The sequence below is a fragment of the Talpa europaea genome (assembly GCF_964194135.1).
Source record: "Talpa europaea genome assembly, chromosome: 11".
NCBI classification, from domain to species: domain Eukaryota; kingdom Metazoa; phylum Chordata; class Mammalia; order Eulipotyphla; family Talpidae; genus Talpa; species Talpa europaea.
Window position 1 is genome coordinate 1,320,296 of NC_140078.1, and position 141,310 is coordinate 1,461,605.

Consider the following 141,310-nt stretch of genomic DNA (forward strand, 5'->3'; position numbering starts at 1 on the left):
CCCCCTCGCCTCCCCGCCCCCCGAGGGGCTGGAGCTGCGCGCCGGGCCTTTGAACCCGGGGCGCGCGGGGGTCGCTTCCCAGGCGCGGGGTGGGGGCGCAGCCCAAACGCAGCGGCCGGGGCGCACCCAGCCCCGCGGGGGGAGCAGCCAGGGGGGTGCCGGGGTGCGGTGGGCGCGGTGGGCGCGGTGGGCGGGGGCAGGGACAGCGCTGAAGGCCGGGCGCGAGCACAATACACATATGCACACGCGCGCACACACGTGCGCTCTCGCAGGCACACCCCACCCCCGCCTTTTTGCTGCCCCAGGACTGCAGCCCCCAGGACTGCAGCCCCCAGCCCGCGCAGGAGAGGTGCGCACCGCGGCACAAAGGCTGTTCTCTTCCACGCGCGTGTGAGGGACAGAATCCTTCTCAGGGCCCGGGGTGACAGCTCAGCCTGGCACAGGACAGCCTGCCAAGGCCCGGGTGCACTTTACACTCGTGACTCATGGCACTGGGCCTCCCCCACCTGCCGCCGAGCTCACCCCCAGCGGGGCGGGCGCTGGTCTGGGAGCAAAGTCTACAAAGAACAGGAGTGAGGATCCGGGGCGCCCCCACTTCACAGGCCCCCACAGAGCGGGTGGCTGCATGAGGCGGTCCCTACCCCAGGCGAGACACCCCCCCTCTATTGCTTTTTAATCATCTTTCAAGTTCAAGACGTGGGAGGCGCTCGGGCCCGACACGGGTCTCCTCAGCGGTGAGCGGAGCAGAAGGCAGGGAGCCACTGACAGCGAAGTCACGCGCGGCCGCGGTGCCGCAGGTCACGGTCCTCGCTGCCCCAGGACACGGCGGCATGCTGTGAGGAAGCCCAAGGCCCAGGGGCGAGGCCTCGGAGCCAGCGCCCGCCACCCGCGGGTGAAGGGGCCTTCGGACCCCCACCTGCAAGCCTCCAGCTGACAGCTGGCCGCCCGCCGCGCCCGCCGCTGCCCACAGGGGTGCTTCCACACCGCTGCTTTCTGGGTACTGGATTCCCGAGCTGCAGTCGCGGGGACTGTGCTCAACCCCAGAGCTGAGGCGATGCTCCCCTCCGCCTGCCCAGCCCTTGGGTCTGAGTCCACAGAGTGGGGCAGGAGGAGGCTCCTCCTTGAGGGTCACCTGCCCCCCCGCAGGCACGGGCTCTGGAGGGAGTCTCCGCGTCCCCTTCAGTGCGCAGCAGGACACACCCAGGACGGGCGCCACCTTTTGTTCCTCCAAGGCTTGAATTCCTCCTCACTCCATTATCTCTTTTTTGGGAATGAACAAATCCATCACCTGCAAAGGGAAATTCATGCACTGGGGGGAACGGCTAGAGGGAAAAATAAATAGTAACCAGCTAGAAAGAGAAGGCTGCGCACACACGCACACAAGCACGCGCACGCACGTGCACACCCGGACCCGCTCTCCCGGGTCAGCGCCCACAGCCTGCACGACACCAGCACGGGCCAGCCTGGGACTCTGGGACGGGGTCGCCAGGGCCTTCTAGCCTGGGGCAGAGAAGGAACTTGGGCGCAGAGCACAGGGCAGGGTGAGGCCAGGAGAGTGAGGAGAGCGTGGTCGGAGGAGGCAGAGCTTGCTCCAGTCCCTACAGCACCCTGAGCCCCCAGCCTTGAGCACCCACTCGGGGGCACCTTCCCGCTCCGGCTCCTCTGGCTGTGCGGACACCTCGGTTGGGTGTGAACCCCACACTCTCCAGAGCTTTTCCTTTTGAGCTAAGGGCGAGCAGGCCTCGGGCTTGGAGCCTTGGGCCAGCCACACTGCTCACTGGGACTTCTCTCCCCTATTTATTGTGGTAAAATACGCATAACATCAAATTTATCGTCGTGGCCATTTTGAAGTGGACAGTCCAGTGGCGCTACTTGCGGTCACATCGTTGTGCAACCACCACCATCCATCTCCAGGACTCTTTCATCTTGTCAGACTGAAACTCTGCGCCCATTATGCAACAGCGCCCATCTCTCCCCACGCCCCCCTCGTCCCTGCACACCCCCCCACTCTGTCTCTGTGTGACGGCTCTAGGGACCCCCACACGTGGAACATCTGTCCTTCCGTGACAGGTCCTTCCGCGTGGCCCAGTGTCCCGAGTCCCCGTTACAGCGCGTGTCCGCGCAGCCCTCCTTGCGAGGCCGGATCCTGCTCCGCGGTGTGGATGGTGTGGAGGGACCACTCTGGCCTGTGCACGCACCCACCACGGGCACTGGGGGGCCCCGCTGGGTGCCCTGCACCCACGCTCCTGGGTGCACCATCCCCACGGGTCTGCGAGGGACGTCGCTGCATCACAGGCTGGTCCTGTTGGTGATATTTTTATAGCTTGTTTTTTTAATTAAGGTCACAGTGGATTCCGACATGGTATGTGATTCAGGAATACAGGTTCCCCCTGCAGACATGCTACCCCAGCCCATCCGGGTCCAAGGCACCCAAGTCCTCCCCCCATCATGGGGACCCGTCCCCCATCCTTCCTGCACCCCAGCCCTCTGGCAGCCCCGGTTTTGCTGTCATTCTCTAGGGTTCGTGTTTGGCCTGTGCCGTCTGACTCGCAGTGTTGCTCTCCACACCCCGCACTCAGGCCAGTGTCCCAAGTGTCTTTCTCCTCATGAGGCCCACGCAGCACCACCCCCTCCGTCACACAGGGCAGGCTGCCCCTTCTTTTCAGAGCTTCTTTCCGGCCAGGGCCGCACGGTCTTCCCCGAGCCGGGCCTCCCAACGGTCTGGCTGCTCCGCTTTCTCCCCATCCTCACCAACCCTGATTTTTCTGGTTGTGTGGCCAGTGGCCATCCCGCGGCGCGAGGCGGCACCTTGCGGGGTCGATCTGCATTTCCCGGATGACCCGTACATGAGCCCGAGCCATCGGCTGAGCGTCCTCGGAGAAAGCCCCCTGGTGCCCAGATGCCCACTTCGGGGCCGGTGGTCGACTCAGGACTTGGTGGCGTTGTTTGCTTTAACGGAATTGAATTCTGTATTTGTCTTGTACTTAAGGCAAGTGATGCTGGTTTTCCATGAGTTGGTGACATAAAATTCCTTTCTCAATTCATTTATTTGAATCAAAAAGAAGTAACAGGAATAGGAAACAGTTCGTTGCAAAGGCGGTTGGGCGAGGGGGCCACGTCACAGCGCTCCTCTGCCTGTAAGTGAAGTGTGCAAAGTTGAGCTTTAAAGGGTGGATGGCATTACATTAGGCAGGGGGCGGGGGGAGGCTGTTGCACCCCACAGCCCCGAGGCAGAAGCCAGCACTCGGGGCCCAGAACCCCTCCTGCGCTGGGAGGGGCAGCTCCTGGTGCGTGGAGGTAGCTCCAGAAGGGAGCTGTGCACGCGAATAAAACAACCCCCCTTTGACAACTCGAAGCTACAAAGCAGCTTTTGCAATTCCAATCAGGGATGCTTTCTGGTGACTTCACTGTGGCGGAGGAAGGGCCAGAGGAGACGAGGGTTGTCTTTCCTGGTCCTTGGTGCTGCCTTGGGAAACCCCAGGCCTCGGTCCTGGTCCTCCTGGGCTTGCGACCGCGTCTGGGCCTCAAGGAGGGACTTGGAGAAGCCGAAATGGGACGGTCCCTACTGGCCCCTCGTCTCGTCTTCACCGGCCCATGCTGAGGCCGCCGCAGGTCCCAGTCCTCAGCTCCACAGCCCCCGGGATCTAGAGTGCTAGGACTGCCAGGGGCTCTGAGAGGCACAGCCCACCCGCTCGACTCTCGTTGGTTCTACTTGGTTATTAGTCGCTGCGACAGTCTCTGCTGGGCCCGCCTCACTGAACTTTGTCACAGGCCTCGTGTCTAGGAAAACAGCATGGATGCGCTCGGCACCATCCTGGCTTCAGCCTCCGCTGAGGGTCATGGGACACATCCCCGGGACGAGGGCCGGCATTTATGCTTCAGGGATTGACTCGTTCACCGTAATCCTGACAGACTCTGTGGGAGATGTTGGCTGCTCTTATCCACCCAGGCCCACGCCCCACCCCTGGTCGCAGGGCTTGTGTTCTTCTGTGTGGACCCACCCAGCCTTTGTCTGTGTGGTCAGCTGGCCCTGGAGCTCCCAGGTGGACATGTGGATCCGGCCGATTGCTAGAGCCCATCCTTGGTCACACTGATCGGCTCAGGGCTGGCGGCCAGGTGGGATGACACAGAGTCCATGCTCGCTAGAACACCTGGGGAAGACGTGCTCCGTTCCCTGGGATTGTTGAGGAGAAAATGGGCCTGAGCCGCTTCCGCGTGACGGACGCCCCTGCAGTGAACCCGACACAGAGGAGATGGAGTGAGGACCAGAGCGAGGTTCGGGAGGAGTCGTGATGCGCCGTTTTGAGCCCCTGGATCGGGCCACGCCTGAGCCTAAGCCAGCCTCTGCTGTCCACTTGCAGTAGCTCATAATTTACTGTTTGTTTACACCTACCTGGGAGTCTGTTACTTTCAACTGAAAACTATCCTGCTGGCTGGAACACTCCCAGGGCTGGCCCCAGGCCAGGTGAGGGAAACACAGCTCACGTGACCAGCTGCCGGCTGGGGGCAGGTTTTAATCATTGTTTTGCCCGTGACAGCTCGTAAGGCCTGTGGTAGCCTTACTCCCGTTTTATGGATGAAAAATCTGAGGTTCAAAAGGCGAAGTGCCAGATCTACAGTCGCAGAGACGCTGTGGCAGAGCCAGGATTCGAATTCAGTTCTCCCACCCCAGGGCCGGAGTCCACAACCAGCAGGACTCTCCCGCGTCCCGTCACGCTCACCTTCATCTGCGTGTCCTGGAGTCGCCGCTGCGCTTCCTCTGCAGAGGGCACTGCCAGGCCCTGGCCTCCGCGCGCGCCAGCCCTCCCTGGCCCTCCGCCCCGGCCCCCGCTCCCTCCGTCCTCAGATGTGCCCCTAAGAGAAGTGACAGGTCAGGGCCCTCTGGGTCTCAGCCAAGGTCGTTCCGTTTATTTTACATCAACTTGCCCCACCGGCAGCTGCAGCTCTGCCTTGGAGGATGCAGCGCTCGTGTCAATTTTGATTCAAAATCAGCTGTTAAGAATATTGTGATTTATCTGGATAAACATCCCCTGAGCTGCCTCTTCATGTGTCTTATGACTCTTTTGAAGATTGTTTTTCGTTAAATTTAGGGGACTCAAGTGACAATAACATAATAATTATGTAGTTTTCCATTATCCTGGAGTTTCTTCCTCCACCCACCCAAATCAGCGGAAACCCTGGACTTGCTCAAACAGAGAACCGGGTGCTGTTCCATGTGGCCCACTGAGGAGGTCCTAGGCTCTGAATTCCTTGCTGTAAAACTGACATCAATTGTGCACAGTGTTCCTGATGAAATAGAATGATGGCAATAAACACACCTGCCAGCCCTGCCAGGCACAGGCGCTGTGGGACAGGAAGAAATTGGCCGACCCCCCGCAAAGAGCTGAGCGAGCTCAACAAAAGTTGTCGAAGACAACCCCACTGTCCACCCCTGGGGTCCGCCATGGACTTTGCTCTTTCTGCCCACTCGGTGCCCTGCCCCCCGGGTACCCTGCCCTGGCGCTGCTCCCCATCCTCTGGGGCTCAGTGGGGCACCCCACCGGGCTTTGTTCTCCGCACTTGCCCAGCCTTTGAGCCACCGGAACTCCAGAATTCTAAGATAATACACTCGTGCTGGTTAAGCTGCTGAGTTTGGGGGTTCATTGCAGCGGCCGGAGGACGTGAACATACCCTTCTGCGCACGTCTGGTCCAGGGAGAGGCCCGGGAACCCTGGCAGAGGGCCCGAGACTCAGTTCTGGACTTTGAACACGCGGCTCTTCTGTTTCTCCGTGGAGTTGTGGAGGGATCGGAGAGCTGGGGGTGCTGGCGGCACCCTTGTCACCGCGAGGGGAAAAGCCTGCCCAAGAATGGACCACGTCCGAGAGCAGAAGCAGAGCGTGGGGCGGGCGGCGAGCACCTGCTGGCAGGGGGTGTGCCAGGTAATGGTGTTTCAACAGCAGCTGGATGGTCGAGCTGGTTCACCTGGCCAGGGGATGACGGTGTGATCCCGTAGAATGGGGAGCGCCAGGTTGCCTGCCCCACCCGAGGGAGCAGGGAGCTGAGCAGCGAGGGGACGCCAGAGAGGACTTGGGAGAGACGGCCGGAGGGGGATGTCAGGAGTGTGTGGCCTGTGTGATGGAGCCAGGCTGGCGCCTCAGCTTGGGACCTGGACGGGGAACTCGGGACGGAGATGCCTGAAGGAGACAGCGACGCGGGTAAGCGGCCCGGGGGGAGGCTGGCCGTGGCCGCCTTTATCCTGACTTGTATTTTGGCTTTGCTCTTCTGCTTCCAGAAGAGTCTGCCCCTTTCCTGTGGGTCCCCACCAAGAGGTTCCTTAGCTCTGTGGCAAGATCTCAGGCCACGGTGGCCCTGCTTTGGGCCAACCCTGGCTGGCTGGGCCTTCCCCCCGAGGGCCCAGGCGACTTTGGGTGCTTCGTTTGGAGACTAGATTCTCCCTCTTCTCTCTGTTACACACTAATTCTATTAACGTTCTTTTCCTTTGAGGGCCTTACACACTGAGAGTACATCTGTCTTTATGCGCTGGGTGACAGAACCCACTTAGAGTGCAAGGTTTGGGGGCCCGGGGTGACCCTTAGCCTGCCACTAACATATTCAGGCACCAGGTCCCATTGTAACACCCCCTGCCGCCTGCCCACTCCCTCCCACACAGCCTGGCACCTGATCTCCAGCAGCAGCAGGTGTTTGAGCTGCTCCTCCTGCCATACCTCACCTGAAGGCGGGGCTCCAGACGCCCGTGGGCCTGCGGGAGACACTCGAGAGCAAGCTAAGTAAACAAGCCACGGGCACACCTGCAGGTCTCCCCGCCCTGAAGTGGCCTTGACTTTTACCCGAGGAATTTTTCGCAAACTGTGTCCTTCTAAGGCTCATGTAGCAGTGAATTCCTGTCGACCAAATGCAGCCAATCACTGAATTTGGGAAACTTGACTCCTGCAGCTGTTGAATGCCTTCATCTGTTTGCAGAAGGAAAATATTCACAAAATCACTTTTCCATTCCCTTCACCTCATAGCAGGACTCCTGCCGGAGCCCTAGACACTGTCCTTTCTAGAAAGTTCTACCAATTGGCTTATTTAAAAGGGATTCTTTGTGCTCCCCTTAGCACCACTAGAACACGCAGCCTTGGAGTACGGAAGCACCATGCAGCATCGCCAGGGGCTCTGGTTTGCACAGACCTGGATTAAAATCCTAACTCCCCCCGCCCAGTCCCCACTGTGTGACCTTGGAGGGGTCAAGTCACCTGAACCTCACTTCTTCATCTTTGAAACGGGGATAACGGTGTGACTGTCCAGTCAGTTGTTCTAGGGTTAAATGCGAGGGTGCAGGGTGCAGATAAACAAGCATTTAAGAGAAACTCCCAGCAACAGTCGGCATTTTGATGATCACAGCTGTGAGTGAACAGTCTCCCCTGGAAGACCGAAAGTCCTCGAAGGGTGGTGCATTCATGGTGTGTTGCCACAATAAAGTGCCTAAAAGAAGGCGATGAAAATGAATGGGGTGAAGGAGAAGAGGTTGGGGGTGGGGGGCGCAAGGGCAAAGAAAGGCAGGAGGGGGCTCCGAGGCACCACCTGATCCTGGCATTTTCCGGCGTAAGGATGAGGAAGGGACTCGGCAGAACTTCTCAAGTCATGGCACAGACGTGTTTTCTTCTGAAAGAAATTTCACAATCTTTTAATGAGCTCCACATTTTGTCGGGTAGAAACGATTTCCTTCTGAAAGACACGAGAAGCTGCCTCAGCAGGCCACCAGTTAAACAAAAGAGCAATGCAATGCAACTGAGTCTGGAAGTCATAACTCAAGCTCAGAAATCCAGAGAGGGCAGGGTTTGACCTGGTACCTTCTCTGAAACATGCAGCTGACACGTAGCAGAAGCTCCTGCTGGACCGCGGCGCTGGATGGATGGGGAGGAAGTAGGAAAAGTTTGGCCCTTTTTCTAACCTTAGGATTAAGCTCTTAACTTCCAGAGATGTCAGCTGGTAACGCGGTGAAAATATATTTAACAAAGGTTCTCGGTGTGTTGCTTCCCTCACCCAGCAATGATCTGTGACGTGCCTTTCCTGACCCCCCCCTCCCCCCGTGCTAGTCTCTGCTGTTAGACGCGAGCAAGATGGCGCCTCCGCCGCTGGCAAGAAGACAGTGACCAGCAAAGACACAGGAACAAATCCACGTGACTGGGGTTGGGCTACGTGCTATGAATGAAGCTACATGGATGGAAGGAGCAGGAAGGGACAAAGAGAGGCCCCGGTGTGCAGGGGTGGGGAGGGGAACTGCTGAGGCGGCTGAAGAGCTGGGGGAGAAAACCAGCTGCGCAGCGGGGAAGAGCGTTGCAGACCCCGGGCTGGGGTGGGAATGAAGGTGGCACCTTCTGGAAAGAACAACATGTCCCCTGGCAACTGAAAGGCCTGCCGTCCCCAGCCCCAGGCTCCCGGGCCTTAGAGACACCCAGGCAGGGCTGGGCCAAACCAGCCTCCTCCACGAGGTCAACGCAGCAATGTGTGCAAAAGGGCACGTGCGCAAAAAAGTGCCTAGTGCAAAAAAGAAGTCCTCTGCATGTGACCACTGGCCCCCCCAGACCCGTGAGGGCATGGAGGACCCCACAGCCCTTGCTTTGAGCCTGAGCTCACCTCTCTCCAGTCCTGACCGACGAGTAGGGCTCCCGCCTGCTGTGCTGCCCTCGGCTTTGCTGCACTGGCGTGAAGGGTTCCGAGCAGACAGAGGCCCAGCCAGGGCTGCTTCGCCCCAAGGTCGGGAACAATAAGATCGGGTTGTTAGTGGTTAGTAACTCCTCACTGCGCCCCCTGACTGTGTAGTCAGATCCCATCGAGGGCTGTTGGTTTGGGGAGACCCCTCCCCACCTCTCAGGTGCCCCTTCTTGATGCTCCTGGGTACGCCAGGGACTTCTCGATGGTGTACTTAGAGCTGCGACAAAGGCCTGTTTCTGCTGGGAGGGTCTGGTGAGGGCCGCGCCCCCCAGCACCTGCGTCAGGTGCCTCTGGCGGGGAGGGTGGGGGGCTCTCCATGGGCACACGCAGTGTCCTCCGTCCTTGCTCCCGCTTCACCTCACCCACGCCTGCCACGTGGGCACCCTGTGGCCCGTAATTCACCACAGATGAGAAAACATTTTAGTCCGGGTGTCCATCTGTCCCCTCTCTCCAAGGCCCGCCCTGAGATTAGGGCCGCACGCAGGGCTCACGGTCAGCAGGTGGATGCCGCCCAGGCCGCAGGTGCCGTCTGGGGTCATGGTTGCCTAGCTGGGCTCGGAGCAGCCCCAGGGCCTGGACGCGGTCCAGGAACCCCTCCTGCTCCACTTCAGTCTGGATAGCCCTGGGGCACCCTCTCCCTGCCCTCAGCTCGTCTGGAGCACCTACCGCCGCTCACCGCCTCCCGTGCGTAGAGGCCAGCCCGCAGACCGCCTCGGCACCCCGTCCTGTCGGTGCTTCGAGTGTTCGTTCTGGGTGAGCGTCCAGGTACTTCTTGATGGTAACGCGGCTGGTTTCCACTCATGCGCCTGAACTTGTCTCCTAGAGCAAACATTTTGAGGGAAAAATTTAGGGAGCAAGAGAAAGTGACAAGGGGAGCGCCCACTGGGGCAGGAGCCGCCCCGTAGAGGGTGTGGGCAGCTCTGCACAGGGCTGACCCCTGCCGAGGATGCGCGGACGCCGGACGCCAGCGAGGCCGAGCCCCATCGCGTCTGTCTTGCATTATGAGCTAACGATCCCTGCTTCCCTGTATCTCCCTGGTAAGTCACAGGCATGTGAACCGCGAGTCTGCCCCCCCTTCTTGCACGGCTGTGGCACCAACCAAAGTGCTCTGAGTAGCTGGAGCCTGATGGGTTCGCCTCTGAGGGACTCGCACCTGATGGCACCTGAGCAGCGTTTGGCACAAGTTCGTCATTTATCCGTGGTATTGAGGGGAAGGCTGACGGGCTCGGAACTTTCTCATCGCACCGTCTCTCGGCACTGCCCTCCTTCCCGGCAGCTTGGCCCCAGCGCCCCCGCGGGCGGAGGTGCAGCCGGTCGACCCGAAGAAGTTAGAGGCTAGAGACAGGGGGGCCCTGGGAACACACACACTTTTGTCTTAGCTTCTTCTGTGCAACAACCTCCTGGCAGCGCGGAGCCCTGCGCAGGCGTCAGAGGGGAGCGTGTGCGGCAGTGACCGCACGGACAGCGCCACAGCACATGAGGCCCGAGAGGCCCCGTCCGCCCAGGCCGGCCGTGGCACTCTGGGCTCTCCCGGCATCGCCTGCGGCCTCGCGCTCCATGAAGGGAAGACCCCCCCAGTGGGCTTGGCTTTGAAAGATTCGTGCTTCGATGGCATTTTGGAAAATATTTTCGAGGAAGGGGTTCTTTTGATGTTAAGGCAATTTAGAGGGTAAGTTGCACCGGGTTGTCAGTGACCGGAAGCAAGATTATCTGCTATTTGCACGGTTTTCTGTTTCCCATAAATATTTACCCTGTACCAGTCCCTTGGAAGGCCTTGAAAAGTCAGTTTCTAGGTTTGTGCTCACCTGGCTTCTCGCATCAATCGGTTGCAAACTGTAGAGTTGGGGGCGAGGCTGGCTGGGCTTGAGGTTCCAACACTGGCTGGACCACCCACCGCTGTCTGCTCTTCCTGCCTGACACGCGCTGGCCCACTGCACCCCGCCCCAGAGTCTGTGCGTTTGGGATTGGCAGGAGGTGGGGAAATCCCTGGAAACTTGTGGCAGGGAATTAAAGGACAATTCCGGACATTCTGGACACAGTAGGGTGATGAAATTAAAGGCTGGATTAAAGGCTGTCATTGCTCGAGCAAGGTTTGCAGATTTGGTGTCTGCCACGGGTGCATTTCCACACAGAGTAAGAACAATGGCGCTTTTTCTGACAGAGCGAGGCCTGTGGGGACGTCTGTGCAGGGAAGCCTTGCTCTGTACCTCTGACGAGGCCCCGAAGACTCAGCGCCCCGTCCTGGCCCGCCCTGGAGTTAGGAAAATGATTTCACAGTCAGACGTAGCCCTGGACTCCGGGGAAGCAAGGCCCGGGTCTCCTGGGAAAGTCCTTACATAAACCCAACAGGAGGCCAGAGGTTGTTAAAATAAGCTTTGAGAAGTAACAAGCAGAGGCCAGGGCTGCGGGCAGTGGATCTTCAAAGCCGCGCAGCTTCCGCAGGGGAGATGCCGTGTGCGGAAGGACGGAGGCCGCCCTCAAAAGCCAATTAAAACACAGGAAGGCGCTGAAGGGCTGCCGCCAGGTCCGGTGCCTTCAGGGCAAGCGCCTGGAAACTTCCGCCTGAGATTTTTCACACCTGCACGCCAAAGGCGAGGAAAGCGAGCTTTCTGGTGACAGAATCCAATTAATTACAGGGTCCACCGTCAGCATTCCCCGCATAACTTCCGCAGAAAGCAAGTCTGTCGTCTGGAGAGGAATTCCACTTCCACGTACGTGTGATGAGGATGATGGGCAAACCTCCACCTCCACTGCTAAGACAGGAAAAGAGACAAGATGCAGGTTAGAGCAAGGTGGGCAGGCGGCGACTGGGTCAGCTTTGGCAACCTCCAGCCCAGGACGCCCAAGAGTGAGGTCTCCACTTCACTTCCTCCTAGCTCGCTTTGTGTTTCGGGGTTCCCCTCCCACCCACTTGTTATCTCTCTATTGGGCATGTGAACGCTTTCTTCAGAGTGAGCTGAAGTCAAGGCTTGGTATGCCTTGACACTGTCCTCCGGGCCGCCACCCCTCGGGAGACTGGCCCTGCTGGAGCTGGCTCTGACGGTCCCCAGGAGGGGTGCTGCCTGCTGGTGCCACCCGCCAGGGCCAGGAGGCTGCTCAGCGCCCCATGAGCACAGAGGAGGCCGAGGCAGAGAGGCCGTCTAATGGGCGGAGCCTGGACTGGACTGGGCCTCTGAGAGCCTTCAGCCAGGCCACCCCCCCACCCCCCGATGGTGACCTCCACACCCACCAGGCCCTGGTGCAGATGTCAGGGCTCAGCGCCACAGTGTGGACAGAGGAGCAACCCGAGCTCAGGGGGGCTCATGCCATTTCCCCGTCCCTTCCTCACTGGCCTGGCCGCGCCGTCACCAGCGCCATCTTTAACACAGACGCTGCCCTGGCCGCCTCGGAGGGGCCAGAGACACAGAACAGGGCAACAGGCCAGGAGCTGCACTGGGGCGGAGCTGTGTGCTCGTAAAATGTCTGGGTCATGCTGCTGCGGGACAGACGTCTAGCAGCTGACACGTGACCTGAAGAGGAACACCCGGGACATGGCAAGGGTGACCTCGCGCCCTGTGTGCTCGCAAGACCCGGATTCTCCGCTGGCCCCTGGGCCCCTGACAGGCCTCTTAGGTTCACAGTGTCATGTGCCCCGACCCAGGGAAGCAGGGACGCTCGCTCCTCCCGCTTTACCCATGAGACGCTGCAGCTCAGGAAGTCAGGAATTTGCCCCAAATCACTGAACAGCTATCGGAGGTGACAGGTATGGCTCCTGTCCCACCTGCCTGGGGCACGGCCCACCCACCTGAGCCCCTCCAGGGGATCCAGAGCCCACAGTCTGTTCCCCCTCAGCTCCGTCACCCACAGCCGTCGGGCCCAAGACAGAGCACGGGAGTAGGGCTGGTGGGGTTGGTGGGGCTGGTGGGGCTGGTGGGGCTGGTGGGTTGGTGGGACTGATGGGCTGGTGGGGCTGGGGGGCTGGTGGGGCTGGTGGGGCTGGTGGGTTTGTGGGGCTGGTGGGCTGGTGGGGCTTGCGGGGCTGGTGGGCTGGTGGGGCTGGTAGGGTGTTGGGCTGGTGGGGCTAGAGCCATCTGGTCTGGATTAGAGGTCAGGATTATGCTGCTTTTTCTCATGCCACATCCCAGCAGATGATTATTTTCCTTTATTCATTTATTTTCTTTCTCTATCAGCCTCGACTACTAAATCCTCCCAGGATAATCTCTGGGTCTTCTCGGAATTGCACAGGACGAGCAGGCTTTCCAGCCTCCACGAGCCGCCTCCGCGGACAGAAGGGCGCTTCCAAGGGCTTTGCTTCGCAGCTATTTTGTCCATAAACTTTGGGGTCTGCAGGCAAATCACATTTCTTCAGCACCCCCATCCACACAACTGAATGAGCTTTCTCACAAACAGAACGGGGTGGGGCCCCTAGGACTGTGTTCCCGGGCTGTGACCTCCGTGTCCCTTGACCGGGGTGTGACAATGACACAGGTGGGGAGCAGCAAGACGATGGGCCAAGTTGGCTGAACTCCCCTTGCCTCTCGCCTCTCCCTGGATGTCCTTGAAAGACCTTCTTAGGGTGTCTGGACTGGCAAGCTAGATGGTGGGGTGGGGGAGGCACACAGGAGTGACGCCAAGCTCACCCCAATCGTCAGCGCCACGGAGGGTAGTTAGGCGGAGGTGGGCAGCTGGGGGAGTCATCAAGGGGCAGCCAGGACGGCTCTGTCCAGCAAGGATCGCCACGTCTCCTAACAAATCCCTCATCGAGAGGGGCTGCTGACAAGCTCAGCTGAAGTGTCAGGACCTAACACATAAAACCTTCTGGTCAACCATCCTCCCACCACCGGGGTGTCACCTTGACCTTCTAAAACATGAGCAAATGCACTGGGGACACATACAGTGTCATTCATACCAGCTGTGGCAACCTGAAGGGTGGGCAGGTAGGGCCACCCCAGCAGTTTGATATGTGAGCAAAAAACGATGGTGATGCGGATCCTGGCAACATCTGGGTGTGAACAACACAGGACTTCATGAAAAAGTTAAGAAACTGGACAAGATCACTTGTGTAAACTGAAAACACATGCACGAAACTTACCTCTGGTAATAGAATTTAGAATAGTGGTTCCCTTGGGGTTGGGAGTGCAGCTGACTGAGAGGGGCGTGACGACTTCTGGACCTGGGAGTCTTCGGCATCTTGATCTAGCTGGTGGGTCTGAGCAGGGCATGTGTGAAGCCCACTGGGGATGCACTTGAGATTTGCATGTATGTGTGTGTTGTGTATGTGCGTATGAGGCAATCATACACGTTTTGCAAAAATATAAACAACACGATTAATATGTTTGTATGGTGAGCCATGAGCCACAAGGAAAGGAAGTGGAGTAGGATGGTAAAGAGTGGGTGATTGGGTGGACGGATGGATGAAGAGAGGGAACAGCTGGCAGGCTGGCTGGCTGGCTGGAGGGGTGATGAATGGATGATGGGTATATAGGGATGGGTGGGTGGGGAGGTTTACTGAGAGTGAGATAAAGGAATGGATGATGGGTGGGCAGATAAATTGGTGGGTACATCTAGCTGATGAGGAGGTGTAATGTTACCATGCTTGACCCATCACAGTAGGCAGGTTCTCAGTGGCAGACATCAGCACCTGACACCAGAAAGCTTCATTGTTGAAGGAGTTGATCTGAAAGACATTTGTCATCTCAGAGAACAGCCGCAATGTCGATGGAGTGAGCTCGGGACGCTGTTCCTAAGGGGCCGGAGGAGCTGCTGAGGTCACACCCCAGAGACCATGACCTGGAAGCAGTGGCTGGCCCTCCCTGCCCCCACAGCAGAACTCTGCTGCTAGGTCTCCAACAGTCTCCTGATGGTCTTTACGTGACCCCTCAAGATTCAAAGTTGAGGTGAGAGCATGTGTTTGGCCAAGTGAGGATGCAGGTCTGAGTCCCAGGGGTGCAAAGAGCACCCACCGCCCTTGGCTCCTGGAGAGAGAGGCCCCCTGTGGGAATCTCCCCCAAAGAGCACGGGTGGTGTGATGCCGAGCACCCACCACTAGCACTCTGCTAACAGCTCACAGCCTGGGGGTGAGGAGAGGGGAGGGGAGCAGGCCTCTGGGTTCAGACCCCACAGCTCCATCACAAAGCTCCCAGACCAGGGCCAAGAACTCAGAGTGCGACGTAGGGGGAACCAGTCCACATGGGAGGCGCGCCAGCCTGGGCCCCGGGCTCTCGGTGCTAACCCCAGAGAAGTCCCAGGTGCTGGGGCACGACCCAGCAAATGGGTCCATCCCTTTGGGAGGGAAGAAGGGGCTCAGGGAAGATGAGAGTCTCTCCCCAAAGCTGTGCCGGCGTGGCCTGGTTCTCAGAGGCAAGTTCTGAAAGCGTCATGGAGGTCGGGACTGCAGCAGGGAAGTGTTAGTGGGAATGACATTTTCCCCTGGTGCTTCTGGCTGAACCTAGAGTGTTTGTCCACAGTCGGGGGGCAGGACAGCGCCCAGTGAAATGCCCGCTCTCCTGCCAGCCCCATGGGCGGGGCTCGTCCCCACAGCCCGCAGAGCCAGCCCGCGGGGGCTTGGGGGCTGCGCAGGGCGCGGCTTTATGCAGATGGCGGTGAGATGTTATTACCGCGCGGGTGTGTGCAGGTCCCTGCGGTATTGATGATTTTTATATGACAAAGATCTATGCTTTTCCTGCGCTGAATTAATAATTCACTATGCTAATAAAACCAAGAACCCGGTTGCCAGTGTCTCAAAAACAATCTAATTTCTCCCCGTGAATTCTAATGCGGCTGTTTTTTTCTTTTTCTTCTCGGTCTTGTTTTTCCTTTGAACTGGCAACTGGGAACAGGTGAATGGCAAGGTTGGGGGTGGGATTTTGAGAAAAAAAAAAAAAAAAGGTAAATAGCCCATGGGTAAAAATTAATAAAATTTAAGAAAAAAAATTAAAAGTCAATTCACACCACGCTGGACTCTATTAAGCGGCATCGGGCAGCCACATCCAGCCTTAATTAAAGACTTTGTAGCTAGAGGGTGCAGCCACCGCCGCGCCGCCGGCAAGTCATCTTGTTGCTGGTGGAGGGGCTTATTAAAAATGCAGCATCTGTGAAGCGCAATAAATCAAGGCACAATAAAACAGCGAGGAAGAACGTGAGAAATAGTCCTTCTTCTGTGGGGAACTCAGCGCACCCGCAGCTGCAGGTCATCTGCACCCACTACCCAGGTTTGGATCAAAGACCAGACAGGGGCTCCAGATGGGCCAGCTCCCGCCAGGCCCCCTGCGCTCTACGTTGCTGTCGGCAAATCCCCACCACAGACCAATCCAGGGAGAGAGATGAGCCAGCCCCAGGGGGATGTGGGGTCCCCACGCCGGTGCTCCCCCATCAGCTGGGCCCCGGGGCGAGGAAGGACGCAGGCTAGACGTGGCACGTCTGCAGCTCCTTGCTGTGCGTCCAGGCCAAGGCCCCCCCCCCGCCTCTCAGCACCCCATTTCCTCACCTGAAAAAGGGGGGATGAACGGCACTGACCCCAAGGGCTGTTGTGACGTCCAGGGACTGGCCACAGGGAGCTCGGGGTGAGCTGGGTCCCTCAGGCGCTTGGAGGGGCTTCACTCCACCCTCAGCCCACACGGAGAGGAAGGCGCACTGCGCAGGCTGGAGACGCCCCTTTCACCCAAGCCGGCCTTGAAAAACACCGTTTCCATAAAAACTATGTAAAGGGCTTATTGTTATTTTCATTTTGTTATTTATCTTTGAATGAATTAGTTTTAATATTTCTGGTGTTCCCTTATGATCCCAAGAGTGCGAGTCGCTGTTCGGGAGTGATGCAGGTTTCCTGACCAAGGCTCCTTAGCCGGGATCGCCAGCCCACGCCGCCCCTGAGCTTTGCTTGAACTTGGGAGGGAAGGCCCCAAAGCTTGACAAGAGGGGATCCCCCAACGTGGGGACCGAGACTCCCCTCCTGTGCCACCAGAGCCCAGCAGGGACAGTCAGTGTGCCTCCAGGCCAGGGCAGGTGCCGCGTCCCTCTGACTCCAGGTCCAGAGCGCAGAAGGTGTCCAGAGGCACCCACGTCCTGGGCCCATCTGGACTCTGGTTCAGAGACGGCTTCTGGGAAAACCAGGCTGCGACACTCACAAACCCAGCGATGGAAGGTCCTCTATCAGGAAATGGAGGTCCCCCCACACCTAGGCCAAGCCAAGCCCCAAAATTCAGGCTCCTGGGGGAAATAACGAGCCATCTTCCCAGCGCCCGTCTGAGAAGGGCGGTCACAGAATTGGCAAAAACCTGGAAGAAATGGCCTTTCTGAAGCCACCACTGGAATCAGCAACGAGACATCTAGAAGTTTCTTTCACATGATTGAAAGTAATTTTAAAAGAAGAAAAAGTCACAGAAAGTGTAGCCTGGCGGCTGGCAAATACTAAACACCCAATAAATGTTTGTTGAAACAATGAGAGCTGCTTTTTTTTCTCTTGTTCTGTTTCTCCCTGAAGAATTTAAAACCAGAAAAAGATAATAAGACTAACACATTCAGCCCCATGCAGTTATTTTCTCCAAATCACTTGTTTTTAGCACAAAGGGGATAACTACTTGTGATGTATTTTTCCATTATTTTCTTTGTGCAGGAGGTTTTTAAATTAATTTATTCTCTCTCTGCATCGGTTGCCGTCTAATTGAGGATGTGAAGTGTTTGTCTTCCAGAGCTTTTGGCGATGTCTTTTTTACTCTTAACATCTTTGTCTTCACCTGTGACCCCTGCCAAATTGCCCAGCAAACAGCAACTCGAGCGCATAAATTATGATGCCACAGGGCCCTGCTCACATTTCTTTGGGTCTAAATGTCTGGGGAGAGAAGTTTTCTTTTTGCGAAACAAACACAATCAAACCTTGATTAACTGGAACATTTGAGGAATGGGGTAGTCCAAATAATTAAATTTTCTGGGTAATTTCCAGCCAACCAGACATTCATTGATATTTTCAAAACCTGATGCAGAAAATCTTTACAAAATACACTGTTCTTCTGCACACTCTTAGCGAGGACAGACAGGACATAACGGGAACTTCAGAAACAGAGGTTGGACTTGAGTTGGAGCCACCGCGCCTGTCCCAGCTCGGCCGAGTCAGAGCAAAATCCTCTGGTCCTCAAGTGTCCTGAAGAAGAAAGCCCAGACCAACCACCTGGGCCCTGTGTCTGTGAATGTTTTCTGAATGTCCACTCAACGTTCGAGATGGACAAGCAGCCCTGTTCTCAGCCTGCCCTCCCATGCCCTGGTTCTGTCTCCTCAAGAGAGAATGAAGAGTAAAGAAAGGAAGGTTAGTTGAAGCACGAGCCATGGCTGGTCCACTGTGCAGAGACTCCAGAAGCATGCTAGAAGGAGACTCCAGAACAGAACTCGTGCGAGCCCCCAGAGGTGCAGCAGGAGCACGACCAGCCCGGAACACGGACCTGCACTCAGCTCCCCTCGCCTGGACAGCTCACTCCCCTGCCCCAGCCTTGAGTAAGAAGAGGGTTTCGGAGTAGGGCCTCGGGCGTGGGGTGTGCTGTGTGTTTTACGGAGGTTGTGTGTGTGTTGGGTGTTTTGTGGGAATTGTGGGTGGAAGGTTGTGTGCGTGTGTGTGCATGTGTGTGTGTGTGTGTGTGTGTGTAGGGGTTAGAGCAAGCATGTCTCGTTTGAACACCAGCATTTAGTAGGAAGCCTGGCCAGCTGGTCTTTCCCTTTGATGAGTCAAGAGGCCTTGCTCCCTCTGAATTGTGCTCCCTGCACAAGAGACGCCCAGATCCCCACTGTGGCCGGAGATGGGCTGGACCACTCTGACCCAGAAGCTGTGCACACAGAGCCCCCAATTCCCTGCAGGGGTCTGTTCACTCACGCATTTACGCAAAAAAGCAATTCCCTGACTTCTGGGCTGAACTCATGGTTAATCCCAGATGCTTGATCTAAAGGGTGTTAAATTTGCCTCCAGCAGAAACACTGAGGGAAACTGAAAACAAACATCTGTCACAGCTGGAGTCAAAAGTCCTGGACACCACAGAACGAGTCCCTCGTGCCCACAGCTTCAAGATCAGCAGGCGGTCGCCGCGCGGGATGTCTGTGCTCGTGGCTACAGTCTACTCAAGGCCCCTTGCTTTCGATTCAGTAGAAAGCAGACGGGGCTCCCAGCAGAACCGACGGCAGGGTTTGTGGCTGGTTGTGAGCCCCCAGCTGTGCTCCCTGCATGTCCTTCTGTGTCCACCACAAGACAGCAAAACAAAAAAATGACACATTCCTGCAGCAAGACCATCTATGTTTATTCCATTGAGACTAAAAGATGCAATAATCCCTTGACTGGGAAGATTAATAACTCAACTGTAAAGTCTGACTGAAGAAACCTACCTGACAAACCTGTAATTCCACCACTTCTATTAGCTTGGAGGGAAAATGGGACTAGAATAACTCGAGAAACTAACAAGTAAGATGCCTTTCAGACGAGCATGACGTGTCCCCCAGCGTCGTGGTATGAAGGTGATATTTGGTGCGTGAATGATTCTGGTAGATGATAAGCAATTTTCAAGTTTCATATTACTTTGATCCATGTCAGAAAATAGACATATCTGCCAAATTTTAGACTGAAATTTTACAGATATTTAGGGCAATCATTGGTTCTTTAAGATAGACGATTTAAACAAAAGTATTACATAAATAACATACCAACATGTGGATATATATGGCAAAAAAAGAGAATACATTAAGATGGTTTTCAAGTGACAGATTTGGAAATAGCGGATTCATTTATTACTATTAGAGTTTGACGAGTTAACAAAAATAGCTACTCAGATCCGTCAATTACTTTATCTATTCCTTCCCATTCCCAAGCCCATGTTCTCTCCCAATGCATGGTGTCTCCACTGACTTCAAGTGGCTGTAAGAGATCTAGACAGAAAGTAGTAATATGGTGGTGGTATATAAAAATAAGTCTATTCTTGCAAGGAGTACATGAATTGTTTCACAGGAAGGTATTGTTTTGAATTAAGGACCTATTCTCTGTTAATGAGTAATATTAAATATCCCAGAAACACTAATTTGAAGGGGAAAATTTGGGGTTATTGCACTGTGGATAGTGCCCTCATGTGGCTTCAACGTTTAGCTACATTTAAGAATTTAAAAGCACATCTAAGTTATGGACTATAAAATATGGCAGCCAATGACAAATGAAACACGTGGGAAAGGGAAATAGCACAAGAAAATGTCATCATTTGCTGTTACCTAATCCTTCCATTGAGTGGAATGGGAAACCAATATGGCGGACAGAATGTCTGGTCGATGCCTCGTCAATAATCATACATCAATTGATAGGGTGTTTGCTTGCAAGAGTTTTGGTGAAAATGTTAACAAATCACATAAGACATTGTCATTTTCAGTTTTATTTTTATGAAAACAAAATGTTTTCATCATATAAAGAGGGAAATAGTTACAACCAAGAAGCCTAGTGTTTCCCTGATTACAAACAGCACATAGAGTAGTAAGTTCTGAGCAGCTGGCCGCCTGAGACATCGAGTCACCCCCCCGAGTTCCAAGTGACAGAGGCTGACTGCTCTCCTGTTTCTAGTGGAGACGTGCCCCATTCTTCCTCAGCTCGAATGACATACACGCCCGCATGAAGCACAGAACACGGGAGAAAAGAAACGCGCAGAGTACCTACCCCCACCTACGATTCTCTGGGCCCTGACATCTATATTTAATGAGCTCTGAAAGACATGGACAAGAAGCTGGGCTTCAGTGTCAAGGAATGTAGTGTTTCAAAAGCCAGTGTCCCCGGCACAAGAACCTGGGAATCGCGGTTGAAGTGAGGAAAAACGCACAAGCCGTGTTTGCTGCGGTAGAAATATGATCGCCATGGAGCCGGGCGGGCTGCTGTCTCCTCCCCACAGTGAATTACGTCTAGGGGGCTGAGCAGCAGCATCTCCCGATAATGATGACAGTTTCCATAACTATAAAAATCTGCTGCACCAGGCAAATTTTGTGCAAAATGCAAATTTCTATGCTGGGGAAAAAATGAATAATGTGAACATTCTAAGTAATGAAGTAAACGCAAGGAAAGATTTTTTGGCACGAGGCTGCAAATCGTTCATCTTTTGTGCCAAGAGCTGTGGTCACGATGCGATTTTGCAAGGCTGCCCTCCCCAGCTGAGCCATTTCAGGAAGGACAGTGACTTCCGCCCATTACCCAGAGTGCCACTGGCAGGGTTTTGAGGAGAGCTCAGGGGCACCCCCTCCCCCATCATTTTTATCTCTTAGCAAATGAAATCTGGGTTCTGCGAGGGAAGCGGCCTCGTCCAGCATCTCAACGGCTGTCGCAGGAGGGTGAGTCGTTCTCACCATCCCTTACAACAAGGATTTAGTTTGTGCATCAAAAACCTTGTGACTGTAAGAATCACTTAACGGAGCAGGCTGCCCAGGGAGAAGGTGACACCTCTGTCCCCCACGCATCTTTAGCATGTGTGACCTGCCAGGTGCAGGCACACACCTGCAAGGAAGCTGAGGGTGAGTCTTGACCATCACAGGCACTTGCATACCTTCCCTGAGAATCTAGCCGAGACTCACAGGGGCCCTTAGCTCGCCCATGTCAACACCCCGGGGCCTTTCTCTGGGGAAGGCGCTGAGGCACCGGTTGGCTAAGACCCTTACCTGAAAAGGACAGTAGAGGAAACAGCACTGGGGAAAGACAGGGGATCCCTGATCATTAAAATCTGGGTTGCCTTATTCTAAAGTCATTGTGCGTCTCCTTCGCCGTCACATAGCACACACTTGTGCAGCAATTATCAATTGACAATTTTATTTTCAACATCCCAAACTGGGCTGGCTGTTGGTCACGAAATGCTATCCCTAAAATGTGGCCCTGTGGTTGCATTCTATCTAAGAAAACTCAGAGGAAAACTAGGATTTATGAAATCAGAGCGTGGCTGTTGCTTGTTCAAGGAGTCCTCACCATAAAAGAAAAACCTTGAGGATGATTCCAGTAGCCATTCCCCCTAGGTCATTCAGAATACATTTTAAAAACTGTTTAATTCACCGAAACGCAGCTTTCCGCAAGTGCACGTTCACAGAGAGGAAGGCGCACCTGTAAACGCCGCCACCGGGAGCCGAGAGCCAGGCTGTGAGAGACACGGTCAGCGGGTGTGGTCAGCGGCTGCCAGCCTTGGTCTGGGCCTGACTGTGGCAGCAGGGACGTTGGCTCCTGGGCCGGGGCTCCCACCTCTGCCCCAAGCTCAGCGCCGTCTGAGCCGCGACCCTTCATGGCTCCAGCGAGCGCTGGCCCGCTCAGCAGCCGCGCAGCAGAGAAGGCTCCGGAAGGAAGTTTTCTCCCCCGACCAGAGCCTGGCAGGACTGAGTCACCGCACGGACAGGTTCCTTCCACTCGCATGGCAGCTTTGGGCTTCACTTTAAATTTTGATGAGCCAACATTTACAAACTAGATGGTGGCACCTGCAAATCTGGAACTTGGGGGAGAAGCAGAGGGAGCTCCCCTGAGCGCCCCTTCTTCACGGCAACAGTTCACTGCTGGTGATTTTGCGTCAACCCCCCCAGCCCCCCTCTATGGGGCCCATCTTCCCCTCCAGCCCTGCATGGGGCAGGGGGTGGGGTGCAGCCATCTGCGCCGGAGGGCAGGCTGGAGGTGCCTCCCGTCCCACCCACCTCCTCCTCCTCTCCGCTGTCCTCAGGGAAACTGAGGCACAGAGAGACCCTGTGTCTGAAGCAGGATTTCCCAGCCAGGCAAGGGCAGAGTCAGGCCTCCCTCCCTCCCTCAGCCCCACACCCCGCTCCTAGACACCTCGTGAGAGCCTCCGCCAGGATCATTCCGAGGGGCAGGTAACCTCCCGTGGGCTTGACCAAGGGGGGACACGAGGAGCCCCCCACATCCTCTCCGCCTCCCTCCTGTTTTTGCTCAACCTGGCCTGAATCCCTCGGATACTTATGCAGTGACCGCAGGCACAGGCTGAGTCACAGGGGAAGCCGCTCTCGCATTGAAGTTGTCTATGAATAACCCTAAAACTGGAAAATTCACCAGCAGACGCTTGGAAGGGGACCATGGCCGAGCGGGCGAGGACGCGGGGAAGTGTATTCAGATGTGAGCGACGCTGGGCCTCGCCTTTGAAGACAAGTCATGTGAACATCATCACAGCAGAGGGAAGCCAAAGAGCTGGGCTGTAAATTCCAAGTTGTACAAAATCATACCAAAAGCAAGTATAAAATTTTATTGAAATGCAGCAGCATAAATCTCTAAGTTTTTCCCCTCCCGTGTGAGGAGTTCCGCGTGGCTCCGAGGAGTCCCTCCCGGGCTGGCTGCGGATCAGCCGCTCCCCGCGGGCACACGGGCTGGGGTGCGGGGAATTTTCTCTCGCTGTTCCGACTTGCACAATACAGAGGCTGATTTAATTTGACAGCAAAGTAACACCAAGCCCCCAAAATAAAATTACTGAGATGTGAAACAGCGTCAAAACTCCAATTAGTTTTGTGCCGTGCAGCTCCTGGAGGAAGCCTGAAAGGTTGCCGTCACGATGCGCAGGCATCCGTTGAAGCTGCAGAGATTACTAAAATGTAACCCTCTAATTGAAATTGCTCAGAGCACGAGATGACAGAAAGAATCAGAGGAAAATAAGTGAATTTTCCCCCTCAAAAAATGACTCATTACAGAGACGGTTCTGTTCGCTTGTGACAGGGCGTTCCTTCGAAGGAGCTGGGAAACCAGACGTGTGCGAGCCTGGACGGAGAAGGCACCGGGCACGAGAGACAACGTGCTGGCGTCGGGCCCCACGGAGGCTCCGGCCGGGCGCAGCAGGCAAAGGGGATCCGCATTTTACCCGGCAGGGGCAGTTCCAAGTGTATTTACAGCTTCCACTAAGGAGGCGAATCGCTCCGTCCAAACTCCAGGGCTTGAATGAATCTGCACTTGTCCCAGGTCACACCCATCCCTCAGCAAACCCCCCCTAAGCATCCCAAACTCGCTCACCGCCTGCGCAGCCGCCCTCGGTTTACTGGCAGAGGCGGGGGGCGTCTGACCGCGTGGCTCGGTTGTCCTCCTGGTGGACGCCGTTTGGCTGGAGGAGGCAGTGGGGAGCCGAGGCAGGCGCAGGGCGGGTGGTCGGGCCACGGTCCCGTGCCGAGATTCCTGGACGCGACCAGGAAAACACCCACAGGTGAGCCCCAAGAGCACGCGGGGACAGGTGAGGCTGAGTTGGGGTTGCCTGGAACCCGACGGTGGGCGCTGGCCCCCAGCAGGGTCTGGCTCTCCGCCAGCCTGGCCTTTGCTCCGGGGCACCCGCCCTCCCCAGGCTCAGATTTCTATGACCAGCCGGTCCTCGTCGTCACTGCTGGTGTCACTGAATTCCACGCGCGTCTGCTTCCTCATTCCTTCCAGATTCCTCTTCTTGATGGTTCTCGCGAGGGCTGCGGGGAACCCTGCGGGCTGCCCGGGGTCAGCAGGAGCCGCGCCATCCCTGGGTGCCGTCGGGTCTGGCCCCCGACGCCCCCCGTGGTCGTTTCCTGAGGGAGGGCAGGGGGCAGCCACCTGCCCACACCCCCGCTGCCCCCTGGAAGGAAAGAGCGTCTCGTGCCTCCCTTCCACTTGCTGAGAGCCGGCTGAGCCTGGGCCCGGAGCTGGCGTTTCGCGAGGAAGTTTTCCTGTGGGCCCCCATGGGACCGAGCTCGAAGCGCCCGGCCCTGGCGACAGCTTTCCAGGCAAAGGCGACGGCGCCCTGCCCTCTGCTGCGGCTTGCCCGCCTGTGGAGCCGCGTGCAAGCGTCCCCCCCGCCGCCCAGCCATGGCGCCGGGGCTCCGGGCCCTGAGCCCCCAGGGCTGTGAGGGGAGCCGCCGTGGAGCCTGCAGCACGGCCGCAGGGAGGGGACTTGGGGGGAGGCTCCTGAGCGCCGTGGCCCAGCGAGACTTGCCCCCGGGAGGGCGGCAGGTGGGACTCAAGCAATCCAATGCCAAGATCCCTGCCCAGGGGCAGGAGGCTGGCACGGGCCCCGGCCCAGCCAGGGGTGGAAGGCAGCGGTGACCCCGACGCCTCAGCTGTGTCCTGAGGACCACGATCTCCAGCAGGTGGGGACGTGTCCTGCAACGAAGCACAAAGGGAAATAAATGGGGGGACGGTGAATCAGAAGGAAAAACGTGGGGTGAGACATGCTCTTCGATGAAAACAAGGCCTGGAGGGGCTAGACTCCGGGGCTGGGCTTTGGGGCGCCCTCAGCAGCTCTTCCATAGTTTCCTGCTGACTCAAAAGAGGTCACGAGATTGCTGAGGCTTTTCTGACTTCGTGAGACACGAGCCACGTGGCTGTCCACCAGCCCTGAGGGTCAAGCTGAAGTGGCCGCTGCTCAAGAGTGGGTGCTACTGCACAGGACCCCGCACGTAAGCGCCGTCCAGATTCATGCTTTTCAAAGTGCCTGGATTCGCCATTCTCAGCTGGCACCCCCTGGCACCCTCCCGGTACCCCTGGCAGGGTGTCACGTCGAGAAGGCAGTGTCACTGTTCTACCCCGGTCTGAATCAAGGACATGCTCGGGGGGTCGCATCAACCACCGCATCTTCCCCGCCTGTTCACGCCAGAGCCGCCCCCTCTTTCAGACACCAAGTTTGGAGCTGTCGGCCTCGCAGGCTTTCTGGAAGTGTCAGCATGTGTCCCCACAAGTTCTGCACCCCGGACAACTGGACAGACACAGGAGAGCCACACAGAACGGGGACAGCAGAGAGGAGAGGAACTCACGCGCCTCAGCCCCGCCGCGGTGGCGTCCACTCCCGCGGCCCCGGCAGTGCTCCCGAGCCCGGCTCCGCTGCCGTCCTCCCGCGCTCCATGCCCACCACGAAGGGGCGGCTCTGAGGTGGCACAAGCCAACTCCCCCTGCAGCTGGGGACCTGCAAGAGGGGCGAGAAGACACATCGGAAATGACATCAGCCAAAGGGGCTCCCGTGTCTTCAAGGCCAGAGTGCCCCCCGCCCCAGTCTACTCGATTCACCTCCAGTGACGTCTCCACCTCTGCCAGGAAAGAAAAGACAAAGCCAGTCCCCAAACTAGAAACATCCCTGACGCCGGTAAATAAACGCCGCGTGGGGCCTCCCCCAGAGGCCTCTTCTGCAGGCCAAGCCGAGGCTGATGCTCCTCCTCCGGCCATGCCACCCTGGGTGGCAGGCGGAGGGGCTGGCTTTGCGAGGCTGCGGTTACGGGAGCAGGGGGGCACACAGCTGAGCCCCGGGGTGCCCTCACAGCATCTCCCTTCTGAGAGTGGCTGCCTCCCCTCGCCCCACTCTCTCTTCCACTCAGAGAGACCCGGATTCCAGCCAAAGGGGCCGCGGAGGACTCACACTTCACGACCCTCAGGCCAAGCTTTGCGTGTCTCTCCGGAAGCCCTGAGGCTCTTCATTGGAGAGGACAGGAGAGGAGAGGACAGGAGAGGAGAGGAGAGGAGAGGAGAGGAGAGGAGAGGAGAGGAGAGGAGAGGAGAGGAGAGGAGAGGAGAGGAGAGGAGAGGAGAGGAGAGGAGAGGAGAGGAGAGGAGAGGAGAGGAGAAGAGAGGGTTCCAGCCTTGATACCCCTCCCGCCTCTCCCACCTAAGCCACGTCCTTGCCTTTGAGTTAATAAGCCGGAGTTCAATCCCGGCCAAGGAGCTCCCCGCAGGGCGCAGCAGACCCCTCCCGTCTCCCCGCCGCTCCCCTCGGCAGTGGATCTCAGTGGATCTGCCTGTTCTGCTCCCCACTCTGTCTCTGGGGGATCCTCTCACCCACCCCCACCTCTGGCCTGCACCCCAGTTCTTGCAGGCATAAATAAATACTCTTTTTAAAAAATTGTAAAAAACCTTATTTCTTTGCTTGTCTTCCTGGTGCTTTCTCCTTTTGTCCCTAGAACGTTCAGGTCTGACTATTCGCCCTCCCCAGCAACCATCTATTTTTTCTGATATTCTCTCCTTTATTTTCTGCTCCGTCATTGTATACAATCTGGGGAAGCATGCGAGTGTCTGCTTCTGCCATCCAGTCTGTACTGCCGAGCACCCCTCACCCACCCCCTGGCCACATGGCCTCACCCCGTCCTCCTCCGTCGGGGCGGCCGGCATCTCTCGGTCCATGTCTCTTTCCTCTTCCCTCTCCCCCGACGTGAACAGTCGGTTGTTAGCACCAACGCCAGCCTCTCCCTGCCAAGTCTCTGTCCTCCGCTACTTTGTCTTGGTCTTTCTTTCTCTTTCCATCCTGCTCCCGAAGCCCGAATATGAGTCTCTGCTCGTGCTTGGGAGTGGGAGGCACGAGGCAGCTGGCCCTGGGCGCCCCGAAGTGTCCGCCCTGGCTGCCGTGGGCTCCCTGAGTGTCCTGCTCACGCGGCAACCCTCATGGCAGTTCTCCTTAGGGGTCCTGCACAGGCAGCTTCTCCAAGCAGAGACCCCAATCTCCTGCCTGGAAAGTAGGGGCCCGGCTGCCAGCAATCTGGGGTCAAACTCGGTAAGAGGGAGCAAGCGCCACACTTAGGGGCAACGATCGTGCCAAATGAGCCTGTTTTCAATGCAGCCCTCACTCCCTGCTCGAGAGGCCAGTGTCCAGCATTGTGTGCACCCCAGAAACAGCCCACATATTCCACCATGGAGAGGAGGGGAGCAAGTGCAGAGCAGAGGGGAGTGGCTGCGGCTCAGTGGCTCCGCCCATCTCCATTTCAACCCCACCTGGTGTCAGGGCTTCCCCACGGTGCACACAGGATGATGCCCCTCCTGCGCGGTCTGCCCTGCCCTAACTGCTCCCGCATTTTCAGAGGACAGTACAGGCGCGTTCCGCCTCCACCTGGAGCTGACCGCACAGGCCTGAGTCCCAAAGGCAGGGACCAGATGACCCAGTGCAGTCTCCCCAGCAAATCAACTCTGCAAAGCTACAGAGACGCCCTCAGTCCGGGCAGGAAGCCCAAGTTTTCATTACTCAGTCTTGCCCCAGCACCGAGGCGCGGGGACCGTTGCGGGGACTGACCACAGCAGCAGGCTTTGTCGCCGCGTCCCGGGCCCTCAGCAAACTAGACACCGTGCTCCCCCACGAGGATGCTCCCCACAAGGATGCTCCCCACAGGGTGCTCCCCCATGAGGAACGGGAGAGCAAACAGAGGTGCTCCAGCCCTGGGAGCCTCTGCCCCAAGGGGGCAAGGGAAGAAGAGACAAGCAGGCCGGCAGCTGACTCCAGGCTGTGAAGAAGTGAACACAGACTGGGGTGTTCCTGAGGAATGACAGAGAGGGGCACCACAGGGGTGGGGTACAGAGGCCACGGGGGCTCAGGGCGCTACAGGGAGCGGGGGCATCCCCGAGAGTAACCGGGGGGCTGACTCACCCCCCAGGAAGCTCTCTCTGGAACAGTGACACCTGAAATGAGACCTCGGGGGAGAGAGAGCCGGGCCGGTCCCGACGGGGAGCAGAACCCGACGCTGAGGGGGAGGGTCTGAAAGTTCGGGCATCGCTGGAGGAGGCGGTGGGCGAGGGGTCTGGGGGACCGAAGGCAGGAGCTGGGAAGGGGCAGCTGTTACTCTGCGTTCGCTGCGAGCCCAGCGTCTCGCCGGGAGCTACATCCTCAGAGACGCGAGGGGTCAAGGCTCTGAGAGTGACCTGGGGGGTGGACGCAGCCCTGGGTAAATCAGATGGACTCAGGATGTGTTTTCATTTCCACCTCGCCCACGCGCAATCGCCGAGAGCTGAGAAACGATGACGCACGTCTCCACTCCAGCCCCACTCCGAGGGCCCCGGCCTGCGCCCGCAGCGCCCGGCTATTCATTCCGTTCAATGAAGAAGTCAAACCAATTAGTATAGAGAAAATAATCAGATTGGCCAAATGTCTTCTCAACAGGTTGTTTGGGATTTGAAGCTTCAGGGAAAGGCCACGAACGCATTTGCCCAATAGCTTCTGACTCATCGGAGAAAGCAAGGGGAGAAAATCCATAGATCTCATTTGCTCTTGACCTACAGTCTACAGAGGAAAGTGAGTTAGCTTTCGTAATTGTGAAAAATGCCCAAATAATGTCACTGAAGTGTGTTAAACTAATTTAGATTATGGAAGAAGGATGCTAACTCGCTTTTAAATGAATGGCCTTTTCTAGCAGGCGGAGCGGCCCCGTCCGGCGTGAAGGCCCCGAGCGTGTCTGCCTGGGCTTGGGCCTCGCATCCGTGAGTCATTTCCTGTGTGTCCAGAAGCGGCGGGCCCGGCCGTCTCCAAGGCACCTTCGGAAATTCGACCGTCCTTCCCAGGGACGTGACTCTTGTCCGAGAAGTCATCTCTCATCCCAGCTCCGGGCACTGTTCCGTTCTCCCCTGATTTAAAGGCTGCGTTTTTAATAATTCTCCTCAGAAATAATTGCCAAGCCGTGTTTAGAGGAAGAGACTGCTTTAAAGTGTTGTCGGGAATTTAAATTTAGCCACCTTGAAAAGGCCATAGGAAACTGTAAAATAATTAGAAAGAAAATGGAATGAGGAAGCCTGGTAAGAAAAGTACAACGCAACGGAGAAGTCTTGAACGTTAGCCCTGGTCCGGGCTCTCTAATTCCTGAGCCTTATTACGACGCTAATAGATGTACTGCCCTAATATCATTACCTGAAAATGTAAGTAATTTGTTTCGTTTCTCTCAGTTGCCCCAATACACCGCAAACTCTGTGCGTGGGGAGTTGGAACACCTGGCATTGCAAGCACTAAAAATCAGTCTGCACATGGGCCTTCGAAGCCAGGTCCAGGCGAATGGGGAGGCAGGCAGGGTCAGCCCTGGATGCAGAACTGATCTGAGACTCAGCTGCTGGGAAGCACCCCCTGCCCAGGGCTGCGCGACATGCAGCAACCAAAGGGTGCAGTTATTGCACCGAAGGTTGCGGGCCGAGAGCTGAAGGGAATCACTCTGTGGGCAGCTACTAACTCACTTATTTTGAGCCCATTTTTCCAAAGCCCTATTTTTCCAGCCCCCCTTTGTTGAGTACCACGTGCCAGAAACTTCAGTGAGTGACAAGCAAGACAGACATCATCATGGAAGTGACAGCCCCATGGGGGAGAAACTCAGTCAGCCAATGCAGGACTTTAAAAAATCACTGAGAGGCCTCCCTGGTGGTGCAAGGGGTTAAGACACAGCACTATGAAGCTCTCTGCAGCCTCTGCAGCACGAGTTCGATCCCCGGCCAGGGAGCTACCCACATGGCGCAGCAGACCTCTCCTGTCTCCCTACTGCTCCCCATCAGCAGTGTATTTCAGTAGATCCCCCTGCTCGGCTCCCCACTCTGTCTCTGGTGACTCCTCTCACCCCCCCCATCTCTGGCCTACACCCCAGCCCTTGTACGCATAAATAAATAAATCTTTTTAAAATAAATACATAAATCACTGAGCAAATGCAGTAAAATACTATGAAGGACAAAGCAGGGGATGCTGGGAGGTGGTGAAATGGGACTCTCGTGCCCCTGTCAACAATGGAAAAACCTACAGGTTGGAGAGTGGAGCCCAGCAGGCTATCAACTCACCCCTGTGTACACCAACATCACCTCCATAAAGAGAAAAAGAAAAAAAGCATTCCCACTCCGGGCTGGTTTTCTCTCTAATAGTCTGATCACTCGTACGTGTAATTATTCAATCCGTATCTTCAAAGTCTCTATTGCACATCAGACGTTGTATTAAAATTTTTTTTTGCAAGCAAATTAATTTCCTTCCACAATCCTACCACAATTCTTGTTTATAAAGCTCTGCAGCAGCAAAAAAAAAAAAATAGTGGCTGAAAATGATGGACGGAAGCGGCTCCGTTCCCCTCGGCAGAAGCCGGGGAACATCGATTCCAATCAGAAAATGGGGGGGGCGCAGGTGGGTGGTGAGTGGCAAGCTGCAGCCCCCAGGTTAGTTCCACTGCAGAAGGCAGCTCGAGAGAGGACCAGAAAATGTATTTATCAAGAACAGCCCAGGGTGTTTCTGTGCTATCCTAATACAATCTTTTGAAAGTTTGCCTCTAAGTAATCACCAACGAATCTTTTATTTCAGAAACCACTTTTCTTAGTGGTTTTCATCTCTTTTCTATTTCTCTGATGAAAGACAATCAGGACGAGGACTCTTCCCACACAGACATTCTTCACCTAAACTATGTTTAGTGCAAAGTGGTGTTTAAAAGCTGCTTTTATCATGTCCAGACAACAGGCGTGACTTTACAATACAGAGCAAAAATAGGATTATGAAATCATGGGAGGGAAAAAGCAGGTGACAGAAGAACTGCCATTTGGAACATGAAATGTCAAGACTGGCTCCAGCAAATGGACTTGATGTGTCATTCCTTTAAAAGTTTCTCGTTGCTAAATGAAAATTGCCTACACGGGGCTCTTCCTTGGGACATAATTGATACACTCGCAACAGTGCCTCATCTTTCCTCAAGATTTACACCCTAGAAGGAAGGAGAAATTATTCTGTTTCAGCAATTTCAGAGCACTATGACTTAACGAATAGCTTTAGGGAAAGAATTAATACCTCTCTATTAATTCTAATGAGGAAAGATGTAGGGAAGTCGTTAGCTCCTGTCAGAGAAGGGGAGTGAAGGCCAGGCGACGCGTCCCCGACCTTCCTGCTTCTTCGGGACCCGGGACCCAGGACCCGGTTCTGAGGAGAATCCCTGTGGGGACAAGAGGGAGGGCTCCGGAGAGAGGCAGCCCTCGGAGGAGGCCGGACGCCCTAGCAAAAGCAGCCCCTGAGGAAGACCCGGTGAACAAAGGCGACCCCCCCTTTATTCCTGGGATTTATTCAAACCCCTTCACACCGTGTTCAGAAACCCTATCTGTTGCGTGTCTGTAACGAGGTGAAGCTGTTACTTCAGAACCACCTGTGATCACAGCCGGTTCTCCATCTCTGCTCCCAAGAGGCGGGGAGGCTGCTTTGACCACTGGCCTGCAGCGGCGGGAGGGGCACAGCGCAGGTCTCCTCGGGTCCGGCAGACCCGGGTAAAGGGGCGTCCTGGAGCCCTCGGGGGCTCTCACAGACTTCTATTGCGCTTTCACATGTGGTACGGCAACCAGGGACAGGGCAGGCAGTGGCGCGGGGGGGCCAGGCCCCCAGCAAGTCTTCACTCTGTGCTTCTCTGCCTTCTTCCTGCCCTTCTCTCTCCTGCCTCTCTCCTGCTCCTGCTTCTCCCGGCGAATATTTCTGCACTCCAGCCGCGGCCCACAGACGTAGACAACACAACCTCAACAACACAGCAAATGCAGGCGCCCCATCAGGCAGGGCCGTCCTAATGGCGGGGGCCCCAAAAGCCTGAACCCCATTTACCCTACATTGCCCCTCGGAAATTTTCCCCAATCTGGATGAACCGGGCTGTTGGAAACATTCGGTGACTTTAAGTCTTGGTGGTGGACACCATCCCACAACACTCCTCCGTGAAAGCGAAAATGGAAGCCTATGGGATGCAGAGCAGTCGTGGGAGCCCCTCCGGACCCCGGGAAAGTTGGCCTGAAAACACCTTTAAACCTCGGATCTGGTAATCAAAGGGGGGCGCTGGTGTCTGGAGACTTAAGGGGGGTTGTCCTGACTTGCGGGTGGGGTTAGCGGTGCTGCTAATTGCCCTGCAGTGAGGATGGGCCCACCACAGAGAAAGATCCAGAAGAAGGTCAGCAGGGCTGAGGCTGAGAGCCCTGGTTTAATGCCAGAATCACAAACCCAGAGCTTCAGGACATATGCCACGGGGGTGGGGGGGGGGCGCGGGCTGGCCCCGGCGCGGCCCCTCGGCTCCCCCCGGCTGAGCTCCCGAGTCACCGAGAGAGCAGTTAGCCAGGTCTGCCCATTTGCCAAGAAAACGCAGAGATGTGGATTCCCCGCCTCCAACACTGGCAATGAATTGATTTTCAAACAACCCCCTCATAACCTGCAGCCTGTGTCTGGGCGGGCGCTTGCTGCGGAGAGGAGAGGCGAGGTGGTGGGAGCTCAGGGGAGCCCTGGGGAGCCTTCTCTCAGGCTTTGCTCTTTCACTAAAATAAAACAAACTTTCTTTTAAAAAATAAACTGTTAAGAAACTATTGATGGGCGAGTGAGCCCTTTTTTGAAAAGTGATGGGGTGCTCTCCCATGGCCCAGCATCGATACTGACAGAACATGCCTGGACCCAGCACTAGCTGGGAAACTGAGCATGTGCGTTTCTTTCCCGAAGCGATAGTTGCAGCAGGAAAACCAATCGGCATCAACAAGAAAGCCCACCAGCGGGGGAAGGGTCAACAAGTAAGTGCTGGGCAGCCGTCCTGGGGGAGTTTATGTTGTTATTGAAACGATCCGTCTGTCTATACAATATAGACCTGGAGTTATTTACAAGAAGCACTAAAAAGAGGTGCAGGTTTCTATGTGCAGTATGATCTATTTGTGCAAAACAAAAACAAAATAAAGTGCCTGGCCCTGTTTGAATGGACATGGAGACAGACGCATCCGCCGGACCCTGGCAGCCTCAGGGGGCCAGGAGGCCGGCTCAGCAGCCATTCCTTGGGAGCACAGAAGCTGCGTTCTTTGTCACAACACCACGATGTTGCTGTAGAGGCTGACAGAAGAATAAGAGACAAATAAAAACGTTGGCTCAAAGATTCAGAGTGAGAATAATGAGCACGTGGGGTGCGCCCAGCCAAGCAAGGGCCAGTCAGTGCAGACAGAAGACGCTGCCGGCAGGAGATCAGCCCTCACGCCCTAGGAAGGAAGTCTCATTTCTCAGGCAGAGGAAAGTTGAGACTGACCAAAACAAGAGAAAAGAGACATTTCCACCTCTAGCCAAGTCTAGAGTCTGCCTCTACTGTCCTAAGTTTTTGGAAATTTTGCCTCTTCTGAGTAATTGTTTCTCAATCTCTTTTTTTCAGAAAACCACTTTTCTCCTCGTTCGAATTTCTCGCCTGTGTCTCTGATGAAAGGCAATCGGCTTAGAACACTTCACTTACCATGTTCTCCAAAAAAAACATACTGAGTGGGCAAGTGTGCTTAAAATCTTTTGGTAAATTGAAACTTTAATCATGCCCAGACAATAAGAAAATGCCCTAAAATAAAGAGAGGACAAATTGTGAGGAAGAAGGAAAGCTAAACGAAGGGGGGCTGGGGGACAAAACAACAACAAAAAAAACCCTGCTAATATTATTTGAATTATTTAATGCCAAACGGAATCAAAAGAACCTACTTTATGGATCATTACTTTAAACTTTCTTAACTCAAATGAAAATTGTAGGGAAAAAAAGTTCAGCCATTGGAATATAATTGATGTGTTTAAGCAATTGCCTCATCATTTCTTAAGATTTACACCCTGGAGAAGGAGAAGTTATCCTGTTTCAGCAATTCTGTAAGCAATATTACTTAACTAATGGCTTTAGGAAAAGAATATCTCCCCATTAATTCTGACAGGAAAAATAATGGTTCAGAGCCATTAGCTCTACGTGGAGACGAGGGAGGGAGTAGATGCGCCAACCCTGGAGTTCAGGCGCCATTTTGTTTCTCCTCAGAAAACATTTTGAGGTGATTTGTGAGGGAGAGAGAGACAGAACAGAGCAGGAGCAACTCATAACTGACTAACACAAGTTTAAAGGCTAAAAGGAAAACAAAAATCTAATCTCCTTAATTTCAGAGCATTACACCAGCAGCCTCGCTTAATGTTTGACTGTTTTACCTCTTCAACACGATTAGGTAAACCTTTTATCTCAGAGAGTACCTGTCAGAGAGGTTCTTTCTCTCTCTCTCTCTCTTTTTTTTTTTTCCTCAAGGAAAGCTAGCTGCTTTGGTGATGTTAGCCTCAGAGGAATTTTCCCTAAACTATGTTAGTGGGGAGAAAATCCAGCTAAAATAGTTCAGTCACTTAAAAGCTGAGTTACGTACAGAATCCTAAAGAAGAGTCCGGTGAGAGATGAGATGAGGAGGAAGAACAGGACGGCCTCCTCCGGCCTGGAACTGAAGCCCAGCTCCACCGGGTGGTGCCGTGTATGCTGAGGGGAGCTGACGAGACTGGGACACGGGACGGGAGATGCACAGAGGAGACGCTCTGAGTCCACCTGCAGGACACCGGCCTGTGACTGGGGTGAGGACCAGCCCAGTCACCTCAAAGAGCCGCCGGGAACCAAATGGCTCTTCAGACGGGACCCTCCAAGGCCCCCATTGGAAAGACAGAAAAGTACATTTTCAAAAAACCAGCATAGGGGCCTCCCTGGTGGTACAAGGGGTTAAGATGCAACCTATGAAGCTGTCCGCAGCCTCTGCAGCATGAGTTCTATCCCCGGGCAGGGAGCTACCCACATGGCGCAGCAGACCTCTCCTGTCTCACCCGCTGCTCCCCTCAGCAGTGGATTTCAGTCAGTCTGCCTGTTCTGCTCCCCGCTCTGTCTCTGGTGAATCCTCTCACCCCCCACACCTCTGGCCTGGCCTGTACCCCAGCTCTTGTATGCATAAATAAATCTTGAAAGGAAAAAAAAAATGAGCATATTCCTCTCTCCTCGTGCCAGTCTCTGCCTTTGTCATTGCCCAGAAATCATGTTTTATTTTAGAAACAGCTTTTCTTTGCGGCCCTCATTTCTTTTCTATTTCTTTAATGAGAGGCCACCGATAGAAAGTTTCCCTCTGAGATTAAGTTTTTTCTCTGAAAGCTATTTAGTGGGAAGTCATGTTTAACAGCAGCCCTTCAGTTAAAAGTCTGCACCCGGACCAGAAGCTGGACCTAAAATGTAGACAGTGGACACAGGGGGAGGGAAGGCAGCCGCTGTGCAAAGTGCCAGCTGGGCCTGAAATCCAGGAGGCCGAGATCGAAATCAAGACTGTCTACTCTTTGAATTATTATTTTCAATGTATCTCGTTACTAAATGAGTCTGTAAAAGACAGTCCATTTCTCGAAATATAATTGAAGTACTTGAGAGAGCTCATTTTTCCTCAAGATTTGCATCCTTAAAAAGAAGAAATTGATCCATTTCAATGATAATAGCTGGGAAGAAAGATCTTCCCTTTTCTCCTTCATTAATCCTGATAAGAGGGAAAAATGAACTAATTTCAAAGGAGAAACAAAGACGAGAAAGAAAATATTGGAGTTGGCTTCATCAATCCTGGCTTCCCAGCCACCTTAGGGGGAAGTCAGTCTCTGAGGAAAGACATGTTCAGGAAGAAACCGGTTCTCGCCTCAAACCAAGCCTGCAGATGGCAGGACCTGATTTCACAGGACCACAGGCACAGGGGTCGAGGGACACGGCTCTGCTCACACGACTTGTTTAGATTTTCTCTCTGGGGCAATTTTCATTCTTCATAACTCCTGCCTTTCCTTTTACTTTATCGTGTCGTATAGGAAAGGCAAATGCTTGGGAAACGGAAAACTCTCCCGCACAGGTATTTCTTGCCAACAACATGGACAGAAGAGTCTATTGAACCATTCAGTAGTGTAAAACCTTGTCCATGCACAGAGCTCAACATCATTCCTTAAATGCTATTTAGGAGAAAGCAACCCGAGAGAAAAGGAAAAGCATAAAAGCTGGCCCCAGACACTCTCTGAGAATTTTCGTACCAAAATTGAGTCAAGGATGTCTGTTTTCTGGCCTGTGTGTGTGAGTGTGTGGTGTGTGTGCGAGTGTGTGGTGTGTGGGTACGTGCATGAGTGAGTGTGAGTGTGGATGTGGTTTGCTTAAGAGTCATCAAAGCTCAGCTGTGCTGTTGTTGTTCCCTTGGCTTCATCTTCATCTTTTCTAGAGATTCCCACCTCAAAAGAAAGCCCACTTCTGGAGTTGCAATTCTGTAGTGATGTGACTCAAGTAGTGGGTTTTTTTGTTGTTGGTTTTTTTTTTTTTTTTTTGGCTTTTGGTTTTTTTTTTTTTTTTTAGCAAAAGCCTCTATGTGGTTTCTGTGGATCCTGACCAAAAAAATAAATTAATGAATAAAGGAAGTTGTGAGTTCTTTCAGACCAAAGTTGGGGGGGGGGATCACAAGAGGGCCTCCCTGGTGACACAAGCAGTTAGGACACAACCTATGAAGTTATCTGCAGCCACTGCAGCACGAGTTTGTCCCCCGCCAGGGAGCTACCCACATGGCGCAGCAGACCTCTTCTGACTGGCCCACTGCTCCCCTCAGCAGTGTACTTCGGTCAGTCTGCCTGTTCTGCTCCCCACTCTGTCTCTGGTGAATCCTCTTACCCCCCATATCTCTGGCCTGTACCGCAGCTCTCGTATGCATAAATAAATAAAATCTTTAAAAAAAACAATCGCAAGAGTTTGCTCTGCCATGCTAGGGCACCTCAGAGACTGGAACTTTACTCACATAACCAGGAAGCTGAGACACAGGTAAAGGGGACGATTGTAACAAAAGGAAGAAATGGCCAAATGCCTGCAGAATTCTATTCAGTTGACTCCTGTCCTCACACCAGCTTTAGGAAGTCTTTTAAGTCGTGAAACTTGTATCTCAAGTTTTGTTTTGTTTTGTTTTTCACTTAAGAAACTATCTCCTGGACTGTCCTCTTTCTTCCTCTCAATGTAATCAGCCTGGTTAAGATGTACTGGAAATTCAAAAGCTCAGTTTACACACACACCCAGAGTTCACCTGAAGTACAGCCAGGATGACCAACGTGACATTAAAGGGAGCTAGAGAATTGCAAGGAAAGAATTCTGCCCCAGAAAGCATCTGTAATCCAAATTAATCAAGATGTTTCGTTCCTAGATTTCCTTTCGGAGCAGTGGTGGATGGAAAAAGAACCATCTAGAAAAGCGAGGCATTGAGGCATTGAAAACATCCTTGCAACTTCCCTGGAGGCATCAACTCCACCACCCTCAACAGGAGCCCACTTTGCAATTCTAATGCAACATGGGAAAGGGGGTGTCCCTGTTGTCTGGAAAAGGCTGTAAACAATCTTCTACACCCAGAAAATTCCACCTGGAGCAACGGTGGAGATGAAGTTGGGGGGTGGGAGGCAGGTGCAGGCTGATGCCCGGACACAGGGGCAGGCAGACACTCAGGCAGATGGGGGAGGAGGGGACTTGAAACATGGAAACCTTCCCAGAGGGGAGAAGACCACCTTGAGAAGCATGTCAGCCTTGGCTCCTCCTGGTGGGGGCCTGGGGCTGGACAGGGTGGGGCTTGCCAGGCCTTCCCACACAGCTGTCCACAGCTGGGCCACAAGGTGACCTCTGAGATGTATTCCCCATAGGGGTCACAGGGTCTGCTTCAAGTGTGTGCAGAAGGGAATGACAACTGAAGCCAGTAGGCGCCACAGAGGCCCAACAGCAAGCGGTTGTGGGGTGGGGGGAGGGGAGATGGCCTTCAGCAGTGGGGATGGAAAATTTATTCAAGAAATCTTCTAAGGGGCCTCCCCGGTGGCGCAGCGGGTGAGCGCTGGGTTGCGAAGCTGCCCGCAACCTCTGCAGCAGCCGGTTCGATCCCCGGCTGTTCCCTGGCCACCGGAGGAGGGTCCCGCATGGCGCGCAGACCTCTCCTGCCGCCCGCTGCTCCCCTCAGCAGTGTCCTTCGGTCCTTCTGCCTGCTCTGCTCCCCGCTCTGGCTCTGGCTCTGGTGAATTCTCTCACCCTCCCGAGCTTCTGACTGTACCCAGTGCTTGTATAAATAAATAAATAAATCTAAGGAAAAAAAAAAAAAAGGAATCTTCTAGGCTTATCTCTTAAAATACATTATTACTAAATTCAAATCAGAAAAAGAATACACAGCTTAAATTATCATGGAGTAAACTAACATAATGGTTTTGAAATAAAGTAGTTTGTGCTATTTCTGTGAATGCTGACAGAAAAATAATGAGAAAATTGCAGGAACATCCATCAAAGAAGGAGGGCTGCTTGGCTTTCTCCTCAGACCCTCCTGAAAAATAAAAAACCAAAAACGCAAAAGCAAGGCAGCGTGGAGAAGGCAGAAGGAAAAATGTGAAGAGTTCGAACCCCAGAGGTCCCCGGGAGGCAGAACAGAGGGCCTGCCTGGGCGGGGGGAGTAATAACGATCATTATAACACCCCACATGCTTTCTATCACTTCAAGGAGTTTTCAACATCTCTATGCAAAAGCAACCTTCAACACTACTATTTTGAGAAATTATTAGTCTATTTTACCTCGAATATTTCTCTCCTGCAGAGGAAAACAAGGCTATCCGTTTTCCCTGCCCAATAGCCTCCAATCCCACGTTCACCAAGAGCCACTGCCAAGGATACTTCATTATTATGAAAGTTCTCTCAGGGAAAGAAATCCATACCCAGCCTCTAATAAATACAAGGGGGAGAGGACGAGAGGAGATGAAATCGCACGAGGTAGATAATAAAATTTAAAATAGGCTTTAGTGTAGCCGTGCACCCTGCGCATAAAACCGCAGCTTGCCGCCGCCGCGATGCTTCGATGCTTCGGAGTGTGGACTCTGAGCTGGAACGGGGTGCCTTGGATGCGGCTCCCTCACAAATATCAAAGAGGAGGGAAAATGAACCCCTTTCCTCCTGTGGCGCAGCTTTAAAGAGAAAGCACTGCAGGTGGGCTTCCCATCTGGGGGAAGGGGCTGGAGCCCACCCCAAGCACCTCCCCTGTGCAAGGCCTGAGAGGCCTCGGGTTCTGAGAAGGAACCCTTGATGGGAGTCAACGAGTCAGGAGAAAGACAGAGACAGGAAAAGAAGGGGGATGAGAAACAGGGGAGGGGGGGCAGGCGGAGAGACAAGGAAGGGATGAGTAAAGGAAGGTATCAAAGGAAAACCAGACCCTGATGTTTCCCCTCCATCACACGTTGCCGTTTCTGCAAGTTTTAGATATGCCGTCCCCAAAAACACATTCTAGTCTCTTAAATCCCAAGAAATAAGGTTAATTCAGAAAAAAGAGCCGCATCTCTGCACTGACATCAGATCCTCTGCCCACACCGGGCAGAAGCGCGTGCCCGCCAGGCACCCCCAGGACGGTGCGAAACATGCGGGTTTTGCCAGAACTCGTGGGAACGCGAAGATTCCAATTCAACACGTTCAGGCCAGGATGGGCCGGGCAGGCCAGCGGGAGGGTGCCCGAGGGCGGGAGGGCTGAGCGAGTGCTGGCTGGAGCCAACAAGAAGAGCCTTAGTGGTGAGGATCAACTACGCTAATATGCCGCGAGCCGAGCAGTGTGCGGAATCCAAAGATTTTTTGTAGGATGAGCGCGAGCAAGAGCGAGAGGGTGAGACGCCAAGTAGATGGGCCGGAGGATTCGGGGGCTTTGGCCCAGGTGACCCAAACCAGCCCCGCCGGTCTCAGCGGGCCTCAGCCAGAAGTCTGCCTACCAGGCAGCGCACAGGGGAGGGCGGGCCAGGCTGACCGGCAAGAGTAAGGAGGAACCCCCACATGATCATGATCCCAGCAAAATCTGGAAGTTGAGGGTAAGTTTTCAAGCTCACGGAGTCCCCCGGAGAGGTCCAGGCCAGAACCGGAGCTCCGAGCCTCAGCGAGGTGCAGGCCAAACGCGGAGCCTCTACACTTGGATTTCGAGGGACAGTGAACACTTTTAGCCTAAGTGTGTTGTGCGTGATGTTTGGGGCACACGGAAGCTAAAAATACATGCTCGCTGTTTATCTGAAACTCAGCACTGATTTGGAGGTCCCTAGTCCTTTTTGCTAAGTCTGGCCCCCCACCTTAGGCTGTCCAGACAGGAGAAGCTGGCGGGACCGTCTGTACCCAGAGAGCCTAGTGGGGCTCCAGGTGGGGGTCCGCTCTCCCCAAGCAGCCCTGGGCTGGGAATGCTGGTGATTTAGAAACAGCTGCTGGTGAGCAACTACTAGCCATAAAGCTGTCTTCAGACGGTGGAGAAATAACATACGGGGTGCCCCCAAAACGCCAGAACCAAGCCCCGGGAAAAGACAGGGCAGGTAGCAGTACAGGCAGCCGGAGCGTTCGTCTATGGTTTTGAAGAACTTTTCGACCCCGCTGTGAAAAAACTACAGAAAAAAGTCTCTCTTGAAAAATTATGTCTCTCTGGGCTCAAAATTATTTCCCCCCCTCCCCGTGTCGCGTGGACCCAGCCTTTCCAGTTTTCCTCCCCAAAAGGCTCCCTCGCCCAGACCCCCGGGAGCCCCTGTGAAGTGTGGCCCCCGATGCTGAAGGTCTGTTTCCGGGGCGAGACCTGAGGCTGAGGGCAGCGGGCAGATGGGGGCCACGGGTGAGCACGCGTGGGGGGGCGGAAATACAGCCGCCGCCAGGAATCGCGGGTTTGGCACATTTTCTCGATGAAAATCTCCCTCAAGAACTTTCGAGCCGGAGGGGAGGGGAACAGCCCCGGGGCGGGGGGGCACTTGGGAGCTTAGCTGCTGTTGTTAAAACGTGGCTGGCGAGGACACTGCAGGGGCTGGGGTGGACTTCCCGCGCCAGGAGCAGACACCCCGTGGCCCTCACCCGGCCGCCCGCAGCAGCCGGAGAGCCGGGCCCCGCCATGCTGACCTTGCGGCCCGCGGGGGAAATGAGTTGGCACAAGGACTTCCGAGGGACCCAGGAGGCCGCGCGGGTGGAAGGTGAGGGATTGATGGATGGCCAGGCTGAAAACTCAGTATCCTATTTCCTTCCTGTCAGTACAAGACATTTGTAACCTCACTATGCAAAAACAGCCTTCAAAAATTCTATTTTAAAAAATTATTAGTCTATTTAGCTCAGAAATATTTCTCCCCGTCCAGGAGGACCCAAGGCTATCCATTTTTCTCGGTGAGCAACAGCCGCCCGCCACCTCCTCTGGCCGGGGAGACAGACTGCTCCATTATCAGGAAGGTTCTCCGAGGGAGCCCAGCTGAGCCCACCCGCTCGTAAATCCAGGCGGAGGCGGTGGGAGCCCATGAAATAGGACGGGGTGAATAATAAAATCTAAAATAGGTTTCGGAGTGGAAATGAACCCTGTGGCTCTTTATTTCTCGGCAGGTAACACCTCTCCTCAGATTGCAGGGCCGGGGTGCGTTTTCTCCGCGAGGACGCTCGTGCAGTTCCCAGCACTTATTTTCAAGGAAACTAAAAGTAGCTGACCTTCCCATAACATTGGGGTTCAGTGGAAGGCTGTGGTGAGCCCTGGGCCTCACGTAGCCTCGCAGCGGCCTGGGCCGTCTCCCCTCCGGAAGCAGGGCCCCCGGGCCTCCCGGAGCGGGCACCGGTGAGTGGTGGCCGGGGCAGAGTAGGCCCCGGAGGGAGCGGTGGCCGGGCAGGGCGGGGGGCGGCAGCGGACGCTGTCTGGGAGGAGAATCGAATTCTGCGGGTGGGAGTCTTCACGTCGGGAGCAAGGGTGGGGCCTGGCAGGGGAGCCTCGAGGACCTGCTGGGCCAGGGTAGACCCAACAGAGGTGTCACTTAGGAGCGCACTGACCATTTGACAGGATGTGGTCAGGCCCTCGGCTCGGGGTCTTGCCCAGCCCGGCTCCCTCCTCCAGCCACAAGAACACACCTGCTCCTGGAGAAGGCTCTTACCACATGCCCACCAGGGCACCCCCAACTGTCCCAAGAACCAGGTAGGTCCTTGCACCACGGCCTCTCTGTCTTTGTCTCTCTGTCTCCTCTGTCTCTGTCTCTCTCTGTCTCTGTCTCTCTGTCTCTCTGTCTGTGTCTGCCTCTCCTGTCTCTCTGTCTCTCTCTGTGTCTCTTGTGTCTCTGCCTCCCCCCCCCCCCCCAAGAGGGCTTGAGAGAACTCTCCAAGGCCGCGCCCCAATCCCTGCCACGCATTTGGGACAAGGCACAGATGCTTCTGTCCGGCAGACGAGACTCCGTCCAGCAGCCACTCCCAAAGGGCACCCTGGGCAGGAGGCACCACGGGGGGCTGCTCGTGACCCTGAAAGCCTGGCTTTGAAGAACTTAAATTGCTGGCTCTTTCCTCTCTGATTTGGGTTTTGTCATGGTTTGGTGTCTGTTTTCTTCGCTCTCCCCCTGCCCAGCACCCCTTCGCCCTGCTGCCCAGGCCTGCCCCACCCGGGGGGGGGGGGCAAAGTCGGGAGGAGACTGGCCACCAGGCTGCCAGCTGGACAGCTCACCGCGCCGTCCCAGTTTGGCAGGCGGGAAGGCACAGTCCTGAGAGACCGTGTGCTCTCGCCCCACGGAGAGGGGGCCTCCTGGGCCCCATGTCCCCATCTACACAACGGGGGCAATCCTAGAGGTCTGCAAGGCCAGCGGGGAGAAGCAGGTGACCCGGGGCCGTGGGGTTCTGGAAGAGCGAGGTTCTCCCAGTCCCAGGGGTGACGCTTGTCATCCCTCGCTTGCTCACCCTGGCTTGTGGGCCACAGGCAGGACCCTCCTTGCATGACGCACGCGATCCGCCTGGACCGTCAGCTTTTCCTGCACCCACATCACCATGAGCAGCTCACACCACTAGCTCACACTATTGGCTCACACTACTGGCTCACACAACTAGCTCACAATGCTACCTCACACTACTAATACTACTAGCTCACACCACTAGCTCACACCACTAGCTCACACCACTAGTTCACACCACTAGCTCTCACTACTGGCTCACACTACTGGCTCACACTACTGGCTCACACTACTGGCTCACACAACCAGCTCACACAACTAGCTCACAATGCTACCTCACACTACTAGCTAATACTACTAGCTCACACAACTGGCTCACACAACTAGCTCAGTAAACATCTCTCCATGAACAATGAAAATCAGTCTGATTCCCAAGCTCACACTTCATTCCTCGGAATAGCGAGCAGACCCCCCGCAGAGCCCACCCTCCCTTTAACGGGGGCAGATCCGGGGGGGCCTCGTTCAGGGCTCACTTAGTGTCCAGCCTCTCCGGGGGGCCCAGGGCAGAGCTGGACGGGTTTCACATTTGGAGAGCTTTGCAGAAAATCTCCTTTTCTGATTAATTCACAGCGGGTCTTCCTCCCACCCCACCAGTGAGGCCAGTAGCGGACTCTGCTCCCTCTTCTCGCTGATTGTAATCATATTTAAAACCCTGATCTTTTTCTTTTTTTTTTTAGCTCCATTTAATGTCAATTTGCATTCATCAGGAATTGGGGTTGTTTTTTTTTTTCTTTAACGGTCTCTGTACAGGCTGAGTATGCATCTCGAAGGTCACAGGCCTGCGTCTGAGGGCAGCTTGGAGCAGAAGATGAGGGGTGTCCCTCGTGTCAGGGGGCCTGGCCGTGGGGGGGGGCCATGCATTCCAGGTGAAAAGCCGGCTCACTCGTGTGTGCCCCGGGGTCCTGCTCCCTTGTGGTACCCACAATATTAATCTTCTTTGGGGGTGTCCCAGTATATGGGCAGCCGCTCCGAGTGATCGTGGGGCGCCCAGAAGAAAGCACAGTCTGGCTTCCCCGCAGCCGCCTTCTCCTGCTGCCGTGGGGTGCTCCACGTGGACCTGGGGTTTCCTGCACCGCGTGGACAGCACGGGCAGCCCCGAGAGGAGGCAGGAAAGGCCTGGCTCATAGATGCGGACTCAGGCGAAGGCCCCGGGCCTGAGGGGCGTCGCCTGCTCTCTGAGGTCCCGCGGCAACTCCATCTGGGGACGGGGTGAGCCCGCTGCGGGGTGTAAGCAGAGTCCCAGCTGCTGCGCTCCAAGACCCGGCCCGGGCGGCGGGGTGGCGTGGCGATGGCTCCTCTGAGAGCATTCACTGGGGTTTTCTTCATAAGGAAAAAATGGATTTTCACCTTCTTACTAGCACCGGCCCATGCAGCAGGGCATGCGTGTTCCTTGCCACCTGGTCTTTTTTCTTAGTAATAAGAACCTGCCTTCTAGTTGGGGTGCATTTCTGCTCCGCCGAAAACCGTATTTTCCAGTCTTGTTTGCAGCCAAGTGTGAAGAGTTAACTGAGTTCTGGCCAAAGAAATTTGATCTATGCCAATTCCAAGGCACGTGTATGGTGAGATGGTGTCAGACGGTGGGTGGGAGCAGGATGGAGGATGGAGGATGGATGGTGAGGATGGAGGATGGACGTGTGGATGGAGGATGGATGGATGGAGGATGGATGGAGGATGGATGGAGGATGGACGTGTGGATGGATGGATGGAGGATGGATGGATGATGGATGGATGGAGAGGCCGTCCCAGCAGAACCGGCCCCACGATCACTGTAAGATGAACGCGCCCTTCATCTTCCCCTCTGTGTATTTCCTGGTGGCTGGGAAACGCCTCTTGATCTTTGCGTTGAGAAACAGAGGGAAACCTTCTCTCCAGCCATAAAGGACAAATAGCTCCCCTTCCTGATGGAGAGGTGACCGGCCCTGAAGTCATTTATGGAGGTGGTGCTCTTGGGAGAAACTTGGGGGTGTGAGAGAAGTGGAAAGAAGTTAAGAATGTGATATCTGGGGAATTCCACAGGGGCTCTGGAGTGTGAATTGCATGATAAAATTTGTCCCACTCAGAGACTGAAGGGTTTGGCAGTCATTGCCCCCCAACAATCTGTCTATAACTACGGGGACCCCCTCGACTTCTGTGTGTGGAGAGGGTGAAGTGGTTCCCATCAGCCAAGCCCAGTCCTTGGGGGAAGAGCAGAAAGGACAGATGTCAGCTGTTGGCACCCCGAAGAGCTAGGATGAGGGGGTGGGTGGGTGCCCAGCCTGACAGGGTGCCGGCGCACCTACTCCCAGCCTAGAGCCGCCGACGGCAACCCACGGCACGGGGAGTGTGACTGACCGTCGGACACTGCTTGATGCCTCGCCGCGCACCCAAGAGTAGGGAGAAGGGCGTCTGCTGCTCTGGAATCCAGCAGCCTCCTTCCTTGATACTCCCCCGGGGCACAGCCCTTCTCCATATAAACTGGCTGACTTAGAACCACCAGCTCCCACCCCGGCATGGACAGAGGCTACTAGTCTAGCCACACAGAAGGTTCAGGACGAGGCACACGACCCAAACTGCACCCCACCATGCTCAGCATCGAGACTTGGAGTAGAAGGCTCTCCGAAGCACCCTTGTAAGGGGGCAGCATTGACCCGGGGCCCCCGAGGGCCACCATGTGCCTGGGGGTGAGGACGACACAAAAGAAAGCCAATTCGGAGCGGAAGGGCCCGACACAGGTCCCTGGAGTGCGGCCAGAGCCCCAGGATGCACCCCAGAGCGTCTATCAACACAGACATAAACCCCATAAACCACATAAACCCCAAGTCGGGCGTCCGTCCTGGCCACCGAGACATTTCTCAAGTCCTTGTGCCGCCGAGGATGAAGTGGTGGGCGCCATGGAAACCTGATGACTCTCCCTCGTCCTTCTAACTGTTAAGATTTACCCCCAGGAGCCCCCTGACGACAGCCACAATTCAGACCCTGATGGCCACTTCCAGCCCCGGGAAAACCAACTAATGTGTTTGCGGACGAGACACAGTCATGACTTCGGTGAAGGAAGCTTGTCTTTTCCACACAGAGGCATTTCTGACAGACATTGATGAATCTAGTTCCCCTTTCTTCCAAGCAGAATAATAGAGAAATCATCATTTTCTTCCTTATCTAACTACACAGATGACGGCTTCGTGACGCCTCAGATTTATTGAGTGGCAAACTGGAAGCAAAGAAGAAGGAGGCCCTGTGTCCTCGGGAGCACGGGGAGCCTCGGCCGCCAGGGCCCGAGCCGGTCCTGCCCACACGGCGGTGTAGACCCGAGGAGGAGGCGTGGGGCACGGGGCCGGCACCAGAGACTCCTCTTCGCAGAGGCGTCCAGAGCGCCCCAGACTAAGTGGGTTTTCTTATCTTCAATGTGGAATTATTTAAAAACCACTAAAATGTTCTCCGTTCCTTAATTAAGAAAAACAATCTTTAGGCATTGAATCTGTAATGAAATGTTACTTAAATGAATCCAAATGACTGGAACGCCGGAACACTACGCAGGACTTAAAAGGCAGGGCCGGGCGGTGTCACGGAGCTGGAGCCCCGGCGTCCCCGCAGCAGCGCCGCGTTCCCCACTGGAGAGCGAAAGGGGAACCAGGCCCCGCCGGGGAGGAGGTGTTCACAGCAAACTAATTGCTTTCGTATTAAAACATCCAAAACCAATTTCTTTTGAACCACTAATGGGAGGACTTTTTAAAATCAATACCATGTTATATTAAGTCCATCTGAACGGCGGAGGACGAGATGCACCTGCAGGGATCCGGACCCGTGGGAGCTGGGGCGAGCCACGCACGTGCCGACCCGGGGGGAACAGGACAGAAGCACCGTCCCCTTCACGAGGGGGCCCAGGGGCCACCCCCGTCCAGCGTGGTTTCGGAGGGGCCCCTGGGGTGCCTGTCCTCCGAGGTGTCCCCCTCCCGTGCTTCCTCCCCTTCCTGGCCGCCTGTTGGAGACGGGAGTGTGCGTGTGCGTGTCCTAGTGTGAACACAGTGGCACCGCACGACACCGGGAGATGGGGTGAGCGTCACGGCAAGAGTGGCCACCCGACCCCCCCGCCCCCCGCACTGATACCATCTTATGTCACACACGCCAGACAGCGGCCACGCCACGGCGCTGTTGTCATCACCTCCGTGTTACAGATGAGGACACTGAGGCACGGAGGAGCTACGACTGGCCCTGAGTACAAAGGCCCAGCGGCCGAAGCGGAACGTGAACCCGGGGCGTGCCCGTGCCGGCCTCTCCCCTCCAGCGTGGACACCGCGGGCGGCAGGGACCGCCAGGCGTTTCGGTGCTAAGGATTTTTTATATTAAATATTTTTATTTTTATATTAAAATACCAAAGAAAACCAGTGCCTCTCCAAGCTGGAGAGGGTAGCAACACCTCCCGTACTAGGCACAGAAAGATCTGGAAGCCCTGGGCTGCCCGCAGGCCCGGGCTGCAGTTTGCGGCAGAGGCGGGTCCTGTCCCCCTGCCTGCCCGGCTGGTCCCTGCTGCTTCGGCCCCACCTTGTCTTCGCTTCTCTCTCCCTCCCCTTCCCGCTGGTCCTCAGCCCGGGTTTCTGCAGCCCCCGTCTCACCAGCCATGACCACTGTCCTCCTCACACAGATGGTCGCATTTCCGCATTTCCGTGAGAGCAAGGACGCCACCTGGGGCAGGTGGCCAAGGGCTGAGCGGTGGCCGTGGTCGCTTCCCGGCCTGGCCCCAGCCCCCTCCCCGCGCCCAAAGCCCCTCCCTCCCTTTGCCAGTGCGGGCAGCCCCCTGGATTCCCGCAGTTACAACAATTCATGCCGAGGGGCCCCAATTCATGCCGAGGGGGCCCCTGGGGCTGAGGGGGGGTCTCAGAAGAGCCCCCCAGTGCACAGGTGCCTCTCTTCCCCGGGAGCCCCTGGGGAGCCTGGGCGGTGGCAGGAAGGATCCCTGGCCGCCCGCTGCTCCCTGCTGGCGCTAGGGGGCCCCCTTGAAGCTTGCAAGACGGTTTCACATCAAATAAAAAGTCGTGCTTCACTTTTTCCGGGTAATAAATTCACAGAGCTTGTTTTTTAACCCCCACCAGAGGTTAAAATAGTTTCATAAAAAGTTTTGGTAAATTCATGGGTAACTTTTGAGGTTATATAAGGTTGTTGTCAGAAGAAAATAAAGAAAACCACAGAGCTTTCTCCTCTGCTCACGCAAGACCCAGAATCACGGGGTGCTGGGGCTGGGTGGGAGGGGGCGCTGGGGCTCTGATGTTCTCTCCGGCAGGGTCCACAGAGAGACGTGGTTCTGGAGACCCCCTGACACCCGTCAGTGGGCTGTGGGGGGGCGGGAGAGCAGCCGCCAGCTCTGCACCAGCGTGGCCAGGCAGCCCCGGCGCCCAGGGGGACCCAGCAGCCACCCCTGTGTCTTCCCCCAATCCCGCAGCACCGGGTGCAGGCTGGCTGGTGGGGCTCAGCTCCCCTCTTGCTGGCAGAGTCCAGAATCAAGCGAAAGTTGAAGTCCCCGAGAAAGGGTTAAAAGAAGAACTTTCTGGGATTGATAAGGAGGGAAACCAGAGGAGGCAGGAGGAAGCAGAGCGGGGAAAGGCTGGGGGCGTCCGCATTAACTATGATTCAGAGACTCAAATGCACTGAGTTCATTTTTCAATCTGCCTTTAGCGAGGGGGAAAAATAAGGAAATTATAGAAAATTGAGAAACAAACATCTCCGAGAGTGCTCTGCACCCGGGGGTGCTTAATGAACACTTAATAATTTCAAATGCTAGTACTTAGAAAAATGGCTTTTGTCCATTCCCGGCATGCCAGGTGCCTCGCAGCAAAAAAGGGAGAGCAGAAAATGACTGAAAATGATCACTGATGTCTATGTGGAGGGGGGACAAAAATTACTTTTTCGTGTCTCTGGAAGTTAAGGAAATAAGCCAGCCCAAATTCTCAGAGTTTCAGCAAAGGAAAAGCCTTGGAATGGGACTTGCTTTTCTCTTCCTCAGTGCATGAACTTGGGCACGACTCCTAATTAGCATGGAGAACAGCCACAACAGCCCCCGGCTGACCCCACGGGGCCATATTGAAAATTAGATGAAGAAAAACATTTGGCGGAAACTCTCCAAACGCGGGGCAGGAAGCAGTGCCGGGTGTCGAGCCTTCTCCACGCTGCCTGCCAGCGCCACGCTGGGGCGGAGGCCGGTGGAGGCAGCGCCCAGCAGAGGCTGCGGCCGGCCCGAGGCGGGGTGGGTAGGGCCGAGCACACGGCTGGCCTCTGGGCCTTCCTCGCGGCCTCTCCGGCCAGGCTCACCTCCAGGCGAGCGCCCGTCCACCGTGTGGTGTGACTCCAGCAACCCCTGAACACCCTCCCAAGACCAACTCGCTTCTGGCAGAAATTCACCGTTTATTGACTCGCCCTTCGGCTGGCAGGTGTCTCCTGCAGACCCCGGGCGGGGGCTCAGCCCGGCCCTGCGCCCGCCCACCACCCCTGCCCAGCCCTTGAAACTCTGTCCAGTCTCGCACCCACCGTCCCCTGCGGCTCACCCTCCCCACTGTCTCTTGGGCAGACTCCCACTTGGGCCTGTGGGGCTTTCAAGGGCCAGGTTAACTGACCAGGGCCTGTAGACACCCCTGGCGTCTGTGGACCCAGAAACTGTCTTACAGGTGAGGGTCTGAGGCCAATAGAAGGAACAGCCCTTGAGCAGAGAAGCGGTGAGAGAACATTTAGGATTCCAGTGAGTTCTTCAAAATCCGAAACTGAAAAGCCTCCCTGCACCACTCTCAGGTGCAGTGGGGGGCTGGGGGGGCACTTGGCTTTCCTAGGACTATGGTAGGAGGACGCACATGGCTCGGAGGGGTCTGGCAGGAGACGGTAGCTATGGAAATAAACAGGCCCAGAACAGAAGTACGTGCTCAAATTCTAGGTGGCCGTGGAGACCTAAGCTCTGTCAGAAGGGAGATTAGTGCAGGTTAGCTGGGCAGGTGTTCGGGCATATTAGCATCAAAGCAAGACTTGCTCTGTGACGCAATTGAGGGGCTTAAAAGGAACTTGAGAAGAATCAGGTCCTGGTCCCTATGTCACTTCTGCCCCAGCCTCGCCCCGGCACCTTGGCTAGAATTCACGGCGAAGGCTCACCTGTCTCCAAAGCAAAAACACTGTGTCCCTCCTGAGCCCAGACAGCAGCTGGGGGTGGGAGGGGGGACACTACCAAGGGAGCCCTAAACCCTGCTCAGTCGGGTCCTGCCCCCAGGTCCAGAGCACAATGCCTGAGGTCATCCTCCTGCTCATCCTCGGATCCCACTGGGCTGCCAGCTCTAGCGGGTCACCTGGGAAGGTTCTAGAACTAGCCTTGGTCTCTGCTGAGAAAGGGCTCTCTCAGCTCTGAAGTGAGAAGGGTTTTCAGAAAGCCCTCAGGAACAGAGCAGGCTCCATCGCAGACTCGGGGGGTGGGGGTGGGGGGGAGGCAGCTGCCCCCCTTTTAAACGTTTAACGTAAAATCATATTTGTCTTTTCAAATACCCACATTTCAACCTTTCTTTCAGCGATCCTCTCTTCCTGCCGCCACGGTCCCCACCACTGAGCCAACTGTGGGTGCCCTGACCACCTGTGCCCTCCCCCTAGGTCGCTGCCAAGATCAGAATTCTGAGCGTAGCACCCCCTCTTTGCCGGGATCTGTGTCTGTTCGTGATCACCGAGGAAGACACTCGGCATTTTAGACACACGAGCCAGCTGCAGTGCTGAGCCCTGGGCCTCCATTTCCAGCAGTTCGGGATTTATGGCAAAAACTCTGTGATCCGAACAGGGAAGGGGGTGAGAGGCGACACCGCTCGCGCGTCAGCCTGCTCCCCTGCAGGATGAGGGGCCTCTGGGGCCGCGCAGCAGCCCCCCTGGTTCTGTTCCTGTTTATGCGCGCCCAGCCGCTCCAGCCGGCCTTGTCAGGATCCCTCATCTGGAAGCTTAATCATATCAGCAAGCTCACCGCACTGCATTTGTAATGACTTGTTTACCAGTCTGTGCCGGCTCCTCTGCCAGGCTGGGCCCTCCCCAAGGACTGGGGCCGTGTCGTGTTCTTATTTGCCTCTCTTCCTGCTCCCACACACTGCCTGGCACGGCGCGGGCCCCGGTAATTGCCTGCGCTCCTCAGGCTGTGTGACTCTCATCTATTTCGCAAAGGGTCTCGGTCTACCAAGCCGTTCCCCAGCTCTCAGAGAGGAGGACTCATCCCACCTCCCGCTCCCCCCTCTTCAGGGCACACGGGGCTGGAGTCGTGAGTCAGACACGCTTTGGCCATCTGTGCCGTGTACCTGCCTGGCCCCGCTCTTTCCGATTTCAGAAACCATCTCTTCCTCCTCTTGGCAACTGCCGCAGAGCCCCCAAACCACCCCTCCGTACACACCCCAGCCCTGACCACTCACATCCCCAATGTGGCCCCAACCAGGACCGTGAGGCTCAGTTTGGGGGGGGGGGTCAGGGTGGGGAGCACAGCCTCCAGTAGCACCGCCATCTGCGCAGGCACCAGAGAAGCTGGTGGTGATGACCCAGGAGAAAGAGGAGCCAGAGATGGAGAAGCTGAGTGCTGGGGGCGCCATCGCCACCCCTGGATCCAGCCAAGCCTGAAGCCGCCCTTTCTGTTACATGAGATATTTAAAATAATGCTTTGAGCTAGGCCAGTTTGAATTGTGTCTTTTTCTTCGCAGCCCAGAGTCCTCCCTGACGCAGTAGCCACCGCCAGTAGCAACGTTTTGGAATAAGGTGGCCACGGTGTGGGTGGGGATAACAAAAGTCTGCAAAGAAAAACAGAGCTGTCACAGGCGCGGGCCCGGAGCCTTTTTATTTCATCCCGGGAGTCGGGACCACGGCCCCCAATCCCACACTAAACCAGAAAGGCTGAGACCTTCAGCTCCGGATTCTGTTCTTAACATGGAAGGAAGAGGCGTCCAGCCTTTGAGCAAAAGCTCACACATCGCCGTTTGCTCCGTGGAGCCCCCGGGCGGCCTGAGCTTCTGGGAGTGGCTGAGGAACACTCCGGGCTCAGCAGGCTGCAAATCAATTCATCTCTTCTGCAAGTCGCTAGCCCAGCCTAATGAATTGGCGAGGCCTGGAGGAACCCGCTCGCCTCCATGCCCTCAGCAGTGACGGACGCTCTCGGAGCGACTGCGGCACGTGCCCCGGCCGAGGGACAGTCTATTAATATTGGGAAGGAACATCAAATTCTGCGCACTGGCCTTTAAGTTTGGTCATGAGAAGCTAAGTCCCCTGTGACTTAAAAAACCCTCTGTAGTGTCCCTCGTTTCCCCTCCACTGGATAATGCCAGCCTGCCGGTGGTCTGTCTGGACATCAGACACCCCCAGCGGGATGCGAAGTGGGGCCCCCACTGGCCACGGGCATTAGAGGTTGCACAGTTTGCCCATGGTGCAGATTAAAAGGAAAGTCTGACAAGATGGAGGAAGGCACAGGCGGTCCAGGTGCTACTGGGGGCAGAGAACTGGAAACAAGTCGGAATACCCCGTAGAGGCGAGCAGCGAGAATACCCAACACCAGCTCTTGGTCCTCCGCTCGACGGGGCCACAGAGTCCCGGACAGTGGCCCATCAAGCATCACCTGGTGGACACACCCCAGACGGCCACATGGCCCCTTATCAAGAGTCTGTCCCCCAGAGCCCCTGACCTGTGTGAGGCTAACATGGGCCTACGGGCACTGCCCCAGCTCGAGCGACGGCCGTGCAGAGAGGAAGGCGCACAGAGGTGCAGGTGGTGCCAGCACGTCACACTCACACTCATGCACACGCACGCACGCGCACCGATGGCAGCTGCAGCACTAGCTCAGGAGGCTTCAGGACCAGCCTGGCTGCCGTCTTGGAGTGTGGTGAGCAAAGTATCGTTCATGATTACACACGTCACTGCAATTACATAATTAATGTCATTACATGTAATTAAAAACTATTAATTAACTTTTTTTTGTTCCTCTAGGTGGAGCAACACTTTTCCTGAGTTCTTTCTAAGCTGGAGTGTGCCCGCCCTGTTCCGACCTCCTTCTCCTCAGCCTCAGCGGCCTCCCTCTACTCTACGCCCCAGGCTCTCTCTAAACCTCCTTCAGAGGGTCCCCCCTCCCCTGCACCCACATTCCTCATGGTTCCTCACTCTCAGGAGAAAGGTCAGCCCCCCAGGTCTGCTCTGCCCTCAGATGGGCAGCCTCCCTGGAATCCCAGCCTCCTGCTGCGCCCCAGACACACGCCAGCACAGATCCCCACCCGCCCCCCGCAGACGCCACCCCCCTGCGGGCTCCGGGCCATGTCACAGCCAACCCCACTGAACGCAGGGGAGGAGTCTGCTGGCCAAGGCCTTCGCACACCAAGGAAACAGGAGGTTAGACAGCATGGGGGGGGGGCTATAAAAAGAGGGGTGAAGGCAACCCAGTAGGGTGCCAAGGAGGGGCTCAGGCCCCAGCGTGGAGGAGCGAGAGTCACAAGCCTCAAGTGAAAGCGAGCTAGCCCGGAGGAAGCTCCCCTCCTTGCTGGCGGGTAAGGAAGGAAGGAGGCGCCTCTGGGCTCGGCCGCTCCCTTCCCGCCTGACCCTTCAGGTCTCTGGCCGCGGGGGCAGCGTCCCCAGAGCCCAGGCTCCCCCGCAGCAGATGCTGCCTGGAGCTCCGGCACCAGAAGGTATTGTCACAGCCTGTCCTTTCGGCCGTGATGAGAGCTTCCGGCTGCGTGGCGGGGAACCACTTCTCGCTAAAATAAATATATTTATGCTTTTAAAAATGTAGTTCACTTTCAGCGAGCCGAAAGGAAGACAGAGGCAGACAGTCAGAGAGCCGGCATTCTGGAACCTTCCCAAGGGTGACGTGGGGGCTGCTGGAAGTGGAGGCACAGCACCCCCCCCCCAATGCGTCCTGGGGTCACACAGACAAGTCCATGAAAGCCGGGTCTCTCCAACTGCAAAGTCAAATAAAGGCACTCACCCCACGTTTGTGGGGGGTTATGCGTGGGGACCGAGCTTCCTTGCCAAAGGCCTTGTGAGTTGCGTTTCTGGCTGGCGGGACCCTCGCCCTGCACCCCCGGGCCTGGCAGGTCTCGCTGGGCACCCACCCCAGCGGCGGGAGGGCACAGACTCCAGGAGGCTCAAGACAACGCCCGCTCCACCGACAGGCCCTCGGCTGCGTCGCCCGCACAGGGCCGCGTGCTGCCCCCCACCCCGCGGTCCGAGTTTAGTCTGTGCCCCGGGCAGAGGCGCCCGACGCCAGCGTGCCCAGCAAAAGCCCGAATAATTAACCTCCAGCACGTCAGCGTTCTGCACGCAGCCCCGCCAGCGCGTTTCTAAGGAGATGCACGCGCGCCTGCACCCGGGAACGTGTCATGTGCCCCACGCCGGAGTAAACAGCGCCGGCCTCGGCTAATGGAGTAGGTCCCGGCACACAAAGGAGTTCAGGAATAAAAAAATAAAAGCCGCTATTGTCGTCGGCTGGAGAGAAAGACGTGTACATCCAAACACAGAAACAGGGCGAACCTAATTATGAGATTCTTTTTTGCAGCCCAGGGTCAATGGCAGAGCCGCTAGGGGCGGCGCGACAGGGTGGCGGCTGATGGGTTTCAAGCTCCCGGGGATTAGAAAGTCCCACTTGAAATGCAAACAGAATTCAGCGACGTGCATTCACCCCACTGCGCCCCGCATTCTGAAGAGAGAGTCTTCATTTCAGAGCAGTGACCCCATCAGCAAGCGCAGCGGGCTGCGCCGCAGAGGAGAGCGAGCAGCTCGCGCTTTGGGGGCGTCGCCTGCTTCGTCTGGACGTGTGGGCTTTGCAGTTACTTTTTCTAGTGGAAAAGTAGAAAACACCCAGACTCGAGCGCGCGCACCTGCAAAGCTGACCGGGGCCCGGCCCGCACGTCAACAGCGGAGAGGCCATCTGCAGGACGTGGGGGCGTGAGACCCTCAAGCGAGAGAAGAGGGTCCCTTGAGGACCTACACCAGCTGGCGCAAGGTGGCACAAAGGGACTGCAGAGAACTGCCCCCACCCCTGAGCCGGCTCCGGGGAGACAGGTGCGCAGGGCAGATGAGAGCCCCACAGCAGGGCTGTCTCTGTGCTGGTAACCCGAGCCCTGGCTCTGGGCCTCTGCTCGCCACACCTCCCAGGAAACCCCACGCCAGTGTCCTGGGTGATCGCCGCCAGCAGCAACCCACCCACGGGGATGTCACGGGTTTTAGAGGCTGGACGCTAGGCCCAAAGGGAGAACATGGAGCAGCAAAACAGGGACTCAGGACAGCGCCTCCCCCCCTCCTCTGGGGAGGGCCCCCATCACCTTCAGGGCCCCCGCTCCCTTCCCTTTGCTCACCCCAGAGGCCCTCACGTATATTGTGGGTGCAAATTCCTACTCAGAGCTGGAGACGCCAACCCCACTCTCGGGACTGACTTGCAGTTTTCAAAGCTGATCTGACGCCCTGGCCGGTGCTGGCAGCAGACCCTTGCCGCGCAGGTACCTGCCCTGACGTCCATTCTGGCCAAGAAACCCGGGCCCTTCCCTTCCAGACCAGGGGGCGGGGCTCGGAGCGCACCTGCCCTCAGGGGGCGCTGGAGGGACACAGGTGGGGGAGGAGCTGCAGAGCCCTGTCCCCAGGGACAGCCCTTATCCCCAGGGACAGCCCTTGTCCCCAGGGTCAGCCCTTGTCCCCAGGGTCGTCCCTTGCACCAAACAGACAACAATCAGCCCCAAGGGAGGGAGATGCGGGCACCCCCAGCCAGATGGGCCGCCGCCTCCTCGCAGATGGTCTCCACCTTCCCGGCCAAGCCCCGCACACACGGCCCGTTACTGGCCAGGGGAGGCGGGGGAGTGGACGGTCAGAGAAGGCCAGCGGCTGCCCGTTTGCCCAGTGACTGCTGCCCCAAAGAGCCCTCCTTCCAGACACCCCCACAGGTCACGCGGTGCTTATTCCAGCGGGGCCAGGAGCGCCCCTTTCTGCTCCCACCGTGAGCGCGGTGCCTGCGCCCCCGCCTGCGCTCTGCCCGCGCACCCACGTGACCGAGAGGACCTCGGGGCGTGGACCTCCCGTAGGGGTGGTCGGGGAGGCATTGCCGCCGTGACACCAAGACCGGGAGTAAGTTTCTAGGCCCAGGGGATCTGCTGCTCAGGACTGGCCAGGCCAGCACCCAAGGGCGCCTCTGCCATCTCGATGCCTCTCACCATGTCTCCCACAACCTCCCGGCTTTAGGGTCAGCTGCTGCCCCCCGCTTTCATCCCTCCCGCTGCATTCCCCCAGTTGACGGTGGCCCCTGAGGGTGCGGCCGGTTGGCAGCCCTCATCCTGCACCCCCGAGCCGGGCGCCTGCCCTCCAAGGGGAGCATTACCTGCTGTTCCAGACGGAGCCTGCCCAAGGGTCCTGCGCGGGCGCAGCCCCTGGAGCGGGCCAGGGTAGCCGTCTCTTCGCAGCACCCAGAGGGGCGGGCGCAGCCTGCTGGCTCTCAGCTGAGGACGGCTCTGAAAGAAATTCCCTCTGTACCTGCGGGACAGAGAAGCAGGTGCACGGTCAGCGCCCAGCCGGGAGAGCGTGTCTCAGAACAGGAGGTGCTCAGAAAAGAAAACCCCAGGTCCTGCGGGTGCCTGGCAAAACGGGACAGGGCCTTGGCCACCAAGGAGCTGATGGACAGAACAGGGGGCCTCGTTCAGGAGGCTGTCATGGGGTGAGTGAGGCGGCCAGCCCCTGCGGAAAACAGTGTGGGGGGGGTCTCAAAATATTAAAATTAGATGCTCCACATCACCCAGCAATTCTGCTCCTAAAGGCTAATTCGAAGGGCTCTCTGCACTCTCGTGTTCACTGCAGCATGAGTTACAATAGCAAGGGATGGAAACAGCCTACGAGCCCAAGGACAGAGGAGTGGGTGAGGAAGAGGTGGTCTTCCTCCACGGTGGAATACTATGCAGCAGTTAACAAGAAAGCTGACACCTTGCCAGTGGGGACAACATGGATGGAACTGCAGGGGTGATGCTGAGTGAAGTAAGTCAGAAGGGGAAAGATCAACGCCAGATAATGTCACTTCTCCATAGAATATAAAGAGATGAAATAAAGGAACAGACAAAACTAAACGCAGCAAGTCTGGGAACCTGGCGGCACGTGGAGGCCCCCAGGGGAGGGAGGGCGCGAAGGGGCCGTGCACTGTGGTGGGTCATTGCGGCTGCTTGGCCGGTGACATACATCTGAAGGGGTGTGAACCTGGATCCCTAAATCGTGTTGTAAACCAATGTTACCTCAGTTTAAAAAACACAAAAAACCCACAATTTTAATAAATATGTAAAATGCTTCCCAGGCCGCTTAGCACCAGGCAAATACTTGGTGCGGGTTAGTCGTGGCGACCAGATCCTGAGCGATAGGGGCTTCCCAGCTTCACAAACAGCCGTCGGAGAGAGTCTCTGCAGCGAAGCAAACATTCCACAATCCACCCGATGGACGTGGCGGCCACTGACCTGTGGCTGCGGCCATTGAAGTGTAGATGTGGCCTGAGGTGCTGAGAGGTCTTTATATTTCACTGTAATGAACGTAGGTGCCACGCGTGGCCAGCGGCTGCCATACCTGCCAGCACATCCGCAGTCTCCTCCACAGCAGCGAACGAGGAGCCCGTCACGGTCATCAGGTCCACCCTCCAAAACAGAGGGCCCGCCGCCCGTGGGAAGGCCAAGCACACAAGGACGGGGCTCGGGCCTCTGTCTGCGTGTCTTTCCGTCTGGGCCTGTGTGTGCATCTGTCAGTCGGCAACGCCATGAACATGGAGTAGGCTCTGGCCTCACATCCTAGGCACCCCGCCGTCGGTGCGTCTGGACGTCCCCGTGCAGAGCCGCAGAACCACAGAGGGTTGGTTCTGTGGTTGTGATTGAACAACGATGCAGGTGGGAGGCTGAGGCCGGAGGGCAGCGCGTGGCGGGGCAGCGGGAGCTCACCAGCCTGGTTACAGCCGCCAAGTACGCAGCAACCTGGAGGCCGGGCCGGGTCCACTTTGGACCTGGAGTTCAGGGCGGGGCTCACAGGAGGCAGGTGAGTGTGGGCGGTGGACCCTGAGGCTGGCTGAAGCCTCCTGACCACCCAGCCCACCTGACCCTGCCCTGCCCACTGCCTGTTTCATCGAGTGCCTCTGAGGAAAAGCAGGCGGATCCCGAGAGCCTCTCTCAGACCCGCCCTGCGGTCCTCACCTCATCCTTCTCCCCCCTTCCTCTCTCATGGCTGGAGGAACCACAAAGCGGAGAGGAGCTGGTGGGGTGCAGCGGCCCCTCCTCTCCCTGCGCAGGACCTGCCGTTCAGGCCCCAGGGCCAGGGAGGACTTGATGAAGGGCCCCGGCCTCCCCTCCACGCCTCCAGGCCACGTCTCATCTCACTGCCGGGATGCTCTCGTCCCTGAGAGCGCAACTTCTGTGGACGTGAACCATGTGCTGGCTGAGGGGAGCAGACATGCCCCCGACAGCCAACGCCACGTCAGGCGGGAAATGCCATCAAGGAGCAGACACATTCCCGGTGCCCGGGTCCTTCTCCTCTGCTCTCCCCTCGATGACAAATGTGTATTTTAAGGCTTACAGAGCACGCTGCCCCCCACAACTTCCAATCTCCTCCTCGCTCATTCCAATTCACTCCGGGCTGCACCATCCATGGTTCCATTTGTCAGAAGTTTCCGAGAACAAGCCTCCGAGTGCTTCATGCTTCATCCGGCACTGTACACAGTTACAAATTAATCAATAAAATCCAATTCCATGGTCCAGTGGCTGCTTCGGGCCTGGCGGAGACGTGTGCTGTGAGCGCGCTCAGTCTCCATGCCTCTACTTAATGTCAGGGCAATTAGGCACCCAAGTATGAATTTTCTATATTTTTCCATTTCCACTTTGAAAATGGATCCTGCATTTTCTAATCCCTCTCCTTTAACTCGTGTAGTTTCATTAATGAAAACAGCCATTTTATTACAGTGTGGTATTTGGAATCGGCGACAAACAGACAAATGAAACAGAACGGAAGGCCGTGAGACGGACTCCACATATGCGTGGAAGGCAAAACACAGCAAATCGGGGAGGAGAAAGTGAATCGATCCAGGGCTCTGCAGGCGTTTTGTATAAAGGTCCAGATAAGAAAAGTTTACGCTTTCCAGACCACATCTCCACCACGTGTTCTCCTTAGATCCCTCCCATCTCACAAACGTGAAACAAAACCACGACCGCCTCCTCCGGACGTACGAGATCAGGCCTACAGCGAACCTGACACAAAGGCCATGGTTTTCCACATGGACAAAAATAAAATCACTGTTAGGTATTTGACTACAGCAAAATATACAACTTGACAAAAGATCATAAACAAGATTAAAAAATACACACTGGAGTGTGCCGGAACCCTCAGCCTTCCACTCTCCCCCTCCTGAAATCACTAATAATGTGTTTTAAAAGATTAAAATGTATAAAACGTATCTTCAAATGCATTGGTGCCTGATTAGAAAGTAAAAAATTTAAAGTCAAAAACCGGGTGCAACGGGCAAAGACAAGCACTTTTGCTCTGAGGGCATCTGCCAAGCCTGGTGAACTCGATCTTCCAACAGAGCAGAGATGAGGTAAGACCTGAAGCTGTAAAACTCTTCGAAGAGAACAGGAGAAATGTTGATATCGGCCTCCACAACGTTTCTTTGGAGGCCACATGTGCATGTGGCCCCCAAAACAAAAATAAAGAGGTGGGACAGCATCACGCTGAAGAGCTAGACCATGGATGAATTGGGAAGAGATAGATGCTACGTGAAAGTCAGCTAGAGAACAAATTCCACATGATCCACCGCTCAGGAATGCAGTAAGTCTGATTCATAAAGCCAGAGGAGGGGTGGTTATCAGGGGTTGGAGGGAGAGAGAACCCAGGAGGTATAGATCCAGGTTATAAAGTGTGACTTCCACAGCTTGACTAGGCCCAGGCGGCTGTCCTCGGCCCTGGAGCAGGCGTCAACAATGCTGTGTGTGTGTGTTCCAGGGTCCTTCGAGTAAGAAAAGAGAAAGGAACACGACTCCCGGTGCTGATAGACAAGTTGAAGACCGTGTATGTGGTGACAGTTTCGTGGCTATATGTTTATCTCCAGAGTCATCCAGAATGCTCAGACTGTGACCTCTTTTGTTTGCCAAACATACCTCAGTCAAGAGGAGCAAAGAACAAAAGATGATAAAAATTACCAAGCAGATTTGAAAAATAATTAAATGAAACATTTTGGAAATAAAACACACTCTACCTTGGGCCTCCCCTGGTGGCACAGCGGTTGAGTGCTGGGTGCGAGGCTGCCCACAGCCTCTGCAGTGCCGGTTCGATCCCCGGCCACTAGTGAGGGTCCCCCCCAAAAAAACATTAATTAAAAAAAAAATAAAACATACTCCACCTTGTTCATAAAATTGAAAACTCTGCAAATTAATAAAAGCAGGGGAACCAACTCTGGAATACTGGACCTAGTCCAGGGGAGTCTTCTGCCCAAGGAGGTCTAAGAGCAATAAGTTCACCCTCCAAACAAAACTTGTGGACAAATGTGCGAGACACTGGTTTTCAAGACCTGAGCCTTGAGTGAGGAAGAACTGGGATCCCTGAGAGAAGAGGAACACACAAGGGGAGCCTATGAGGCTTCAGCTTGCTGGTGGGGAGATTCCCCGGGTCCACGTGTAGGAAAGACTATCCTTTCTGCACAGAATTTCCTGTGAAACTTAAAGCAAAACTCAATTGAGCACATACGTGCTTGGTTTATTTATATACTCTTTAGTCCATTAACTTATCTGTCTACTTTGATGCTTTATAGTAAGTTATCAAAGCAAGTAGTAAAATTAAAATGCTGCGGTGTTTCCATCAAAGTAGAAAACAGACAATGAGATAAACAAAATAGACAGTGAGGTGAATGATTGTATATACACGTGTACGTAACATGAGAACTTTGATGTACACATTACACCATATATAAAAGTCAAGCAAAAATGCATCACAGGCCTGAATGTTAAACCACTTTGGAAGAAAATTTAGGATAAAAATCTTTGAGGCAGCAAATCAGTGAAAGGTTGTTGTAGTGATTACATTGAAAGAACAATCAACAGAAAAGAATGATCGTAGGACTTCATCATTTAATGTCTACACACAGACATTAAACTGTCTGTTTTTTAAAAGACAGTGTTAAGAGAATTAAAACACAGCACAGATTGGAAGAAAATATTTTCAAATCATATATCTTATAAAGAACTTATAAACTGAGTGTATAAATTACTTTCGAAACTCAGTAACAAGAAAACAAACAACCCATTTTTATAATAGGCAAAAGATATGAACAGTATTTCACCAAAGAAAACACGTGAATAGCTAATAAGCATGTGAAAGATATTTACTGTCAGCCACCATTAAGAAAAGGCAAATGCGGGTCTCCCCGGTGGCGCGGCGGTGGAGCGCTGGGTTGCGAAGCTGCCCGCAGCCTCTGCAGCACCGGTTCGATCCCCGGCTGCTCCCCGGCCACCGGAGGAGGGTCCCACATGGCGCGCAGGCCTCTCCTGCCGCCCGCTGCTCCCCTCAGCAGTGTCCTTCGGTCCTTCTGCCTGCTCTGCTCCCCGCTCTGGCTCTGGTGAATTCTCTCACCCTCCCGCGCTTCTGACTGTACACCCAATGCTTGTATCAATCAATCAATCTTGTATAAATAAATAAATAAATCTTTAAAAAAAAAAAAAAAGAAAAGGCAAATGCACACTATAATGTCACCACTATACACCTATTTGAGTGACTAAGGAGAACAGCCACACTAAGTGAGGGCAAGACTGCGGGAAACTGGGTCTTCACACACTGCTGGTGAAATGATACAAGCACTTTGGAAAATAGTTTGTCAGTTTCTGTAAAAAGTTAATCATGCATCTACTTTACCATGCAGACATTTCACTTTTAGAGGTTTAGCCAAGAGACTTTAAAGGATATATATATTCATGCAAAGTCTTGCACATCAATACTTACAGTAGTTTTTCTTTCTAACAGGCTAAAATGGAAACAAACCAAATGTGTGCCCAGGAGTGGGGTCTAAACAGACCGTGACACAGCCACTCCATGCCGCCTACTGCACAATGAAAAGGAATGAATAGTTAATACAACAACACGGGGAAACCTGGAAATTATCATGCTGAGTGAAAAGGAAAAATGGAAAAAAGTTAAGAGCATGTGCCACATGATTCCCCCTTTTCTATCGAAGTCTAGAACATGTGAGCCAATCTACAGTGACAGAAAGCCCACGGTGGCTACCTGGGCATGGGAAGGCAGCCAGGAGAACAGGAAGGAGGAACTACAGCGGGACACGAGGACACAGGCAAGCTTTGGGGGGACAGTGGCACCTTCATTATCTTGCCTGTGTTGCCCCACAGTGTGTTTATAAGTCAAAATTAAACTGTACACTTTAAAAATGCAAAATTCATCCAAATTCAATATACCTCATAGAGCTTGGCAAAAAATAAATAAATAAATAAACAACTCTGGACTAAGAAAACTAGTAACATCTTAGAGATAGTTCTGAGCAAAGTATCCAGATTTTAGCACAGAAAGACAAAGTTTTGGAAAATGAGGTTTAAGAGAGATGAAAGATAGAGAAGCTTTAATATACTTTGTTCCAAAGTTTCAAAAAGAGGAGAGGGAATGAAATACAGGCAATGTTTGAAGAATGATGGTTACAAATTTTCTAGGTAGACATCAATCCACAGATCATAATAACCAATGGATTCCTAATGGAATAAACAATAACACACGCCTTTAGCCATCAAAGAAAGACGACGGAATACCAAAGATTAAAAGAAGATCTTAAAGTAGCCAGAGATAAAAGACCTTCAAAAGACAGAGGGGAGTCTAATAGCAGACTTTGCTGCCATGAAATGGGTGTCAGAGGATCATGCAGTATGAGCTTTGATGTGCTGAGAGAAAATAACGTCAATCTGAGATTGTATACCCTGCAAAAATGTTTTCAACAACAAGGATGAGATAAATGTGTTTTCAGCCTACCAATGCCAGAATTTTCTTCTCTAAAGGAAATTCTAAAGAATATGCTTCAGACAGAAGAAAACAATCCCAGAAGGAAGATTTGATAAGCAAAAAGGAATGAAGAAGAAAGATACACCCAATTCTGTGGCTAAATACAATGGACTTAAAAAACAAGCAATGGCCTTGAACACTCCCTGCAGCATATGTGACAGAACAAATCTAGACGACATACAGAGCCTACAAGTCATGTTCACTGGGCAAGAAAACGAAGCCAGAAAGAAAAAGAAAAATACCGGATGGTCTCACTCATGGCAGGAATCTAGAAAACTTAAATAAGGGAGCAGGAAAATGAATAACTATAAGAAAGTGAAAATCATAATCAACAAACAACTATGAACCAGAGACACTCTATAAGGGGTGGGGGGTTGGGGGGGAGGGATTGGGGTCAAAATAAGGGGGTTGCAATTGTATGGGGAATATAAAAATAAAATTAAAAAAAATTCTCTTAATTAATTTCTTCCATAAGATTCAACTTAAAAGGATGACCAAGAAGCCTCGTTTGGTCAAGGAGCTAGAAGAAAATAGAAATACAGAAGATGTAAATTGGTGAATCTGAAAGCACACCAATAGAAATTATCCAAATGAAATGCAAAGAGAAAAAAAAAAATCTGTTAACAACAAACCTAGGTTAGGGTGTGGGAGGAGGAGTAACACTCACCCCCCAGAGCTGGAGGATGCGAAACAACACAGCCACCCCGTACAGGGACTTGGTAAAACTTACAAGGTTGAAAATGTGCTTCTCTTAGAACCCAGCAATTTCACTCATGGGTCCATTTCTTAGAAAACCTCTTACATCACGCCTAAGAGATACGTATAAGCAAGTTCACTGCAAAGCTAGAAAAAAAAAGTTTTTGAAAACAATTTATATGTTCACAGATAAGGGATTGGAAAACAAAGTGCATTCTGCTCATAAGATGAAAAATCTGCAGAACGGGGATGACTGACTATCGCCTGGGGGCACCAGTGTCCTGCACCCACGAAGACAGACAACGTCTTTGAAAGTCTCACTGAAGAGTGGCCGATGCCGGGATAGCAATAAACACTTTTAAAGCCACAAAACAATATTGTATTTATTCGTAGACATATTATTTTGCAAAGTATGCAAGCGTGGATGGAGACAACTAGTCCCAAGGACATACAGCCACGTAATTTCCTTTGTTGCACTGTTCACCTTACAGGACCTGCACCGCACACGAAGTAATATTTTGTCTTATTTTTAAGGCTCACGAGCAAATATGGCAAAATGTCAGCACTTGTTCAGTCTGGATCACTTTGTAGTATATTTTCTGACAGTCCTGCACTTACTGCTTTTGTGAGACGAGGACGGCCCTGTGGGTACGCGAATTTTCCCTTTCCCTGGGGCCCGAGGCCTGCGGGGGTGGGGGAGGCCGCTGAAGAATCTCATTCTCTGAGGCCTGTTAGGGTAACCCGAGTGAAGGGGCGAAAGGGAATGAAGACATAGACTTCTTTCTTGGGGTGAGACCCCACGTGCCGGGGGGAGACGACAGACAAGCAGACACCACACACCGCAGACGTGGGCGTGCAAATTGGCACGAGTGTGTGTGCTCAGCCCCTCACGTGGGAGCGGAGGGCGGGCAGAATATGACCCCCACCTCCCCGGAAGACGTCCGTGCCCAGCATCGGCGCGAGGAGATGGAAGAAAGTCAGCGCTGGCCTGCGGGAGGGGCCCGCCTGGCTGGGGCTGGGGGCACAACCGATGCTGTCGCCTGCCTGAGGCAGCAGGACACCGGTGCTCACGGCGCCCCAGAGGAACGCAGGGGCACTTTGGCTTTCATCTGCTGAGACCCCCACGAGAGACCCATCCCGGGAAGCCCAGGCGACATGGACCTGCTGCCGGCTGGGCCCGGGCGGCTGCTGCCTGGCACACGGCTCTGGAGTGAGGCTGGTTCGAAGCAGGGTCCCCGGGCAGCTGGTCGTAGCCCTTGTCTCCGTCACTGTGCAGGGCCCGGCCCTCAGCAAGCCCTCAGTGGGGTGGGGGGCCCTGGGCCCAGGCAGGTAGCGCAGCACCAGCCACTGCGGGGCTCAGCGCCCGGGAAGGACTGGGAAGCCACAGGGCCAGAGACCAGCGAGGACGGGGGCCGGCAGGGAGCGAGTCAGGGGGTGAGTGGCCCGAGGCATGGAGGGATCAGGCAGCTCCGGAGCAGGGCCCAGTGCGGAGCAGACCCCAGGAGGGGCCAGGATGGCAGGAAGTCACCGTGGGGTGGGGGGGCGGGAGGAGACGGTGGGAAACGAGACCAAGAGGGAGTTGCTTTCTAGCGTGTGTGCGGGGGCGGCCAGGAGGGTTTGGAGCAGAGGAGCGAGGCAGTGGAGGAAGGACATGATGGATGGGGGCGGCGCCCACAGCCCCCTCTGTCGCGGGCAGGTGCATGTGCGCCGGCCCAGGGGGCACCCAGGGGCACCCACATTAGCAGCCTGCACGGGGGACGGGAAGCTTTATCGTCTTCTCCTTCCTCATCTATATTTTCTGGTTTCTCTGCAAAGGACATGCAATGCTTGCATAATTAAAAAGCAATAAAAGCTGTAAATAATTTACACACTCTCTCTTCAGGACTTAAACTGGATGGATGTGTTTTCAACTCGGTTATTTCAAATACTTGCTGGGTTCCTGGCCCAGAAAGGCCGCCCTGACACCCACAGCGCCCGGGGCCGACGGCGAGAGCAGAGCCCGACCCCGACCCCAAACAGCAGCTCATTCGTGGGCACAGGGCCCCACAGTAAATTTTTCTTGGGGGTCCAGCCAGAAGGCAGCTGACTTCCGGGTGGATGCACGTGGACACCACAGAGAGGCGGCCCTACCTTTTGGAGCTGGTGCCAAGTTTGCTCAGCTTGCTGCGCGCGCGAGACCTCTTCGCCCTCCTACGAGGCGGTCCTGTCTTCCACTCTGGCTCAGGCACCTGGTGCCGGGACATCACCCCTGGGGCTACTGGGCGGGCGAGCTGAAAATACCAGGCATGTTGACATCACATTGCTCACAGCCCTCGTGGTGGGAACGACACAGAAGGGTTCTCTCTGGGGAAATCAAGGCACGGAAAGGCTGCATTTCTGTCTGAGCGTTCCTGCGCGGAACTTTCTGGAACCCTGCCTGGGAGGGATCCACAGAGCAAAACCCAGGCCTTTGGTGTAAACAGAAGCCTGTGGGTACCACGGTCAGCTCCTATCATCTCCCCCAGGCCTCCCTCCCCAGGAGTCCCCACATCCCATGCCTAACCCAAGGGAGGGGTCTAAACCTTGGCGTCACCTGCCCTTGGACCCAATGCGTTCACGAGTCTACCCCTCTTGGCACAGAGAAAGTGCTGCCACAGCTACCTGCCCCCCTAGGAGAGGACAGCTGCCCGGCTCTGGGGCACAGGCCTTGTCCCACCCTGTGGGGTTTAGTGAGACAGAGGCTCAGCATCAGCCTTGACCCAACCATCCCAAGGCAGGGAATCGTCTTTGAGGTAAAGCCAGGTGCGTGGCAGCCCTCCCAGGATGGCGTGCGCTCAGCCACTGGGTGATCGTGGAATCAGCGGGTGAGGACTCTAAAGCACCCACCAACTTCCCTTTTCCCCACGGCTCCCAGGAAGCTCAGACATAGGCTGGATGTCACCCCAGGATTTCTCCAGAGCGCCCAGTACAAAGGCTCTCTCCTTTAAAGAGATGGATTCTTGTCAAAGTCCGTCTCTCAATAAGAGTTTCTGGCTCATCAGCTTAGATTGCCAGCCAGCTGTCCTGGGCAGCGTCTCGTTCAACTTTTGCCTCTGTTACCTGGAAACTCAGAGTGGAACTGTATGTCTGATCATGAAAATATCTCACCCAGCGCTTTGAGCACAGCAATTCTTTCCTCGGAAATTTTTTTTCATAAATGTCTTTACTCGTGGCCCACTTCTCTCCCACCCAGGGGCAGGGGACGGGCCCGCCGGCTTTGGACGCGGCCACGATAACCATGCCCTCCCCCCGGCCGGCCCCCAGCGGGCTGTTACCTTGGGCGGCCGTGCCGGGCCTCCTCCGTCCTGGCTGGCGCTGGTCTGTCCTCCCCGCGCTGGCGCTGCCTTGCTCACGGGCCGGGTGTCCCGACCCTCGTCCGGGAGGCTGTGGCCAGGGGCGTGCAGGGCCAGGTACACGGAGGCGGCCCTCCCTTTCTGTTCCGCGGGCAGAGGGAGGCTGCGGCTCAGGCAGCACCACGTGAGCCGGGGCTCGGTCCGCAGGGTGGGGAAAGGACTCTGGGCCCCGCCGCCCCAGGGCGTCCCTGAGTGGGCAGACGAGGCTGGCTCGGGCCAGCTGGGCTGGCCACACTGGCGGGGCCCTGCCAGGGGCCCTGAAGTTGGGTCTTCCAGGGCGTTCCCAGGAGGCGCCCCCAGCTCCTGGTTAGGCACCCAGGAGTGGAGGGCATCCCCGGAGGGCCTGGCCCTTGACAAAGTGCTGCCCATACAGAGGTGTCGGATGTCAGAGGGGGTGGTCAGGAAGGAAACTGTCCCCCTGGGGGCCCCAGCAGCTGAACTGAAAGGCTCCCCAGCTGCTGGGGTGCTCATGTCTGCTGTGTCCCCCCTCTCTTCTCCCTGCACCCCCATTCTCTTGTTCAAGCAGTCTGCTCCTCCTGGGGCCAGGCCTGAGGCTGGACCAGGAGACAGGAGGGTCCCCACTGCTGGTCCAGCAGAGGATGGACACTCCCCGGGCCATCTGCGCCTGCAGAGGGGTTCCTGGCTTTGTCCTGGGCTCCTGGGGACAGGCAGGGGTGAGTGGGTCTCTCCCTGAGGTAGCCGGAGGAGGTATTTAGGGGTGAAGGCAGTGTCTTCCTGGGTGGTGAGGCCACTGGGAGCCTGAGATTGGGGGGTCAGTGGGGAATGGGGCTCAGGCGTGGCTGCTGCAGCATACAGTGGGGGCTCCTTGTCCCTTGGCTCCACCCTCTTCAGGGCCACAGAAGAAGCAGCCTCCGAGGGCACATCTGGCTGCACAGCCCTGTCCCTCGTCGGGCTGCGGCCACTCCCGCGCGGCCCCCCGGGCTTCTCCCTGAGATGGCTGTCCTGGCTCTCGGCTGGCAGGGAGATGGCCTGTGTGGGCCCACCGGGGGCTTCTCCTGCTCCCAGAGGCTCCAGTTGCTCCTGGCTCCCCTGCTCCTCCACCTTCAGCTTCTTCCTCTCAGAGGGGAGCTTGTCCCCTGCAGGCCGGGGCTCCCCAGCGCCCCAGCCCTGCTCTCTCCTGGTGCTCGGGGCCTGCCGGCCCGGCTCCTCCCTCCCAGCACCTGTCTCGGCACCCGGCAGAACTGGCCCGGGACTCGCTGGGTCGAGGGGACCTGGTGCTGGCCGCAGTTGACTCCCCAGCTCCAGCCGCCCATGGGGAGAAAGATGAGGGTCCTCGTTCCTCAAACCAGGGTCTTCTTTGCAGCAGAGGGTGGGGGGTGACGCAGCCCTGTCCACCCTGGTCTGGCCACCACCTCCCGCTCTGGCCGCAGTCTCCCTCTGCTTGGGCAGCCCGGTCCCCACGAGGCCCTCTGAGGCCGGTGGGCTTCCCCGAGGCCTCAGCGTGGCTCCCGCCGGAGTGTCCCCACAGACAGGGGTCCTGACATCCCGGGGCGGGGTGTCTGGGCGGCCTGTGGCCTCTTCCTGGAGGGGAAGAGTCGGCTCTGCCCTGCCACCTGCTCTGGCCTCCTTGGCCTTCCTGCCTCCGGGGCGGCAGGTCTTCATTTTCTGGTAGATTCTCTGGAACGTCTCGTTCCCGTACACCTGCCACTTGTCCTGGGAGAACGCCTGCAGCTTCCTCGCACCACACTTCCTGGCGGCCGCCCTGCCCTTACCAGCTGCCCGCGCGCCCTCGGAGTCCTCCGCTGGGGCTGCCGTGTCCCCGGGGGGCGTGCCCGGCCGGTCCTCCACGGCAGACTGTCTGATCAGGGCCCGGGGGTGACCGCTGGGCACACCCACCCAGGTCAGCCCCGAGCTGCCCCCCAGTGGGGTGGGGGTGGGCCTGGGGCTCAGCGGCTTCTGCCTCGGGGGACAGGCGCCCTGGGGGTCCTGTAGCTCTTGCCACGTCCTGGTGCCCTCGACAAACGGTAGCGAGTTGCTCCTGGTGACGGGGACGCACTCCACGGTGGTGGACAGCTGGGTGGGGACGGAGTGGAAGAAGAGCGGCCGGGCCTTGTCCAGCAGGGTGAGGGTGGAGCGCGCGGGGCAGAGGGGCGTGGGCCGCCGGCGGCCGGGCTCCCGCGCGCGGATGTCGAAGTGGAAGGAGCCGCGGTAGGTGTGGGGCGTGGGCAGGTCGATGCTGCCCTGCTTGGACAGGCCGGTCTTGCGGGGCCGCACGTGGTCCAGCTGCGGGTCGTCCACCACGGCCTGGTTGTGCGAGATGAGCCTGGCGATGCGCTCCTCCAGCTGCCGCTTCTCCAGCTCCAGGCCGGCGCCCCGCTCCCCGGGCCCCGGGGTGCCCTCACCCTCGGCTGGCGCGCCCTGCTCCCACAGGCCGTGCAGGGGGCTGCAGGGTGCCAGGGGCTGCTCGGCACTGTCCGAGCGGGACAGGTACCCCGAGTCGGTGCTCTCGCACTTCCGCAGCCGCCCCTCCGGGGCCTTGGCCTCCCAGGACTTCTCCGCGCAAGTGGCCTGAGACGGCGGCTGCTGCAGGGGGCACGGCTTGAAGGCCGTGGGGGACTTCTGTTCCGGCAGCTTCCACCTGGGCTGTGCACTTACAGGGGGCGCCCCGGGGCTCGGGGCCTCTCTGTCCGCACTGGGGGGCCCCGAGCAGGGGTCAGTGTCCGGCTGCGTCTCCAGGCTCCTGGCCACGGGGGACGGGTGCGTGGTGGCTTGGACGCCTGGGGAAAGGGCCGTCCCCGGGGCCACCCCAGCACCCGCCCTCTGGCTCCAGGTGTCCCCATGTCTGTCTGCTGCGGAGGGCCCCCCGGCCTTGCCTGCCCCCTCCGGGAGGCCGCCCCCCACACCGTTGGACTCTGCGGACAGGCGGGAGTTGTTGAGGTGCGTCTGGGTGCGCCGGTGCTTGTACAGGTTGCTCTGGGTCTTGAAGGCGACGCCGCAGGTGGCGCAGGGGAAGGGTCTCTCCCCCGTGTGGGAGCGGACGTGCTTCTCCAGGACGCTGGGCTTCAGGCAGTCCCGGCCGCAGTGCGGGCACAGGTACCGGCCAGCGCCGCGCACCCGCCCCGGGCTGCCCAGCGCGGGCCCCAGGCCCGGGGACAGCACCGGCAGGGCGCCCACGATGCTCACAGCCAGCGTCGGCTTCCCCGCCGCCGGGGCGGGGCCGGACCCCTCAGGCTGCAGCAGGGGGCTGAGGATGAAGGGCACGCTGGCCCCGTCCAGGCCGCCGGTCACCAGGGGGGCACGTGGCTGGAGGCCCCCGGGGGGCACTGTGTGGTGCAGCGGGACGGGCAGGGCCTTCAGGAACACGGTGGGGGCCAGGCCTTGCTCCGGCGGTGGCGGCAGGATCACGGGGCCCAGGGTCAGGTGAGGTGAGGCCTGCCCACCTGGGGCCCCGGGGGGGCCAGGAGCAGGAGCCGGCTGGTCCCTGGCAGGTGAGGCAGGACAGGTGAGCTCTGGGACCTCCATCCCACATCATCGGGTGTCGGGATCACAGGCAATCTGTGGACACAAGCAGACCCGACCTTAGCTCCTCATCCAGGCATGCCCCTCCCTGCACCGGGGGCATCTCCCCGCCTGCTGAATCCTGGGTGCCCCAGGAAGACACTGCTGCCCCAGGCTGGGCCAGACCAAACGGGTCAGAGAGGGAAGCCCTGACTCCCCACGAGAGCCTCACAGGGTTTGGCCCCAGGCCCTGGCTCTATCTCCGGTTTGATACAACTGGGGCAGCTCTGATTCTGGGCCTCCTCACAGGCCCCGCAGCCTCGTTCCCCGGCCCCCCACACTGGGCCCAGGCCAGGGAGGCCCTCAGGGACAGGCTGACCGGTGAGTCCCCACAGGCAGGCGAGCCTCCACCATCTCCTGGGGACTTGGTCTGTAAGGTGGGCAGGGAGCCGGTGCCTCCAACGGGCCTTCCCGCCTGGGCGCTGTGCCCGCGGCTGGAGGGGTCCCTGGGGGGCAGGCTGGCCTGCGGGGCACGGCGGCCTCAGGGCCCATCCACATTTCAATTTCAGATAAATGACACGGGACTTAGTCTAAGCAGCCCCAAGCCTCGTGGGCATCATGCGCGCTCTAAAACAGTGTGCATCGTGTATTTGAAATCCGGATGTAGCTGGGCATCCTGTATTACATCTGCCCCACGGCCCCCCAGTGGAAAGGGAGCACTTCTCGGCCTGTGTGGGTCTCTGCTCAAAGGTGGGGCCTCCAAGCCTTCCAGGTGCTGCTGAGAGACAACCAGCTCCTGCTCAGCCAGGGCCAGTGGGCTCGAGCAAGGCAGGGGCAGGGATCTGGCCATGCCCCGGGGGGCAGGGGAGCAGAGGCCGGGGAAGTCAGACAGGCCTGGGACTAGCGGACGGGGCCAGACATGCCGCTTCCTAAAGACCCACCCCTAGGAGCTGCACAGCCCTTCAGCCACCTTCCAGCTTAGCCCCTCAAGAAAAAATAAGTTCCGCTTCAGCAGCAAGGTTGTCAGACGGCGGCGGCCGCTCGGATCTCCGCGCCCACCTGACCGCAGGACAGGCTGGCTCCCAGGCCGCCCTTCCACCGGCTGCGGAACTTGGGTGGTGCGTCCGGGGGAGCAGACGCCCGGGGCCCGTCCCTGCCCACCGCCGTGCTGGCGCGGGCCCTGGACACACTGCTGGCCGGACCGGGGCCCGGCAGAGCCGCCGCAGGCCGGGGGAGCTCGCGCAGGCGCCGCGCAGGAGCCAGCCTCGGCTTGCCAGAGTTTTCAACTTCACGCCATAATATTTTGAACTATTAACGAGCAATTCCTCCCCCACCCTATTTTCCCTCCTACCCCTTGTCTCCTCCCCCACCAGTCAGTGCCGCAGGCTCCATTCAGCGCCTCTGGAAAGGGATGCCGCTCGGGATGGGCGCCCCAGGAAAGGCGTCGCCTCCAGCATGTCCCGGGGAGCAACTCGGGAAGGCCGTGGGGGCGGGTGACGGGGCTGCCCGCCGAGGCTGTGTCATCGAGCCTGACTGCGCTGCGGGCAGCGGCGGGTCAGCCCACCACGGGGGGCCCGGCATGGGGGGCACGTTTTGTGCTGGTGGCACGGAGCCGGGCACGAGGCCCCCACTACAGTCCCTGCCCCATCTGTGGAGTGACGCCTCACACAGCTGCCAGCCCTGCCCCCTCCAAGAAACTCCCCAAGGTGCCCACTCATGTGGATATCTGGGCCTGCGGGACCCGAAGTGAAATTACAACTTCAATTACACACATGGTGAATTTTCCCCCAAAGCGAGAGCGTCTCTGACTGCTGTCAGAGTCCAGGGGCTCTGGAAGCCTCTCTGAGGGTGGCTGCCTGGCTCGAGGACCCTGCCCTGCAAGCAGGCCTCCCTCCCTACGGCGCCTTCAGGACCAGACACTTGCTCCCACGGGACTTCGCTGAAATTAATCCCACTTAGTGATAACATGTATTTTGTTTAAACAAATTGAGGGAAGCTCCCCCAGAGCAGCTGTGCCCATGGGCTGGGCATGCCCGAGGCCGGTCCCGAGGCCTGGCAGCGAGGCCCGAGGAATGGAGCAGGACCAAGCCCTGTGCAGGCTGTCACCAGGTAAGGCCCGTCAGAGTCCGTGTGGGTGCTGGTTACTGTTTTATTTCATTACATTAATTAGCCAGGATAATAGCAACAGACACAGCCCTGAATTCAGGGAGGAGCAGGACAGTGGGCCAGGGCTGAGGGTTCAGAGGACGACAGGGCGCCACGTGGTAAATGGCCAGCTGGGCCCCCTGTGGACACACTATGTGCGCACAGCCATGCTCAGCACACACCACAGGCCTGCCCATCGGGGCCTGCAAAGACGATCTCGGGCCACAGACAGTTGGCAAGAGCTCACGCTCCGCAGACGTCTGAGCTGTCCACACGCCTCCTGCACGGAGCCGTTTCTTGACAAGGCACAGCTGCACGCAGCACAGTTCGCACACTGCTGCTCACCGCACCCCTGGGTGTGTAGTTCTAGGAATCTCGATAAGCAGCCACGGTTGCACGGCCGCCACGGCGGGAGAAGACAGGAGGAGACCCGGGGGACCAGCGCCGCGCCGCTGACCGGTGGCCGGACGAGAAGGCGCCGGCCTCGGGAAAGACGCGGTGGTGCTGTTTACCCCAAAGTGCAGGGAGCTCGAGGGATTCCGGGGAGTGAAGCAAATCAGAGTGACAAGGACAAAGGTTGGACATTTGTGTGACATTCAACAAAGAAAGACACGGAGAAAGAGCAGTGGGCACTAGAAGTGAGGTCTCTGAGGGGGCGAGGGAGGGGCGGGGTCGGAGGGGAGGAAGGGATGGTGGGGAAGGACCTTTCCGGGCTTCTTTATTGTAAAATGCAGAGAGACAGAGAGAAGAAACGAAGTGAAATAAATAAAGAACACAACCCACGTCACCCCGACGGATTTGAACAGTCCCCAACTCCAGCCCCTCACCCCACAGAGCTCTCTCTGTCCCTACAGTTTTGCCCTTTCCAGACTGTCGCGTAAACAGAACCGTAAGTGACATGAACTTTCCCAGTCTTGCTTTTTTCTTAACTTCATCCGTCAATAGAGATGTAGGTTGTTCCACATCTGACGACTGTGAGCAGCTGCAGAGAACCTGGGTGCTAACACCCCCGAGAGCCTGACAGCAGGGTGTAGAGTAGTTTCAATTCACCCTGTAGATGCTGGAGAGCCCCAACCCCCAGCACTCCTTGCCCCTCCAGCCCCTCCTTCCTCCCCAGCCTGTGAGTAGGACGCTGCCTCCCTGCCCCCCAACCTCGCCAGCACTGCTGCGGGGCTCCAGGGGAGCTGCTGGGCTCAGCCTGTGTCTTTGGGGTTCACCAAGCTGTCACCGTGTTAGTCCCTCATTCCTTAGAAGGCTGACAGCGTTTGAGTGTGAGGGTGCACCCTAGCTTGTCCCCCACCTCCCCTCCCCGCTGGGTGGTGTCCCAGGAGGCCTGGTGGAGGGTCGGGTTTTCACAGAGTAGCGACATCACTTCCGACAGCAGTGAAGTCCCCCCACCCACGGCGCCAGTGGAGGCCACGTGGGGAACACCAAGCACCCCACCTCTGCCGGGGGTCCCTCCTCCCAGAGAGATGTCAGTGAGGCCCAGGGGCCAGCACTACCACCCTCACCGAGCAGTAAGGACGAGCTCTCCTTGGTGTCAGCAGAGCCGGGCAGGCACCCAGGGCCCCGCTGGGCGGCACCAGGGGTGACCAATGAGAACAGACAGTTCGATAAATCTAGATTCTCCTAACACAGTTCCTAAAATGTCCAAGTTTCCATCAAAAATCACTTGCCACACCAAAACCAGCAAGAGCTCACACTGGATGCAGTGGACGCCCCCGTAGCGCCAACACAAGATGCAGGAGCGGGGCCGCCTCTGGCAGCGATCTGGAAGCCGCCGTGGCAAATACGTCAATAAAAATGTGCACGTCGGCTTGGAGCACACGCAAGGAGGGCTCAGCAGAGGAAGACGGGAAAAGGGAAACGAAATAGAACTTTCAGCACTGAAAACCAGTGTCAGCATTCTGAGAACCCAGTGAGGGGCTCACGAGCAGGGGGCAGGGTCAGGAAAAGGAGCCCGTGAACTCCAAGAGGAAAAAATAAACTCGCCCAATCTGAGCACCAGAGAAAAGTGGCCGAAAAACTGAACTGCGCCTCGGGATAAAGAACAGCAGCGTTGGGCCTCGCTGGTGGCGCAGGTGGTTGAACGCAGCGCTGTGAAGCTGTCCACAGCATCTGCAACGCCGGTTCCATCCCCACCGGTTCGATCCCCACTGGCCACATGGCGAGAAGACCTCTCCTGTCTCCCGGCTGCTCCCCTCGGCAGTGTATTTCGTCAGTCTGTCTGTTCTGTCCGGCGCATCTGGCCTGTTCCCCGGTTCTTGTATAAATAAAATAAATCTTTAAAAAAAAAAAAGAACAGCAGCGTAAACCCAGACAAGCAGGTGGAAGCAGAGAACAGGGAGAAGGGACGGTGGGCTTGTGTGAACTGAGTAGCCAAAGCCGAAATATTGGAACAGAAAAATATAAAGTCAATGGAAGAAAAGCAAGCTATCCTTTAGTAAAAATCAATATTAGAATCTACAGATATTGAGAAAGGAAACGAGAATGTATAAATGAGCGCCTTCGGGAGGGAAGCGGGTTAGAATGACGACCGGCAGCTGTCAGAAGCTAACAACGGCGAGTGGACAACTAGTCATCTGAAGTCGGCCAGTTTCTCCAAAAGTACAAACTATCAGAATTCATCCAGTCTGACACAGGCCATTTGAACAGCACTAGAACAATCAACACACTGAAACTGTAATTATAAAAATACAAGAATAGGAACTTCCAGGCCCTGGGAGCCTTGCTGAATAATTTTGCCTAATATTTAAAAAATAATAATAATGCCAATCCAGCACACACTCCCACGGAAAATTAAAAGGGGGGGCATAGCCCAGTTCATTTTGTGAAGTGAGGTATTTGACTGACACCAAAACTAAAGACAATACAAAAAAAGAGAACTAAAGAGCTCTGTCTCTCATGAGCGCAGGAGCAAACCCTTCTCCAGAAGCTCGCCAACAGCTGCTGTACCGTAAAAGGAGCCAGAAGTCACGGCGTGCGGCCCAGGGATGCTCCGGTACCCGCCCTGCAGACAGGTGACGGCAACTGATGCTGAAAAACCTCTGGCTGAACTTGACAAATGACAGGCTGAGCTTGAGAATACAGCCCGTGACGGACAGTGACTAGACCTTCTTATTTTGCAGAAGAGCAGAAGTCCCTCACGCGAAAGGCTAGCTGGATCTTGTCAGGTAGAAATACAAATGCACAAAAAATCAAAATGCTGAGATGTTCATCTAAGAAAACATGTACAGGCTTTACGTGCTAAAAACTACAAAAGACTGGCGAAGGAATCTGAACAAAATCTAAATACTAGAGACAAGCTGTGTTTGTGGCTTGTAAGACTGACCCTGGGATCTCCTCAGTGTTGCCAAACTGGTAGACAGGTGAGCACCGCTCCTGCGAACCCTGGTACGGGTGTTCGTGGGCATAGACAAGATTACTCAGAGTGTCTATAGAAGGCAAAGGAATGAGAATAACTCAATTTTTTAAAGATTTCTTTTATTTATATATGCATATAAGAGCTGGGGTGCAGGCCAGAGATGCAGGGGGTGAGAGGACTCACCAGAGACAGAGTGGGGAGCAGAACAGGAGGAATGACTGAAATCCACTGCTGAGGGTTGCAGTGGGGAGACAGGAGGGGTCTGCTGCGCCATGAGGGTAGCTCCCTGGCCAGGAATTGAACTCATGCTGCAGTGGCTGCAGACAGCTTCATAGTGCTGAGACTTAACCGCATGTGCCAGTAGGGAGGCCCCTGAAATAACTCAATCTGAAAACAGGTTAATCAACGGAAAGCCCCTTACGTGAAAACTGATTATCCAGCTGCAGTAGCAACACCGCGCTGGTCTGACAGGAGTGGGCAGATAAACCAACGCGACAGGATGGCGCCCGCCAGACATTCACAGCAACTTGTAAGGAAAGTTCCAGAGCCACAGTGTGTGAGGTGGCCCTTCATGCACGTGGCTGCAGGACTGGCCTCCACAGGCCCGAGCGGGAACCTCAGCGGAGCTCAGGCCTGCCTTCAATAAGAGTCCACTCAGGTGGCAAAACAGGCCCAAATGCCAACATGGTGGGTGAACTTTTGGAGAAAAAACAGGAGAAAGTCTTCAGGGCCTGGGGCACAAGAGCTCCCAGGGCGGCAGGAGAGCGGGAGCCGTCAGGTGGGACACACTGGGCCTTGTCAAGTTTCAGCGTGTGCGCTGTGGACGCTCCACTGACAGAGAACCACCCACACAGGTCCCGGCGGAAGGTCATGGCGTCTGGAAGGAAGCACGTCTGGTGGCCAAAGTGAAGGTCCGCGAGGCCACTCAGCGCCGGGAGGACACCGAGGGCCCGCCGCGGGTGAGCACGGTGGCCCGGCCCTCCTGGAACAGAGCGGGCCGCCTCCTGGAAAACGAAACTCGCCATCACCTGCCCGCCCAGGCACTGCACTCGGAGTGTTCACCCCACAGAAACGAAAACTTAGGTCCTCACAGCCCAGCCCACACACGCCCGCGGCAGTTTCATCGGTCACAGCCCAGGAGCGCCCATCCCGGAAGGCCCAACACCGGGCAGCACCGGGGCCCACGCTGGCAGGAGAGGCCCTCGCCCTCTCTTGAGGTCACAACTCAGCAACGAGGAGAGCAAGGTGTGCGCAGGAGGCCGGGAGTGCGGGCCGGGTCCGCGTCCTGGTTGTGATTGCAGAGCGGCGGGGCCGGGAGCTGGTGCCTGTGTCTCTGCCCTCACCTGCAGTGACCTCGGGGCCGGGAGGGCTCCGCCGCACAGCTAACGCAGAGAGAACTGAAACAGGAACCCCGCCCACGCGTGAGTTCAGGTCACTGGCGGGGCCCCCGCCCACGCAGCCTGCCTGGGGACAGCCACCGGCCGGGCACGTCACCCCCTGCACACTGTCCCTTTCCCCTACCTCGCGCCTCTCTTGCAAGGACGCTCGCACCCCGGGCAGGGGCGGCCATTGCTGCCAGCACCGGGCTGGCGCGGAGAGACAGCCAAAGCCGGGAGCTGCAGAGGCCCCGCGCTCGGCTGCCCGGACGCCTGAACTCCCAGACCTCCAGGCGAGCTCCGTCTTTGAACCTCGCTCTGCTCCCCAGGAAGCGCAGCTCCAGGTCCCCCAACCTCTCCACCCGCGCCTGCTCGGGGCTGGGGTGGGAGCAGCAGCACAGGGTGCAGCCTGTGCAATCAGCCCTGGCCCCCCAGCCTCCTGGTCTCTGGGTGCACCTTGCGGTTTCTGCCGGGAGGAAGCCCGGGGCTCGCCCACCTCTGCCCCGTGCGGCGAGCTCACTTCCCCCGGCCCAGCTGCCCTCCTGCCATCCTGGAGGCCTCTTGGGGGGACCCTGCTATGGAGGCTCCTCCCCCACAGCACGCCCCCTCCCTGACTGCCCAGTCCAGGCACAACGAGGAAGCAAATCTCCTTTCCGTGCCTCTTGGGGTGCCCCAAGCCCCGGGACGGCTGCCTGGACAGGCCTCCAGGGACTCCTGGGGGCCCTGGGGTGGGTCACGGGCGCCTATTTTAACCGGGCCCTGACGTTTATTCTGTTTTTGCCCTGATGCTATCGTTTCTCTGCGCTGCATCCTGTCCCTGGTCGCTCTGGGGCGATAACATCTCTGGTTTCGTTCGCACAGAAAGATTTGCTGCGGGAAAGCAGAAGCCGCCCCCGCGCGCGGGCTCCGGGCTTATCGGAGCTTAGCCCTTCGCTATTTCGGACACTGGGAAAGCAAACGTGGATATAAATACGTGGTCCGGGCCCAGGGTCCCTTGTAAATCTCCTTGAAAAACGCGCCCCTGTAGACCTGCTATAAATAGCGTCTCCGTCAAATACTTTGGCGTTCAGATTCCGCGGGCCGCCTTGTTTTCAAACTCTTGGGCTCACACAGCCGGGGCGGGGGCCGAGTCACACCTCCGCTGGAATCGGGCCTTCCTTGGAGGGAAACTGCTTACAAAGCAACACATCTCCTTATCACTAGTTCTTCTGTCTAGTGAAACAGGGACCGTGGGCCTGGCCTCTGGCCGCCATTAGGAATCGCAGGAAATATTTTGACGAGAGCAGGGGTGGTGGGAAGCGCACGGGAGACTCGCGGGGCCCGCGGACCCCATCTGCCTAGAGTTTCCATCCCGCTGCGCTTGAGGACAAATAATAGACCATCAAGAACACGGGGCAAAAGGGCTGGCCTTCTTAGGGGTGGTATCTCCTCGACGCTCTCGGGGACTCAGGGCACATACCTTCGTGAAGAGGGGTGCAGGCTCTGCCAGGGATGCTCCAGCTCAGGCCCAAGCACCCAGCTGGGCCTGAGCGGACGTCTGTGGTTCCAGAAGGGATGGGGGTGGCCAGCCCCAGCAAGAGGGCCTCGCCTGCCCGTCTGTGCCCTCCATGCTGAGCAGGTGGACACCTCCGGGGGGTGGGGGGCGTCCCCACGGGGCAGGCAGCACCTCACGGGACAAAGAGCTTCTCTCTGCCTCTTAGAAATGAACTAGGAGGGAACACCCCACCCCGCACCTGGCCTCGGAGACGACGCCCCCGTTTAACGGAGAAAAGCAACACGGGAGCCTCAGGCAGATGAACCCTGGGCCGGCCCAGAAATAGGAAGTCGATTGTTTTCCGTGCCTCACCGTGTCACAGCAGCACCCTCAGAAAACAGGAAGAGCCGGGCCCAGGGAGGGAGGCTGGCCCCAAGCTGAGCTGCGTGGGGACTGTCACCTGGGGGAGGGCGTGGCCAGCCCCAGCCGAGGGCCCTCCTATGGAGCATGGACGCGAGGCCCCCGGGGCGTGGGGCCGCCTGGGGCTCCGTGGGCCTGGCCCAGCGTCATGTGGAAGCTGCCCGGGAGCTCAGGCTGCGCCTCTGTCCAGACATCACGTCCTGCTCCACGCGGCTGGGCTCGCGTCCATCTTCCCTTCTGAGAAGATGGCAGCTGAGCGAGGGCCGCCTGGGTGCTCGTGCTCCCCGCTCCAGTCCATGCTGGCCCACACCTGCCTCTCCGAGGAACAGGCCCGGGCACCAGGAGGGCAAGAGACACAAGTCTCTGAGAGGTGGCGGCCGAGGGGCGGGGCAGCCTTCTGACCACCGGAGCAGGAGTGAGCAACGGAATCGCTGGGAAGGGTGGCAGGCAGAGCGGGGGTGTGCAGGCGCAGCGGCCGTGCCACGTGGAGGGGCCGCCGTGGCGTGTGCCTCAGGGAGGGGCTCCCACTCCGCCAGCGGTGGTGCCCAGCCTGCCGCGGCTCTCACCCGCAGGGGCCCATGTCCTCTGGCCGGTGAGCGGGACTTCGTAAGACCCCAGTTCCACAGATTCGAACGGCAGCGAGCGGGTAGCTGAGGGGCCCGGGAGCAGCCGCAGAGTCGGGTGACACACCTCGTTCACAGGCGCGGCCCCTCCCGTGCCCCGGCCAGCACCCTGGACATCCCCCGCCCAGCAGCCAAGGAGTAAGGCCTGGCCACAAGACACGGGCGTGCAGAGCAGCTGGGTGCAGCCTGCGATGCCTTCTGGGGGGCTGTGCTCCCGATTCCTCAGCCTGAACGTAATCCGCCATCTCCTGAGCAGACGGCCAAGGGCCAGACTGTGGCCACGGCCCCCGAGGAGCAAGAGGATCATTCCCGATGGTAAGCCAGCTCGCTCGGGTCCTTCCCCCCAAGGAAACGAACAGAAAGGATCCGTCACTCCCTTGCCAAGAGCCAGGCTCACGCGGCGAAGTGCCCAGCAGACCAGTGGAAGGCCGCCCTGCTGTCGGGGAGGGTACAGGTGAGAAGAGAAGCACCTGCAGCCCCACCTGGCCCCAGGGACAAACAGGGGGGAGGGGTGGCAGAACAATCCCCATCCTCAGGTTCCATGCCGGGGTTTTCCCCAACTCCTCGATGTGCAGCCACAGGGCAAAAAGGCTGGGGCGGGGACTGGATGCAGGTCACCCCTTCTTAGAAGCGGGGCCCAACGTGCACATGGCCGAAGCAGGCTCCCGAGACCCCCAGTCTCACAGCAAGTGGGGCCCTTCCAGGCGCCTCGGGGTGCCTGATGAGTCAGATCAATAGTGGAAGGGGCGGGTCTCCCATCTGCTCCCAGGGGCCAGGCCTCTCCACAGCACTGAACGTGGCCTACAGTAGCGCCCAGCAGGCCACCCAGGCCCCTGAAGCACGTGGGCCCGTGGGGACGGAGGACGGTGAGCGCTTCGACATGCTTGCTCCTGCCTCGGGAGGCCAGTCCAGACCCGGCCACCCATCTCCCCAGGGAGACGCCCATGGACCCAGGTGTGGTCACGCCTGCTGCCCCCGTCACTGGGCTGAGAGAGCTGTGGTCCCAGACCCCAGCCTGGCAGGGCCAGCCCTGGGATGGAGCCCGGGGATGACCTTCCCGTGCAACCCGGCTGCCCGAGACTCAGGCTCACAGGCCAGGAGCCCCTGGCCCCCACCCTCAATGGTCTCTGACCCCCCCCAAGAGCTCAGGCAGGGTGGGCTCGGGGGGACGCGGTGGGCACCCCCATCTGGGGCTCCGCCATGCCAATCTCAGAAACAAGCACGTGGATCTTTTAGGGGGGTTTCAGAGAGCGCTCTTCATTTTCTACTTTCTACTTTAACAGTGGGGTTTTTTCAGTTGCGGGAACACTGCGCGAGGGCGTCCTTGGCGGGTCGGGGCTCTCCGGTTTTTATTGAAGCCCGTCCCCCCACCCCATGGGCTCCGCTCCCCTTCACGCCCCCCGCGCGGCCGGGAGAGGTGTGCAATCACGATCGGCGCGTGACGGAGACCGGGGGCGCCTGCCGAGTCCTCCGGGAAGCGCGCCGCGGGCGTGTGACATCCTGATGACGGCCACACTCCACTTCTGCGGGAGAAGTGCCTCCTCTGGAGCACGCCGGCCCCAGGCCCCCATGCAATTATCTGCCTGCACGTCCTGGGGCCACTTAAACCGTGTTTTTATTTAAAGCGTGTTGCATCCAGCCAGTTTTTGATTATCCATGGTAATGGGGGGGTCAGGGTTCAGCTGAATAATTGAAAAGGAATAAAGGAATCGTTACTCCCACCAAGAGTTTGCCCCTCCCTCCCGCCCTCCACCAGGGAGGGGGTGCCGCGGCTTGTGGAGGGGCCCTGGCCCACCACCCCACCCCGGCCTGCCCAGGACGCGGTCCCAGCTCGCGGAGGACATGGATCCGGGCCTGCCCTACTGCAGCCTGAGGGCAGAGCGTGGCCGCAGCGAGTCTTGGCCTACCTTGCAGGGCACGAGTCGCCATTACGGCTCGTTTCTTCCCACCGGCTTGTCTCGCCACTTCACCCGTCCCGCGCTGTGACCGTGGCTGACATGGTCCTCAGCCATCATTGTGGCCATTGACTTGCTCCTCAGTATTATGGTTTTTAAAGGGCATCTCAAAGGGCCCCACACGGCCCTGGTCTGGCCCCATGAGCTCTGGTGGGAGACCCGAGGGCCATGGGAGTCTGGAGCCTGTTCTGGAGCCGGTGCCACTGCCCGAGGCCCAGGTGCTTGCTGACGCGGGGTGCGCAGGGACCACGGGGCTCCCTGCGCAGCCTTCGGGCTTTTCTGTTAACCCCAAATGATTCCAAAATGAAACCTTTTTCAGAAAGTCCACCTGACCTTAAAGAAGTTAAAACACGGAAGTGCCCGGGGCCTTGGGGCCAGCTGGCCTCCTGGGGCGCTGGTTCTGACCCTAGAACCCACGGGACGGGACTGGGGCGGGGCCTCTGGCCCCTCTGGGAAGAGCTGCGGCGCCCGGCCACCGGCCCGTGGGCAGAGGACAGAACTTGGCCTAGCCGTGTCCTGCTGACTCACAAGGTAGTTTCTCCCAAACTGTCTGCAGGGGCAGGAAGGCACAGAGCAGGTTTTCTGACCCGAGCAGACAGGGTAAAGGAGAGAGTCCTGGAGTCCTCACTTTGGCTTTTCAGGCTTTTATTGGGATTGACCAGGCACACGGCAGGCAGGGGTGCCGGGGGGCCGGGAGGCGGGCAGGCTTCACTCTTTCTGGGCTCTCGGCCATTCTCTCTTTTGCTCTGCTGGCGTCCCCGTGACGCCGCCCTTGTAAGCCCAGTCTCTCAGCCCAGGTGCACCCACTTACGCATCCCACGCCCCACTCCAGGTGCCGCCATCAGGCGAGCATGCAGGACGGCAGATCCGTCATCAGTCCTAATGGCGGGAGGGCAGAAAAGCCTGATCCTTTTTTACCTTACCCTACACTGTCCTGCCCTCTCCCGGGGCCCTGAAGGTGTTAGGGACCCGAGGCTGGTGTCGGGGACAGCTCCCAGGGCGGCGACAGCGAGAGCAGGGTCTCCATCAGACAGCGGGGAGGAGGGAGGCCCCGGGCCTCCGCAGGACGTCCTCCCGCTCAGCACCCCGGCCGCTCCACCCAGGGCCACACAGGACCAGCGGGAGGCTGGGGCGGGCCGTGTGCTCCCCGCAATCACATCCTGGTTTAGGATGATGGGGCGCGGCTGTGCACCCTGGCTTCCGACGCACGGTCAAGCGTGACCATGAGATCATTTTCAGCAGCTGAGGCGATTTGGTCGGCGTCTGCCTCTGGCTTGTAGATTCATTTTTCAGACTAGAGAGAAAACACCTTCCAGCCTCGCTATCGCCAGGAAGACCAGCCCCTTCCTCCCGCTGCCAGAGTTCCTTGTGTGAGGCCCTTGTTTGCTGGAGTCTTTGGAGGGGAAGAGGTCAGCGAGCCCCACTCCCCGCCTGAGCACCCGGGCGCCGCTGACATGACTCCACGGCTCACCAACTCTTCCTTGAGTTCCAGCCGAGGACACCTGAGCTCTGTTCTCGGCCAAAGGATCAAGGCGGAGTAAGACAGATGAGGACCTGCCCTCGGGGGCCGACACTGTGGTGAGGGGCGACCATACAAAGGGAAACACATAAGTGAGTGAGATGATTTCAGAGACAGGCGAGTTCGGAGAAGAAAGGTGTGGCCGGAAGAGTGGAGAGGAGAAGAAAGGCGGCGCCTCCCTGAGCAGTGCCCTGAGAGGGCAGGAAGATGCAGCCACGGGGCCGCCTGAGGGAGTGGTTGGTGCAAAGGCCCTGGGGTGAGCACAGGAAGACCAGCCCAGGGGGCTGCAGGTGGAAAGTGATATGGAGCTTTTTAGGTCAAGGAGGAACTTCACTCTATGCAATGTCAGACCCAGCACAAGGATGAGGAAGGCAGCTCAGAGCAGCGTCAGGGGCTTGATGGAGGAAGGAATGTTCAGAGTCTGAAGAAGTGCGGTGCTGGCGCTGCGGTGGGATGAGAGAAGGGGATGGAAAATAAGAAAAATTGGGGCAGGACTTCTGTGGCTTGTGCTTCTGCTCCCAGGGCTGAAGAAATCCCGGGCGAGACAAGAGTTCTCTGCTGTTTGACACCCGGCCTGGGGCTCCAGAGCTGCTCCGAGACTGGCCCACAGGGGCCACCCAGCCAGGAGTGCCCTGGAGCTCGCAACGTGCAGACACACACGAGGACCCCTGGAGCAGCCCGGCCAGGTGATGTCTCCTTGCGGTGGAAGAAGCTGATTCAAACTGTTAAATGAGATTGTCTGAGAAAATTTTTTATTTAAAGATTTATTTGTATTTATTTTTGCATCCAAGAGCTGGGGTACAGGCCAGAGGTGTGAGGGAGGGTGAGAGGATTCACCAGAGACAGAGCGGGGAGCAGAACAGGCAGACTGACTGAAATCCACTGCTGAGGGGAAGAGCGGGGAGACAGGAGAGGTCTGCTGCGCCATGTGGGTAGCTCCCTGGCCGGGGATCGAACTCGAGCTGCAGAGGCTGCAGATCGCTTGATAGGACTGAGACTTTAACCCCTGCACCACCAGGGAGGCCCCAAGAAAATTTCTATATAAGAAATTGGACCAGAATTTCCCTAGTCAATTAATTTAAAAAATAAATAAGAGAATGACAAAAAGCCCCACCCAGCAGGAGACACACCCGCCTGGCCGGCAGCGGGGCCTCCCCGGGCCCAGGGCCCCTGCTCACAGAACAGTGGCTGTGCCGATGGCTTATGTGTTGTCCCTCGCACTGGACCACGTGCTCCGGGGAGGTGTGGGCCAACACGTCGCTTTCGCCCCAGGCTCCCGGGAAGAACTTGGTAGGCCACGAGGGACGGAATCCTCCCCTTGGCGTTGGGGCAGCAGACACTTGCTGTGGTTTTCTCAAAGAAAGTTCAGCGCAGCACGAAGCAGCCAGGCAGCTCCTGTGCAAGGCCAAGGTGACCAAAGCCTGCTCCTGCGTGTCCTTGTCCTCCCGAGCTCACGTGGTGGAAAGACCCACCCTTGGCTTGCCTTGCACGGGACGGGGTGGGGGGTGGGGGGGGAACGCCCCGCACACGCACCCGCCTCCCAGTCAGGCCTCAGCGACTGCGAGACCCAGACTGCTGGGCACCATCCAGTTCGCTCTCGCCCAAGCCTTCCCTCCTGCTGCCAGGTCTTCCGCCCCAGGGTGGCGCGCCCAGCCCAGCGAGACAGGCCGAGCAGAGCTCAGCCGACCTTCTCAGAAGTCAGGCGGCGGGTCCGAGCACACCTGGCATCGTGTCGCCGCCGCGCTCTCTCTGGACGCAGTGGTACAGGATCTGGCTCAGAAGAGGACTCAAAACACAGGCCAGGGTCACACAGTGTTCACTGAAGGGCCACGGGGGGAGACCCGGGCCGGGGACAGCTCTGCTCACACCGCGGCCCAGGTGCTAGCAGTGAGCGCAGAGAGCCCAGGGGCAGGGGGCAGCCATGTGGTTTAGACTGAATTGTCTGCTGGCTGAACCCCAGCCTCCTTGCCCCCAGAGACCAGTCCCCACTGTGCCCCAGGGGTCTCGTCCACACGCCCCTCTCTAGCTACCAGCCCTCAGGAAGCTGCCCCCGGTGCCTGCTCCCTGCCCGGTCAGACATCCCTGGACACCCCAATTATAATTAAAACTCAGAAGTGGCCGAGACTTGCTTAAAGACACAAAACAAGAGCCTGCGGGCAGGGCCTCTGGGCCTGGTCAGGGGCTCCGAGCCCGCCCCGCCGGGTGGACGGTGGAGCAGCATCTGCCCAGGCCAAGCTGCTCCGGACCCACCCGAACTGCTGCCACTGCCGCGCCCTCAGCCACGCCCTCAGCCTGAGCCCCTTCTCCAGCCCACGCCGAAGCCACCACCTCCGGGTCCACAGACTCCCAGGCCCCCTGCTGGGAGCCCGTCCTGCCCCTCGCTCAGGCCCATTCGGGGCGCAGCTTTCCCCTCCTCACGCGGTGACGGGTTTAGCCCGGCTTGCTGGGTTTGAAGAATGTCAAAGGTGAGAGCCGCGTCTGTGCGCCGCTGTCACAGCCTGAGCAGCGCCCAGGATGGCGCCGGGCGCGTGGCGGTGCCCAGCGGGAACGCAAAGCCCTGGGGTAATAAACCAGCGGCTCCGCACGCCACTTCACAGGTGAGGGTCGGAGGCTGGGCAGGCGAGGCAGGGCTCGAGGCCAACCAGCCAGGGGTCTGCACAGACCTCTGGGCCCTGCCTGGCATGCAGTGCTCGGCCCCAGCCAGGCCGCCTCCTGCAGACGCCGCCCGCCTCTGTCCTCCGCACGCAGCCTCCTCTCTTGAGCATCTCCCAGCATGTGGGGTGCAGCTGGCAACCCAACTAGCTCTACACACAAATGGAAACCAACTCAGTTAAAACACTTGCAAATCTCCCCAAGAATTTCTCAAAACATGCTCCCTCTCGAGAAAGTCTGTGCCCGGGCCGGGGCTGGTTGTCCGTTAATCCACCAGCCGGGAGGGCGGAGCTGCCCTGTGTGGAGGCCCAGCTCCTGCCTCCACAGTGTGGGCAGGTGACCTCGCCTCTTTCCACCTCCCTCACGGGCACAGTCAGAGCCCCGGGCACCGAGGCTCAGTGTCAGTAGCCACCGGTCACCCCTGCAGGAACGCCTGGCCAGAGGGGCCTCTTCCCCTCCAGAGAGATGCCAGAGGAGCGTGGAGAGAGGTTATCCCGGGAGACGGCTGTGGCTTCTGGGTGTGCACGCTCCGTCGACAGCTCCCCAGCCTCACGCATCCACCCCCACACCAGCCCCCTCGCAGCCCCGCAGCACAGGGCACGTGTGGGCACCCCCGCAGCCAGCCTCCTGCCTGCCCACGCACGCCCCGGGGAACTTGGACCTCGGGGGCTGGGGCCACGGGCCGGCACTCCTGCCCTGCTCAACCCACGGGGTTGGCCTTGGTGGGGTCTGCCTCCCTCTGGGGGGGGGTGCTGGGGGGGGGGAGCCTATTTGCATATAATCTGCTTGTGTTGACTCAGCCTTTCCCATCCCCGCAGAGGCTTCCAACTAACGTGCCATTACTGCTCCCCGAACCGCCTGCTTTCCCGCCCGCTCTCTCGCTGCTGCCGCCCGCCACCAGCAAGCTCTCGGCCGGGCTAGTCTGACCCAGGCAAGTCGGGCGGGTCTCCCGGGCCTCAGGTTCCCCCGGGCCCCTCACCACACACTCCATTGCCAGACCCGGGGGACGCGCCCACGGAGGTGCCTGTGGCCCCGCGCACAGCGGGCACGTCTGGTGGGTGCTGCCCACACGGGCTTCCGGATGTGCCCCCGGCGGGTCCCGGCGCCCGCGGCTGGCTGCAGCGGGTGTGTGAAAGCACGGGCACCCGCGAAACGTGAATTTCAAGGAAACAATAAATGAGAGGTGGGGGTACGCCCAACGGTCAGTTCCTGTAAGCGTGTCATGGGCAGCCTCTGGGACTGGCTAGACCCAAAACACCCACGTGTCCTGGCAACTCAGCTGGGGGCCTGCCTTGCGCTTCCAGCCCGGCCTGGGCCCCGGGGCCCCTTGGCTCCTATTATCGTGAATATCCTGTTTTCGCACAGCTTCTACCTCAGCCCAGAGGGACATGGACTTTATTTCCTAAATGTCCAGTTCCCGATGCAGGACAGGAAGGGGAGCCGGCATGTGGGGTAGACTGAGAATTGCTGGGGGCAGCGGCCGGGAGGGGGACATGTGTTTCCTAATTTATTTAAAAACCCAAGGCCCGGTCCCTCTGGCTCTGTGAGGAGCCAGTGGTCACTGTCCGTGGCCAGGCACGTTTCCTGCCGCTGTTTTCTGGGCACCTCAGGATATGGGGCCTGCGGCAGGTCACAGAGGAAGGGGCCAGCGGGCAGGCGGGGCGGTGCTTTGGGACGAGGGAGGCTCCTGGAGCCCCATGGCCCCAGACCCCTCCGCTGGCCCTGCCCGGGAGGGATTGTCCCCTCTCCTCCCCAATGCTGCGGCCCAGCAGGGAAGGCACCAGTGGGGTCTCCCACTCATTGGCATCACTGTCCAGAAGGCCGGGCATCGACTACACTGGGCGGTCACTCTGACGGGCCGAGGCCAGGCCACGGCCGAGCTCCGCCTGCTGAGGCTCCAGGCACCTCCCCCACAGTCATGATTTCCTTCCAGATTTTTTCGGGGCAAGTGTTCTTCTACGAGATGAGCGGACATGCCATGGAGCACGACGCACAAGTTTCGTGTCTTTGAGGTAAAGCAACCAAAAGTGAAAGGAAACGCAGAGGGTCAGTTGCCTCCTCCCAGCGTGACGGTGAGGACAGCGCCAGCCCCGGGCGGCCTCCCAGCTCAGCACAGGGCACACATGACCTCCACCTGCTCCGACCCGGTGGGGCCGACGATGACGCCCCTCCCCTGCTCCAGGCTCCCCCGCATACAGGAAGCACCAACTCAGCCCACCTGGCTCCGACGTGGCCTCGGGGGTCTCAGCAGAGGGACACCTGCCTAAGAGCTACCTGCTGGGCCTGACACGTCCGTGTGCCCACGCCTGCAGACCTCAGGCCCTGGCTCCTTACACAGGCTGGACACCGGTGCCCCTCAGCCTGGGGCAACCCACCTGACCAGGCCAAGATGCCCATTTCAAGGGGCAAGTGTGACCACCAGACACCCTCATCGGGGACCGGGGTCCCTGCATCTGCCATGTGGGTGAAGGGAGGCATCGGGCCGTGTGGGACACACATGTTCGGCGGCATGCTTCCCACGCCCACTGGGGTCCCGGCCCTTTTTAAACACTTCCAAAGCATGGGCAATACTGCCCAAAGTCCTGGGAGCTGGCCAGCCAGGGGTCATGGAGATCATTCATGCTCTTGGTATGTCTCTGCTCACAGAGGGCCGGGCACGTGGTGTGGGGACCCCCTACCCACTTGGGGGGATGGTCCATAGGCCCCTGTCTTGGATGGACCAAGCGTAAGTGACTTCTGAGCCAAATGAAGATGACACGTGGGCCTTGGCAAGTGGGCGGGATAGCTAGAATCACCCACCTGGCCAGACTCTAGGAAAGGTAGGAGAATGTTCTGGATAAGCCCAGTGAGCATAGGGGAGGCCTCTTCTAATCAGGGGCCACGGTGCAGCTGATATCCGTACAGGTCTGGCAGTTGGCGCACATGCTCAAAACAGTGGTCCCGAGAGCGGACCTCGAACTCAGCCTTCCAGTCTTCGTGCTCACCTGTCGCTCACCTGCAACGCTAAGGGCGGGCTTGCCACCCTGCCTGCGTCTCGGTTCAGATGCACAGCCCCAGCTCCGGAATGTGAGCCCGCTCTTCCAGGGTAATTAGCCCCACGCACACCTTCAGCCCGGCGCCATCAACGCCAGCCTCTGCTCACTACTACACACCGCCCAAACCACACGGAGGATGCTCCCGCGTGTGAAATGGGCTTTGTCAGATCAGCCTCGCTGGAGATTAAGAGCCTCCTTCTTCTTTGTGGAGGTAGAGTTGCCCCCAGGCCACTTTCTTGTTCCACGCCAGGACCCAACGCCTTCCCCCACCCCCAGTTTCAGCCCGTACAGCCTTTCCTTTTTGAAAAACAAAACATCACAATCACAATTCTCCTTGGCCAGGGGCCAGACATCCCAGGGCTGGAGCCGGGAGATCAACGGATGCACCCGGAGAGGGCAAGGTCGAAGAGTGGAACATTCTGCACACATGTTTGTGTCCGAGCCCAGACCCCAGAAGACTGGGGGGCGCCCACACGGGAGGGCCGACACCTCCCCCCACCCCGGCGGGATGGCACACAAAGGCCCTTCAGAACCTGGGGGGAACACGCCTGTGACATTAATTAATGCCAGGCAAATGTAGCAGCAGATCTTGGAAACTAAAAATAGACCTATGCCAACTGATTCATCCCCCGGCTGCGCAGAGCGGGGAGTGTCTCTGCTGCTTCTCCCCGACATGAGCGCTACAGCATGGCCTTCCCCTTGCGCTCCATCTTTGCTCTCCTCGCATTTCTCTCCTTCTGGTCGAGAGGCTCAGACCTTCCAGAGACGCCCCCACTCGGTGCCCTCCGACCCGCACGCCTGCTTACTAAGCAAGGAAGCCCTTGCTTTTCCTGGCTCACATGGCTGTGACCTATGTGATTTGCACTTAATATTTTCCATGCGGATGTTTCTGCCTGTTGCATCACACACAGGCTCTATAGCTTCGTTTCCGATTACAGTCCCTTCTATTTTAAACTTTGTTGATTTCTGCTGGGAAGGAAGCCTATTTCATACAGATTAGCTGGACAGCTGGGTCTGATTGCTTCTGATTACCGGGCGTGGGGCCACGGGGGAAACAGGTTTCCCAAAGCCCCTTGCATGGAGAACCCTTCCATATGGCCCTAGAGGACCAGGTCAGTGCTCCGTCCAGGGAGGGGCCGGCAGCCGCGGCCGGAAACCAGCAGGCCCAGCCAGAGGCAGGTCACCCCTGACTCCACATCCCTGGCGTAGGAGGCTGTGCTGCAGGGTGGAGGGGGGCTGGGAGCCCCTGGTTCCAGAGCTCTCATGGGGGCCGCTGGGCCAGGCTCGTGTCGGAGAGGACCATGTGTGCTTGGGAGGGAGTGTCCATCATGCTGGCCCGAGAGGACCACTCGGGAGGCAACAGAAAGGCTCAGTGATTAGGGTCCCTTCCTCTGGCCTGGCCGCCCGGACCGGCAGGTGCACACAGACATCACACAGACCCTCTCACCTTGATGTGCTCCGTCCGCAGGCAGGTGGGGCCGCCGTGCTCTCCCGGGACCCGGTGGCTCCGATGAGGCAGGAGCGCTCTCCCTGCTGGTCCCATGTCTGCCTTGGCGTCTCTCTGCCTTCTCTAGAGAAACCGAGTGCTGGGAATTAAAAAAAGCCCAAGTGTGTGTGTGGAGGGTGGTGGGTGTCGGGCGCCGGGCGCCGGGGCGGAGGGCGGCGAGGGCCCCGGGGCAGGAGAGCCGCCTGCCCTGGCGTGGGCTCGGTGTAATGGCCGACTCTGGTGAGAGGCTTGCCTGCTGGAGCTCGGAGCCGCTGCAGCTCCGCGTGTGGGCGGCGGCAGCACAGGCTGGGTTTCAAACCATTACACTGAACATTTGCAAACAGATCAAAAAACAAAACCGTCCGCTGCAAATGGAAACTTCTGTTTTGCTGCCTCTTGCTGCACGCTCTCCCCTGCCCCTCTCCTCTTAGGGTTCGCAGGAGCAAAGGGGGGTGGGCGTCTGCCCCTCTGGGTGCCCCGGCCCTGGATCCTCCAGCCACACCACCCACCCCTGCGGCCGGCGGCAGAGACCGGTCAGCGCAGGCAGACGCGCCCCAGCGTCGGGAAGGACAGACCCTGGAGGGGGCGGCCTCCGCCGGGGTCCTGCCCAGAAGCCACCTCCGACAGCCTCTCACCCAGGAGAGCTTGGGTTCCCCTGTGTGGCCTCGTCCCTCCTTCCTTGTGTCGAAGTCACCTTAGAACAGGCTGCCGGAGGGGCTGTGGGGTGCCCCTTCACACCTGGGTGATGCTTTTCCCAAGGAAAAGGCAGTAAACAGTGGCGTGAGGTTCTCCATGGAAAGAAAAAGGATCCTAGGGTGAAATTTCTTTGGGAATCGTCACGTCCCAGAATGTTCCAGAACAGCCACAGAGCACATAGGTGGGTAAAGGCTCTGAGAAGTCCTGCGATGAGGATCCACTTCACTATGAAGCCAGCATGGCCAAAATGCGCGAGGACCCTGCTCCCTGGGCCGCCACCCACGAGCACACACTGACCCTACTGGACTCTCAGCCAGAGGAGAGAGGTCAGCCAGAGATGGACACTGGGAACCAGGCGGGTCAGAGTTCACCTCCCCAGGCCGTCTCCCCTTGGCGGGTCATGGCAGCCCCAAGCAGTAGCCAGTGGACTTGGGGCTGCCTCGCGGTCTTACGCGTGAGGGAGGCAGGTGATGCCTCAGGATGGTGGGGGCTGTCAGCGCGTCTCTCCATCCTCATTTCTACAGCACACAGAGGGGCGCAGCCTACAGCCAGGAGTTGGCCCAGGGTCCCTGCGGTGAGCCCCACTGCAAGGTCTGAGAGCGTCCTGTGCAGACTCCACCATCCCCACGTAAACCGGTCCGTGTCGGAACCTGTCCCTCAGTGGTGAGGCCTGGCTGCAGAGCGGGCGCGAAACCCAAGCTTCCGGGGGAGATGTGCTGGGAATGGTTCCCCGTGTGGGGGTGAGCGGGGCAGGAGGGCAGGCAGGGCCTGAGCGGAGGGCACAGAGGAAGAGCGGGTGCGCCACTGGATCCAGGGCACCTGCAGCCACCCGCGCCAAGAGGCCGGGCTCACAGCTTGCCGCCGTGGGGCTGTGGGCAAGCCCTTGGGCTCCTGGCCTCCTTGTCTGAAAACGGGGTTCAAGTCAACTTCTCAAGGCTGATTTTGCCCCTGGGGGCCAGCGTCTGGGATATTTGGGGTTGTCATACCAGGGGATGGTGCTGCCAGCACCCAGGGTAGAGCCCCTGCTGGCCCTGCTCCTGAGCCCTGGTGCGGGCAGGAGCCTGGTACCCATGGTCCTCGCCCCGGGACGGGGCTGCAGCGAGACAACATGCACGAGGATTCTGAGTGAACCCAGGAGGTTCTCCGCGGGCCAGGGACTCCGAGTCACTTAGATGGCATTTGATTTCCCATCGGGTGTCGAGATGGAAAGCAGAGTGAGAACTCGCTGCCTCGGACCAAAAAGAGAGCGAGCCAGCCTGCCGTGCTCACACTCCAAACCACGCGATTAAAACCAGAAAGAACAAGGGCAACACCCCCCGATGAAGTGCATCAGAGAACGGAGCCCTGTGTGAACCCGGCGAAATGGGTGCAGAACAGCTTTAAAAAGCTCGCGTGTGCCCCGACGGACAATCACTGGTGATTAGAGCATCTTATAGAGTCCATTAAAGAGGCTTTAAACGAAGCTCAAATGATTTGTCGACCTTCTTCCGAGGGAGGGAAGGGGTCACGCTGAGAGCACGATGCGTGTGGCCCGCGGGGCTGTCTAGGGGGGCCTCTCCAGCCGGCCTCGCACACAGCACATCGGCAGGACGGACAAAAAGAGGACGTGAAATCTCAGCTCAGACTCAGGCTCCAGTCGACCGTCCAGCCTCAAGGCAGACAGTGGCCGTGTCCCATTCTGCACCGCGCTCTGGCAGGACCCCCCAGGCAGGACGCAGGGTTGGGCCCAGGAAAGTTTTCTCCCAGATGGTGGATTCCCCGTGGGCTTGAGCGTGGACAGGCACGTGGAGCAGGTGACTGAGTGGAGGGAAGGGCCCAGGAGGGGAGGGAGGGGGGACATGTGCAGGGGGTTATGCGAGGGGCCAGCCCAGGCCCAAAAAGGCTTTTAGGGAAGGAAAAGCCCAGCCACGGCCTGGAAACGGACACTGAAGTGGACCCACGCGCAACAGTCACATGAGCTCCCTCGCGAGCCGAAGGAGCAAGGCCAGCAGGACGAGTTTCCTGGGCCTTCCTGTCTTCCCCATCTCTCTCCCCAGGACAGGCCACGCCTGCTCCTGACTAAGTGCATCAGGAAATGTGAGCCCCGTGTGGACAAAGCAAAATGGGCGAACACCCCAAGACTGGCCCCGACTGTAACTGGGGACTCACAGTGGCCTGGACACTCCGAGCCGGTGCTCCGCTGGCCCTGGGAACGGAAGGGCGGAATGCAGCCGCCCTGCCTCCGTGGGGCTCATGGCAGATGGGCTAAAAGGACCAAAAACGTCAGAGCAAGTTTAGAAAGTCCAATCCATTCAACAGTTCGTTGGCTGAGAATTTGAACCTTTACTATAGTTAGGCATTATTGGAGAGAAACAAATACGTGGTCCAATGACTATCAAAAACACAAAGAAAGCAGAACAATGTTCCGAAGCGCTAGCTGGAGAGTGCTGCTCATCAAAAGCTCCAAAGCTGGGGCCACCTTTCTTTGTTCAAAAAGGGGCTAGGAAGGGGAGGGTCATGGTCCAGACCTACTGAGCGAGGCTGAGATGGTTGGAAAGGACTAGCTTTTCTACTCAGTGCCAAGAGTGTGCCACCCTTGCACAAGTGCTGTAAACTCCAGGCTCCTGGAACATTCCTTAACACGGAGGGGCTGTCGAAGGAGACCCAGACACCCCAGCCCCGGACTTGAGGTCTTCCAGAGGGAAGAAGGCTGTACAGAACGTAGGACAGCTCCCGCCCTCTTGGTAGTCTAGGGCAGTCCCACTTCCAGACACTGCCACGCCGGGGGAGGGGCAGAGCTCCGTGCTTCCCGCCCGGGGGGCTCAGTCACTCTTCACAACTGCATCTCGCCTTCTGCAAGCCTCACCCCCTGTGTCTGCTGCCTCCTGCCTTTCCCCCATCCCCACTGCTGACCCCCACCCTGCCCCCGACACTCAAATGTGGCCAGGGAGGGTCTAGTTGGCTCACTTTGACCCCAGAGGGCTTCCCAGTTGCGCAGAGCGTGGGCCAACCTATAGCAGCAAACCACAGGGGACTGCCGTGGAGTCAGACAGACGCCACTGGGCCATACCGAGTGGGGAGCAGAGCCAAGTGAGTGTCGCCAGAGGGGCACAGTCAGCACCCCCATGAGCTCCCTTTCCAATCCTTGGGTGCTAGGGGATGACCTGTCTGGGGCTCATAGATTAATTTCATGTGGCTTACAGATGACTCTTTTTTGGTTGTAGTAGTTATATTTTTATTTAATGTGACTTCAACTGCCCTAGCTAACAGATCAAAGTATGTTTCCCCCTTTATTTAGATTTAAGAACCAAGTTAAACAAAAATCTAAATGGGCTAAAATGACTTGGAGAAAGAAAAAAGCTGGAGGAACAACAGGCCTGATTTTAAGGCTTACCATATAGCTGCAGCCATCGAGAGGGGGGTGTTGCTGGAGATAAACACGCAGATCGATAGAACAGAATGAAGAACTGAGAAACAAGCCCACACAAATATGCTTGACTGATTTTGACAAAGGTGCAAAAGCAATTTAATGGAGGAAAGCTAATCTTTTCAACAAATGGTGCTGGAGCCACGGGGGTTTGCCTCTGGCAGAAAGAGGAGAAAAATCCACGCTGAACCTCACCATTTATACAAAAAGTAACTCAAGATGGATTGTGGGTTTCACATGAAATGTAAAGCTATAGAACTTTTAGAAGAAAATACAGCAGAAAAATTGGGGGTCTGAAGTTAAGGCGAAGAGTTCTTACTATGACACCAAGAATAGAATCCCTATAAACAAAAGCAAAACAGTACCTTAGACTTTATTAAAATCAAATATTTGGCTCCGCCAAGACCCTGTTAAAAGAATAGAAAACAAGAGTTATTGAAAACTGGTGTTGGAACAACCGGACATCCGCCTGCCAAAAAAATTAGCCTCGACACAAGCCTTACACTGTTCACGAAAATTACCTCAAAATGGGCCAAGGACCTAAATGCAAAATGAGGAACGTGGATGCGTCATTTACAATAACCAAAAACTGGGAACAACCCAAATGCCCTTCAACAGCAAGTGGGTAAATTGTGGTCCGTGCGTGCCATGGGTAGAATATTCCGTCTAGGCTATGGACGACTCACTAGAAAAATAAGCGGCCGGCAGCACTCAGAACGTGGGTGAGCCTGAAGGGCGTTAGGCTGAGTGGGGGAGGATCCGTTGCCCCTTCCATATGATTCGCCCTACGTGACCTTCTCCAAATGACGCAGTTACAAGGACGGAAACCAGATTAGTGCTTCCCGGAGGTGCGGGATGGAGAGAGGGGCGCAGCACCCTGAAGGGAAGCTCAGGAGGGGGGTTCTGCATCTCGCAAGTGTCCACACGTGACAACACTGCACACACGTGCACACGTCTGGTGAAATCTGAGTCAGGGAGGGGTGCAGCGCGGCGAGTGCTGTGCCCAGCCAGCTGCCCACGCCGCTGTTCCCCGATGGTGATGAGGCTGTCACCGTTGGAAGGCGTGAGGCATCAACTGGCCGCCCCGCAACTATTTTTGACTCCACGATTATTGGAAACTAAAAGTTTTCAAGAGAAAAGTAACAAATCCTGCAGGTGATTCACGAATTCAGCAAAGTTGGTGATGGGGCCAGGCTGGTGCCTGGGCCTGAGGGCGGGTGTGGTCTCCAGAGCCCGGAGCTTCGTCCTGCCCAGGCCCAGCTCGGGAGCCTCGCGATGCAGACCCTTTGGCTGCGGGAAGCAAAGCCCTGTCCGTCTCCTGCTCGGAACAGGTCAAATTGAACATCTCAGAGGCTCTGAGACGAAATGAGGCAACTTCCTAAGTGGTCAGAGGCCTTGGTTAAACGCCGCTGGAGTTGAATTGAATGACACAGCTGGTGATAAGAGCAACCTGAGACAGAAACACCCCATTTCATGGGCTCTAAGACACACCCTGGCGAGCAGCACCTTCCACTGGGAAAGAAAACTGCGCCGCCATTTTGGGCTTGACACGGCGCCTTCCTGCCGCTCCGGGCCCTTCCTTCTACGTATTGAAAGAGATCTTTGAGCCTCAATGAGACAGATTTTATCCCCTGGACTATTGTGCATGCATGAAAATGAAAATACAAGTGAAATGGGCTGGTGGCTATTCCTCAAGCTTCTTCACGCTGAGTCCAGGTCTTCCGAATCCCTGGCCCCCAGGCACCGGGAGAGCCGAGAACACGGCCTGGGCAGGGAGGTTGCCCAAGGGCTGGGGCGCCCGACAGAAGAAGTTACTCTCAGGGGAAGGGTGGAGGAGAACAGGCGTCCAGGTGAAAACTGAGGACTCTGAATGACGCATGGCCTCTGCATGGCAAGGGCGCCATCGATACTGGCGCAATAATAACCACACCCCACGAGCGGAGGATGTTAAAACTGGACGTGGGTGTGGGGAACTCTGCTGACTATCTTAGCGACTTGCATTCCTAAAACTGTTCCAAAATAAAGTTTACAGGGCCTCCCGGTGGTGCAGCGGTTGAGCGCTGGGCTGCGAAGCTGCCCGCGGCCTCTGCGGCGCCGGTTCGCTCCCCGGCTGCTCCCCGGCCACCGGAGGAGGGTCCCACATGGCGCGCAGACCTCTCCTGCCGCCCGCTGCTCCCCTCAGCAGTGTCCTTCGGTCCTTCTGCCTGCTCTGCTCCCCTCTCTGGCTCTGGTGGATTCTCTCACCCTCCCGCGCTTCTGACTGTACCCAGTGCTGGTATAAATAAATAAATAAATCTTTAAAAAAAAAATAAAGTTTACATTTCAAAAGTTGGTTCTAAACAAAAACAAACAAATAAAAAGACCCAAATCAGCATCTGGAAAACCTCTGGCTGTGTGGTGACGGGAAAGGATGGGGCAAATTCCACACTGTCCCATAATGCCCGGAGGGGACACTCTACTGTGCCCACATTAACTCACTGCCAGCCAGTTAATGGGCCCCCTGACTCGGGGAGAGGGGTAACCCACTATGCACATGTGCAAACAGCCAAAAAGATTTGGTGACGAGCAGTCGCAACGAGCTTCCAGGAGAGAGAACAGCAAGCGCTGCCCAGTGAGAGCAAGGAGGCCGGGCCAGGGCACGGGTGAGTGATGGGCAAGGTGCAGGCGGGTCAGGTGGCAGGAGAAGCTGCACCCCAGGAGCGGAGAGACCGGTCCGAAAGTCCGCCGCGCTCTAGAAACCCCAGCCCCCCTAACTCTGACCTCAGACGCTGGGACAGAGGGAGGCAGCTCGCTGTGTAATGAGGTGGCTGGATTACACCTAATTTCCACAAATGCTTTTGTTGAGCAAACACTGCAATGCCAGAATGTGGTTTTCAATCATTTAATTAGTCTTCCAAAATGCTCCAAAATCGGTGTTAATCACGGTTTCAGAATAATACCTTTGATGTGTCCTTAAATACTTTACTGTGTCTCGGCATTAATCCTGCAATTAAATACATCGAGTAACTGACACACACGTAGCACCTGCAGCTTGGGATTTTCGGAACGCACTTCTGATGGCAGTAGCCAGGGCGAGGTGCGACAGGCCAGGGATATTCTCTGTGGTGGTCAGGCGGACCCGGCTGTGGCCCTGGGGGAGCAGGCAGGAACTCAACAGGAGAGCTGGGGTTCACTGGGGGGCCTGGAATGGGCTGATCCCAGGATAGCTCAGGTGCCACGGAAACCTGCAAGGCACTGCCAGCCTCCCTGCCCAGGGCTGGGCTCTTCAAATGCTCAGCTGGCACCACTCCACCCCTAGAGACCGCCAGGAGGGGCCATGTTTGTCGGTGCTGAGAACCAAAGGTGAGCATCTTCAGGTACGCCAGGCCCACGTGGCCCCCCCGCCAACAGAGAGCCCCATCCCGCACCAGCTTAGCTGCGAGCACGTGGACAAACACTTCAAGGGAATGGGGCGCTGATCGGGAGCCCAGCGTGGGTGTCCCCATAAAGTTCGAGGCACCAAGAGAACCTCGAAAGGCTGAATCTGAGGCGGACCACCTCCTCGGACCCTGGGGTGTCAGCCAGCACCCTGCCCCCCAGGCCTTCATCTTGACTCCATTAGTGACCAGAATTAAGAGGACTGATTACATATAATAGAAAAAAATAGTAAAATAAATAAATAAATAAATAAATAAATAAATAAAATTCTTTTTATGCATCATTGAGTCACCCTCCCCCCAAAAGGGAGTGTTGGGGGCGTTTAAAGGCATGTTAGCATCCGTGACTTGTCAGCAATCTGGGGGCTGCTGGTTTGGGATAAAATCTTGCCCTCTGGTGATGGACCCAAGAGTAACCGTGGCGTGAGCGCGCCCGGCATCCGGGGTGTCCTGTAACAGTCCCAACTCAGGCAGGGACCAGGCGACCCCAGGGCCAGCCCAGGCTTCCTCTCAGCGGACCGCTGCCTCCCTCCCACGCCCACGTGCTCCAAGACCGCGCAGACCGAGGGCGAGGAGCGGGCACTGCCCCGTCAGGCCCGGCACAGCGGCGTCTGACGTGCTCCTGTCTGCTGTTGGTGCTGGGCTACAGCTTAGCGCGGGGGCCACAGACTAGCCCTGCCAGGAGATTAGGACAAGAAAGGAGAGACTCACCAAAGAGCAAGACCCTCGTGGACAGAAGGAAGCCCTCCCCCCGGGTCCTGCTGCCCCTAGAGGGGCTGGGGGCAGGAGGGCTGCTGGCGGCACCACCGCTGTCCACTGTTCCGTAAGAATGTGGCATCACTGTCCATATTAGAGGGGTGTAGGGTGGTCCTCAGTGGCACTAGAGGGTTCTGCATCCCCCCCAGATGGGCGCTGGGTGCTGGCATTCCCCTCCCCCACCACCTGCAAGAGAGCATGTGAGACCCCGGCCCTCCCTGAGCACCTGCGGTCACCACAATTCAGGCTCATTCTCTGGCCTCACGGCCGCCTTTCATGGAGCCTCTGCACCCTCCTTCCCGCCAGGAGGCCTCAGCTGGGGGAGCTGAGTGAACCCAGGTCACACAGCCAGTGGGCGCAGAGGCAGGGACTCGGCCGGGCCCTGGGTCCCAAGTCCAAATAAGAGACTGTAACTCGGTCCTCCCTGGTGGTGCAGTGGTTGAGCGCTGGGCTGCAAAGCTGCCCGCAGCCTCTGCAGCGCCGGTTCGATCCCCGGCCACAGGTGAGGGTCCCACATGGCGCGCAGACCTCTCCTGCTGCCCGCAGCTCCCCTCAGCAGTGTCCTTCGGTCCTTCTGCCCATTCTGTTCCCTGCTCTGGCTCTGGTGAATTCTCTCACCCTCCCGCTCTTCTGACTGTACCCAGTGCTTGTATAAATAAATAAATAAATCTTTAAAAAAAAAAAAGAGAGAGAGAGAGAGAGACTAACCCACCCCCAAACTCCAGCTAGGAAGCACCAGGGATACCCACGCAGCACCCATCCTGGATGTGTGAGTGGGAAGCACTTTATCTGTGCCGGAGACCTGGGTCTGTCCCTCCCAGCAGCTCCAACATTGCTGCCAGGCTCAGCCGAGGGGCACCTGGCATCTCAAAAGCGTTCTTGTGCACTCAGGAGGGAGGCCCACGGGCAGCGGGCACGTCTGTAAAGCCCGTCTTGTTCGTCAGGAGGGAAGCGGCCCGACCCCCAGATGAGTGTTGCTGGCGCTCGCGGGCCGGTGTAGGATGAAAGGCGGCATCAGGTGACCGTTTGCTCCGAGCCCAGGGCCAGGCGCGGCGCGGCGCCAGCTCGCTCTGGGACTGAGGGGGCCTTTCACACTTGGAAAACCCACATGTTTCCCACCGGCTGCGAGGGCTCCCATCCTGTTGGAAAAACACAGGAAGGGAAGGAGGCGACTCGGACGCCAGGAATGTGCTGCCAGGCCCAGCCCCAAGGCCACGTCCCTCACGAGCCCTGCCCGGGAGAGGCGGCCCTGGCGCTGCGCTTCAGCGGCCTCTCCCGCAGCAGCACGTGTGGGTGTGCTCTTGCCCGACACCCGCCCTTCCCGGGCCACACCCCGCCCCGCACCGCGTGGAAAGTGCTGGAATTGCTCCCACTTGACAAGTGAAGCAGCTGAGCTCTGGCCAGGTCCGCGTTTCTCTGTCGCCACACTCCCTCCGCACGTGCCGCAGGCGCGCCCCCCGCGCACCCACTGAGTCGCTGACTCTGCTCAGGCACGTCCCGGACACTATTCACAGGACAAATAGCCGCGTGCCCTTCAGCGGGTGGGTGGCTGCCTGTGGCGTGGCCACGCTGGCATGGGCTGGAGTCTGGGGGCACCGAGCCCGTCAGAGCAGCCCTACCCCTGGGGGGTGGTTTTAGGAGGCGGGAGGCGATCCGGTGCCTTCACAGAGGTGGACCCTGATGAGTGGGATTCATGCCCTTGTAAGATGAGACCCCGGAGAGCTTGCTTCCCCTCTCTGCTCCGCACACGTGAGGCTACAAGCCCATCTGAAAACCAGGGAGTGGGCACCCCCAGACAGGAGAGCCGCCAGCACCTTGAGCTCAGACTTCCCCGCCTCCAGATCTGTGAGAAATGCTTGTGGTTTAAGCCACTCATCCGTGGTAAGTGGTTACAGCAGCGCCGCAGAGAACTATGTGGCACTGGGAAAGAATGAACTGTTGACACATCCAACCTCTTGGGTGGATCTTGGGTGACCAAAAAAAGCCAGTTACACTTACTGCCTGTGTCAACTCACACAACCTTCTCAAAAGGACGAAATTACAGCGACGGGGACAGATTCATGGTGTCCAGGGGCGAGGGATGGGACATGGGGTGAACCCATGAGGGACAGTACAGCAGGGTGGACAGTTCTGTATCTGGACAGTGTTGCGGGTCACGCGAATCCATATGTGATAGCCCCGCAGAGACCGGCACACGCGTGTGCCACACAACAGAATCTCAGTAAGGTCCTTTTCCTGACTCAGCAATGCACTGTGGTCACTTAGGGTGTGACCGTTGGGGGCGGCTGGGTGAAGGCCTGGAGGAATTCTCTGTATTTCCTCTGGAGGTAACTTCTTGTAAGTGTAAAGTTATTTCAGAATAAAAAGTTTTCAAAAACATCAAGAATCAGCTCCTCACCAGCCCCAGTCTGACCCAGCTTCCTCTCTCCTCAGGTCATGCTGCCTCTGACTTTGCAGCTCTCGCCAGAGGTTCCCCCTCAGGTAGACCGAGGCCAGCTGCACCGGGCGGGATGGACCTCGGATCAGGGAGATCCAGGAGACGCCACGGAGGCGGTGACAAGTGTGGGTTCCAGCTGTGCCTCCAGCCGCAGATGCGGGGATGCCGACGGAGCCGGTGGAAGCAGAGGAAGGAGCGTGGACAGCTCCGTGGGCTCTGCCAGAGCAAATGAGAAGAGGCCGTTAGTCCAGACCCCATTGGGGAGGACGAGGAGGAAGCCGGGGCGACAGAAGCAGCCGGGGCCCGCGGGACGCCCGCCAAGGGCAAAGGTCCAAACAGTCTAAAGCTGGACCCCAGGGCGTGGCACCCATTAACCCCTCCCCCAGGAGAGACTCAGGGACCGCAGGGAGGCACCCCAACACTCAGAGGCTCAGGCCCCGAGAAGAATCCAGCAAAGAAGACACCCGGCGGCGCACCAGTGAGGTCGGCAGAGCCTCAACATGGAGCTGGACCCCAGAGACAGAGCATTTCCAGGCACATGCCGAGCTGGCCCGTGCGCCCCCGAGGGCTCGGGACAGAGCGGGGTGGACAGTGACACTCAGCAGCCGCGGGCCATGCGGGAGCGTGGAAAGGCCAGCGCCCCGGGGTCTGGAGAGGGAAGCCACGTCGGTGGGCTGCCGCAGACACGGAGGGCAGGCAGGAAGGGGAAAGAGTCAGCGCTTCGAAGAGATTTTAGGCAAAGGGAGCAGAGAAATAGGACGGCGGCTGGGAAGGTCGCCAGCGAGACTGGCCCATTGTGTTAAGGGGACAGCGATATCCCCGAGCTGCCCGCGGCTTGGGAAGGGACGGGCGCGCTGCGGGCCAGGGCCGTGTGGGAGCGGGAGCGGGAGCGGGAGCGGGAGCAGGAGTGTGCCCGCCTGCCGGCCGGCGAGGAAGCCGCTTCCTGGAGAAACCCGCCCCCCGCCCGCGTGGGTGATGCTGAACGGAGCGAAGCGTGTTCCGCCCGCTGGGGCCTGAGCGCGCGGGACACGCGGGAAATAGGTGCCGACGGACGGGGCTCCAGCAGCTCCCGCTGAACTTGAACCCCGGCGAGGCTCATTTATAATTGGAAGCGTCTCTTTGCATCCACTTTGGAGCCAAAGTCCTTAAAAACGGTTTGCTCTCCGTCTCGCGCTCGCTCAGCCAGCCTCGGCCTGGCCCGATTTAAATTATCACTTCAAAATTGGTGAGGCCGGAATTAATGAGATTTTACTGCACTCACGGCTTTCGATCGAAATCCATGCCGTACCCAAATGCGAGTCGATGAAACCCAGTCGGGAGAAGCAGAAACTAATAAACAGCCTCTCATCTTTTCCTCTGAGGTGCTGGCCGAGGCCTCCCCACGCCGCCACCTGAGGCCACCAACGCCTGGTGCTCCCACTTGGGGGGACATTGGGCCCCTCCCTGTCAGAACCGAGTCCTCCATCCTGGGGCTCGTGGGAAAAAAGCTCATTGGGGGCAAGTCTGGGGTGCGGCTGGGGGCCGGGCTGGACTCCGAGGTCACTCCTGGAGGGGCGAGGCTTTTGGGGGATGCAGCCTGCACTTCTAAGTGGCTGAAGCGCAGGAGTTCTTGTTCTCTCACATGTCAGGGCCTGGAGAACTCCAGGGGCGCACACCCTGCCCCTCATCCCTGGCCTCCGGGCGTGGCCACAGTCCTCGGAAGGGCCCCATCACAGGTGGCCAAGGCGACACATCCTCTCGTCCGGTCCAACAATGGCCAGCCAAAGAAAGAGCTGTCTCGTCCTCCACCCTCCTTTTCAGAAGCCCCCAGGGTATGGCGGAAGCACGTTCACCCCAAAGCAGCCCGGCCGAGGAATGGGCTGGCCAGAGCCGAGGCTCTAATCAGAACTTAGCTCTTTGGTGAGGATGGAAAGGTCACCCCTGGCCTGCGTCCCAGCTTGGAGGCGTCCCAGCTTGGAGCCACAGGCACTGGCCCCTGCACCTCCCCACCGCGAGGAGAGGTCTCACCCTGGGGTCACCCCTCACCGGGGTGGAGCTGGGGTTCACAGGGCAAGTCCTGACTCTGGCGCAGGGTCACCAAGCTGACCTCCTGGTGGTAAGAGGAGCCCAGCGCAGGAAGGGCACCCCAACCCCCCTGTACCCAGCAGGCCCCCGAGCACTCGGAGGAGCTGGCTGGGGTGAAGCTGTGACCCCAGCGGGGCAGTCCCGATGCTCGTGGAACCTAAAGTGTCACCAGGTATGGACAGGTCACACTGACAGGTGGTACATCAGGGACACAGCTAGAAGCCTACATGGCATCAGGGGTGCCGCTGAGAGACAAAGGGGGTGACTGCCGTGTTTCTCTTCAGAGCCCACACCCAGCTGTGCCTCCAGCCTGGGCACACGGGCCAGGTGGGGCTGCCCACCCGGCGGGCATGCCCGGCGGAGCCGAGGAGCCACGCTGGTGACGGTTGGCGCACACAGGGCCCTGTGTCTGCCCGGAGCCTCGTGAAAGGCAGCAGCCGTGGGAGGAAAGTTTATTTTTCCTGAGCTGTTGGATGGTCACCTGACGCTGCCACCACCGTGATTATTTTGCTCCAACGCCCTCCTCCCGCCTTCCGCACCTGAACCAACACCGCGGGCCTTCTTGGGGGCGGCGGGCGCTGCGGGCGGCACAGCGGGAGGGCTGTGTGGCCGCTCTGTGTGCGCACTGGGCCTGGCCAGGGGTCGAGACTCCAGTCTCCTTTCAGCTGGCACCCACTTCAAAGGCGCTCTGCAGAGCCTCTTCCTCGGAGCACGTCCAGAGGAGAGTGCCCCTCAGAACCCAGGGGTGTGGCTGCGAAGCCAGCCTAGGCCCAGACACTCACGGAGCTCAGGCCCCTGCCACTTGCTGAGCCACCAGGCAGCAAGGCCCTGCCCTCCCAGCCATGGACAGGAGCTGGGTCCTCCCCCCACGGCCGTCTGTCCCATGTCCCCAGCCCATGCTTGTCAAACATGAGGATGCCGTGCCAACCTCAGCCCCAGCCTCCCAGGGCGGTGCCCTACAGCACAGCCCTCCATGCACTGCAGAGTGTCCCGGCTGCCATTGCTCAGGCGGGAGGGGCCGGCCAGGTCCGAGACGTGGCTCTGAATGCCAGCACCGCTGGCCTGGCACTTACTAGCCACGGATGAGGTGTCCAGCATGGCCGGTGATAATGCCCGGCTGGTGGGACTCCAGCCACGCCAGTGTGTGGGGCAGCACCTGGGGCTGGACATGCCAGCGGGCTCAGGCTCAGCCCTGGGGGTGACAGACTCTCCCTGGGAACTTGGGGCCATCTTCCTTGACAGAGTGAGCGAAGTGATGCTGAGCCGCCCTTCTGCCGCCTGCCTGCTGAGACCGCCATGAAGGGGAAACGAAAGGGACCGCGGCTTTGCACGTCATCAGCCGTGGCCTGCGGCTGCAGGACACAGACCCGACAGCGGGCATCTTCCGAGGCGCGGTCAGCCCTTGAGAGGCTCTGGACCCAGCTAGGCCTCCTGTGCCACCTCGATGGCTCCGCAGAGCAGCAGCTGGGATGGGATGAGGGCACAGGAAGGCCCCGCAGTCACTGGGCCCAGCTCCAGCCTCTCCAGCACCTGCTCATTGGGGCTCCCCAGTTTAGGGGCCAGTGCTGTCACCACCCCCATCCAGAAGGAGGTCGGCTGATGTGCAGAGTGGCCCGGGCCCCTGGCGCTAGCGACACCCAGGGCTGACTCCAGGGCCGAGGCACTTACCCTAGACCCAAACCCTGGTGTCCTGGCTCACCTGGAGTGGCCTGCCCTCTCTGGCCTCAGTTTCCTCGCTACAGGGGAGAATGATGGGGGTTCACTGCTGGAAGAGAGGAACCCTCCAGGGGGGCACCCTCTCGTGCTTGGAAAGAAACTTAGTTGAGAGCAAATTGCAAAGCCTAGGGGCAACACTGAGGTGCTGGCTGCGTGGCGTCCTGCTGCCGGGGCCGGGGGCCAGGAAAAGAGAGGAGAGTCCAGGTGCCCTGACGGCCCCACCCAGCAATGCCAGCCCTGCCAGCCTGCCCACTGCATGGAGCCAGTTGTGTCTTGGGGGAGAATTTGAGACTAATTGTCCCCTCCTCCTGAGCCTCCTCGGTTTTGTAGTCTCTTGTCTCATCAGACTCGGATTTTCAAACCTGTTGTCAAGGCAACGCGAGGCTCTGCTCTGCACAGAGATGTCTCGGTGGGGTGCCCGTGTGCCCGTAGCAACAGGAGCACCTGGCGTTTTCAGGGGCAGTGACCACCCAGAGCCTTGCAGGCCCCATGGAGTTAAGTTCTGTTTAGACACTTTGGCCGCAGTGACCGATCTGGTGCAGCTCGAGCGTGACTGGTGGGTCCTGGGATGCAGGCTCTGCTGTGTAACAAGCAGCCCTGGAGCCTGGGGGCTGCCACCGAGGCTATTTTCATTGCTTAGGTGATTCTTGTGGCCCCAGCGGGGCTCACTCCTACCCCGTAACTTTAGGTGATTCTCGAGAACGTGGGGGGCACCTGGCCAAAGGCTTTGGAGGGGGTGGCCACGACTGGACAGGCAGCCCCCCCACCCCTCAGCCAACTCAGGCCTTTCCATGTGGAGACATCAGTCTGCCGAGAGAAGAGGGGAGCTCAGAGGGGACAGCTGGTAACCTCCACTGCGTCCATCAACCTCAGCAGGTCGCAGACCCCACCTTTGGATGGGGATAGGTGGAAAGACACATTGTGTGCAACATGTGGAACGGCGGGGGTAGGGGGTGGCGGCCAAGGCAGTTGCTCCATCTGGCACCCCACTGCTTTGCCGGTGGAAAGGTCCAGGCCCACTTACATGCAGACCGTGTTTCAGGGGCCAAGAAGCAGCACTAGAGAGGACGAAGCCGCAGCACTCTCCAGCCTGCACACTCCCTTCTAGAAAGAACTCTTGGTTCCCCTTTCCGGTGACCCCACAGATGTTGCTGTCCCCTCACTGAGCATGTTGGTCTGCGTGTGGATCCACTTAAGCCACATGGGCTGAGAACACAGCGGGGCCCGCAGAAGGGGACACAGCATGCTGGACGGCCAGGGCCGACAGATGAGCAGGGCAGATGTCAGCCGCCGCGGCCAGCAGCAGTCGGCTCAGCGCGAGATGGGGCGGTTTCCTACTGGGGAAAACGTCGCTGAGCCTCCAGCTGCTCTCAGAGTCCATCAAACTCCTTTTAGAAACCAGCTCGGACCACTTTGGCTGAGCTAACCCTGGCGCCCCGATGCTCCTACCTGGGGACCCCAAGGACTCTGCTTCTCCCCTGAGGCCAGGGGGACGAGCTCCGGACACCACGCCCTGCAGTCCCTAACCCCAGCTCAAAACCTGTTTTCTCAAAGGTGCTGGTTTTAAACAGAAGCCAACAGGACGCAGCAGGGGCCCTGGTGGTGCGGGCCAGAGTCCCAGGCGGGGCGCCCTGATGGGGCTCTTGAGACCTTCTTGTCCTTGTTTTCGGTTTTGATTCTTGTTTTTAAGAGAACTTGCCAAATGCATCCAGGGGCCACGCAGATTAATTCATGTCTCTGGCTCCCGTGGGCGAGTGGCCCTAGGCCGTCACCCGGCGTGACCCCGCACCGGGCGCTGCTTCTGGACAACGCAGCAGCGGAGGCCCCGGCTGAGCGTCACCACAGAGCGGCTCTGGGCGAGGGGCGCAGCGAGGCCAGCTCAGCCCCTACAGGGCCACGGAGACGTGGGACGTGGAAACTGGCCCCGTGTTCCCTCCTCGCCTCATCTGCGGGCGCGGGTGATGGGTGATGAGGCCGCGTCTGCGGACTCTAATGCGAAGAAACTATGAGCTTGGGGGCCTCGAGGGTCAGGGACAGCGACACTGGCCTTTTGGCAGATCGTGGCTGCTCTCCTGGTGTGAAGCTGCCCGTCAGCCGGACGGGGCTTCTGCTGGCAGCTTGGTGCGGTGACAGGCATCCTACGGGTTTTAGAATCCGCTGGGGACACCCGCACCCTTGGGAACTGAACTGGCAGGCGGCACCACCAGGGTGTTCTTCTCCCCCCGAGAAGAAACTGTCACGTCACCTCATTGCACCCACGGTGCCTCCCTCGGGACCTCTGGGGCTACTTTGGAGTCAGAGAAGTTTCAACGTGTCCCTGACACAGCCACGCTGAGCTAGCAAGAAAGCCGAGGCTGGCTTGAGCGAAAGGCAAACCTGGGCCTGTTAGGAAAGTGCCCTGTGGGCCCTGGCACTTGAAGTCACCGCCAGTGGCTCCCAGGTGGAGGCGGGGCTGGCACAGGGGCTGAGGGTGGGGGTTGGGGGGTGGCATGGAGGCCGAGGGGGCATGGTGTCCGAGACCAGCAGGGTCAGTGCCCTCCAGCACTGCATCCCCTCAGTCAGCTCAGAGGCAGGACACAGGGCGGAGAGAGGTCATCCCTGTCACCACCCGGTGTCCAGAAATGAGGGCCTCCTGGGCCCAGGACAACAACCTTCAATAGACCTGCAGGACCTTCCCAGCCATGTGGGAGGCAGGACACTCCGCCACTGAGCAGGGTGAACCCCCAGCGATGTCGCCCTCCCAAGCCAGGCTTTCACGAACCCTCTCTGGAAGGCACTCAAACCCCCTCAGCTTCTCCTTCCCACAAGTAAAAGAATTTAAAAGACTGTGGGTCTATTATCTCTGCTCCTCACAACAAAGACAGGGTTTTGTCTGTTGTCAAGGCAACCCTACCGGTTTCTCCCTGGCTTCCTGCTGCCGAGATGAGATGTATGTTTCCATGGCTATAAGAATCCCTAGGTGGGGCCTCCCTGGGGGCGCAAGGGGTTAAGACACAACCTATGAAGCTATCGGCAGCCACTGCAGCACAAGTTCGATCCCCGGGCAGGGAGCTACCCACATGGAGCAGCAGACCTCTCCTGTCTCCCTGCTGCTTCCCTCAGCAGTGGATTTCAGTCAATCTGCCTGTTCTGCTCCCCACTCTGTCTCTGGTGAATCCTCTCACCCCCCACACCTCTGGCCTAGACCCCAGCTCTTGTGTGCATAAATAAATACATGTTTAAAAAAAAAAAAAAGAAGTTCTAAGTCCTCTAGGTAACATTCACGGGTCCACCCAAACTTCCAGGGTGGACCCTGGCCCTTGGCCAGCTCGGGCCTGGGCTCTGACGACAGCTCGCCCTGCCACAGACGGGCCCCGGGGGCTCTCCTGCTCCAGAAACCTCATCACACCCGTAGGTGCCTCGCGCAGGGACCTCGCAGGCCACTCCAGGAGTTGGAGAAGCTTCAAAGTTTGGGTGGCCCCAGAAAACGAGGCCTGCCACAACCAGGCTGACCTGTGAGGCCCCTGGGCTGCCGCAGCCAAGAGGAGAACTCAGGGAAATGTCCGCCTTTGGGGTCCGACCACAGTGGGCGGAGGATGCTGGCAAGGCTCCAGGCGGTGCTGGGGCCGCAGCGGCTGCCGGGCCGGGATAGGCAATTCTCAGAAACGCCCAGGGACGCTTGCCCCAGACGTCCGCCGCACAGGGCCACCGTGTTTTGCTTAAGCCAGTGGGTCAATAAATCACGTCCGTGCCTTCTGGACTTTGTTGGCCTTTCCCAGGGTTTTATTATGGCAGGAATATTCTGGTAAAGGTGGGTGCCGCTGCTCAGAGCACGGGGACAAAATCGTGCATGCACATGTATAAGTGCATGTGTGTGTGAGTGCATGTGTGTGCATGCATGTGAGTGCCTGTGTGCACCTGTGTGTGAGTGTGTGCATGAGTGTGAGTGCATGTGTGCGCAAACATGTGAGTACCTTGAACAGGTGTGTGTGCATGTGAGTGCATGTGCACACATGTGCGTGCGTGTGGGGCATGGGCACATGAGCCTGTGGGGGGTGAGGGCTGCCTGATGAGGGAGGTAATGACCTTGTCAGACAGGAGGAGGCTGCCATGAGGGGTCCAAAAGGGGCCCGGATGGGGACGGAGCCCAAAGCTGAGCTCTTCCTTGGCCTCAGAATCACCAGCAGTGACAGCACCGCTGGCTCCCGGCTTTGAATCTGAGGAGGGTGCAGAGCAGTGATGTGGGGGGACACCCACATCTGACTACTGGGCGTGTCCCTGACCAAACACCACCCGTGGGCTGCAGTGCTGGAGGCCGAGCCCGAAGCAGGGGCCATGGCCCCAGTGCCCTCTGAAGGCTTGGGGAGGGGCCCCTCCTGCTTCCCCCCACCCCTAGGCCCCCGGAGGGCTCCAGCCACCTCCCAGCTCCTGCCCCCGGCCCCCTCCCCCGCCCGGGCCTCTGTCCCCACAAGCTCCCCTGGCTCCTGTACCTGGGCCTCTCCTCCTCACGGGTGTGCCTGAATAAGTTCTTTTATTTCCTCCCTCGGGCCGAGTCTATGCTCATCGCTCCGTCCATTACCTGGACCAAGCCCTGACCTGACCCCGGCCCATCCCCACCGAGTGTCCACGGCTCACGGGCACCGGCTCAGGCCGGCCCTGTGGTGGCGGCCTGAGTCCATCGGTGTCATCTGATGGATCACCCCTCACAGTCCTTGCGTCTTGTGTGACCAGCACCATTTCCTCTTCCCTCGTGGCTGACGAGTGCCCACGCGGGAGCAGTGCTGCCGGGACACTGGACGGGACGAGCTTTCACTTGTTGGCTTCAGCCCTTCGGCAGGATTCCGGTGGCATCTCTGCCCTGGACAGGCCCTTCGGTTCCCCGCGGGCAGTACGGGTCACTCTGCACATGGCCGCCCCAGTGTCCATGCCCACCACGCTCACCTCTTCCCATGAGGACCAGCCGTCATGGGGCAGGGCCCTACCCTGTCCTACCCTAGCGTGGCCCAACTAACCCATCACTCCTGCTGTGACCCCCAGATGAGGTCACGCTCTGGGTTCAGGGCAGGACGAGCAGTAGGGAGGCCATGTCCAGCCGGGCAGGGCATCGAGCCGGCGTTGGGTAAGGGCTGTCTGGCCACCGGGCTTCGGCTCAGCCACCCGCCCTCCGGGAAGCCGCTCCTGACCTCCCGTGCCAGGCCAGCTGCCCCCGGGGACCCTGCAGGCGGCTGGTCTGCCCAGGGCGAGGGCGGCCCCGCAGCGCCCACCCCCCAAGCCCGTGTACAGGCCGGGCAGCTCTGGCCGGTGCCACCCTTGCCCCTGCTCCCGAGGGCAGACCTCGGGGACGCTGCTGGCCTCTGGCTTTGGGTCATGGAACAGTGGGACCCCCTAGACCAGCTGCCATGGCAGGGGATGTTTCTTGTCCCCCAGGAAGCCGCGAGGCAGGTGGATGCCAGGTTTCGCGAGCCGGGCCCCGGCCTTGCCCACACCCTCTTCCATGTCAGCATGGCGGCCACAGGCCTTCTCCAGAGGGGCTGTGTCCAGACTCCCCCGTGTCCAGCTGGCTCCCTGCCCTGTGGTCACCGGTCAGGGCCAAGACCTGCCCTGCTTCCCTCGAGGCCCGTCATCTGCCCGGGCCCACTCCTCGGCTCGCAGACGGCCCCTCACGTTCACGCGGCCTCTCCCTCTGCACCTGCCTCACCCGGGGACTCCTCGCTCGCAGACACCAGCCACGGGGCCTGCGCCGGCTCCCTGGCCGCCTCGCCCCCTGACTCCCGGGCCGTCACCCCGCTCCAGACACCCTCACGTGCGCGGCCCTGCAGGAAGACTCCAGCCTCGGCATTTGGGGGACACCACTCAGTGGGACCCGGCCTCAGGCTCGGAGGTGATGCCACTGCAGTCACGGAGCTCTGACCCCCGCATGCCTGACTAGAGTCGCTGGGCCACTCGCTGCAGCCAGAAGCAAGGGCAGCAGGGCCAGGTGAGGTGGTTCATCCCTCTGAGAGCAGGATGGCAGCTGTGCTTGCCAGGGGACTGTCCCCAGACTCCCTGCAGCAGGGGTCCCAGTTGGGGTTTCCAGGTGCACGCTGGCGAGACCTGGCAGGTACCAGCCATCGGGGCGGCTGGGTCTTGGGAATCCAACCCAAACTCCACCTCAGCGAGTGAAGGTCTGTGCCCTTCGTGTTTTTCACAGTGGCCTGAGAGCCCCAGGGGTCCAGCCCGGAGCCTAGAGACCTTTCACAGAATCACGAGAAGCCGCGGAGACAGTGTCCTGGGGCGTGGGCCAGCGTCTCCTGCTGCTGCTCCCCCTGCCAGTGCCTGGAGGTCGGCTGAGGGGACAGCTTGATGAGCTCTCTTGGCATAAACCAACTTCTTTCTTGGAAAGTTACGTGTCCCTCAGCCAGAGCCTCCCAGGCTGCCTGAGGTCAGGGCCCGAGGTAGGCTCCACGGAGGCCCGGGTGAGTGCGGCCTGGGGACAGGCGCTGCCTTGTTGGCACGGAGCTTGGCTCTCTCTTGTCAACACAAGGAGGGGGTCGGGGCTGGAGCTGACCATTGACCTGAAAGCTCAGAAACCACAGGGTAAGGTCAATCTTTATTTAGACACGTTCCTGCTGCAATAAAGATGCCCCTGGTGGTGTTTCAATGAACCCTGCGGGGACACGCCCCTCGGCCCTCTCTTGCCCCTACCTGAGCCCCTTGGCCCAAGCAGGGGAGACATTAATGCTGATGACCAGAGGGCGCTGCCCTCCCCCTTCCTTCCTCACCTGGGGTCCCACCCTTTGTGACGATATATGCAAAAATTAGAAACAAAGGTGGTGGTGATAACAGGGAGTCTGCCAGTCACCTGCTATAGCCAAGGGGTGGGGCGGGGGGCCGGAGATCACCCCTTGTCTTGGCAGAGCCTGCTCTGTGTCGTGGGGGGACAATGCTAATTCCATTTCGTACTGGTTAGACTCGAGGCTCAGAAAGTGAAGGCCGCCTGCACAGGCCTGCAGGGCCGGGTCATGGGTCAGACCGGCCTGCTCCCTCCTGCTGTCCCCCAGAAGCCAAGGAGCGTCTCTCTGTCCACCTCTCAGATTGGCCACAAAATAGTACGATTCAGTGGCAAAAGCTGGAGAGTTCTTCGGTTTGGACCACAAGCTAAGTGCTACCAATGGGCGTTTTCCTCATGAGACACAGCAACAGATTTTCTTGTGTGATTTATAAGCATGAAAGGCTCACGGCACCTTGTCCACACGGGCACCCGGGAACCAGGGCCCACCCGGGGCCGAGAACGCGACGAACGTCTAGGGGCAGGAACGGGCTCCTGGGTTCCACTTTTTGCGTAGGAAAGTGGAGGACATATGTAGATTTTATATTTTAAAAAACTGGAAAATGACTTCCTAGGGGTAAGGGAGGGAGCAGGGGAGGGCGGGAGGCGTGGAAATGAGTCCTGAAAAGTCCCTGCATTTATGGAACAGATTTTCGAACCAACATACACAAACTGCTAGAAATTAAAAATTTTAAAAGTCACCCCGAAACGGAACACAAACTGGAATCAATGCAAACGTGACACTTGAGAGTGGGGCACAGGAGCGCCACCAGATAACAAAGCCACGTGACTCCGCGCCAGCACCTGCCCTCGGCCCGGGACAGCCCCGAGGATGAGAGGAGGCGTCAGGAAGTCTTGACGCAGCTTATTTTTGTTCATGATGCTGGTCTTGCTCTTTTGGAGTTATTGTACAGACAACGTAGGTTAAGGCAAAGGACAGTTATGTTAATATCTTCCAGCCCGAAAGTTTCAGTATGAAAGTAAAGAGCTACACACCTAAAACCCAGAGTTCAACTCCATAAATTCAAGTCTGAACAGAAACGCCCGTAGGAGCTCGTGAGTTCATTAGGAAAAACTTGTGTCGTCCTCACTTGTGCTGCTGGAAAGTCCTGGAAAGAATGACTGCCGCGAGGGCTGAGCGCTTGCAGCTGTGGATGGAGGTCGCCGTGTCACTTCCCGCCCGCAGAGCCAGCGGTCCCTGCAGAAACGGCTGATGCCAGGGCGGGGGCAGGAAATGTACAAGCTGAACATGATTGATGGATTCTGTTCTACTAGAAACTAGAAAACTATCAAAAACCACGAGTCAAGTCAGGAGGGAGCTGGAGCCGACCTAGGGGTCCCCACGGGCTCCCACTGGCCAGAGACAGGTCCCCAGGGCAGCAAGAGGAGCCACGACCCCAACCGACGGGAGCACAGCAATGGGGCCAGGGGCAGCAGCAGCCATGCAGGCCGGTCACCCAGCAGGCGGCAGGACCGGCTTATTCAGCAAGTGATAAAGGAAGGAAAAAGCACTTAAACTGGTACCCACTGTTCCATGGCAGCCAAATGCTGAGGTGTGAGAGTTCTCTGTAAGGGATTTTTAGTTAGTCCATGAGTAGGAATCATCAAATCAGAATAACACAATATTTTCTCTCTGGTGAAACGTGCATCTAGGCAACAATCCTCGAAGCTCTTTAGCTAGAGGGGTCACAGGGAGCTCTTGGGGTGAACCAGGCTAGCTGCACAGAAACCCAGGGGTCAGCCCCCGCGGTGAGCTGTCTCAACATCAGTTCTGCCGAGGTGACCCCAGGGGACACGGAGAGTTGAAATTGAGTCTAATCGAGTTAAAACTTCCTACCAAGCCTTAGGAAAATGAGGGCGGGGATGACAGGGCAAACAACCCTGCATGGAAGCCCCCAGAAAATCCAGACCATGGCCTTTCTATAGGACAAATGACCCAGTTTCTTCAAGAAAGCTAGCAACGAAGGCAGGGGGAGTGAGGGGCTGGGCTCCCCAGATGACGGAAAGAGCCTTGTCAATCAAACGTGGGCTGTGGACGAAGCCTGGACCGCATTCCAGTAAGTGAAATGTGAAAAGAAAGTCTTCTCATGACCAGGGAAAGTGGCTGCCAGGGTCCTGGATGAGATTCCTGGTGAGGTTTCTTAGATGTGAGAACAGCACGGGGGTGATTATGCAAAAAGCATCTTCTATTGATAGAAATGTCACCTCGCAGGTCTGAGAGATAAAATAATATACTGTTATTTGCCTCAAAACAGTCCAGGAAAGAAAGAAGCAGATTAGACAGGATGACAAAATATTAAAGACCATGAAATTTGTGGGTGGCAGGAGAGAGGGTGCGTCACGTCACCTCTCAACACCCACAGATGCGTGATTGTTTCCTTAATACAAAGGTTGAAGGAAAGAAAATGTGTGTTTTAACATTAAAAATGTATGGCTCGTTTTATATTTCCTTGATTTATTTCAGGGCCACAGAAATAAATTGCTTTGAGCCCGAGGTGAGCCTGGACCCCACCTCCTCTTAGGAGTCTCTTGACCACCTTCACCTCTGCTTAGTGCAGTTCCGGGAACATTCTGGCCCTTACATTCCGGCGGCTTTTGCCCCCATCACTGGGGACCATCCCCGGCTTTCGTGCCCTGGGCCAGGATTTCCAGTGTGATGAGCTTGGGCCTCACCTGGCCCTGCTGCCCTTGCTTCTGGCTGCAGCGAGTGGCCCAGCGACTCCAGTCAGGCCCGCGGGGGTTCAAGCTCCGTGACTGCAGCGGCGTCACCTCCAAGCCTGAGGCCGGGTCCCACTGAGTGGTGTCCCCCAAACGCCGAGGCTGGAGTCTTCCCGCAGGGCCGTGCACTTGAGGGTGTCTGGAGCGGGGTGACGGCCCGGGAGTCAGGGGGCGAGGCGGCCAGGGAGCCGGCGCCGGCCCCGTGACTGGTGTCTGCGAGCGAGGAGTCCCCGGGTGAGGCAGGTGCAGAGGGAGAAGCCGTGTGAACGTGAAGGGCCGTCTGCAAGCCGAGGAGCGGGCCTGGGCAGATGACGGGCCTCGAGGGAAGCAGGGCAGGCCTCGGCCCTGACTGGTGACCACAGGGCAGGGAGCCAGCTGGACGCGGGGGAGTCTGGACACAGCCCCTCTGGAGAAGGCCTGCGGCCGCCATGCTGACATGGAAGAGGGTGTGGGCAAGGCCGGGGCCCGGCTCGCGAAGCCTGTCATTCACCCGCCTAGCGGCTTCCTGGGGGACAAGAAACATCCCCTGCCATGGCAGCTGGTCTAGGGGGTCCCTCTGTTCCGTGACCCAAGGCCAGAGGCCAGCAGCGTCCCCAAGGTCTGCCCCCGGGAGCAGGGGCAAGGGTGGCACCGGCCAGAGCTGCCCGGCCTGTACACGGGCTTGGGGGGTGGGCGCTGCAGGGCCGCCCTCGCCCTGGGCAGACCAGCCGCCTGCAGGGTCCCCGGGGGCAGCTGGCCTGGCACGGGAGGTCAGGAGCGGCTTCCCGGAGGGCGGGCGGCTGAGCCGAAGCCCGGTGGCCAGACAGCCCTTACCCAACGCCAGCCCGATGCCCTGCCCGGCTGGACGCGGCCTCCCCACTGCTTGTCCTGCCCTGAACCCAGAGCGTGACCTCATCTGGGGGTCACAGCAGGAGTGATGGGTCAGTTGGGCCACGCTGGGTAGGGCAGCCCTGCCCCACGACGGCTGGTCCCCATGGGAAGAGGCAAATGTGGTGGGCACGGACACTGGGGGGGGGGGGCACATGCAGAGTGACCCAGACGGCCTACCTCTGGTAGTGACAGGGGAGCCCTGAGAGTAAGCTGGAGCCACTACCCCACCGCGGGTCCCTCGGCGGCTCCGGGGGCAGGCTCTGGCCTCGTCCAGCTCCTGGCTGCGGCCGCCTCTGCCCTTCTGCCACCGAGAACACCTGCCTCCTCCTGTGTCTGCTTGCCACGTGTCTTTCAGGCTCTCATAAAGTCATCCGGCTGGGGATTGCAGGCTCCCCCAAATCTAGGGTGAGCTCATTGCAAGATTCTTAGCATAATTACACCTGCCATCAGGCCAATTAATTTGCAAATAAGATCACATTGATAGGAGCTGGATGTTAGGAGGGGGCATCTCATGCTGCAAGCCACAGCTCAGCCCACCACCCCTCACTTGTCTAGAAAAAGTCCCTCACCCCCTCAGCCAGCTGCTTGCTAGTCCTGGTCTCAGACTTGACTTCCTGGGGAACAGACACCGGGACAAGAGGCTGGTGAGTGGTGGGGAGAGCGGAGAAGTCTGGTGTCTCCTTGGAGGATGTACAAGTGTGGGAGAGAGCAGGGCGTGAGGCCCACCAGCGGAGACACCAGCACATTCCACGCACGAGACGCGCCAGGCCTGCCCACTGCCGTGCTCCTGGCGCCTCTGGGGCTTCGTGGTTGGGAAGACGGGGCTGAGGGTGAGGAGTGCGCCGAGGGGTTTGTGGCCATTGACTGGGGTGGGACATTCTCACGCACAAAGCTCGTTAATCCTTAGAGTGACTGGGAAACGTGACTCCACACACGCCCCTCACTCCCCAAAGGCCGGAGCTGACTTGTGATCAGACACACAGATACCGTCGGCCCAGAAGACTGTGTTGTTTTGCTTTGTTTTATCAAACAAGATGTGGAGCCCCCATGGGGTCGTTTCAGCTCAAGAACAAACTCGCTGGGGCAGGCTGGCTCCCCCGGTCCTGGGACGATAAGCTGCCGTGTCTCCGCCTGTCCCTCAAAGACTGTCGCCAACAGACTTGAACCAGTTGAAGATAAGTCCTAAAAATACGGGTCCTTTTTTCCCAGCGGTGAGGCAGCCAGCGTGACACAGGCTCTCAGGATAAATGAGTGAGGCTTTTTCAAGTTCATGAGGTTCGTTTCCTTTTTCCCACCACCAGCCCTTACGCCCTTCAGCCCTTTCTCCTTCTCCCCCTTAACCTCAGGCCCCTCGCTTCACTTATAATGTCCGTGAGCCTTAGCAGTACCTGCCGTTGTCTAAGCCCCGCCGTACAGCCGTCGGATGCCGGTCGTTCCGACTTGCTTTACTACACAGATTTCCCCCAAAGTTCCCCCATCTCGCTGTGGTGCTCGTGTGGGCGTCCCTGCGTGCCTGGTGCGGACAGAGCACGTCTTCTTGCTCGGCCCCCGCCAGACATCGGCCGCTTCCCGCCTGGCCCGCGGCAGAGCCATGGCAGACCCGCAGGGCCCGGCGTTTTCCGGATTGATGGTTCCACGTTCTTTGGGCAGAACGTGTGAGGCTTTGAAGAAAGGCCTAGGAGGGCCAGGAGAGGGAAAGCACTTGGCAGGCGCAGGAGGTCAAGGTACCCTCGGCCGTGGAAAACTACCCCAGCTGAACACAGAGGCTGCCTCCGCCTTCCGAGAGAGCCGGCCACCCGCCCCCGCTGCCCCCGCTGCCCCCGCTGGCCCCGCTGGCCCCGCTGCCCCGGCGCCGGCCGCCCAGGGGAGGAATGTGTGCGAGCTGGCCGAGAACAGCCGGCTTCTTCCAAGCCCTCACTTCACATCCCCTGGGCTCGGAATAAGGGGCAAAGAACAACCTGATGGATGGTGTTTTTCAGAGCAGTTTCTCAGAAAACAGCCTGTCTCCCCTGGTGCGTGGGGGAAAGTTCGAGCGCGAGGCTGACCGGCCGCCCTGTGGGGCCGCGCCGGGCAGCTCCGAGGCGGCGGCCTCTTTGCTGACCCGGTGGAGGCTGTAGCATCCAAACTGAAGCCAGACGGGCGGCCCATCTGTCCCCAGGGGCCGACGCCTTGCAAACAACAGCCGGCCCGGCCAGGCCTGGGCAGAGGCGACAGCCGCCATGTCTGCCGTTTGCCCGAAGCAGGGCTGAGCCCCCGCCAGGTATCCTCAGACTGGGCTGCTTCACAGGCCGGGTCACTCTTACTCTTTACTTGGGGGAATGACACAGAGTTTCCCTGCCAAAAGGAGATTGCCCCCCAGCAAAAGTGCCCCACACCCCCTATTGCCACCCTCATCTCCTTTGAGGGTACCGTCGCAAGCCAGAACATCAGATCTCTTTCAAGTGAATAAATCTGGCTCCGTGGAAAAACCCACCACCTCCTGCTTTTTCCCCTGTTTCACCAGATGCGAGCGCTTGGTGTGCGGCCAGCCTTCACAAAGTCCTGCCCTGCATGGGGCTGGCATGCGGCTGGACCCACGAGCCAGCCCTGCATCCCCAGGAGGGCGGCCCCGTGACCCTCCCACCAGCCCCGCTTCCCGTAACCCTCTCCCTCTGTGACCTGTGCTTGCTTCTGGCCCGCAGAACATGGCCCAGGCGGTGGGAGGTCACCCCGGGTGGGGTATGCTCTGTAAGACGCCATCCTGGCAGAGGGCGGAGGTGCACCCCGCGCCCCTGCATGGGGAGGGTAACCACGTGCCAGTGGACACCTTTCCTGGCGTTGTCTCAACAGGACACCCCAAAGCGGGACTCAGACAGCAGAGATTTAGTTGTGTCTGTCTCTGGATGCAAACTTCCCCTTTTTGTAAGGGCATTCCGTTGATTGAGAGGTCACTCTGTGGGCCCAGCTGAGCTGGTGGTCTGTGGGAACCTGCCAGGTAAAGTCATGTTCAAGAGGGGTTGAGATGCCAACATCTTGGGGGCACAGGTCAGCCCCTACAGCAGAGAGAGCTGGCGCCCTCCAGCACCTGACAGGTCATAGCCAACAGCTAGGGAAAAGCTGGGACATTCAAGCCCCCCAAAACACACACACTCACACAGCCTTTCAGGGACGGGTGGTGTCACTCATTTGTGGAATATAAAGGACCCCAGAAGAGAACCTGGGCACGCGCACAGCACACTTAGGCTCTGTGAAAACTCGGGAGTTGAAGGGGACGGGCGGGAGGGGGCAGGACACTGACCGCAGCTCTGGGGGAGGGGGGTGTCGCGTGGGCACGTGTTGAGGTGTGAGGTGGCACCGAAAACTATACAGTTTCGCAAATGAATGAGAAGCTGGTAAAATTGGATTAAAAAAATAAAGCAGGAAATGGGTGCTGGTGCTGCCGCCGGACGCGTGACTGTTTGCCCCGCGCAGAGACCTCACCCGGGCTACCTCCAGCATCTCGGGGAGAAGGGCCGCCCCAATCCCATGTGTGTCCACCACCCGGAGGCCAAGTGAGAAGATGCTGCAGGGACGCAGGTGGTCCTGCTCCTCAGGGTAGCCGGCCACAGGCCTTCTCACTCCCCTGCTCCCCAGCCCCCAGGAGGGGGAGAATTTAAAGCCCCAATTCCACAGTTAGCCACCGTGGTTCAGACTGTCGTGACGAGGGCGGCTGCCCGCAGGCTGGAGTTGGACCAGGATTTGGTGAGCTGAGTTGAATCATGGTGGGGAAGGGGTCGGGCCAACCCAGAGCCCGCGTGTGGACGGCGGGAGTGAGGGACGGAGCACCTCGCGCCCCCCGGAAGGCGAGTGAGTTGCTGGCACGTCTGTTCCCCCCGTAGGCGAGAGACTCTGCCTCTCATCAGGGAAACCGAGGCCGGCGCGGGTGGACACAGAGTGTCCATGTCGGGTCGCAGCAAATTTGTCCCAACAGGGGATTGAATTTCACCGTCGCTGAGGTTTCCAAGCTGTTGCTTAGTGCCCTGATCCCCTCACTCGAAGCCTTGACACTCCAGGGAAATAACAATAACCAAAAAGCAAAGGAAAAAATGAAGCCAACAAATAAATCAAATGAAACTATAGCAGAAGGTTTCTGATAAGACCCAGGGAGAAGCTGAGGTCAGGATGAAGCTGAGAACCCTTGACTAATCACAAAATGCCACCTGCTCCCCGTGAGCTCCTGCCCGGGAGCCCGTGTCCACGCTGCGGTGTAGAATTCTCAGCGCTCCAAAAATTAAAGCTCTGTATCAAGCAGACGGCCTGGCAGCCAAGGGTGTGGGCCAGATGACAGTCCCCTTTACCCTGCTGGGATCACAAGGCTCGGCCCAGAGGCCAGCCAAGGACTGGGCCCGCATGCCGGGATGCTCTTGGGAGGAACACGGAGAGCGCTTTCCACATCAACAAGCCGGAGAGTGGCGCCGGGAGCCGCTTCCTCTAAGACCTCTGGGAGGCGCTGGCAGCCCAGCTCGCTGCTTTACCCAGCGCCTTGTTGTTTTGTTATAATCGGCTCCTAAAGGAAAAACATGCCAACAGGACGCTCCGTGTCGGGCCTGAGTTAGACGTTACCTGGCAGAACATGAGCCTCAGGTCAGAGACTATTTAGACACTAAAGAAAACGTCACACATGCTACCCTCACAGGAATAGGTGCTCTCGGTAGGAAGCAGCTGCGAGGTTTTCACTTTCAATCAGACAGAATGGAAGTGCAAGAAAAGCGGTGGGTGACCAGCGCCGGAAGACTCTAGAAGCAGTTTCTCACTTGGCAACATAGACGTGTTCCTGGGGCCTTCCTGCACGCTGCAGAGTATTGAGTCGCATCCCTGGCCTCTACCCACTGGATTCCAGTGGCACCTCCCCCAAACCGTCACAGCCAAAAATGTCCCCCGCCTTGTCCAGATGTCCGCTGGAGGGCAGAGTCGGCCCTGGCTGAGCAGCAGCCAGTTGTTATTTACAAGCAGCCTGACCTCAGGCAAATCCCTTCACCTTTTAGTATCACTTTCCTTATTTGTGCAAGAGCCTCCTAGCCGTCCCACTGGCTCTGAACTTTAGAGAAGGTCAGTAGATCATGGTGGGAAATCGCTTTTAAACCTCTGAGGCGCTCTATCTTTAGCGCTATTGGTAGTTCTAGCACCTGCTCCCTGAAAAGTTTTTAATAACTAAATTTTTCCCGTCCCCCAGTTGTATTCATTTCATCCTGGAAGCAAACATGAGTTTCTGGACCACAGAGCAGAAACAGCACACTAATTACAAACAATTGCAACAGTCACAGCCCAGCGTCCTGTTCCCAATGTTTCGCAGGGACCCAGTGAAGCCAGAGGTCACTCTCTGTGTTCAAGGATGTGGACAGCAGGAGGGGAGCCCCAAATTAAGAATCTGGGAGCTCATGTGAAGAGGTTACACACTGACCCCGCCCCTCTGAAAGACAACGTTTGTTTCCTAGTGTCTTGATCCAATTCTTTAGGAAAAGGAAGAGGGAAAATTTTCCCCCAGAATGCTCAGGGGGGAAAAGGTTTTCTCACCAGCTTCACTGAGACACAATTGACGTATAACACTCACTGTGTAAGCGTCAGGTCACAGGTGATGATTCCGTAGACATATGTATTTGGACATGACGGCCGCAGTGTCAGTTAACACACGCATCACTCACGTGGTTACCTCGCTGTGTTTGTGTGGTTAGGACGCTTAAGATCTACTTTGAGCAATTTTTAATACTGTAAACTGTAGAGATCATGTTGCCACGAGACCCCAGATCATATTCATGTTATAACTGGGATGTTCCCCAGCCCCACCCCTGACAGCCACCAGTGTACCCCTGGTTCCTACGAGTTTCAATTTTTTAGATTCCACATGTACGTGAGATCATACAGTGTTTGTCTCTCTCTGGCTGGTTTATTTCAGATGGACCCTTAAGGTCCATATTGTTGCATCTCCTTATGTCTGAGAGATGGATGGATGGATGGACGGACAGACAGGGCACTTTTTTATCCATTTGTCCATCGGTAGACATTTAAGTTATTTCCAGGACTGGTGATTGTGAACAACCCTGTAATAAATTCTGGGATTCACAAATACATTTATCCCATCCCAGAGAAATCCCACTTGGTCACAGTATAGTATCCTTTTAATGTGTTATTGAATTCAGTTTGATCATAGCTTGATGAGAAATGTTTGCATCTATATTCAATAGAGATTAACGTTTTTTTGTAGTGTTGCTGTCTGGCTTTGTTATCAAAGCCTCATGAAATAAAAAATTAAGAGTGTTCTCTCCTCTTTAATTTTAGGAAGACTTTGAGAAAACTGGCATTAACTCTTTAAATGTTTGATAGAATTCAGCAGTGAACACATCTGGTGTTGGAAGTTTTTGTTGTTGTTGTTGGAAGGTTTTTTAATTACTGATTCAATCTTCTTGCTCATTGTTGGCCTGGCCAGATTTTCTATTTCTTTGTGAGTCACTCTTGGTAGGTGATATGTTTCTAGGGATTTATCCATCTCTTCCAGGTTATCCCATTTCTTGCCATGCAATTATTCATACTAGTCTCATGATCATTTCCACTCCTGTGACATCAGTTGTAATGTCTCCACTTTCATTTAAAATTGTATTTATTTGCGTCTTCTGTCTTTTTTTCTTATTAGTCAAGTTAAATGTTTGTCAACTGTGATTATATTTTCAAAAAGCTGACTCATCATTTCATTGATTTTTTTTTTCCCCCCTATTTTCTATTTCTGTTTTAATCTTAACTCCTCCATCTTTGTGCTAACTTTGAGCTTAATATGTTCTTTTTGTAGCTCACTGAGGTTTAAAGTTGGGTTTTTTATTTGAGATCTTCATGTAGGCATTTGTCACTAAAAATGTCCCTCTTGTATTTCTTTTGCAGTAGTACACGGGTTTTGTTATGTTGTGTTTCCATTTGCACCTATTTTCTTTTGAAAATAAATGTTTTTGTTGTCTAGATTCTGAAAGATGAAGTTATTTAAATAAATTATAAATAAATAATTGCATGAATGTGATGTCTGCAAATACTGCAAAATGTGTGAAAACCAAAGTTTGGGGATTGTGAATTTATAGTCAAGGGCAAAAACTTACTAAACCACCAAGATTTCATGACTAGTGGAGATGCCCTGGTCACCAGGCTAAGTGTTCTGCATGTGGCCACTCATTTAATCCTCACACTGAAAATGAAACTGTGAATCTCCATTTTACAGATGAGGAAACTGAGACTCAGAGTCTGCCTAAGACCACAATGATAGTGACACCAGTGAGGGGGGGTTGACCTTATAGTTGAGGCTCCTGCACTCACAAAGGCAGCTGGTTTTCCACGCCAGCCTAGGTGGCGGCCGGCTTACTTCCCTGGGTTCCCTCTGCGCCTGGAAGCTTCCCACAGAGGGACCTTGGGTTACTCCCCGCTGAGAACGTGTTGCCAGCCGGGGCCTGGTACACTTGGGGTGTGCAACCCATGTTCTTGGAGTTGTTGATTCTTTCTTGTCGCTGCCATCTTCCTGGGATTTCTTTTTTCGTTTCCAACGCCAGTATCGGCTTACAGTGGAAGCAAAGCCAACAGCCTCCAAAGAGCAAACACTTAGAACCACAGGAGCACAAACTTCCCCAAGTCACTTGCCATTTCTGATCACATGCAAGGAGATCAAATCGTGGGGGTGCAGATTAACTCTGAGTTGAAGTTCGAGAGGAGAATTCACTGGACTGAGAATGACAAACAAGCATAAACAACAAGAAGAATATAATCTGTCCCCCAGCACAGCAGCCAAAATCAGACAGGGAAGGATTAAGTTTCACAGTTGAGTTACCTGCCTAGAAATGCAGCCTGTAGCTCAACAGAAAGAAGGAGCCGAGGTAGTTACTCCTAAATAATTTTTTAAAGACCAGATTTTCATCCTATAAAGTATGGTGAGAAAAGATAACAAGTTGATTTTCCACTCTGGTAACTGAATTTGGAAGGAGAGAAACATTTATTTTTATCGGTTTCTCATTTGCTCATAACGGTGCTTTGGAAGCTGATGGCAAGAGCTCGGATACCCAATCGCGGGCCTCACGCGTCCCTGGCCGCCATCCGGCGCCATGTGATAATCACGATTATTCTCTTCTGCAGAATTGATATCACCTTGCCTCTGGAGAGCTCCGGGCAGTATTCAAATTCCATCTAAACACCAAATTAAAAATTTAACCATAAAAAATAACGGGATAAACAAGCGAGAATCACATTATAATGTTATATTAGTAAAACTATGGCCGGGAGAAGGAAGTGGACTTTCCACATTGCCATTATGCTACATGCAACGTTGTTCCCATTACAGCCACAGGAAGCATATGGCCCATGGAGCATCCATCCTCATCAGCGTGCTGGGCTCTTGCTAACGTTTGCTCGGGACCCGCGGATGGGGGCCACCCCCCCAGCAGCGACACCAGAGAGTAAATTCCTGTACAAGTTTTCCTGGCGGTGACTCATGCAGACCTACAATTTCCTATTTTCCAAAAGACACTTTAAATGAGAATAGAAAAAGGCATCTGGCCAAGCTGAGAATAGACTCTCCATGGAGCGGACTCCTTGCTTTCCATCCAGATGTTCTAACTCGTGGAGCGCAGCACGGGCGGTGAGCTGGAGGGGGCTCCCTCTGGGGGCTCTGCTTCCTCCCGTCCTGGGACCCTCCCCCAGGGCAGAAGCCAGGGAGCAGTTTCAAGCAATGGAGGCCATACAAGCAGTGCTGGAGAGGCCCGAAGAACACGGTTCAAGGACAAGTTGGTCTCAGGACTGATTTATGTAAAATAATAAACGCTGCCACTTGGCTGTTTGTAGAGTTAGAGGCAAAATTACATCCTCGCCAGCCCTCCCGTCCACACGGTGACCAGCCACGGCCGCCGACGCGGGACTCGGGATCACTGTCTCTCAGTGAAATTTACCAGGGGTTCCTTGAGGACGTATGTTACGGCCACATCCAATAATTCAGAAGGATATTTCAGGTCCCGAAAATGACTCAGATTAAATTTGGGAACAACACCTGAAAACAGCAAGCTGAGTAAAAGTCTCTAGGAGTTCACAATTTTGAAAAGTTACTTCACTCTCCCCAGTGAAGCAGAAACCATTTCTCCCAACCCTCTCCCAGCTCCCCCTGACTGGCGCGCTCTTTACCTGGCCACTCTTGAAAACCATAAGCAACAGGAGAGCGTGGAGTCACCCTAATGGGAGACGCGGCCTTATCATCAGCTGGCCAAGCAGGAAGGAGCTTAGATTTTCGAAAGCTAATGCCCTTGGCCTTGAAAGCTTTACTCTCTTATAAGAGGTTGGAAATGAGGCAGATCCGAGTGTCCACATCTACCAAGCTTTCAACTCCTCTTGACTTGGAGGTCTGCTAACAGCTGGCTGTGATGGATCCATTTGCTTACGTAACAAGTTATTATCTCTACTGCTATTGTAACTACCGCAATCTCCTCAGCACTTGCTAGTCTAGAGACAAAAATGGAGAGTAAAAGCAGCCCAATGCTGCTTTTGAAATAAGCAGTAAAAGCAGCCCAGTGCTACTGAGAGCAATAAGTCAGGAGAGAGACAAATAACACCCCATGGTTACACTTTATGTGGAATATAGAGAAACAAAATGAAGGATCAGTCCCCACGAAACCAGTAATAAACTCTTAGCATTTGAAGGCAAAACTGAGGCAGCCAGTTTTGGTTTGGGGAGGGCGCTGGGTGGGATTGGGGGGCAGGCAGGGGCCCCCAGGAATGGGTGGAGGCTCGTTGGGCACGGCTGGTGAGCAGGGTGTGGAAGCAGACATCTGTAAGCTTTTGACCCCACAACCTCCAGAGCAGGTAGAAAGTCGTAAACCTACTTTTACCTCCATAAACATAACTTGGGGGGGAAAGCAGCCCACGCTCAATGCAGTGTTCTTTGGGAGAGAGGAGACAGGATAAGGGCAGCCAAACTGAGACCTGAGGAGAGTGAGAGCTCGTCTGGCAAAATTCTTGGGGGGGTTAAGGGGACTGCAGTGGTGGCTCTGGATACAGGGGTAGAGCTGAGGGAGAGTACATTTCAGGTAGCAAAGCAAGACCTGGGTAACACCCTGAAAGCAGGGAGAGGAGAAGCCTGGGAAGGCAGACTGCAGAATCAAGGCGGGGCAGCTGGAGAAGAGGCCTGTCCCCTAGCAGGGCCGAGCCTGGTCAGATGCAGCCTTAGGGGCGCGTGCCAGGAGAGCGCGGGGCCGCATGGGGCCCCGCCGGGCTGACCGGACACAGGAAGACACTTCCCGGCCCCTCCCAGTCGTCCAGGTGACCTGGAGGGGAGCACAGAAAACTGGAGAGGCCCCAGATATATTTAGGACCAGTGGTTAAAGGAGGTGGAGAGCCCGAGGTCAGGGCGCCACCATCCTGCCTGGGCCTTGGTTTGGCCCCGGGGAGCGCTCGGGGGATGGGTGGAGGTGCAGACAAGAGAGGCAGGTTCTGGGGGCTGCACCTGAGCTCCACGGTGGAAAGACACGTTCACGGGCAGAGGCAGCCGGAGAGGCTTGGGCGGGGGAGAAGGGTCCACCAGGAATGGAGCCCCGCCCCGAGCCGTGGAGCCGTGGAGACTGATGACTAGACAGGTATGGGAGTCACAGGGCGGCCCGGCTTCCAGAAACTTTGCAAATATTCTGGAGAGAACAGGGCTTTCAGAAAACTGCTCGTGGGGCAGCGACTGCGCGGAGCAATGTGTGAAGGAATGGGCGGTTATGCAAGGCCCCAGATCCTCTACCCCAAAGCTGCCCCACTTTTCTCCTCGCCCCCAAGCAGATCTGTCCCAAAAGACCAACCGCTGCTTGCCACGAAAGCCCCAGGCTTCATGCCTTCTTTCCAGTCTGCAGGCCGGCCCTGAACAGGAGGAATGCCAGGGAGCCACATACGCAATTGTAGATCGCTTGGTAAGTATGTCTTAATTATTTAAATGCTAAATATTAATAATAGATATTATTTTCGCCACTACAGCCAACATGTTATATTCATTATCAAGATATTTTATATTCTTTTTGGGTGTCTTCAATCTTCAAAATCCAAACTGCAGTTTGCATGTACAACACTCTCAGTTTGCAGTAACCACGCGTCAGGGGCTGGCAGCTGCCGGTAGCTACAGGATACAGGGCTGGACAGCCCAGGGCCGGACCTCAACCTGGGACCTCCAGCCAAGATCAGAGAGCTCACGCCACAGCTACATGTTGGGCACCTCCCAGGGAGAAGCCAGGCACTTCAGATGCCCTTCAGTATGGCGGGCATCTGCTCCCAGGCCCGCCGCAGAGCTGGCTCGGGCTCACTAAAGTTAGTCAGTTACGGAACCTGTGTCTCAGCATCTCGCTGGAAAATGGCTTTCACGTCTGGGAATACTGCAGTCGGGAAGTGTGTGTCCTCCCCTGCAAAATTCATAGGTTGGCACCTGACCCTTAAAGTGACCTAGGGAGTGAGTCTTTGGGGGGTGAAATCAGGAAGGTGGAATCCCATGAAGGGAATGAGAAAAGGTCCAGACAGGGCCTCCCCGGTGGCTCAGCAGTTGAGCGCTGGGTTGCGAAGCTGCCCACAGCCTCTGCAGCGCCGGTTTGATCCCCGGCTGCTCCCCGGCCACCGGAGGAGGGTCCCGCATGGTGCACAGACCTCTCCTGCCGCCTGCTACTCCCCTCAGCGGTGTACCTCGTCAGTCTGCCTGTTCTGCTCCCCGCTCTGGCTCTGGTGAATTCTCTCACCCTCCCGCGCTTCTGACTGTACCCAGTGCATGTATAAATAAATAAATCTTAAAAAAAAAAAATAAATAAATCTTTAAAAAAAAAAAAAAAGAAAGAAAGAAAGAAAAGAAAAGGTCCAGACAGCTTGTCCCTTCGGCCCCAGAGCACACAGGGAAGCGGACGGTTTGCCACTTGAAGAGGGCACCAGACCAGCTGCCATCTTGATCTGGAACTTTCTAGTCACTAGAACTATGGGAAATGAATTTCTGCGGCGTGTCATCCACCCAACCTGGTATATGTTGCTACAGCTACCAACATAGACTAGCACAGACAACAACCCCCACGTCTAGGGTTAGAGAAGGAAATCAGCAGCCGTGATGCTCACGGTGCCGCCGCCGTGTGTGTCGTCGGCTCTCACCCTCCCGCTCACACGGCCCCGAAGCAGTCAGCGTGGCAAAGGTTGAAACTGCTCATCAGATTTCCAGTGAGCAGCTCTTGGCACCTGCCAGGGACGGTTGACTTGAGTGGAATGGACGCCAAAGCCCAGTCTGCTCGGGGGAGGGAGGGCGGAAGCAAGTGCCCCCGATTTCATTTAATGCCCACGGTTCCTTCTAAGCCAGCTCAGAAGCACCCTCTGGGCACCCGCCTCACGGCACGACCGTGAACTGAGCACCTGCCGCGGCGCCACCCTCGTGTTCACGGCCGGCGGGGGAGTGCGGTGGAGCCTCTGGGGCGGCGAGGGCAGCAGCCGGGGGGGGGGGGGGGGGACAGCGGGCACAGGGGCCTCGGAGGCCTGTGGGCTCTGAGACACGGAGGGCGTGAGGCGGAGAAGGAAGTGGCGCGAGCAGCGAGCTGTGGCCCCAAGGCCGTGTTGACCAACCATGGTCTGTGCCCTTGGTCACGCTGCGGGGGAAGCCGTCATGGCCTTCGAGATGACTCCGTTTCATTGACTTTTTCTGTGGAAGTGAGTTTGGACTTACAGAAGGGCCGGGGCACTGGTCCAGAGTTCCCTTTACCCAGATGTGCCGATGGCTCCGCTTGGCTGCGCGCGCGCCTTCTCCCTGCCCCGCCAGCCGAGGGGAGCGGCACCTTGGTGCTCCTGCAGCCCTGGGCACCTCCCTGGGCATTTCCTAAGAGGCCATTCCCTGACGTAATGGCAACACAGCTATGGCACTGAGGGAATTGACATTGATATAACGCCCTCGCTGGTCTTCAGGGAGGAAGGAGGGGGTGGATCAAGGGCAGGTGGGTGATGTTGTCCCCCAGAGCCGGCTGCCAGTGTCTCCACTGTGGCCCAGAACAGGTTTTTTCTGGCTCAAAATCCCATCCAGATCACGCCTTACACCTCGTGGTCCAGAAATAACTTTCTCTTTTTCAACCTGAACACTTGGGACTTCAGCACCAGGACGCCACTGCCCTCCTCAGAGATGCTGGCCTGGAAGTTAAAATGGCCCCTGAAAGGGCAGCCAGGATGCTAAGGAGAAGCCGCAGGGCCATCGTGAGCACAGCTGCGTCATTGGCAACGAGTGCTGGGGACCCCTGTTTAGAGACCACAGAGATGTGGGAAAACAAGGTCGAATCCAGGTGCTCCCGCCCTGGAGGAGAGGACGACGGGACAGGGCATCAGACACGCCGGCAGAGCTCAGTCCTCCCTGGTGAATGATGCAGCGCAGCCCCAGGCAGCCGGGCAGCCCTCATGCTGGACCCCAGTGCTACACCCCTCCGGGAAGCTCCAGCTCCTGCTCTGCCCCATCTATCGCTAACTTCCCCGCAGCAGGTGGGGCTTTCCCTGCTGTGTCTCCCTCTGCATGTCCTGGCCACCACACAGAACCCAAGCACCCCAAATCTCATCTTTCTTCCTTAGAGCTGAGCTCCGATGGACCCCTCTTTGTATCAATCCTATTTGGATCAAGCTCTTTGAGTTTAAAAGACCTAGAGGTAGTCAACCAAACTCAAATAAAGGGTGCAAATAATAGCTGGAGGCCTTCAGCAGGGTGAGCAGGCACAGGGCCCCTCCAGAACTGTGACTGCAGAATTGGGTAACTCAAGGCAGATGCTGGGACTTCCCAGTTGTGGGGCAGTGTCCAGAAGCACTGGTCGGTGGTCCAGGCAAGGTCAGCTTGTGTGCAAATTCCAGTTTCACTTTTAAAAAATTATCCGTTGTCTTTTGAGAAATCAGAATAGCACTAGTCCTGTCTTTAGAAAAGAGCATCGCTAAAGAAACAGTTCAGCCTAGACCCTGTGTCTTTCTAGAATGCGTGTGGGGTTTCGGCATGGAATTGTTGTGGTGAATTAACCTGTGTGTTCCTGCCAGAGTGAGCCTTGGGGGTGATGCATTGCGGGGGGTGGCGGTGGGAGAGGAGCAGAGCCCCAAGCTTCCTGCTGGTGCTCCGAGGCCACTCGACTGAAACAAGTGTTTTTCTGGCAGCAGGAAAGAGCAAATTAAAAATATAAAATGTCAATAGCCTACCTCTTGAGAAACTAGAAAATCATTAGTCCTGCTTTGCTTTTAGGGAAGAACAGCACTTAAGAAATATTTCAGCATGTACCCCAGATCCTCTTAACGTGCACAGGCGTCATCTGGACAGAATGCACCCGTGGCGGCCCCAGCGACAGGCCCACTCCCCCAGCTTGTTTGCTGCCTGCCCTGGGTGACCGGCTTTCCAGAAAGCTATGGTTTGCAGGATAAGGACAAAATCTGCTTCTAGTGGAGGGTCAAGAAATGCATTACGAGACAGGGTTGGGGTCTCTATGGGACCCCCCGGAAGCTGCCAGAGCAAGTCACCAGCAGTGATGCTAATCTGAGCCGTGAGGCCTCTTTGGAGGAATAACAAAGGGAGACTTGAGGACACACAGGTCCAGGAGATAGTACCTCCCCAAGAGAGGAGACAGGTGCCCACTCCTTACTGTGTCTGAAACTCACAAGGAAAACTCTCTTCCTGAGCTCGGAAGACCGCACCATCCTCTGCGCTGGCCTGGCAGCCAGGTCGTGACTTAGTCTGCAGTCACCATGGCCCTGAGCAGCACCCCTCAGTGCCTTCTGAGCTGACCCCTGGGGATGTGTTGCAAGTAACATGGCAAAGGGAGCTAAAGAAGCTTAAAAGCTCTCTGAGCACCCCAAAACCCATTTTCCAGGTGGGTGGGCCTACTGCTGGGGACGAGCTGATCCCAGTGCAGGATGTAGCATCAAAAGCGGTTGACCAGGAGCAGGTGACAGGGGAGAGCAGTGCTGACACCCACACTCCACTCTGCAGCATGAGGACAGTGCAGGGACCTACCAGAACTAAACCACCAAAGGTCTGGCATCGTGGGGAGCCACCAGGAGCCACCAAAAGGCTCATGGCCCAATGACCTCCAACAGGAAAGCAAGAAGACCTAGGGAACATGGACCCCAGGAGCGAGGCCTAGTTGTGGTCATTTCAGCTGCTGCCCATGACCTTGAATTAGGACATTAGCAAGGCTCCAGGGGACTCGGGCATTTTTAATCACTCGAGACAGGTTGCCCCCAGGAAGAGCCGGTTAACAGTTTGCCATCAGTGTGGTAGGAGGGTCCCTCAGTACCCCTCTGGGCCCCCGCCTGCACATGTGGGCTCCACCCGGATGAGGACGTGGAAAAGGGGTGTGTATCAAAGCCGGGTGTAGCCGGGGTGGGAGGGAAAGCTCGTCCTTCTGCTGACAGGACAGATCAAGCTTAGGAAAGGTCTTTGCGGGTGAAAGATGAGCCAGAATTGAGGAGAAATTGAACAGTAGTGAATGTAAAGACCTGAATTTCATTCTTTTTATTTTTTAAATATAATTCAAGGATAACAGCAGCTGGTAGATGGCACAACGTGCCCCCTCTGCGTTGGGCATTTGACAGGCATCGCCCCTTATCCTCGTGATGGTCCTGCAAGGTGGCAAATGGGAAGAGTGAAGCCCAAGGGGGTCCAGTAATTTGCCCAAGGTTACCCGTACTCAAGAATGAGGCAAAGCCCGAGCGAGCCTCCAAAATTCCAAAATACATTCCCCCATTCCCCACAGACAGCTCCTGATGGAGTAATGTGAACCTTAACACAATTCATGTGAAGAAGAACCAGGGCTCCTCTTGGCAGTAGGTCTTTACATCCATGCAAATGCCAGACCCCAGGTTGAGGGGACACAGCCACCCCACTCACTCCCAGGATCCACTGGAAGACGGGAGGCCCCGGGCTTGGGAAGGAACCGAGGTCTTCAGAGTTGGCTTATTGGTTTCAGGCTCTAATCAAAGATTCTTGTTTGGATCCCAAATTCAGGAATCTCAACCAACTGGGACAACCCTTGGGGAAAGCTCAGAAAGGAGGCGCCCCCTGGTGTCCTCCTGTTGGGGATGGCCGGTGTCCCATTCCAGAGCATTCCACCCCCCTACTGAAGTTCTCCCAGCAACTCACTTCACCTCTTATTTTTTTTTTTAATTATGTTTTGATCATTGAAATTATTTTCATCTTAACCTTTATGACTAATCTCTCATATTTCAGAGAATATTTATAATATTCTTGTCTACGGCTGCAGCCCAAGTGCTGACACCAGTAGCGAGCATGTACAGAATTCAATGTTCAGCTTTTTTTTTTTTTAAATAATAAATTTTATTTTTATATTCCCCCATACAATTGCAAACGCCCCATTCTGACCCCAATCCTTCCCCTCCCGCCCCCCACCCCCCAAAAAGTTCAGCTTTTTACCATAAATTTCTTACAAGAAAACAAGGCAAGAGAATACAAGCCCATCTCCCACAAGGTCTAGGGCTTCCCGAACTTTATTGAAATCAGCACTGCCATGATGCTTTTGACTGAGCATCTGCTTCGCGGGGAAGAGATAACCACATTCTGGGGAGGACCATCATCCCCTGTTAGGAACCAGCAGCATCTGGAGGGTAGTCTCCACCACCGAGCTAGTATCTTATTTGTAGTATCCATTGTATGTGCTACTTACTCTCTGCCTCATTTATTTTTATGAAAATAACTTATAGACAACTTGGTTCTGATGAATGTTTTTTGCTTATTTGCTTTTGAGCATTGATCAACCACAAGTTCTAAAATAAACACATAAATTATTTTGAGTGCAGAAAAACAGAGAAGCAAATTTATTAATTTGCCAATTCACTATCATTGGTGAATCTTAAAATGAATATAAATCATCACTATTCTGAATGATTCTATAAGCCAGGAATCAACAAACTTTTCTTTGAAGACCCAGAGAGGAAATATTTTTTACTTTGCCAGTCATGGGGTTGCTGTTGCAAATATTCCACCTTTGCAGAAAGACAGCTTCCACAAATGATAGCAAAGAGACAGACGTGGCTATGTTCCAATAAAACTTCATTTACAAAACCAAGCAGTGGGCCAGATTTGGCTTCCAGGTGATAATTTGCTAACCCCTGCCTACTATAATGAACAGTTTTTCTACCTTAGTGCTTTCCATTCTGGAAAACACTTCTGGGATATACACACTAAGAGTGGTTAGTGAGAATATGAAGTTCACGATTCCATCCCTGATAATTTAGTACTTACTTGGGGTTTTCTTATTTATTAAAAAGGGTTTTAAAGGAATTTATTAAATCTTAAAATTGTGATTGCATCTGAACCGGTCACGTGGTACGTTAAGTCACCCTTATAAAGTAGTAACAAAAATTTACCAGTCAGTTGTTATTATCTGGCTAGTTTAATGGATATTAAAATGAATGAAAACATCATTTGCTTCTACCCAAAAGAATCCTTGCTCTCCTAAGCATGTAGCCTGGTTATTATTTCCAAGTTTTAGACAAGTAGATTCTTTTTTTTATATTTTCATTCTAATGTCTGTCTTGTTCTATATAAAACCTCCTAAAAAACCGTATGAATTTTATTAGAAGGCTTATCAGCTTTCTGACTGCAACATGCTCATATTATTTGCATTTAATTTAATTAGAGTTTTGAGGGAAGTGCTATAAAATCAGATTTAGTGTTTTGATGACATTTAAAATTTCTTTCCTATCCATTTCACGGCACCAGTAATCAAGGATCTTGTTTTTGAAAGCAGTTTATGTAGCTATATTTTTGCTGTTTTAAAAATTGTCTGGAGGATGCAGACCAAAAAAATCAAGATTTGTGTCTTTTGATTTTCCTGTTTTAATGTTTAGGCTAATGGATTTTTAGCTGAATTTTCCATAATATAGAAGATTTTCATTTTGAACAAACACTTCCCTGATGATCGATCAGAATGTCTTTATCTTGAACTTAGATGCTATTGAGTGGCCCCAACCTTTTTATGGATCTTACAGACGGAGCAGAGAATTCATCTTATGTATTAAGCAGATTCATTTTTAATGCAATGATTGTTCCATCAGCTCCAGAGCGGATCCGCCCTCAGTGCTGTGACCAGACAGCCATCCGGAGCAGCAGGCAGCGGCCGCTGGGGTCTGGAAGCCCCCGATGTAAGACCTGCTAATTGCAGGTTATCTTTTCCAATGACATTTTGCTGGAGGAACTTTAGAAATGAATAGCAGAAAAAAGGTAATTTGCCCTACCTGTGACTAAGACCTTATGTCTTCTCCCTTTATGTTAGAATTTTATTTTCAGCAGATGCCCATAACTTGCAAAGCTGATCATGAGGCCCTGGGGTGTGCCAGAAGAAGGAAAGGGGTCTGGGATTGACCATCTTTTACCTCCCCCTGGCAAGTACCTCTTGGTGCCTGGAGTTAAATAGGAATATTCACGAGTCAACGAGTCAACGCAGTGTTCCAAGGGGAACCTCAAGCAGAAGTGGCATTTGTCTTCACCGGCTTCTCCTCATGCCCCAGTATCTGCAGTTCCCTAACCAGCAGAAGCCGTAGATGCCACACACAGAGGCGGTGCCCACCTGGAAGCCATGGGCAAATCCAGCTCTGCCCTTGATTTATTCTGCTTCTTGGCATCAGAGAAGAGATTTTTCCACTTGGTCTTGAAATACAGAGTGAAGAAATAATATATTGCCCAAAAAGGAGTATTAGGATTTTTGTTCATGGAAATATTGTTTTTAATGTCGTTGTTTCATTAAAAAATAGCATGGAGCCTGTCAGTGCCCGCTGCCACCCTCCAGCCCCCGACGGTGGCTACTTGAGGCCACAGCCTCCGCCAAGGCCAGTCTAGAGCCCTGGCCAGGGACACGCCCTCTTCTCTCGAGTGGGCGGGGATTGGTTTTGTGGCACTGCCCAGCCAGTTTCCAGCATGGCAGGGGAAGCAGTTAACAGCACACTTTTGAAAACATTAAGTTTCAGATGATTTGAGCGGGGAAATGTCCTCCCCGTGGCGGCGTTCCCGCCTGCCCTGGTCCCCGCGCACCGTCGAGGTGGCGGCCACCATCTGCACCGGTGTTTACACTTTCCCCTTGGTAGACTTATTTATTTTACCCAACTAGATTCATTTTAACGGGGAACTTTATGAAATGAGCATAAATGGAAAAAAATCAGTATTGCCCGCCCGGAGCAGGAAGTGCCCACGTGAGACACCTACACCTACCCGGCGCCCACCCGCGCGCCCTGCCCAGCCCTGCCCTCGCCTTCCCTGCCCTGTCCTGGACTAAGGGGAAGCAGCAGCGACAAGAACCCACATGCAGCCCCCAGCTCCTCAGCAGTAATGCAGTTACCCCGGCAGGGGGGAGGGGGTGCTTCATGCCCCCTGTGCCCTCCAGCCTCGCTCCTGGCCTGGTCCCGGCTGAAATCTTCTCCCTTGGAGTCTCCGCCAGGCTGGGGACAACCTCCCAAGCTCCCGCGCCTCCCACCACACACGCCGCCGGTCTGCTTTTTGTTGTTTTCCCGTCACCACACCCTACACCCCCTTCCCTGCCCCCTCGCACTGCCGGCTAGGCTTGAGGGTCCTGCTTTCTCCATGCAGCCGCCGCTTCCTCCTGTGTGGGCAGTGTCCAGTGTCTGGTCACTCTGACCTGCTCCCCTCACAGGCCCCCCCCAGCCCTCTCCCTTTGGCTGCGCATGGCGATGTCCAGCCTCCGCGCCCGCGCTTGACCCTCGCCTCTCCCGGTGAGGCCCCCACGGCCTGGCTGCTGTGACGGCGTCATGGAGCTGGTGGTTCGGTGAGTGGACAGTCCCCTGTTCTGGCAGATGCCCAGGAGGGGAGTTGCTGTGCCGGTTGCCATTTCCATCTTACGTTGTCGAAGGTGGGTCCAGGAAGTTTTCCAAGATGTGCCCAAGCTCCGCAGAAAGCCGGCACATCCCCCCCACAGCCTGGCTGCCACCCCCGCCGGGCCCTGCACCGGCACCGACACTGCCTCAGGAACCAGGAAGGCCCAGTTCCTAGACTCCGACTGCCCTGGGGCCTCGCCACGTGCCGCCCCATCCCCCTAGAAGAGCCCCAAGAGCCAGGCCTCCTGAAGACCTGCTGCCGCTGCTGGACACCTGGCCCGCTGCTCCCATCCCCTCCGCAGCGGCAGAGCTGCCGTCCTCCCTGCGCTGGCCCAGCCCACAGCAGCCCCAGCACCGGTGGCCTCGGGCAGGTGGTGTAACCCTCGGACGCTGGCCTCTCTCATCAGCACCGCGCCGAGGAGCAAGCCTCGGGTGGAGGTGAAGGGTCAGAACAGTGCCCAGAATCTGGCAGATGTCCAGGAGATGTCAGCTCATCCCCACCCGCCATTAGGGAACGTCCACACCCGCTCGGCCACCGCCTGCCCCAGCCGGGCTCCACCCTGCGTTTCCAGGTTCGCCTCCTCAGGCCAGTGTCCACCACGATTGTATCAAGTGTGCCCGACTCTTCCAGGCAATGGGGGCCCTGAGGGACCATGCAGGGGGACAGGCAGGCACCTGCCACAGACACAGACGGCGCTGGAAGGCCGGGGGCTCCCTCAGGAAAGCTGACGTTCTCAGGTTGCATTGAAAGTCATTCTTTCAGGGAATAATTCAGCCCTTCTTTACAATGCAATGGGTAGTCATGTGATTCTCCTGGCTTTTCTTTTTTTAATTTTCCTTTTTATCCAGTTTCTGAAAGCATGGAGATACAGATATTGTCCCAGTGGCTTGCTTTCCCCGGCAACCTGAAATAGCAGGAAAATGGTAAGTAAAATACACGTCTGCTTTCATCCTGGTTAAATTGATCACATCTTGATATACTTTGTGACTGAGAGAGTGAGGGCTTATTAGTGATTTTTAGTAAATTGTGCTTTTAGAAAGGGAGCATTTAAATGCAGTACATGGATATATTTTCTTGAATAGTATTTCCGGTAAGTGTATTTCTTTTGGCTGCATTCGAAAGTCAGGTGGCGGGATGGTGTGGCTATAATCACCTCCATGTTATCTCAGCTAAGAGGTTTAAGTCCTTGGGCAGAAGCACAGCCATGTCCAGGAGCCTCGCCGCCTGGGCCGCCCAGTCTGTCCACTGTGTTCAAAAGGGCTGGCTTTGCAAGGCCCTGGGCCTTGTCCTGACAGCCCCCGTTTCTGATGTATCACCTACACATTACTTTGTTGATATAAAGTATTAATAATAATTATGAGATATTTGGAAATGCAGATAAGAAAATAACTAAATCAACACTCATTCCACCGCATAATCCCTGAACCCCTGAGCCCCCACCCATGTTGATGTGAGGATGCATGAACATATAATTAATTATCTGTATGTCACTATTTTTAGGAGGTGCAGCAGCACACTTACATATCTACTATTTTTCTGCCTGCTTTTACACGTCTCCCCACTAACTCCACGCCAGCCAGTTTCCCTTACCATGGGACCAGCTTCTCCAGCATCATTTTCTTTTTATACTGAGTGAAAACTCAAATGGCACCAAGTTAACCGCTGACCACCTTTAAAGGGGACCCCACGGAGGCATCGGTGCAGTCACCCCATGCTGCAGCTGCTGCCTGTCTGGCCCCAGGTACTTCCATCATCTCAGAAGGAAGCCCTGAGCCTGCTAAGCCATCACCCTACTTGACCCCGTGCCCCACCCCTGCACACACCGAGCTGCCACCCAGCCTCTGGCTGGGCCCCTCCTGGCCACGACCAGCCCGGCTCGGTCCTCCGGGTCTGGCTGCTCTCGCTCAGCATCACGTTTTGAGGCTCATGCGCATGCAGCTCAAATCAGCTCCCGCCCGCTGAGGAGCAGGGCAGTGGCTAGACCACGGCCACGCCAGCACCTTCCCGCCCAGGGTGGCGGGACAGTGAACCGCAGAGCCCCGGTGTTGGAGCCCTGCTGTCCCGTTCTTGGGGTGCACCCCCAGGTGGGGCGTGGGGCCATCTGGTAGTTCTCAGTGGAGCTTTCTGAAGGACGGCTTGGCTGTTTCCACAATAACCGAACCACTTTGCACTCCCGACACGTGATAGCTCGAGGGTCTCTCTCCAGTCCTCCCCCAAAACTCGTTCTTTTCTGATTTTTTTAGACATACACCCTGCAAGGGTGAAGCGGTGTCTCATGGTGGGGGTGGCCACACTCCCCCCCAGCCCACGCTCCTGCCACTGTATGCGAGGCCTGAACCTCGGCTGCGAGGCGGCTGGTGGTGCACACCTCTCCGTCCTGGTGAACGAGGCTGTGATGAGCGTCCTCCTGGCGCAGTATTTATGCACGTCCAGGCCTCAGTCTTTAATGGAGGGCTGTAGAAGCAGACTTGCCCCAGCAAGAATAAAGCTAAGTATGGGCCTCCCCGGTGGCGCAGCGGTTGAGCGCTGGGTTGCGAAACTGCACGCGGCCTCTGCGGCGCCGGTTCGATCCCTGGCTGCTCCCCGGCCACCGGAGGAGGGTCCCACATGGCGCGCAGACCTCTCCTGCCGCCCGCTGCTCCCCTCAGCAGTGTCCTTCGGTCCTTCTGCCTGCTCTGCTCCCCGCTCTGGCTCTGGTGAATTCTCTCACCCTCCCGCGCTTCTGACTGTACCCAGTGCTTGTATAAACAAAACAAACAAACCAGCAAACAAACAAATAAATAAAAAGCATGCCTCTATAAAAAAAAAAAAAGAATAAAGCTAAGTAGCTGCATCAGCTATAATTAATAGTAAACAAAATATTGACACATCACCTTGAAGGAATCCTGATCCAGCTGATTCTTCCCATCCTGTCTAATGTCTTTTTCGTCAGTTACTCATCCCTTCTAAAATGTGGAACCAGATCTTCAGCAAGATCACCTCCTACATTAAAACCTGCAGATACTAAGCCTAGATCCATCTTGGTCATTGCTTGCCAGAGATGACTTGTGCCTGTCTCTTCCCTATTGGTTTCGCCCTTGTGCTCTCAAGGTATGAGGCAAGACACTAAGTTTCCACAAAAATCCCTCTTCCATCAGGACAGTTTAGTTTATAAACAGCCGAATCTAACTCTCAGGTTTTCAGGTTCAGTCACTTGGGTTCAGCCATTGCTTCAGTTGGTATCGAACCTAGAACAAGTTGGTTTGCTGAGCCCCTAGCGTGATGCCCTCCCCTCCTGCTGCTCTTCTTCGGAGACAAGGTCTCTCGGGTCTCCTGGCCTCCCCACATGGGGCTGGATTCCCTTCAGCTTAGGGGAAGGTGGTCGACGGGCTGGTCCTCGCCTGGCCACTGTCCTCTGCATCTCAGCTCATCTCCCTCCCTCCAACCAACGTTGCGTCAAATGTTGGGTGACTTGAGTCACCTTGAAAGTCCTACCTGCATTCAGTAAATAAAAAATACGGACAAAATGAATAGCAATTTTAATTTTCTAAGTATTTGGGTTTTTCTAGGATGTTATGAAAGAATGACCCAGCAGGAGGCTGAGTGTACGCCTGTCCAGGAAAGCTTCACAAGCAAGAACTGCTGGTCTTTACAGCGTGTTTGATTGTCATAGATTTCCGGTTTGGGGGAGCTCAACTTGTTGACAAAGATAACACAGCATAATGGCAGGCCCTATTTTTAAAGAAAATGGTGGTTGTATTGTAAGGAGCAGGAAAAGGGTCAGCAGAGCTATTTTGGAGCGTTAGGATGGCTTGTTGGTGAAGCCGGGGATGGCTGCTGGCAGGTATTAGGGAAGGGTGTGTGTAGCCTGCGCCAGTGGTCGTCGGGAACAAGGAACTCCTGTCCCGGGAAGCGCTCTCTGCTTTAACCTGAGATAACAAAATGATTCCTGATTCATACTCCAATAAGCCATGTACCTCGGAGGGCACCGACTGCCAGAGTCACAGCTGGTCTTTCCCTGAGAACAAAGCAGAGAAGGACACCCCGATAAAGTGAAAAGGTGTGGGGCCTCCCCGGTGCCGCAGCGGTTGAGCGCTGGGTTACGAAGCTGCCCGCAGCCTCTGCAGCGCCGGTTCGATCCCCGGCTGCTCCCCGGCCACCGGAGGAGGGTCCCACATGGTGCACAGACCTCTCCTGCCGCCCGCTGCTCCCCTCAGCAGTGTCCTTCGGTCCTTCTGCCTGCTCTGCTCCCCGCTCTGGCTCTGGTGGATTCTCTCACCCTCCCGCGCTTCTGACTGTACCCAGTGCTTGTATAAATAATAAATAAATAAACAAATAAATAAATAAATAAATAAATAAACAACCTAATGTCTTTAAAAAAAAATGAACAGGTGTGAATATTTACTATAGTTGGTCAGTTTCAGCTACTGGCACCTGCTAATAACTCTCTAGTTAATAACTTATTTTCTGGCCTCTCACCTAGAGTATTTCTGTCTTTATTGGTATTGAAATAAAGGGCAACTTTCATCCTTTACATTTGATTTTATTAAATGTGGGAAGTTTCCAGAGTTTGGCGGTGTTGGTGTGGAGCGTGTCCCTCATTGCTCGGTCACCTGCCAGCTCCTACTCACAGGAACCATTTTGATTTTTCAGACAAATGTAGCCCAGAATGGCTTATTTGTTTTAGAACAGAGTCTTTAAAAATCATGGTTGACAAAATAAAATTTCTTCCCTAACCCAGTGGGCACTTGCTTTCCCTCCCTTCCCCCGTCTCTCCTCCTATTACTTTTCCCACCACCGTCCATGATCCTTCACCCCGCACCCCCAGGGACCCCGTTCACTCCCACTGTGTGCTGGTTGGTGTCGCCTCCGCTGGCACCAGCTCACCCCTCCGCTCTGCGCACTGCTCCTCTCCATGGAACCTCCCGGAATCGGCCTGTTTCTTTCCAGCCCACTTGCATCATCCCCTTGAGTCCCTTTCATTGTGCTGCAAATGGTGATGGCTCACCTTGCCTAGCGCCCAGCAGGGCGCCCCTGCACGCAGAGACCCGCCCACCTGCTAAGTCCAGCCTCACCCCAGACCTGGCAGCTTCACCCTTCTGGCCCCCCAGCGGCGCTGGCACGCTTCCATCTCAGCCTCCTCTGAGCCAGAGTCAGGGGTGAAGGGTGAAGGGTGAAGGGTGAAGACGCCGGCTGCATGAACCGGGAATAGCCACGGGATAGGGGCAGAGGAGAGGACCCTTCTTCTTGCCCTCAGTCGTGTCCCCCTGTCCCACCCACCCCCCCAGCCCACGTCAACCCCAACCTGCACTTTCCCCAGGGGAACACTCAGGGCTGCTGTGAGATCCCGCACCCCCAGCCGCCTTGGCTCCCTAGGGCAGCGGAGGTGCCCCTCCTTCCTCCCTTCCTGTCCTCAGCCCGGGTGCCGGGGCCTCGGCTGCCCTCTCACCCCGCCTCGTCCTCCCCAGCAAGGCGGTCCTGGGGGGCGTCTTCCCGTCCAGCTCTCGGCTAACGTGGCCCTTTCTCGGGGAGCCAGGCCAGATGTCTCTGAGCACCCCCGCGTGTCCTCAGTTTCCCCACGGCTCAGGATCTGCATGCTGTGTTACCCCTGAAGTGTGTGGGGGTCCAGAATCCATCTCTCCTGCCGCGGGGCAAACCCCACCCGACAGGCCTCTGCGGCCTTGTCCACTCCTGGCCCAGACCAGGGCCGGGCGGGCGGGAGACGGAGCTGGAGGTCGCTAGAGGAGCCCGCTCCCGGGGGAGGCTTCCGCCTTCCCCAGAACTTTTTAATTCCTCTGTAGAAACTTTCCTTTGGGGAAAAAAAAAAATTAATGGATGCCATCCTCACACAGGAAAGGTGTTTATAATGACAGCAAAGCTGAATAGTGCGAGACTGGGGCTTGAATAAAAGCGAGCCCACTAACCTCCCGCGCGTAAATCCATTAGGCTCTCTCGTCTTTTCTAAATGGAGACAGATTGCGGAGAGAGCTCGGCCTGGTTCTGAAGTTCTCCCCTTTGAAGTTTCGCTACTCGAGTAAAAGCCTCATCTTCCATGTTGGAGCAGGAGACTAAATGGAGGAAGGTGACTCTTCACAAAGGTGTTACAAATCTGAAAGGAGGACCCGGGCACAAGCTGGCAAGTGCGAATCCGTCTTAATTATTCCGGGCCCTATTCTTCTGCCCTAATACCCTCCCATTGAAAACACCCCAGCGTGGGAAATCCATTGTCCGCGAGCTCAT

At 56.7% G+C, this 141,310-nt stretch overlaps 1 protein-coding gene across 1 annotated transcript; it reads right to left on the reverse strand.

The window, feature by feature from the left end:
• Positions 1-23,975: 23,975 nt before the first annotated feature.
• On the reverse strand, positions 23,976-70,384 carry ZNF831 (zinc finger protein 831; the record flags this gene model as incomplete). Its single annotated transcript, XM_084246601.1, has 5 exons — positions 23,976-24,184; positions 24,530-24,755; positions 25,406-25,554; positions 64,457-64,574; positions 66,824-70,384. 5 exons carry the CDS (start codon positions 70,382-70,384, stop codon positions 23,976-23,978), a joined length of 4,263 nt encoding a protein of 1,420 aa, XP_084102727.1.
• Positions 70,385-141,310: the final 70,926 nt, after the last annotated feature.